The sequence below is a fragment of the Panulirus ornatus genome, chromosome 42 (assembly GCF_036320965.1).
Source record: "Panulirus ornatus isolate Po-2019 chromosome 42, ASM3632096v1, whole genome shotgun sequence".
Taxonomy (NCBI): Eukaryota; Metazoa; Arthropoda; class Malacostraca; order Decapoda; family Palinuridae; genus Panulirus; species Panulirus ornatus.
In genome coordinates, this window is record NC_092265.1 from 14316299 (window position 1) to 14460477 (window position 144179).

Below are 144179 nucleotides of genomic sequence, written 5' to 3' on the forward strand. Positions count from 1 at the left end.
AAAGAGGGCAAATGAGAGTTGGGGTGAGAGAGTATCATCAAATTTTAGGGAGAATAAAAAGATGTTTTGGAAGGAGGTAAATAAAGTGCATAAGACAAGGGAACAAATGGGGACATCAATGAAGAGGACAAATGGGGAGGTGATAACAAGTAGTGGTGATGTGAGAAGGAGATGGAGTGAGTATTTTGAAGGTTTGTTGAACGTGTTTGATGATAGAGTGGCAGATATAGGGTGTTTTGGTCGAGGTGGTGTGAAAAGTGAGAGGGTCTGGGAGAATGATATGGTAAACAGAGAAGAGGTAGTAAAAGCTTTGCGGAAGATGAAAGCTGGCAAGGCAGTGGGTTTGGATGGTATTGCAGTGGAATTTATTAGAAAAGGGGGTGACTGTATTGTTGACTGGTTGGTATGGTTATTTAATGTATGTATGACTCATGGTGAGGTGCCTGAGGATTGTTGGAATGCTTGCATAGTGCCATTGTACAAAGGCAAAGGGGATAAAAGTGAGTGCTTAGATTACAGAGGTATAAGTTTGTTGAGTATTCCTGGGAAGTTATATGGAAGGGTATTGATTGAGAGAGTGAAGGCATGTACAGAGCATCAGATTGGGGGAGAGCATTGTGGTTTCAGAAATGGTAGAGGATGTGTGGACCAGGTGTTTGCTTTGAAAAATGTTTGTCAGAAATACTTGGAAAAGCAAATGGAATTGTATGTAGTATTTATGGATCTGGAGAAGGCATATGATACAGTTGATAGAGATGCTCCGTGGATGGTATTAAGAATATATGGTGTGGGAGGCAAGTTGTTAGAAGCATTGAAAAGTTTTTATCTAGGATGTAAGGCATGTGTACGTGTAGGAAGAGAGGAAAGTGATTGGTTCTCAGTGAATGTTGGTTTGCGGCAGGGGTGCGTGATGTCTCCATGGTTGTTTAATTTGTTTATGGATGGGGTTGTTAGGGAGGTGAATGCAAGAGTTTTGGAAAGAGGGGCAAGTATGCATTCTGTTGTGAATGAGAGAGCTTGGGAAGTGAGTGAATTGTTCGCTGATGATACAGTGCTGGTGGCTGATTTGGGTGAGAAACTGCAGCAGCTGGTGACTGAGTTTGGTAAAGTTTTTGAAAGAAGAAAGTTGAGAGTAAATGTGAATAAGAGCAAGGTTATTAGGTACAATAGGATTAAGGGACAAGTCAATTGGGAGGTAAGTTTGAATGGAGAAAAACTGGAGGAAGTGAAGTGTTTTAGATATCTGGGAGTGGAATTGGCAGCAGATGGAACCATGGAAGTGGAAGTGAATCATAAGGTGGGGGAGGGGCGAAAGTTCTGGGAGCGTTGAAGAATGTGTTGAAGTCGAGAACATTATGTCGGAAAGCAAAAATGGGTATGTTTGAAGGAATAGTGGTTCCAACAATGGTTGCGAGGCGTGGGCTATAGATAGGGTTGTGCGGAGGAGGGTGGATGTGCTGGAAATGAGATGTTTGAGGACAGTATGTGGTGTGAGGTGGTTTGAGCGAGTAAGTATTGATAGGGTAAGAGAGATGTGTGGTAATAAAAAGAGTGTGGTTGAGAGAGCAGAAAAGGGTGTTTTGAAATGGTTTGGTCACAAGGAGAGAATGAGTGAGGAAAGATTGACCAAGAGGATATATGTGTCAGAGGTGGAGGGAACGAGGAGAAGTGGGAGACCAAATTGGAGTTGGAAAGATGGGGTGAAAAAGATTTTGAGTGATTGGGGCCTGAACATGCTTGAGATGAAAGGCGTGCACTCTGGAACAATGTGGTATACTGGGGTCATCGTGCTGTCAATGGATTGAACCAGTCATGTGAAGCATCTGGGGTAAACCATGGAAAGTTCTGTGGGGCTTGGATGTGGAAAGGGAGCTCTGGTTTCGGTGCATTATTACATGACAGCTAGAGACTGAGTGTGAACGAATGTGGCCTTTGTTGTGTTTTCCTAGTGCTACCTCGCGCACATGCGGGGGGAGTGGGTTGTTATTTCATGTGTGGCGGGGTGGCGATGTGAATGAATAAAGGTAGATGGTATGAATTATGTACATGTGTATATATGTATATGTCTGTGTGTGTATATATATGTATACGTTGAGATGTATAGGTATGTATATTTGCGTGTTTGGACGTGTATATATATACATGTGTATGGGGGTGGGTTGGGCCATTTCTTTCGTCTGTTTCCTTGCGCTACCTCGCTAACGCGGGAGACAGTGACAAAGCAAAATAAATGAATATAAATACATCTCTCTTACCATGAGGATAGGGAGAAAGAATACTTCACACGTATTTCCTGCGTGTTGTAGAAGGCGACTAAAAGGGGAGGGAGTGGGTGGCTGGAAATCCTCCCCTCTCATTTTTTCTTGATTTTCCAAAAGAAGGAACAGAAAAGGGGGCCAGGTGAGGATATTCCCTCAAAGTCCCAGTCCTCTGTTCTTACCACTACCTTGCTAACATGGGAAATGGCAAATAGTATGAAAGAAAGAAAGAAAGATATGCATTGTCATACATATGCACCATTTCCCACATTTGTGAAGTAGTGTTAAAAACAGAGGACTGAGCCTTAGAGGGAATATCCTCACTTGGCCCTGCTCTCTGTCCCTTTTTTTTGGAAAAGTAAAAAATGGGAGGGGAGGGAAGGATTTCGAGCCCCCCACCCCCTCTCCTGTTAGTCACCTTCTGCTACATGCAGGGAATACATGGGAAGTATTCTTTCTGTCCTATCCACGGAGGAAAAGAGAGTGGTGAGAGTAAGTGAGCTTGGAAAGGAGACTTGTATGAGGAAAAGCCAGGAGAGATTGAGTGCTGAATGGCAAAAGGTGAAAGCAAATGACGTAAGGGGAGTGGGGGAGGAATGGGATGTATTTAGGGAAGCAGTGATGGTTTGTGCAAAAGATGAATGTGGTATGAGAAAGGTGGGAGGCAGGTAGATTAGAAAGGGTAGTGAATGGTGGGATGGAGAAGTAAGATTGTTAGTGAAAGAGAAGAGAGAGATGTTTGGATGATTTTTACTGGGAGGTAGTGCAAATGACTGGGAGATGTATAAAAGAATGTGGCAGGAGGTCAAGAGAAAGTTGCAAGAGGTGAAAAACAAGGCAAATGAGAGTTGGGGTGAGAGATTATCATTAGATTTTAGGGAGAATAAAAAGATGTTTTGGAAGAAGGTAGATAAAGTGTGTAAGACTAGAGAACAAATGGAAACATCGGAGAAGGGGGCAAATGCGGAGGTGATAATGAATAGTGGTGAAGTGAGAAGGAGATGGAGTGAATATTTTGAAGGTTTGTTGAATGTGTTTTATGATAGAGTGGCAGATATAGGGTGTTTTGGTTGGGTTGGTGTGAGAAGTGAGAGGGGTCAGGGAGAATGGTTTGGTAAACAAAGAGATAGTGAAAGCTTTGAGGAAGATGAAAGCCAGCAAGGTGATGGGTTTGGATGGTATTGCAGTGGAATTTGAAAAGAAAGGGGGTGACTGTGTTATTTATTGGTTGGTAAGGATATTCAGTGTATGCATGGATCATGGTGAAGTGCCTGGGGATTGGCGAAATGCATGCGTAGTGCCATTGTACAAAGGCAAAGGAGATAAAGGTGAGTGTTCAAATTACAGAGGCATATGTTTGTTGAATATTCCTGGGAAATTATATGGGAGGGTACTGATTGAGAGGATGAAGATTGGGGAAGAGCAGTGTGGTGTCAGAAGTGGTAGAGAATGTGTAGATCAGGAGTTTGCTTTGAAAAATGTATGAGAGATACTTAGAAAAACAGATATCTGGGAGTGGATTTGGTAGTGGATCGAACCATGGGGATAGGGGAGAAAGATTACTTCCCATGTATTCTCTGCATGTCATAGAAGGCGACTAAAAGGGGATGGAGCGGGGGCTGGAAATCCTCCCCTCTCATTTTTAATTTTGCAAAAAAAGGATCAGAGAAGGGGGTCTAGTGAGGATATTCCCTCAAAGGTTCAGGCCTCTGTTCTAAATGCAACCTCGCTAATGCAGGAAATGGCGAATAGTATGAAAAAAAAAATGTGTGTGTGTGTGTGTGTGTGTGTGTGTGTGTGTGTGTGTGTGTGTGTGTGTGTGTATGTGTGTTCTGTGTGTGTGTGTGTGTGTGTGTGTGTGTGTGTGTGTGTGATTATTATCCTAATACTAATATTAAAACATTAGATTGGTACTGTCAGTTGTAAACACAAACCGCATTCTGGAATGGCACATTTCTAATATCTCATTTGAATAAGTGAAGAGAAGATATGATAATTAATATGCTTAACTCATTCAAAATGTTTTATGATGCTAAACCTACATGTGGTAATTTCAGGTGTTGCCAGAGCAATAAGCACCATTGAAAGAGGAGCTTCTCATGATGGTCAACGGGGTCATGATCATAGGCTTCAGACAAGCAAGAGTGAAACAAGTTTGGTGGATAGTGATGCTTTTGTACTCATATCTGACTCTGAGGTAAGAGAGGCCCAGAGTCATCAGGCTGTATTGGTGGAGACAAAGAAAAAACTACCTAGGAATCCTCTCATGCCAGGTAAGCTTTTAATTTTTAACTACCAGAAATCCTCTCATGCCAGGAAGCTTTGATTTTTAAAAGTCTGACAAGGATAATGTATAGGTAACATTTGTCTGAATATGTCCACTATACTGTTTCATGTAGTACTAGCATCTACACTAAACAAACGTTTCTTCAGAACCACGCTTTTGCACATCTCCATACAGTTATCCACACTAGTACAGAGTGCACATATTTTCTGAGTGTCCTTCTACCATATGTTTGATCCCCTCCTACACATACTATTATTAATCTTGCTCAGTACTCTTAAATTTATTTGTGGTGCATCCGTTTTCTACTTGTATTGAAAATAAATGCAAATGCTTTGGAGATGATACCAGACGACTTATTCAAATATTGGGATCAGAATGCAAAAAGAGATATGAAATTATTTGATTTTTTATAAAAATGGTGTACTAAAATTATTTGAACTTATGGAGAGAATGAGTAAGGAGACAAAGGGGCTATTTGTGTCAGAAGTGGAGGGGACAAGGAGAAGGGGAGACCAAATTAGAGATGGAAGGATAGAGTGAAAAAGATTTTCAATGCTTGGGGCCTGATCATGCTGGAGGATGAAAATGCCAATTTACATTTTGACAGGTAACAGTTAAAGAATACATCTGAGGAGTGATATTTTACAGTTTGGAAGAAACAGAATAATCAGATCTACAAGAAATCTATTGTATATATCAAAAAGACATTAGAAAAAAATAGCTAAGAAATAGGTTAGAGAGATCGTTAGACATTTCAATGTTTTGCCCAGTGAAATCAGATTGGTATATCATGAGTTACAAAGAATGAGCTGTGCGAATTAAATGTTCTCAAGTGTTATGTGTGACAAGGAGAAATTGTATGTTTGTGGACAGATTGCCAGCAGTCTGTGTGTGGACTTAAAAGTCATCTTATTGAAATTTTTATTTAATTAAACTGCATTTGAAGAGAAAATTCATGATTATTGTTAATGTCACCTACAGGTATGAAGTGGGCATGCCAGCTGGTGTTCCGCAGTAAGTTGACAATGCACACAGCTTATGACCGAAGAGACAACACAGAACCAGCATCTGTCACTGCCTTGGCTATTTCTAAGTGAGTTCTTTTTTGACTTCCTCGTATTTGATTTTTTTTCCTATGTACTACTATTTCAGGTACAATAAAATCTTAAGACATTGATATCTCCCACTTTACTCACTTAACTACTGTTCATATTTTTTCCCAAAGATATCTTGGTTTTTCATCTTTTTGGAGTACCTTCATCTGTTTCCTAGCACCACATATTGTCCTCAAACATCTCATTTCCAGCATATCAACCCTCCTCAGCACAACTCTATCTATAGCCCATGCCTCGCAACATATAACATTGTTGGAACCACTATTCCTTCAAACATACCCATTTTTGCTTTCCGAGGTAATGTTCTCGACTTCCACACATTGTTCAACGCTCCCAGAACTTTCGCCCCTCCCCCACTCTATGATTCACTTCCGCTTCCATGGTTCCATCCGCTGCCAAATCCACTCCCAGAAATCTAAAACACTTCACTTCCTCCAGTTTTTCTCCATTCAAACTTACCTCCCAATTGATTTGTCCCTCAACCTTACTGTACCTAATAACCTTGCTCTTATTCACATTTACTCTCAGCTTTCTTCTTTCACACACTTTACCAAACTCAGTCACCAGCCTCTGCAGTTTCTCATCCGAATCAGCCACCAGCGCTGTATCATTAGTGAACAACAACTGACTCACTTCCCAAGCTCTCTCATCCACAACAGACTGCATACTTGCCCCTCTTTCCAAAACTCTTGCATTCACCTCTCTAACAGCCCCATCCATAAACAAATTAAACAACCATGGAGACATCATGCACCCCTGCCGCAAACCAACATTCACTGAGAACCAATCACTTTCCTCTCTTCCTACACGTACACATGCCTTACATCCTTGATAAAAGCTTTTCACTGCTTCTAACAACTTGCCTCCTACACCATATATTCTTAATACCTTCCACAAACCTCCAACAGCCAGGATCGAACCTGGGACCCCTGTGCAGCAGGCAGGAGCACTACCGCTAGGCTATGATCGCCCCTAATAATGAAATGACTTTGAATACTATGTACTTGAATACCCTTTGTCTCACGTTGGTGAGCATCGGGGTCTACACCGGTCCTTTCTCATCAGTCTCACACAGCCAGCAGATATAGCATTTTACCGAAACTAACTGTACAACGTGGAGGTATATGAATACGAACAAAGTGCATATGAACGCACACCTTCATAGAACATACAAGCCTCCAACAACCAGGATTGAACCTGGGACCCCTGTGCAACAGGCGGGAGCGCTACCGCTAGGCTATGGGGCGATCATAGCCTAACATCCCTGTGTTTCTCTTGTTTTTCCTCACACTGTTAGCTTCATTCTAAAACATCTTATTCTCCCTTTTTTTTCTCAACCCCTACACCATCACCTGTATTGGGGTGTTGCTGGGCTACACCTGCTTGTGGCTACACCACAAATAAAAGATTCATCTTCAGTAGGGTTGTATAATTGTCAACTGATGGAAGGGACTGCACTCTTTTCAAGGAGCTTCTTACTCCAAAGAAGTCAATGTATTCCCCTACTTCTAATTGTAATGTGTCCTTAAAGCTGTGGGAGGGCCATAAAAGTGGTCCTGGGATTACATATAATAGAAATGTAATGTATACACACTAATATAATCAGACACCACCTGTATGTAATTTCTTCATAAGTGAAGTTGCCTAGAGCAACGCTGTATCATCAATAGTGGACAGAAATATTTACAGCCTCATCAAGGAATTTCTCACTTCTGGTGAATCCATTCTTCCTTTCCTTTTGTCTGGAATGCAACTTTGTTACTGCAAGAAAGCCACAAAAGGCATTTTGTGGCTGTATGATTGATTATTCATTTATTGTAAATATACTTTTATAACCTTGATTATAATTGCAAAAAAGGTTTATGTAAATGCATTGCCATATTGTGTTCATATCTTCTGATAAAGTATTATAAGATTTCTTTGATTTATGATATTTAGAGAAATAAATGATAGTTGCAATATATTTCATGTTTTAACAGAGCCAACTTGTTTACAGAGATCATCGAACAGTATTAGTTGGAGATGCTCGGGGAAGGGTGTTTTCTTGGAGTGTACCTGATCAGCCAGGGCGTGCTGTTGCAGACCACTGGGTTCGTGATGATGGAAGTGATGGGTGTGCTAACTGTCAGGTTAAGTTTAGCATTTATGAGAGACGACATCACTGTCGCAACTGTGGCCACCTTTTCTGCTCAAGGTAAGTTGGGTTAATGTCTTTTCAATTCAGGGATTTATATAAAGGCATTTTCACAGTTGATTGTATCGATCTCCAAAGAATAAATATACCCTCATTGTAGACATATTTAGCAGAATGATCATCTCATTTTCTAATGATCAGTAGTATGCTGAAATGATTTGTATCATTCAGTCAGGTCACTCACTGCTTTTGCTGTTTTTCAGTTAGGTCACTCCTAGAGGCAATAGCTATCTTTTCAGTTGGATTTCACCATATTCCTAGAGCTCACTTGTAGGCTATGTACTAAAGCCAAATAATAGCTGTTAAATGTAAGGCCAACATGTATGAAAAAAAATATGGGAAGCACTTGTGTGCTTCCTGATTTAAGTAAAGTAAGAAAACAAATTGGATGAGGTTTCTCTGAGACCTCAGATACTGGTTTTTCCATTTTCCCTATAATTGTGAAGACTTAGGGAAAATTTCAAGATGCAGGAATGAGAAATTGCCCTCAGCTTTATTAGTAAATGGTATTTTTCTTTGAAAATAATCTCTACCTATTTTGTCTTACTAACATCCTCTATCACCCCTGGATTATATTAGAATAAAGTTTGGTGTAGTTGTTACAGAATTTCTCCCACACAAACAGAGGCCTAGCCGAGGCGGTGGTTATAGTCTCCCTTGCTGGTCTCCCTCCTCATGTAATTCGAATAAAATCATTTTCATAGTCACTTATTTCTTCACATTTCTCAATTTATTTTCACATATCTCAACAAATGATACATATTTTATATGTCCCTCCTCGATACATATTTTATATGTCCCTCCTCCTCTTTTAGGTTATCCAACAGTCTGTGTATTTATATGGGGTCAAAATATATACATAACCTACACAGTAGCAGCTGCAAAACACCTACAGTGGTGGTTGTAGGAGTGCTGGGAGTGCAGGAATTTTTCATTTACCCACCTCATGATGGAAGAGAATTTTGTAGGAAAGCTCATTCAGTGTACTAACAAGAGCGATAAGAAAAATTTATGGGAAAAGCACAGAATCATTCAGGTTAAGATTGCTTAAAACAGCCTGCTTAATGGCAGAATTTCTTCATAGGTACTTGAAAGTAAGTGGATAGATTGCTTAAAACAGCCTGCCTGATGGCAGAATTTCTTCATAGGTACTTGAAAGTAAGTAGATACTGTCCCTCTCTCCTTTCACTCCTGGCACATTGGTCACTTTAGTCTCTTTCTCTGCATATTCTCTTTTTTGAGGGTCATTTCAGCACACTCTTATCAGTTTTTCAGTCACACTGCTCTTAACACTATATCTCTCCAACACGGTTATTCCTAACACAGTCAGACTAACTCCCACCATATGAAATAAACAATAACCTCTCATTTCAGTTGATCTGCAGCTTAGCTTATCTCCCACTGTGTGTCTCGCTTCAGTCTCCATAACTCCTTCAGCTGCCATGTCCATTCTCATATACCTAAAGCACTCCACTTTCTCCAGGTCCTCCATTCTCTTTTCACCCACTCTTCCAAGCCTAGCGTGTGGAGTCCCTCACTAGTGTCTGACACCAGAGCCATGTCATCTGCAAATAGCTGCTAAATCATCTCCCATGCTTCCCCACTCTTAGCATACTGAAGTGCAGACCTGTCCCTTGCTGTGAGACTTCTGCATCCACTTCTCACCACCTCATTCATGAACAGATTGAACAACCATGGTGACATCACACATCTTTGACATAGGCTCACTTTCACTGAGAACAATTCATCCCCCTCCCTTTCCGTCAAACAAAAATATTGTATATAAGAACCCAGTGAGAATGATTAAGAAAAACTGACATAAATGTTAAGCAGAATTCAAGACTGCATGAAATTAGCACATAAATCTTTAGAGAAGCTGAGTGAATGGCTAAGAACTCTTATGAAATGACAATTAGTAGACAGATATGCAATATGCTTGATGTCGGACTTCTGTATCATTAAAGAAGCAAGATATGTGGTGAGTGCTGCACGTTGGTCCTGCCAATTAGCAAAGTCTGGTCATAGGGAAGTAGGTAGGCTCTTTTGATCAGGAGGAATGAAAAAATCATTGGAAAGAGCACTTGAAAATAACATTGAAAGAGAATCATGTTACATGTGCTTAATATGATTTGTTGTATGTATTAATTGCTTATATTTAGAGATCATTGTTGATGGGCGATGATCTTGTTAGAACTTGCATTAGCTGTATCAGTTGTGTTATTATAGTACATACTGTTTGCATTTAGGTTTTTCTGAAGTTTTCTTCCCATCTCTCATTTACTCTTTGGCTTTGTTATCCTTTCTTGTGTTAGAATGTTCTTGCCTTTAACAACACAGTCTCATAACTGTAAATTTTCAGATGCAGTAGGTTTGAATCAGAAATCTCCCGCCTTCGTATTCTGAAGCCTGTGAGGGTCTGCCAGAAGTGCTACACAACGCTGAAACATGACAAATAAGTCTGTAAGACTTCTGATTCTTTTTATGAATATCATGTCAGACTGTATATGTAATTTACAGACCCATATTACATTTTTTTTACAAAGTTCAACTGGTCTTCTCCAGTTTTCTCACTGATGCTGCCATTTTTAGAAATATACAAAATATTCCTTTGACAACTGAAAGTTGGTTGTTGGAGGTCAGTTTCTTACCTCTGGGTTAGTTAAAATGAGTTGAATAAACCCTTTGTGACTAATGGTTAGCTAAAATTTTATTCTTGTGAATGTTGAGATAGTAAAGACAATGTTCACTAAAGGTCTGCCAGCAGAAGTCATTATTACCATTGCATTGCAGTCAAGTTTTTAGTTTCTTAAAAAGTAGGAGAAAGTGGATGAGGTGAGCATTATTTATTTATATTACTCAGGGGCTTCATCTTGGTAAATGAACACAGGTCTGGATTTGTGAATGAAGGGCATCACTAGATATGCTGAATCAGAAAACCATTCCTATGGTGAATATCTTTATTCAGGTTCTTCAGAGATTTTTCCCATTTATGCTGAAGTATGTATGAATTATTACATAGAAATGAAAATAGAAGAATGAAATATTAAGCCATCATGATTGTAACTTTCATGAAATATTTACTTCAGGATCATTTTAAGCATATTAGAAAGCTTTTTATCACTTCTGTAATGAGATAACAACTATATTTGTGTCATATGTTTTAAGGCTTTTTTAATGCAGATCTGGATAATGTTTAGGTAGATTTTGTTTCTTTAGATTTTAAGATTAATCTTAATATGTTTTCTCCTTCCAAAGCTACTGTCTAGTTATTGCCAAGCTTCTCAGTTGCTGAATTGCTTAAGGTAATATTTCTACATACAGAAGAAGGGTATTGTAAGATTAAAACCTCTTGCTCTCAGCTTCATTTAAGCAATTTGTTACATTTTCAAAAAGGCAGTGAAGGGAATTCCTGGAAGTAGAAGAGAAAGATGTTTACCATAGCATTGGTTTTCATGTTCTTAAATAGGCTTTGGGATCCCATGGGGAAATCAACTGCAAGATCAAGTAGTTTTATGAGGCACAAGATATAGGCAGCAGTAAGAATTTGTTACATCCTAGGACAGTATTGGCTAATATGACTTTGAATTTAGTTTATATATATATATATATATATATATATATATATATATATATAATGTATATGTTGCTTATGATTGCCGCCTGACCCCTTTTTGAAGAGGTCCAGGTGTTGTTCCACGACCCCTTTTCTCAAGACATGTTGCTCTAAGGCTGTGCTGCACTCAGATGCAAAAACTTGATTGATTTCTTGGAAGTGAGAAATTCTTTGATAAGACTTCTGTTTGTTCAACTGAAGGTGATATAGACTTGGCATAGGGTTAATTTTCTTTTGCATTGTAATCCCAAAAAGGTGGATGCTGGTAGCACATATAGATAGTGTACCTGTTTTTTTTTTATACTTGTATGCCATTCCCCATTTTAGAAAGGTAGAACTAGGAATAGATGAAGAATGGTTGCATTCACAGCATTCACACACCATTCTCTAGCTTTCATATGCAGTGCACACACACACACACACACACACACACACACACACACACACACACACACACTTGTTTATGGATGGGGTTGTTAGGGAGGTGTATGCAAGAATTTTTTCACACACTTGTTTATGGATGGGGTTGTTAGGGAGGTGTATGCAAGAATTTTGGAAAGAGGGGCAAGTATGCAGTCTGTTGTGGATGAGAGGGCTTGGGAAGTGAGTCGGTTGTTGTTCGCTGATGATACAGCACTGGTGGCTGATTCGGGTGACAAACTACAGAAGCTGGTGTATTGAGGGACAAGTCAATTGGGAGGTAAGTTTGAATGGAGGAAAAGTGGAGGAAGTGAAGTGTTTTAGATATATGGGAGTGGATTTGGCAGTGGATGGAACCATGGAAGCAGAAGTAAGTCACAGGGTGGGGTAGGGGGCGAAACTTCTGGGAGTGTTGAAAAATATGTGGAAGGCGAGAACATTATCTTGGAAAGTAAAAATGGGTATGTTTGAAGGAATAGTGGTTCCAACACTGTTATATGGTTGCGAGGTGTGAGCTATAGATAGGGTAGTGTGGAGGAGGGTGGATGTGTTGGAAATGAGATGTTTGAGGGCAATATGTGGTGTGAGGTGGTTTGACCGAGTAAGTAATGAAAGGGTAAAAGAGATGTGTGGTAATAAAAAGAATGTGGTTGAGAGAGAAGAAGAGGGTGTATTGAAATGGTTTGGTCACATGGAGAGAATGAGTGAGGAAAGATTGACAAAGAGGATATATGTGTCAGAGATGGAGGGAACGAGAAGTGGAAGACCAAATTGGAAGTGGAAGGATGGAGTGTAAAAGATTTTGAGCGATAGGGACCTGAACATGCAGGAGGATGAAAGGCATGCAAGGAATAGAGTGAATTGGAACGATGTGGTATACCAGGGTCGACATGCTGTCAATGGATTAAACCAGGGCATATGAAGTGTTAGGGGTAATCCATGGAAAGTTTTGTGGGGCCTGGATGTGGAAAGGGAGCTGTGGTTTGGGTGCATTATACATAACAGCTAGAGACTGAGTGTGAACGAATGTGGCCTTTGAACAGCTAGAGACTGAGTGTGAACGAATGTGGCCTTTGTTGTCTTTTCCTAGTGCTATCTTGTGCACGTACAGGGGGAGGGGGGTGTCATTTCATGTGTGGCGGGGTGGCGATGGGAATGAATAAAGGCAGCAAGTATGAATTTTGTACATGTGTATATATGTATATGTCTGTGTATGTATATATATGTATATGTTGAAATGTATAGGTATGTATATGTGCTTTTGTGGACATGCATATGTATACATGTGTATGTGGGTGGGTTGGGCCATTCTTTCGTCTGTTTCCTTGCGCTACCTTGCTAACGTGGGAGACAGCGACAAAGTATAATAAATATAGATAAATACATATATATATGGTAAGGGTGAGGCACTGAAGACCAGTTAACAGTTATGGAGACTTTATTGCCTTAGCCACCCCCTTGAGGGAGTTCCAGGTGGGAACAGGCATCAGAGATTTAGTTAGATAGAATAGATAGGTCACTGTTTCCCCGCATTAGTGAGATAGCGCCAGGGTCAGATGAAGAAAGGCCACTTGCACTTCCATCCATTCTCTAGCTGTCATGTGTAATGTGCTGAAACCACAGCTACCTATTTACATCCAGGCCCCGCAAACCACTCTGTGGTTTACCCTGGAGACTTTATGTGTCCTGGGTCAGTCCACTGATTGCATGTTGACTCCAGTGTACCTCTTCATTCCAGTTTGCTCTGTCCTGTGCCTGCCTTTCACCCTTGTGCATGTACAGTTCTTGATCACTCATCATCTTTTTCACTCCATCCTTTCAATTTCGTTTCCTCATTCTCCTTGTTCCCTCTATTTCTGACACATATATTCTTTGTCATTCTTTTGTCACTCGTTCTGTCCATACATCCAAACTTTTCAGCACACCCTCTCCTGCTCTCTTAGCCACACTCTTTATATTGCTACACCTCTCTCTTACCCATTCTTTACTTAATCAAACCACCTTACATGACATATTTTCTTCATACATTTCATTTCCAACACATCCTCCCTCCTCCATGCAGCCTTATCTATAGCTCATGCTTCACATCCATGTAATATTATTGGGACTTCTATGCTATATTCCTTTTATTTCATACTTGATTACTGTTTCCTGCATTAGTGCCAGGAACAGATGAAGAAAAGCTGCACCTGTTCACATCCATTCTTTAGCTTTCATGTGTAATGCACTGATGCCGCAGTTCCCTATCCACAACCAGGAAATGAAAACTCATCTGGAGTGAGAACTTTTTTGATGAGGTTGTACTCTCAGTAATACAGCCTCACCAAAGGTAACTTTTCCTTCACTCACCCTGAAAAATGTGTCTGCATCTCTGTGGTAGTCTTCATTTACTCTTTTAACTCCAGACAGACATGAATTCAACTCACACCCTCTGGTCACTTTGAATGATCATGCTATCCCATGAGCAAAACACCAACCATTCTAGGCATCACATACAACACATAATATTTACTCCCCACACTAATAATATCAACACAGAAGCAACCCAAACTTAATGCCTTCAGAACACTAGGTGGCACCAGATTTAGACATGCCAAAGAATATGTCGGCATTCTGTATGAATAAGTCATCTGCTTCAATTTAAACTTTGACCCACCTGCCTGGGCTTCCACACTCTTTACAGTAGATATAAGAAAGCTGCAAACCACACAGAATAGTACATTCACAACAGTCAGTGGCTGTTCATGCAACCATATACACTCACCGCTTTCACAGTATAACAAAGATCCTTCCAATACAGTCCCACCTCAACATACTGTGCATTCACTTGTATGCAGCAGCACTAGGCCCTTCAAACCCAAAGCACTCTTTAACTAACCACCAACACCCAGTTGGAAATAAAGCTTCCTTTACCTCATTCTTCAGTAACCTAAACTCTCAGATCTTCCTCTCTTTCAACAAATATAGCATTAACAACAAATATAATGCTGAAATAATCTGACAAGTACTAAAGAATTACCTTCCAATTCACTCATATAAACTTGAACCCACCAGATTTTGAGTGATCGGGGCCTGAACATGCAGGATGGTGAAAGTCATGCACAGGATGAAATGAATTAAAGATGTGGTATACTGATTATACAATGAAATATATATCATATTATAATAAGATATTTAATGTTTTAAATGTATAGGTTGACGTGCTGTCAGTTGACTGAACCAGAGCATGTGAAGCATCCAGGGTAAACCATTGAAAGTTCTCTGGGGCCCAGTTGTGGATAAGGAGCTTTAGTTTCAGTGCATTACACATGACAGCTAGATAATTGATGTGAGTAAGAGTGGCCTTTCTTCATCTGTTCCAGGTGCTACCTCACTAACATGGGAGATGGTGATCAGGTGTGAAAAATTATTATTCATAATTGATCGCTGTTTCCCAAGTTAGCACAAGGAACAGATGAAGAAAGGCCACATCTGCTCGCATCCATTCTCTAGCTGTGATGTGTAATGCACCGAAACCACAGGCCCCACAGACCTTTCCATGGTTTTCCTCAGATGCCTCACATACCCTGGTTCAGTCAGTTGATAGCATGTTGACCTGTACATTTAGTACATTATGTATATTATTATAATATGATACATATTTGATTGTATTATCAGTATGCCACATCATTAATTAATTCTATCCTTTGCACACCTTTCACCCTCCTGCATGTTCAACCCCTGATCACTCAAAATGTTTTTCACTCTATCCTTCCATCTCCAATTTGTTCTCCCCATTTTTCTTGTTCTCTCCACTCCCGATGCATATATCCTTTATGTCAACCTTTTTTTTCAGTCATTCTCTCCACATTTCCAAACCATTTTAGTTCACCTTTTTTCAGCTCTCTCAACCACAGTCTTTTTATTACCACATTGCTCAGTTACCCATTCACTACTCACTCTTTCGAACCACCTCACACCACACATTATCCTCAGACGTTTCATTTCAAACACATCCACCCTCCTCCACACAGTGTTATCTATAGCTCATGCCTTGCATCTGTACAATATTGTTGGGACTACTATACCTTCATCCCCATTTTTGCTGTCCCAGATAACATTCTCTCTTTCCACACATTCTTCAGTGCCCCCAAAATTTCACCCCTCACCCATCCTATGACTTGCTTGTGTTTCCATAGCTCCATTCACTGCCACATCCACTCCCAGTTATCTAAAACACTTCAATTCTTCCAAGTTTTCTCCATTCAAACTCACACCCCAACTAACCTGTCCCACAACCATGCTAAACCTAATAATCTTGCTTTAATTTACATTCACTTTCAAGTTCCTCCTTTCACACACTCTTCCAAACTCATTCACCAACTTATGCAGTTTCTCACTCGAATCTCCCACCAGTGCTGTATAATCAGCAAACAACAACCGACTCACTTCCCAGGCCCTCTCATCCCCAACAGACTGCATACTCACGTACAGAACAGAAGAGGGAGCCAAGCAATGAGTGCTCATCTTCCTCAAAGTCCGGGTTGTCTAAATGTGTGTGGATGTAACTAAGATGAGAAGAAAGGAGAGATAAGAAATTATGTTTTGGAGAAGAACCTAGATGTTATGGCTGTGGGTTAATCTAAAGTCAAAAGTAAAGGTGATGGATGTTTTGGGATAAAGGCAGAGGTTAGTGCGAGGGCAAGGCTTAAGGAAAGGGTAATGCTATTGATCAAGCAGGAGTTGTAGGAATATGTGAAAGACTGTAGGGAAGTGAGCTTCAAACTGATGTGGGCACAAATTAAAGTGGGTTGTGAAAGAGGGGTGACTAATAGTGTTTATGCACCTGGCCATGAGAAGGAGGGTGATGAAAGGCAAGTGTTTTGATAGCAGCTTAGTGAGTGTGTCAGCAGTTTTGGTGCAAAAGACTTTGTGTTAGTGATGGGTAACATAAATGTGAAAGTGAGTAATGTGGCAATCAAAGGTATGATTAGGTGACATAGGGTAATGAGTGTGCTGAATAGGAATGGTGAAAGTGGGGGTGTGTGTTGAAAGAGAATGGTGATTAGGAATACCTTGTTTATAAAGTTGGACATACATTAGTGTTTGTGGGCGACTAGGAAAGATAGTAACTGGGTGGTGTTGGATTACAAACTAATTGATAGGTGTGCAAAAAGAGAGAGTTGGATGTGAGTGTGCTGAGAGAGGCAGCTGGTGAAATGTCTGATCATTATTTTGTAAAGGCAAGGGTGAATATTTGTAGGAATTTTTGGAAAAGACAAAACAATATTAATGAGAATGGGATAATGAAAGTAAGTGAGCCTTGAAAAGAGACATGTTTGAAGAAATACCAGAAGAGATTGTGTATAATGGCAAAAGGTGAGAGTAAATGAAGCTAGAGGAGTGGGTTAGGAATGGGGGATATTTAGAGAAGCAGTGCTGGCACATGGAAGAGAAGTGTGTAGCATGCAGAAGGTGGTAGATTGGCAGGTGAGAAAAGGTACTGAGTGGTGGGATGACAAAGTAAGTTGCTAGGGAAAGAGAAAAGAGAAGTGAATGGGGTGGTACTTACAGGGAAGGAGTGCAAATGATAGAGAGATATTCGGAAGATAAAGATATTGAAAAAGGGCAAAACAGAGTTGGTATGAATGAACATTAATAACAGGTAGAATAAGATGTTTTGGAAAGAGGTTTATAATGTAAGAAGAACAAGAGAAGAAATAGAAACATCATTGAAAGAGGCAAATGGGGAAGTATTAATAAGTAGTGAGGAGAACATAGGTATTTTGAAGATTGTTGAATATGTGTGATATCAAAGTGGTAGATGTAGTTTGTAGGTTGAAGATATATGTGAAGTGAGTGAGTTGTGGAAAGTGGTTTGAAGAAGAGAGAAGAGATGGTGAAAGTCTTGCATAAAATGAAATGTAAAAGGCAGCAAGAGTGGATGGTATTACGGTCGAATTTTTTTAGGAAGAGGGTGACTGTGTCGTAAATTGGATAGTTAGGATTGTCAGTGTATGTATGGATCATGGTAAGGTGCCTGAGGATTGGCAGAATACAGTTATAGTACCATTATATAAAGGCAAGCGGAACACAGATGAGTGTTTGAACTACAGAGGCATAAGCTTGATGAGTGTACCTGGTAAATTCTATGGTAAAGTGGTGATTGAGAGGGTAGTGGCATGCCCAGAGCTTCAGATTGGAGAGAAGCAGTGTGGCTTCAGGAGTTGTAGAGGATGTGTGGATCAGGTGTTTGCCTTAAAGAGCATGTGTGAGAAATAGTGCAGAAATAGAAGGACTTATATGTGGCATTTATGATAGAGATGCCTTATGGAAGGTCTTACAAATATATGATGTGGGATGAAAGCTAATATTAGAAGCAGTGAATAGTTTTATCAAGAGAGTAAGGAAGGTGTGTGAGTAGGTAGAGAGGTGGGTGTGTGGCAAGGTTGTGTGGTGTGTGATTTCATGGTAGCTATTTAATTTTTGTATGGATGGGTTGGTAAGGAAGGTAAGTCCAAGGGACTTGGAGAGAGGGGCAGGGATGCACTCTCTAGGGGGTAAAGGGACTGGGGAAGGGTCAGTTGTTTGCTGATGACAAGGCACTGGTGGTAGATTCAAGCAAGAAACTGCAGAAGCTGAAGTCTGAGTTTGGAGAGTGTGTGAGAAGGAAGTTGAGAGTTATTAGCTTTAGCAGTGCAGAGAACTGGTTAGTTAAGGTATGAGTTTGAATAGAGACTTGGGGAAGTTTGGTTTTTTAGATACCTGAGAGTGCACGTGGCAGTAAATGGAAGCAGAAGTGGTGAGTCACAGGGTAGATGATGGAGCAAAAGTTCTAGGAGCATTGAGGAATGTGTGAAAAGAGAGTTCGCTGTCTGGCAGGGCAAAAATGGGTATGCTTGAAGGCGTAGTGGTCCCAAGGATGTATGTATGTGAGGCATGGGCTATGAATAAGAATGTACAAAAATGGGTGTACATGTTGGTAATGAAATGTTTAAGGACAGTTTGTCCATGAGGAGGGTTGATGGAGTACATAATGACAGTAAGAGAGAGGTGTGGTTATAAGAAAAGTATGGTTATGAAAGTTGAAGAGGATGTGCTGAAATGGTTTGAACATATGAAGAGAATGAGTGAGGAGGGGTTGACTAAGAGGATATATATGTCAAAACTGGAGTGGACAAGAAGGGAATGATCAAATTGGAGATAGAATGATGGAGTGAAAAAAGTTTTTAAATATTTGGTATCTGAACATGCAGGAGGCTGAAAGGTGTACACAAGATAAATTGAACTGGGGTGACTTGCTGTCAATGGACTGAGCCAGGGTATATGAAGCAGCCAGGGAAAACCATGGAAGGGTCTGTAGAGTTTGGTTGTAGGTAGGTGGCTGTGGTTATGGTTAATTGCATGTGATAGCTAGAGAATGGATGTGAGTGAATGAGACTTTTCTTTTTCTGTTTTTGGTGGCGCCTTGCAAACAGATGGATTTGTATGTAGCATTTTTGTGTCTGGAGAGGGCAGATGATAGGATTGATAGAGATGCTTTATGGAAGGTTTTAAGAGTATATGGTGTGGAAGGTGAGTTGTTAGAAGCAGTGAAAAGTTTTACCAAGGATGTAAGGCATGTGCATGAGTAGGAAGAGAGGAGAGAGATTGGTTTCCATGGAATGTCAGTTAGCTGCAGGGGTGTGTTATGTCCCCATGGTTGCTTAATTTGTTTAAGGATGGGGTATTTAGGGAGGTAAATGCAGGATTTTTGGACAGAGGGGCAAGTATGTAGTCTGCTGTGGATGAGAGGGCCTGGGAAGTGAATCAGTTGTTGTTCACTGATGATACAGCACTTGTGGCTGATTCAAGTGAAAACTGCAGAGGTTGGTTACTGAGTTTGGAAAAGTGTGTGAAAGGAGAAAGTTGAGAGTAAATGTGAATAAGAGCAAGGTTATTAGGTTCAGTAGGGTTGAGGGACAAGTTAATTGGGTATAAATTTGAATGGTGAAAAATTGGAGGAAGTGAAGTGTTTTAGATATCTGGGAGTGGACTTAGCTGTGGATGGAACCATGGAAGCGGAAGTGAGTCACAGGGTGGGGGAAGGGATGAGGGTTTTAGGAGTGATGAAGAATGTGTGGAAGAAGAGATTGTTATCTCAGAGAGTGAAAATGGGCATGTTTGAAAGAATGTGGTTGTTATATGGTTGCAAGGCATGAGCTGTAGATAGGGTTGTATAGAGGAGGGTGGATGTGTTGGAAATGAAATGTTTGAGGGCAATATGTGGTGTGAGGGGGTTTGATCGAGTAAGTAATGAAAGGGTAGGAGAGATGTGTGGTAATGAAGAGTGTGGCTGAGAGAGCAGAAGAGGGTGTGTTGCAATGGTTTGGACATATGGAGAGAATGAGTGAGGAAAGATTGACCAAGAGGATATATGTGTCAGAAGTAGAGGGAAAAAGGACAAGCTGTAGACCAAATTGGAGGTGGAAGATGGAGTGCAAAATATTTTGAGCAATTGGGGCCTGAACATACAGGAGGGTGAAAGGTGTGCAAGGAATAGAGTGAATTGGAACGATGTAGTATACTGGGGTTGACATGCTGTCAGTGGACTGAACCAGGGCACATGAAGCATTGAGGGTAAACCATGGAAAGGTCTGTGGAGCCTGGATGTGGATAGGGAGCTGTGGTTTTGGTGCATTACACATGACAGCTAGAGACTGAGTGTGAACGATTGTAGCCTTTTCTGTCTTTCCTTGGTGCTACCTTGCTGAAAGTGTGTGTGTGTGTGTGTGTGGGGGGGGGGGGGGTTGCTTTTTTCCTGTTTGGCGGGGTAGCACCAGGAATGGACGAAGGCAGGCAAGTATGAATATGTATATATGTATATGTCTGCATATGTATTTGTATATACATATTGATATGTATATATATATACATATATATATATATATATATATATATATATATATATATATATATATATATATATATATATATATATATATATATATAATAATAATAATAATAATAAAAATAAAAAAAAAATATATATGTATGTGAAATAATGGCCCAGCCCCCCACATACACATTTATATACATAAATGCCCACACATGCACATAAACATACCTATGCATTTCAATGTATACATACATGTACATACACAGACATATACATGTATACACTTGTACATATTCATACATGCTGCCTTCATCCATTCCTGCTGCCACCCCGCCACACGTGTGTGTGTATATGAGTGGATGAACCTTTCTTCGTCTGTTTCCTGGCGCTATCTCGCTGAAGTGGGAAACCGGCAGGAAAACAGACAAAAAAGGCCACATTTGTCCACACTCATTCTCTGACTGTCATGTGTAATGCACCAAAACCACAGCTCAATATCCATATCCAGGCCCCACACACCTTTCCATGACTTACCCCAGAGGTTTCACATGTCCTGGTTCAGTCCATGACAGCACGTCCACCCCGATATACCACATTGTTCCAATTCACTCTAGTAATTGTATGCCTCTCACCCTTCTGCATGTTCAGGCCCCACTCACTCAAAATCTTTTTCACTCCATCCTTCCACCTCTAATCTAGTCTTCCGCTTCTCCTTGTTCCCTCTACCTCTGACACATATATCGTCTTTGTCAACTTTTCCTCACTCATTCTCTCCATATGTCCAAACTTTTTAACACACCCTTTTCTGCTCTCTCAAGCACACTTTATTTCCACACATCTCCCTTACCCTTTCTTTACTTACTCGATCAAACTTCCTTACACCACTTATTGTCCTCAAACATTTCATTCCAACACGTCCACCCTCCTCCTTACAACCCTGTCTATAGCCCACCATGCCTCACAACCATATAATATTGTTGGAACTACTACTATTCTTTCAAGCATACCCATTTTTGCTCTTTGAGATAATGTTCTCTCTTTCCACTCATTCTTCATGGCTCCCAGAACCTTTGCCCCCTCCCCCAGCCTGTGACTCTTTTCTGCTTCCATTGTTACATTCACTACTAAGTTCAATCCCAGATATTAAAACACTTCATTTCCTCCAGTTTTGCTCCATTCAAACTTACATCCCAATCGTTTTGTTCCTCAACCTGCTGAACCTAATAGCCTTGATCTTATTCACATTTACTCTCAACTTTCTCCTTTCACACACTTTTCCAAACTGTCTCCAACTTCTGCTGTTTCTCACTTGAATCAGCTACCAGTCCTGTATGATCAGCAAACAGCAACTGACTTACTTCCCAGGTCCTCTCATCCACAAAAGACTGCAAACTTGCCTCTCCAAAACTCTCGCATTTACCTCCCTAACCACCCCATCCATAAACAAATTAGATAACCATGGAGATATCTTCACTAGGAACCAGTCACTCCCCTCTCTTCCTACTTGTACACTTGCCTAACATCCTTGATAAACACATTATACTCCTTCTAGCAAATTACCTTCCACTCCATATACTCTTAGGACCTTCCACAAAGTATCTCTATCAACCCTATCATATGCCTTCTTCAGATCCATAAATGCCACATACAAATCCTTCTGTTTTTCTAAATATTTCTCACACACATTCTTCAAAGCAAGCACCTGATCCCCACATCTGCTACCACCTCTGAAACCACACTGCTCCTCTCCAATCTGATCCTCTGAACATGCCTTCACCCTCTCGATCATTACCCTCTTATACAATTTACCAGGAATACTCAGTAAACTTATGCCTCTGTAGTTTGAACACTCACCTTTATCCCCTTTGCATTTGTTCAATGGCACTATACAGGCATTCTGCCAATCCTGAGGCTCTTCAACATGATCCATACATACGCTGAATATCCTTACCAACCAATCAACCGCACAGTCACCCCCTTTCCTGATAAATTCCTGTGCAATACCATCCAAACCTGCCACCTGCCGGATTTCATCTTCTGCAAGGCTTTGATTACCTCATCTCTCTTATCAAAACTCTCTCCCTTACCCTCTCACTTCTCACACCATCCCTACCAAAACACCCTACATCTGCCACTCAATCATCGAACACATTCAACAAACTTTCTCTAAATCTTCTCACCTCATCTCTACCTGTTATCACTTCTCCCCTTCATCAATGTTTCCATTTGTTCTCTTGTCTTTTGCACGTTACTTACCTCCTTCCAAAACATCTTATTTTCCCTAAAGTTTAATGATATTCTCTCACTCCAACTCTCATATGCCCTCTTTTTCAACCCTTGCACCCTCCTGTTGACCTCTTTGCTGCTATCTTCTATACATCTCCCAGTCATTTGCACTTCTTCCTTGTAAGTATCATCCAGATGCCTCTCTTTTCTCTTTCACTAACAACTTTACTTCTTCATCTCACCACTCACAACCCTTTCTAATGTGCCCACCTCCCACCTTTCTCATGCAACTTGCATCTTTTGCACATGCCATCACTGCTTCCTTAAATACATCCCATTCCTCATCCACCCCCCTCTGTCATTTGCTCTCACCTTTTGCCATTCTTCAATCAATCTCTCCTGGTACTTCTTCACATGTCTCTTTTGCAAGCTCACTTACTCTCACCACACTCTTCTCTGCAACATTCATCTTTCTTAAAAACCTCTACAAATCTTCACCCTCGCCTCCACAAGTTATTGATCAGACATCCCTCCATGTATGTTTATTTTATTTATTTTACTTTGTCGCTGTCTCCCGTGTTAGTGAGGTAGTGCAAGGAAACAGACGAAAGGATGGCCCAACCCACCCACGTACACATGTATATACATACATGTCCACACACGCAAATATACATACCTATACATCTCAACGTATACATATATATATACACACACAGACATATAAATATATACACATGTGCATAATTCATACTGTCTGCTTTTATTCATTCCCATTGCCACCCCACCACACATGAAATAACAACCCCCTCCCCCCCGCACGTGCGCAAGGTAGCGCTAGGAAAAGACAACAAAGGCCACATTCGTTCACACTCAGTCTCTATCTGTCATGTAATAATGCACAGAAACCACAGCTCCCTTTCCATATCCAGGCCCCACAGAACTTTCCATGTTTTACCCCAGACGCTTCACATGCCCTGGTTCAATTCATTGACAGCACGTTGACCCCGGTATACCACATCGTTCCAATTCACTCTATTCCTTGCATGCCTTTCACCTCCTGCATGTTCAGGCCCCGATCACTCAAAATCTTTTTCACCCCATCTGTCCACATCCAATTTGGTCTCCCACTTCTCCTCGTTCCCTCCACCTCTGACACATATATCCTCTTGGTCAATCTTTCCTCATTCATTCTCTCCATGTGACCAAACCATTTCAAAACACCCTCTCCTGCTCTCTCAACCACACACTTTTTATTACCATACATCTCTCTTACCCTATTATTACTTACTCGATCAAACCACCTCACACCACATATTGCCCTCAAACATCTCATTTCCAGCACATCCACCCTCCACTGCACAACTCTATAGCCCACGTCTTGCAACCATACAACATCGTTGGAACCACTATTCCTTCAAACACCCATTTTTCTTTCTGAGATAATGTCCTCGACTTCCACACATTCTTCAATGCTCCTAGAACTTTCACCCCTCCCCCACCCTATAATTCACTTCTGCTTCCATGGTTCCATCTGCTGCCAAATCCACTCCCAGATATCTAAAACAATTCACTTCCTCCAGTTTTTCTTTATTCAAACTTACCTCCCAATTGACTTGCCCTTTGACCCTACTGTACCTAATAACATTATCTCAGAAAGCAAAAATGGGTATGTTTGAAGGAATAGTGGTTCCAACAATGTTGTATGGTTGCGAGGCTTGGGCTATGGATAGAGTTGTGCACAGGAGGGTGGATGTGCTGGAAATGAGATGTTTGAGGACAATATGTGGTGTGAGGTGGTTTGATCGAGTAAGTAATAATAGGGGAAGAGGGATGTGTGGTAATAAAAAGAGTGTGGTTGAGAGAGCAGAAGAGGGTGTTTTGAAATGGTTTGGTCACATGGAGAGAATGAGTGAGGAAAGATTGACTAAGAGGATATATATGTCAGAGGTGGAGGGAACGAGGAGAAGTGGGAGACCAAATTGGAGGTGGAAAGATGGAGTGAAAAAGATTTTGAGTGATCGGGGCCTGAACATGCAGGAGGGTGAAAGGCGTGCAAGGAATAGAGTGAATTGGAACGATATGGTATACCGGGGTTGACGTGCTGTCAATGGATTTAACCAGGGCATGTGAATCGTCTGGGGTGAACCATGGAAAGTTTTGTGGGACCTGGATGTGGAAAGGGAGCTGTGGTTTTGGTGCATTATTACATGACAGCTAGAGACTGAGTGTAAAAGAATGGGGCCTTTGTTGTCTTTTCCTAGCGCTACCTCGCACATATGAGGGGGAGGGGGTTGTTATTCCATGTGTGGCGAGGTGGCGATGGGAATAAATAAAGGCAGACAGTATGAATCATATACATGTGTATATATGTATATGTCTGTGTGTGTATATATATGTGTACATTGAGATGTATAGGTATGTATATTTGCGTGTGTGGACATGTATGTATATACATGTGTATGTGGGTGGGTTGGGCCATTCTTTTGTCTGTTTCCTTGCGCTACCTCGCTAACGCGGGAGACAGCGACAAAGCAAAATGAATAAATAATTTTTTTTTTATTTTGCTTTGTCGCTGTCTCCCGCATTTGCGAGGTAGCGCAAGGAAACAGATGAAAGAAATGTGAATAAGAGCAAGGTTATTAGGTGCATTAGGTTTGAGGATCAAGTCAATTGGGAGGTAAGTTTGAATGGAGAAAAACTGGAGGAAGTAAAGTGTTTTAGATATCTGGGAGTGGATCTGGCAGCGGATGGAACCATGGAAGCGGAAGTGAATCATAGGGTGGGGGAGGGGGCGAAAATCCTGGGAGCCTTGAAGAATATGTGGAAGTCGAGAACATTATATCCGAAAGCAAAAATGGGTATGTTTGAAGGAATAGCGGTTCCAACAATGTTGTATGTGTGTGTGTGTATATATATATATATATATATATATATATATATATATATATATATATATATATATGATGGGAATGAATAAAGGCAGACAGTGTGAATTATGTACATGTGTATATATGTATATGTCTGTGTGTGTATATCTATGTGTACATTGAAATGTATAGGTATGTATATTTGCGTGTGTGGACGCGTATGTATATACATGTGTATGGGGGTGGGTTGGGCCATTTCTTTCGTCTGTTTCCTTGCGCTACCTCGCAAATGCGGGAGACAGCGACAAAGCAAAATAAATATATAAATATTTTTTATTATTTATTTTGCTTTGTCGCTGTCTCCCGCATTTGCAAGGTAGCGAAAGGAAGCAGACGAAAGAAATGGCCCAACCCACCCCCATACACATGTATATACATACACATCCACACACGCAAATATACATACCCATACACCTCAATGTACACATATATATACACACACAGACACATACATATATACCCATGCACACAACTCACACAGCCTTTATTCATTCCCATCGCCACCTCACCACACATGGAATAACATCCCCCTCCCCCCTCATGTGTGCGAGGTAGCACTAGGAAAAGACAACAAAGGACCCATTCGTTCACACTCAGTCTCTAGCTGTCATGTAATAATGCCCGAAACCACAGCTCCCTTTCCACATCCACGCCCCACAGAACTCTCCATGGTTTACCCCAGACGCTTCACATGCCCTGATTCAATCCACTGACAGCACGTCAACCCCGGTATACCACATCGATCCAATTCACTCTATTCCTTGCCCGCCTTTCACCCTCCTGCATGTTCAGGCCCCGATCACTCAAAATCTTTTTCACTACATCTTTCCACCTCCAACTTGGTCTCCCACTTCTTCTCGTTCCCTCCACCTCCGACACATATATCCTCTTGGTCAATCTTTCCTCACTCATTCTCTCCATGTGCCCAAACCATTTCAAAACACCCTCTTCTGCTCTCTCAACCACGCTCTTTTTTATTTCCACACATCTCTCTTACCCTTACATTATTTACTTGATCAAACCACCTCACACCACATATTGTCCTAAAACATCTCATTTCCAGCACATCCACCCTCCTGCGCACAACTCTATCCATAGCCCACGCCTCGCACCCATACAATACTGTTGGAACCACTATTCCTTCAAACATAGCCATTTTTCCCCCCTCCCCCACCCTATGAGAGAGCAGAAGAGGGTGTTTTGAAATGGTTTGGGCACATGGAGAGAATGAGTGAGGAAAGATTGACCAAGAGGATATATGTGTCGGAGGTGGAGGGAACGAGGAGAAGAGGGAGACCAAATTGGAGGTGGAAAGATGGAGTGAAAAAGATTTTGTGTGATCGGGGCCTGAACATGCAGGAGGGTGAAAGGAGGGCAAGGAATAGAGTGAATTGGAGCGATGTGGTATACAGGGGTTGACGTGCTGTCAGTGGAGTGAATCAAGGCATGTGAAGCGTCTGGGGTAAACCATGGAAAGCTGTGTAGGTATGTATATTTGCGTGTGTGGACGTGTGTATGTACATGTGTATGGGGGGGGGTTGGGCCATTTCTTTCGTCTGTTTCCTTGCGCTACCTCGCAAACGCGGGAGACAGCGACAAAGTATAAAAAAAAAAAAAAAATATATATATATATATATATATATATATATATATATATATATATATATATATATATATATATATATATATATTTTTTTTTTTTTTCATACTATTCGCTATTTCCCGCGATTGCGAGGTAGCGTTAAGAACAGAGAACTGGGCCTTTGAGGGAATATCCTCACCTGGACCTCTCCTCTGTTCCTTCTTTTGGAAAAAAAAAAACGAGAGGGGAGGATATATTTTTTTTTCATACATATTCGCCATATCCCGCATTAGCTAGTTAGCATTAAGAACAGAAGACTGAGCCTTAGAGAGAAAAATCCTCGGTTGACCCCCTTCTCTTTTCCCTCTTTTGGAAAAGTATAAACTGGAGGGGAAGATTTCAAGCCCCCCGCTCATATATATATATTTTTTCATACATATTCACTGTTTCCTGCATTAGCAAGGTAGTTTTAAGAACAGAGGAGTCCATTATTTCCCTACTGTTAATAGTAGCACAGCCTTGGTGCTGCAGGAGCCTTGTAAAAGTGGTCCTGGGGTTATGTAATTAATAATTACTGTTTATAGGTATGCAACTGGTGTTACCAGACTCTGCCAACATGTGGCTACACTTTGAGTGAAAAGTCACCTTTAGCGAGGTTATATCATTATCACTGGATGAAAAGGAGTACTGTCTTGTCGAAGAACTTCGAACTTCTCATTCCAGATGAGTCTATCATGTCCCTGGTCCTGATTGGAGGACTGCCTTGAAGCTGCAGTAGCCCCTTAAAAAGAGTCATGGGGTTGTATAATTAATTATGTGTCACCAAGTTGAACAGTGTAAGATGCTCTTTTATTTCACCACTATAGAGATTCTCTCCTTATCTGAGTTGGTTAATAACCATTTATTTTTAATGATTCTTAACATGCTGTTTTTATTTAATACTAATTAGAGCTTAGCTCATATACTGTTTAAACCTCATTATTAATATTAGCTGGTAATGTGGAAATACTGTTTTGTATTTACCCATTTATGTAACATTTGAACCCAAAAGCATTGTAACTTGGCTCTTCTGTGGATGTACAAATTATATTTCATCATTTGCCAATTACTTTGTTCACAACATAACATTGGCCACAATAATTCAGGGCTTTGGGATTATCCTCGATTTATGTTATATCTGTATATTTTTTGTACACCTAGAAAATTAGATTACATTTTTTTTGTATCTCAATAGAATAACTGAGTTATATAAACTGAGTATTTTATTAAGATCTGTCTCTCTGCAGTAATGAGATGATATACCTGTTTATGAGATCTGCCTCTCTTGTTGAGAAAATTCTTTAATGAAAAAGTGATTGTTGATTGAGTGTTGTTAAAGTGATGTGTTGTTATTTGGGGTCATACAAAGGAATGCTTGGACTTATATGGTATGGACATGAGAGTTACTGTTATAGAACACTTACTGTAGTAATAGATATATATATATATATATATATATATATATATATATATATATATATATATATATATATATATATATATATATATACACACACACACACACACACACGAATATATATATTCTAAAGAAATATTAGTCACACATTCATGTGTTCAGCAGTTCCTGGGCTTACATACAGAAAATGTGTTTAGCCACATTCAGTCATAGTGTAAGTTATCGTGGCTCAACATAATTTCTAGGAAATAAGCTCGCTGTCCACACACTTCATGTTAGTTTTGGAGAAGAAAGCATGTAGTTGACGTCATGTGTACATAGCAATCAGTTGTTGTTCATAGTGTGTCACCCATCATGCCCTAATGCTCCATGATGCCTCTGGTTTCTCTCTCTCTTGCACTTAGAGCAGGTTGGAGAATAAAGGTTGTGTTTTGGAAGATTCATTAACTATATATGGTGGTTGGAGGCCACTAGGATTGCAGATCATTTTCATTTAAAGTGTTAGGAATGCCTTGATGGACATTCTTAGAAGCTCAGTTTTAGCCCTGCGATTAGCAGTATGATACCAAATACCCTAAGATTTGTGGACCAACACACAATGTTTTTAGTTCAAAATACCTGTGTTTGATGTGTTGGAGCTCTGATGGTCTAATCGGTATTTTACTTTAGAACTTACTTACCTTACAATAACAAACATAATATTCATATGATTATGAAAAATGACATTTTAAACTTGATATTTCTGTTTTTTTTAAGGATATTATCTTTTATTTTGAGGTGATGGAGCATTATGATTTTTTAGTATTATTTTCATGTAATAACTTATTTATACCTCATGTCATCTTGATTTGGATTTAGGGCAAGGTGGCACATGCAGAATCAAACTCAGACATTGTGGCAATTGATTCTTTTATCACCCTGTAGTAGGGATTGTTCCAAAGAAAATTTCTAGCTCCAGCAGATACCCGGTATTGTAAGCCATGGCAAGCCAACATGCCTAGATATATATTTTTGGACCTAGCTACACCTCTATGGTCTGTCATGGACATGCCACTTTCCCCTCTGGCAAAATCCTTATGCCACCTTGCAACCATTCCAATATCTAGAGGCAATGCTGAACACTAAGATGAATGTTCTGTACATCTTTGTGAGGCTAAAGTTGGCTAAGATTATTCTTTTTGAAATACATACGGCATAAAAGACTGTTGAATGTGTCTTATTCCCAGTCTGTTATCATTTAACCCATTCTCATCAATAAAGGGTGAATCTAGTGCCTGCAGGTATGCACCTTTTGTTGAACATCATTTTGCAGAACTGGGTTTACCACCACCAACCCCACAAGGGCTGGGACACCCAGTTCCTAGGATAGAGACTTGCTACCCACTGTATATGAGACTGAAGCATAGTTAGTAAGTGACTGGCTTTGGCCATAAGAAAACAATTATGTTTTCTCTTTCCCAGTTACCCTTTTATGCTGTATATGGTAATTAGCCCCTGAAACCAATCCCAGCCTCAGTTTTCAGTTTCTGGATCCAGCTTAGAATAAGCCTTGCTGCTTTTACTGTCAAATATCCAACAGTGGCTCTAGAAATCTTCCAAAGAACTGCATTATGGTTTGGCTGTTAAAACATTCTTAAAAAGTTAATGTAATTTCTTTTGCCTATTCTGTATTTTAAGAGTTGCATTCAAACTTTATATTATGAAAAAGAATTAATTCTGGCCAAACAGTAAATAATGGATATCCTGTTTCTTTATTTCATATGAATTTAAGATATTCTACTGAACTGTTCACGTTCTTAAAATTTTCTTCTGGAACTGTAGCACACCTGTAATGTCATATCTTATTCTGGAGTGATAAAGATTATTTATCCTCGAATCCATGGGAAAGCAGCAGTAATTTCCATAAAAATAGTATTCAAATGTGCATTTAACTATCAGAAAAAAAATGCAAGTTATGATTACAATACAAAATCTTTGCTGGTACCTGAATAGTAGGTACCATCCTTAAAGTTCTTTGTGATGCCTCCCACCAACTTGTGCCTAGGGTTCTGTGTAGACAAGATAATCTCCATGTAATCCTTTAGTGAGTCTCATGTTGTCCTTTGGTTTTCCATCACTGGCTCATTATCTATCTCCAGAGTCTCCGATATTAAAACTGATATTAAAACTTTATTATTCCTTGTATGAATCAGAGGAGTTAAATGTTATCCTATTAGGAGTTGCGAGAAATGGCTTATTTTTTAAGGTTAGATGAAATGAGTTATTTAGTTCAAAGAGATCATCAGGAATGGATTAATTGAGATTATTGTTTATTCATCACATTTTCAATTTTTTTTTTCCATTTAATATGATGTTACTTTAGTACCTTAACATTTGCTTAAGTAAGTTTGTGACACCACCATTGAGGAGCCCTTACCAAGAGAGAGTATTTTACATGTCATCTCTAGTCAGAAGAAATCAGTTCTGTAATTATTTATGCGAAATAGCCATAATTCTTAATGATATTCCTCAACGAAATACCATATCTCTGAGTCTTTGCTCTCATACTGATTTTGTTGTATATTAATTCCAGTTGTTTGATATATGTTCTGTAACATCATATTATTTGTGATTTCATATGGTTTTCAATATAAAGTCTGGTTTAAAGGCAGCATTATAGGCATTACCTGACTCAAAAGGGCAAGTTATTGTGTGAATAGTTTAGAGATTTTAAAGATGTGATCAACCACCTACTGGGCTTGTATTTTTGCTAGAAAGCATCCTCTCTTAACAGTGATTTATGTACAGCTACACATTTTGGATCTGACATGTTTGTTATAGTAGAACTTGTGATATTAGGATTCATCTCATTTTTAGCCTCTAAGTAATGCCATCATTTTTTGTGTTATGTTTGTTATTTTCACAAAACACTATATGTAATAACTGAAAATCAATTGTCATCATCACACAAATGAATTGAATTTTGTTATCTGTGTTGTGTCATTACAATGTTTCTGTAAAAGTCACAGTTTTTGGGTCTTTGTGTTTTTGTTTTTGTGATATATACTTTCCAAGTCTTGCAGATTATATTGTTTTGGATATATTTTTGTAAAAGTATTTTTTTTTTCCACAAACTAAGAGGCACATCCTCTTCTCCATAAAAACTCGGCCAGCCATTAGTCATTTACACATCATATTTATACTAGCCGATAGTGTCTGATGTGTGTATTCCTACTTAGACAAACAGACTGTCATTGCTATGGCAAGTCAAGTGCCATACATTTTTCTTAACATACCTTTGGGTTTTATATATTGTAAATCAAAAGAGGAGAATATTCTCTTCATAGAATTCCATTATTTATTTATCATAAGAATTTTGAAGAATCATTCAGAATTATGTTAACATTCTATTGCTTTAATATTTTTGTATAATAAAAACCAAAAAAGAAATTAAGACCAGTTACTTTGCTGAAAATTTTCATTACTTTTCTTTTCATTGTCCAAAAACAGTTTTATTGGTAACTGAAAATTTTACTGGCACTCACTGTAGAATGCTCTAAGAATAGGGTTTCAAGTTCATTGTAGTAACTTGTCGCATTGTAAGTAATAATATGAGGATGAACACGTTAGCCAAACTATATTTATTCACTTAATATATATCCATTGGATTTTTTACTGAATATAAAGCCTAAAGATTCAGCCTGAGATTGTGTGTCCAGATAAACCATTAGTTTTAGTTATCTTTCTCCCTTCTGTTACTTCTGGTTTCAAACATTCCATGATTTCTACTTGCTTTTATAATTCTCATAATCTTAGTAACATGGTCACACATTTGTTTGATATATATCAGATTAAATTATTTTTGTCACTTCCCCAAGACACCACAACAGCATCAGGATTTTACTTGTTACAACTCATTGCCCAGCACCTCAACTATATCTTCACATAATTACTTTAATGACAGTTGTTAATTAATCCTATCCCATGCAATATATTTTAATTCATCACAGTGGATATTAGTAGTGCTTGTTTGTCTGCACTTATAGGCCAGTTAATCTCCTCATTAAGAGCCATTTTCTGTCTTTTATGCTACTCAGTTTGGGAATGTGGGCCTCAACCTTGGATTAGATTGCTGAGAAGGATTTTTCTTTTTCTTTACACTTATGAAGAGTTTGTATATTTTGCTGGAAAAGGTGTTAAGGGGAAATTAGAATACTAGTGGCAGAGGTTAACTGAGGCACTGTAGTTTCAGAATAGTTTGTATCATATGTAAAATAAAAAGATCAAATGGAGTATTCATGTCTTTTTCTAGAAAATCAAAAGAATGTAGCCTATTTTTTGTGTACTATGTATAAATTCCCTTGTTAACAACAATAATGTGGGACTTGCAGAAAATCACCAAAGACCATAGTCATTGCAATTACCTACACAAAAAGAAGAAAGACATATACTCATTTTCATCCCCTTATTTTACATATAACACAAACTATTATTTATACTGGACAGAAATTTGTACATCATTAGAATTGCTGTAGCTGGAAAAGGTGTCACAGGAAAAGTTAAATATTGGTGACAGGTTACATGAGGCACTAGTTTCGGAATAGCTTGTGTTGTATGTAAAATAAAGTTATCCAAATAAGTACTATTGTATTTTTTTCAGCAAAACCAAAAAACTTTAGTTTTTACATCATAATTCTCCATGACAAGTAGAGTGACATGTACAGAAGTTTGATCAAACACCGTGCATACACAGTTCTTTGCATTTTCAAGTGTCAAATTCCTAAATGTAGATGTTAAAAACATTTATTGAAGAATTTAAGATTTTCATTGTTACATAAATGAAGTGAAATAAGTTGCAAAAGTAGTGAGCACAGTCTGCCTAAACTGGATGAGAAATGCAGAAACAGATACTGATCTGCTCCCAGCTAAGGTATCACAATAATGTGGGAGTCAGTAGATGAAATTTGTAATCTTAACCTTTGCCCTTTTGACTTTATAGTAAAGAAATGAGCTGCCTCATACATGAAAGAGCACACAAACAAAATAATGAATCTTTGAGTGCAGACGTTATAGATTAGTGTAATCAGTTGCATTTCAATAAATTTTTAAAGAAGGAGCCCCACAAGTGTAGAACTCCCTCATATATATAGATAATTTCATATACGCTGAATTAAAACTAGGACTTAGCCATCTGAAGTTTGTGGAATGGGTAGTAGAAAGACTTGGTTTGGGGAAGATTTTTAGATGATGAAGATATCCCATTTAAAGAGGAAAATGTAATGATGGAAGAAATTAAGGGAATTAGAGGCAATTGACTGAAGCAATCTGAAAGTGTAAAGAAATGAAGAAAAAGAAAAGACAGGTAGGATACTAAGACCAGTAAAGACCACTAAAAAAGTTTAGTTGCTAGGTGGTACCAGGCAGGCAAAGCAAACTGCCCACCATGAATAAATCAATGGTGTTATCACCATAGGGAGAGTGAAAAAGTATAGAAAACATCCTGGAGGCAAAATGCAGAACAAAAAACACTTGAGAACAGACCACCACAAACAGAGAGGACACATACTAAATAGTGATAGACTAGGGCTGATAGGTATGTTTATGCTTTAGGAAAAGAGAAAATGATTTGGATGAGAAGAGAGTTGTGAAAGGGAATGGGCTAGGAAAATATACATATGAGAAAGTACCAGGAAAGAGTAAGTAAGAAATGGCAAAGGGTGAGGGCAAATGAAAGAAAGGGAGTAGGCAAGGAATGGAACATATTTAGGAAAGCAATGCTTATGTATGTAGGAGTGTGTGTCTTGTGGAAGGTGGGATGTGAATGTGTGAAAGAGTAACAAGTGGAAAAATGAGAGTCAAGTTGATCATGAAAGAAAGAAGTGTATGGGAATTACACACAGGGAAGGAGAGTGACTGTCTGGAGGAAAGTACACAAGGAAGCAGCAGGAAGTCAAAGGTGCATGGGCTGAAAAAGAAGGCAAGTGAGGGATGAAGGTGAGAGTTTTGGCAAACTGCAGGGAGAATGAGTAAATGTTTTTTTAGGTGAAAATTGGGAGAAAACAACAAATGGGAGCATCAATGAGGGAAGCAGATGAGGAAGTGGAAAATGCTAAGAAAAGGTGAATATGAGATGGACTCAGTATTTTGAAAGTCTGTTTGAATGTTTTAGAAAATAGGGAGGCAGATGTGGGAGACAAAGCCTTGCATAAGATGAAGAGCAGATGGCTAATGCTGTTGAATTTCTCATGAAAGGGGATGATAATACCATTTATTGGTTGGTTAGGAATCGGGATGGCAGAAGTAACACTGAACTTAGAAGTATATTTGTATTCCAATTTTTGAAAAGAAAGAAGTTTTATGGAAAATTGTTCTTTCATTTACTAGACGATGATGACAGACTCTTCGTTGCCACACTAACATCTTGAAGTACCAAAAGTTAAAAAGATGGCGCATGCATGTTTTCTAGGTTTATTATACGTGTTCTACTCATGGAATTGTTAATGATACTGTGAAGAACGATATGAGAGTGTGGCATTTTACTTTTTTATCCTTAAAACCTTTCACAGTAAGGAATGATAAGAGAGTGTGGTATTTCCCTTTTCTATCCTTAAAACCTATCACTATTAAATCTTTAGTGGCAGAGTTATAAGGGAGAAAGAAAATAAATATATAAGATAAAGATAATAAATAAATACTCAAAAATATCTATTAATGTAAATCCATAAAGAGAACCAGTTTATCTTAATGCAACATATGTTTCGTTGGTTTTATTTGTGGTTGGTATTAGTTGCTTGCCAGCCGCCGAAGAGGAAGGAGGTTCCAGGTAAGTTCCTGATAGGCCTCACCTGGGTCTATATAGGAAGGTCGTCACGTTGCACTCGTTTGACCTATGTAACTCTTTTTTTTTTGTCCCATCCACGTGTGGATTGCTAGCCTGCTGTCCGCAAAACCTACATTTTTACTCCTCACACATAACACTTTACAACACTTAACATACAATAAAAACTCTGTGGTGAGCGTTATGTGATACCCCTGTCTTTTGGCAGGACTAACGCCTAGGCAGGAACATTAGAAGCAAGAGGTAGGAACCTTAAGAGAGGAGCATAGGTAGTAACATTAGGTAGAATTGTAGGTTTGGAACATTAGGTAGACACATTATGTACTAGTTCGTAGGGACATTAGGTAGGAACCGCTGAAAACAATACCCTAAGGTTACCTTTTTGCCAGTGACCTGTCAAGGTGAGGCATGAAAGGCTAAGAAGCAGAACTGGAATTCACCAGTTATGGATAGTATTTTGCCATGGCCATTCACTTGAGTGAGTTCCTGGAGGGAACAGACGTTCAGGGACATAGATAAACAGAATAGATATTAGTTGTGAGATTTCATCAATATCAGAACATGTACTTCACTAAGCTGCGCCGATTCATTTCGATGATAAGGTGAACTGTGAGTTCAGATGCTTATTCATTGACCTCAATCATCATATTTGCAAAATTCGTCGTCAGTTGGATTCAAACTTTCTGATTCAATAATTAATAATGGAAATTAAGCATATTTTTATGTAATACAGGCAAATTTTGTAGTGCACCTTCATGCATTTTGTAATACAGGCAAATTTTCGTGTATAACAGCTTCGCTCATTGTGTAATACAGGCAAATTTTCATGTATAACTGCTTCGCTCATTGTGTAATAAAGACAAATTTTCATGTATTTCAGCTTCATTCATGGCGTATATCGACTCACAAAGCTGAACACAGGATCTCTAGATTGAACAAGCGCCTTCCTGACAAACGTCTTACGTCAGCCAACCCGCTGGACCCTTCTCTTTTCTAATAATATTAGAAAAGTGACGTATTGACACCATTCCTGTTCGTTATACTGCTTCTTAAACTTGGACGTAAGTGATACGAATGCACGAACTGCATTCTCAACCAATCATTTCGAGTGTTCTTTCTTATCACGATTTCCATCTACTTCAAAGCCCTGTCCATTGTCCCTGCTCCTCCTTCAGTGTTACACTCTATTATCAGTTTTAGACATTGTAAGGAATTCATTGGTTCCAAATTTCATCAGTCATCTGCAGATCACAATTCCAACACCGCCCGTAAATAGGTTTTAAGGCACAAAGTAGATATTACAATCTTTGACCACAGGTACATAGGATATCACATAAATGGGACGACTCTAAATTTACATAGGATATCTTATAAGTGGGACGACTCTAAATGTTGACCACAGATACATAGGATCTCACATAAATGGGACGACTCTTAATTTACATAGGATATCACATAAGTGGGACGACTCTAAATCTATTCTGAGAGAGCCACTGCAGAAATGGTGCAGCAGGACATAAGCCAATACATGATATGAGGAAAGGAGTATTCAATCTCCAAGCGATGTATAATCATCCAGGTTGTTGTACAACATGATCATGATGCACTGGAAATATAATGTGCATATTTACCAGAGAAAAGAATTCTTTTCTGGGGCGAGATAAGAGGAGTGGGGGAGGTATGAAAGTTTGCTTACGTTGGGAGGTGGAGGGAGGTCCGTCGAGAAACCTAGGCCTTTTTATCACTTTGGTTCTACTTAAAATATAGAGCGAAACCACTTGGCCTCGCTTGATCATCGTTACATGTTACATTACATCTAATTTGCTCTAAGCTCGTTGTTGTCCTAACTTGCAATCTTTTTAGCGTCTTAAAAATGTAGAAAAAAAAAAAGGCATCTTAGGAACATCGCTCCAACCCACTTCATCATTAGAAAGGGAAGGTTGGGGCTGAGAAGTTGCTAGCCCCAGTGCCCACGTTGGCTGTCGTTGCACTAGCAACATTTTTTTTTTTAAGTATAGGGGATGCTTCTAGAAGAGCATCAAAGCCAAGAAAAAACGGGGATGAGGAGACAAATTTTTCAGGTGATCCAGTAATTTATTGCATTTTTTCTGTATTCTTAAAGAGTTCTTCCAACATTGTTGTAATATCGGTTTTCTTGATATATTTATTTTTGTCAGTATGCATGTCACGTATTGACCACACCCAGTATGTGACCAGTAAGAATTTATTTTGATTTTGCTGTTTAGTTTGCATTCCAAACACCAAATAGACAGACGCTCTCTGATTGCCTTCTTTTTCTGAAAATAGAATATCTTTGGTCTAGACAGAATGAAAATGCACCCAACACCATCTCGAAAGGTGCTATTGAGATAATATATATAGTATAGAAGTTGGTCGTATAAGCCACCATTTAACTAGGCATAAATGAAGATCAATGTAGGGCTGGATGTTGCACGTGTGGAACGTCTGTAGTCAAACTGACAGACATACAGGAAGTTTTACAGAATCAATACTGTGGATTATACTTGGTGGTACCTAGTTGAACATTAAATGATAAATAGTTAATATTGATTGAATTACAGAAATACTGTACTTCACATACGACATATAGTTTACCGAATGGAAAACTTCCTTTGCTTGGGTATGTACTTGTTCAAGAACTTTATGACGTTCATGATAGTAACTCCAGAACTGCTCTTAATACACGTGTGTGTACAAGATCTAATTGACACAAGGACACAAGTCTCCTGTAGTCCATTGTTGAAGGTTGTTGATGATGTGCTGAAGGGCATGTCTGAATGCACATATAAACTTTTCGGGATGAACCCATCCTCAGCTCCTTGTACTGAGCCCATAATCAGCAAGTCAGAATACAGTGAGCATCAACTCGAAATGCTTCCACCGTCAGCATGTACAAATATACCCATCATTAACTTTGATGAGTGCGCCTATCATCACTGTGTCGGATATGTACCCATGATCAGCTTCTCGCAATGCGCCTATCCATTAGTATATCGGAATACTTTCATCATGAACTTCTTTAAATGCGCCTATCCTCATCATGTAGCATTGCACCCATCACCAGCTGTGTGGAGTGCGCCTATCCATCACTGTCAGCCAGAAATGGCCCCATCACCACCAGCTTCTCGGGATGCACCGGTTCATCAGTTGGCCGACACAGACCCATCAGCCTCAGTCTGGGGAAATGCAGTTATCCTCAGCATGTAGGGAATGTCGCTTATTATCAGCATAGAGAGGGAATGCACTCCATCATTAGCTTCTAGTCACGTGGCGCCCATCACCAGGCGGTCGTAATGCGCCCACCACCATCACCAGCAGCAGGAGGTGGTGGGAGGCAGGCTCGGAATGCACCCATCATCACATGATGGCGTCTCGTCAATGTCTACAGGATGTACCATGAGATTAAGCTGGGGAGTCACTTGTACAGGCTGTTGAAAGAAGAACGGACACTAACATTATAAAGTATAGTACAACAATCAGAAGATAAAAGAGTCAGAAAACTGCACCATTAGAAGTAAGGGTACAGGGCTGTTAAAGGGTTTTGAATAAATCTCAGGAATGTAATTGCAGCTTGCAGTTAACTTTATGATTATGATTTGCTTTACTCCCGCCATCTTACTGAATATGAAATATAATTACTTATGGAATGGTAGGATTTATTGTGTGGTGACTTTAGGTGTGCTACGTCCATGACATGATTTAACAAGTTTGTATCCATGGATTGATTTGGATTGAAAAAAAAATACTTATACAGTGTGTGCATATCGATATTTCACCGAAAACCACATAAAATATATGAAAACGATTATTTCCAGTGTGGCCCTCATAAGATATATGACTAATGGCACAAGGTAAAAGTTGAAGAGCAAGAAAACTGAAATGCATTTGAAATAGATGTATAAGTAAAATGCTTTCATAGTCGGTAAAACAGCACGGGTAAGTTGCACTTCGGTCCATATCCACTAACGGGTAATATATATATATATATATATAGATATATATATATATATATATTATATATATATATATTATATATATATATATATTATATATATATATATTGAATCAAGGCATGTGAAGCGTCTGGGGTAAACCATGGAAAGCTGTGTAGGTATGTATATTTGCGTGTGTGGACGTATGTATATACATGTGTATGGGGGGGGTTGGGCCATTTCTTTCGTCTGTTTCCTTGCGCTACCTCGCAAACGCGGGAGACAGCGACAAAGTATGAAAAAAAATATATATATATATATATATATATATATATATATATATATATATATATATATATATATATATATATATATATATATTTTTGCTTTGTCACACAAAGTATGAAAAAAAAAAAATATATATATATATATATATATATATATATATATATATATATATATATATATATATATTTTGCTTTGTCGCTGTCTCCCGCGTTTGCGAGGTAGCGCAAGGAAACAGACGAAAGAAATGGCCCAACCCACCCCCATACACATGTATATACATACACGTCCACACACGCAAATATACATACCTACACAGCTTTCCATGGTTTACCCCAGACGCTTCACATGCCCTGTTTTAATCCACTGACAGCACGTCAACCCTGGTATACCACATCGATCCAATTCACTCTATTCCTTGCCCTCCTTTCACCCTCCTGCATGTTCAGGCCCCGATCACACAAAATCTTTTTCACTCCATCTTTCCACCTCCAATTTGGTCTCCCACTTCTCCTCGTTCCCTCCACCTCCGACACATATATCCTCTTGGTCAATCTTTCCTCACTCATTCTCTCCATGTGCCCAAACCATTTCAAAAAACCCTCTTCTGCTCTCTCAACCACGCTCTTTTTATTTCCACACATCTCTCTTACCCTTACGTTACTTACTCGATCAAACCACCTCACACCACACATTGTCCTCAAACATCTCATTTCCAGCACATCCATCCTCCTGCACACAACTCTATCCATAGCCCATGCCTCGCAACCATACAACATTGTTGGAACCACTATTCCTTCAAACATACCCATTTTTGCTTTCCGAGATAATGTTCTCGACTTCCACACATTCTTCAAGGCTTCCAGGATTTTCGCCCCTCCCCCACCCTATGATTTACTTCTGCTTCCATGGTTCCATCCGCTGCCAGATCCACTCCCAGATATCTAAAACACTTTACTTCCTCCAGTTTTTCTCCATTCAAACTTACCTCCCAATTGACTTGATCCTCAACCCTACTGTACTTAATAACCTTGCTCTTATTCACATTTACTCTTAACTTTCTTCTTTCACACACTTTACCAAACTCAGTCACCAGCTTCTGCAGTTTCTCTCATGAATCAGCCACCAGCGCTGTATCATCAGCGAACAACAACTGATTCACTTCCCAAGCTCTCTCATCCACAACAGACTTCATACTTGCCCCTCTTTCCAAAACTCTTGCATTCACCTCCCTAACAACCCCATCTATGAACAAATTAAACAACCATGGAGACATCACACACCCCTGCCGCAAACCTACATTCACTGAGAACCAATCACTTTCCCTCTTCCTACACGTATATCATGTGTGGCGGGTAGGTGACAGGAATGAATAAAGGCAGTAAGTATGAATTATGCATATGTCTATGCATGTATACATATGTATACGTTAAAATGTATAGGTATGTATATACATGCGTATAAGGGTGGGTTGGGCCATTCTTTCATCTGTTTCCTTGCGCTACCTCACTCACGCGGGAGACAGCGACAAAGTATAATAAATATAAATAAATATATATATATATATATATATATATATACATGTGAGAAATACTTAGAAAAGCAAATGGATTTGTATGTAGCATTTATGGATCTGGAGGAGGCATATGATAGAGTGGATAGAGATGCTCTGTGGAAGGTATTAAGAATATATGGTGTGGGAGGCAAGTTGTTAGAAGCAGCGAAAAGTTTTTATCGAGGATGTAAGGCATGTGTACGTGTAGGAAGAGAGGAAAGTGATTGGTTCTCAGTGAATGTAGGTTTGCGGCAGGGGTGTGTGATGTCTCCATGGTTGTTTAATTTGTTTATGGATGGTGTTTTTCGGGAGGTGAATGCAAGAGGGCCAAGTATGCAGTCTGTTGTGGATGAGAGAGCTTGGGAAGTGAGTCAATTGTTGTTCGCTGATGATACAGTGCTGGTGGCTGATTCGTGTGAGAAACTGCAGAAGCTGGTGACTGAGTTTGGTAAAGTGTGTGAAAGAAGAAAGCTGAGAGTAAATGTGAATAAGAGCAAGGTTATTAGGTACAGTAGGGTTGAGGGACAAGTCAGTTGGGAGGTAGGTTTGAATGGAGAAAAACTGGAGGAAGTAAAGTGTTTTAGATACCTGGGAGTGGATTTGGCAGCGGATGGAACCATGGAAGCAGAAGTGAATCATAGAGTGGGGGAGGTTCATTATTCCTTCCCGTCGCCTACCCGCCACACATGAAATATGTGTAGGAAGAGAGGAAAGTGATTGGTTCTCCGTGAATGTAGGTTTGTGGTAGGGCTGCATGATGTCCCCATGGTTGTTTAATTTGTTTATAGATGGGGTTGTTAGAGAGGTGAATGCAAGAGTTTTGGAGAGAGGGGCAAGTATGCAGTCTGTTGTGGATGAGAGAGCTTGGGAAGTGAGTCAGTTGTTGTTCGCTGATGATACAGCGCTGGTGGCTGATTTGGGTGAGAAACTGCAGAAGCTGATGACATAATTTGGTAAAGTGTGTGAAAAAAGAAAGCTGAGAGTAAATGTGAATAAGAGCAAGGTTATTAGGTACAGTATGGTTGAGGAACAAGTCAATTGGGAGGTAAGTTTAAATGGAGAAAAACTGGAGGAAGTGAAGTGTTTTAGATATCTGGGAGTAGATGGAACCATGGAAGTGGAAGTGAGTCATAGGGTGGGGGAGGGGGCAATAGTTCTGGGAGCATTGAAAAATGTGTGGAAGGTGAGAACATTATCTTGGAAAGCAAAAATGGGTATGTTTGAAGGAATAGTGGTACAAACAATGTTATATGGTTGCGAGGCTTGGGCTATAGTTAGAGTTGTGCGGAGGAGGGTGGATGAGCTGGAAAGGAGATGTTTGAGGACAATATGTGGTGTGAGGTGGTTTGATCGAGTAAGTAATGAAAGGGTAAGAGAGATGTGTGGTAAGAAAAAGAGTGTGGTTGAGAGAGCAGAAGAGGGTGTTTTGAAATGGTTTGGTCACATGGAGAGAATGAGTTAGGAAAGATTGACAAAGGATATATGTGTCAGAGGTGGAGGGAATGAGAAGTGGGAGACCAAATTGGAGGTGGAAAGATGGACTGAAAAAGATTTTGAGTGATTGGGGCCTGAACAGACAAGAGGGTGAAAGGCATGCAAGGAGTAGAGTGAATTGGAACAATGTTGTATACCGGGGTCAACGTGCTGTCAATGGATTGAATCAGGGCATGTGAAGCGTCTGGGGTAAACCATGGAAAGTTCTGTGGGGCCTGGATGTGGAAAGGGAGCTGTGGTTTCGGTGCATTATACATGACAGCTAGAGACTGATTGTGAATGAATGGGGCCTTTATTGTCTTTTCCTAGCGCTACCTCGTGCACATGCTGGGGGAGGGGGTTGTCATTTCATGTATGGCAGGGTGATGATGGGAATGAATAAAGGGCAGACAGTATGAATTATGTACATGTGTATATATGTATATGTCTGTGTGTGTATATATATATGTATATGTTGAGATGTATGGGTATGTATATTTGTGTGTGTGGACGTGTATGTGGGTGGGTTGGGCCATTCTTTCGTCTGTTTCCTTGTGTTACCTCACTAACGCGGGAGACAGCGACAAAGTATAATAAAAATAAATAGATAAAATAAATAAAACATAATTCATACTTGCTGCCTTTATTCATTCCCGTTGCCACCCCGCCATACATAAGAATGAGAACCCCCTCCCCCCCCCGCATGTGTGCGAAGTAGCGCAAGGAAAAGACAACAAAGGCCACATTCGTTCACAGCTTCCTTCCCACATCCAGGCCCCACAAAACCTTCCATGGTTTACCCCAGACGCTTCACATGCCCTGGATCAATCTTTATTATACTTAATTGCTGTCTCCTGCGTCAGCGAGGTAGCACAAGGAAACAGACGAAGAATGGCCCATCCACTCATGTACTCATATATATCTACGTAAATGCCCATACAAGCATGCATACATATACATTTCAACGTATACATAATATGTACATACACAGATATATACATATATATATATATATTCATACTTCCTTGCCTTCATCCCTTCCTGGCGCTACCCTACCCCACAGGATACAGCATTGCTAACCCCTGCCTCAGCATGGTAGCACCAGGAAAACAGACAAAAAAGGCCAAATTCATTCACACTCAGTCTCTAGCTGTCATGTGTAATGCACTGATATTATAGCTCCCGATCCACATCCAGGCCCCACAGACCTTTCCAGGCATTTCTTGCCATGATTCAGTCCATTGACAGCACGTCGACCACGGTATACCGCATCATCCCAATTCACTGTATTTCTTGCACACCTCTCACCTTCCTGTATATTCAGGCTCCGAGCATGCCTCTCACCCTCTTGTATGTTTAGGCCTGATCACTCAAAATCTTTTTCACCCCATCCTTTTACCTCCAATTTGGTCTGCTTCTTGTTCCTTCCACCTCTGACACATATATCCTCTTTGTCAATCTTTCCTCACTCATTCTCTCCTTATGTCCATACCATTTTAACACACCCTCTTCTGCTCTCTCAATCACACTCTTCACTTCTACACTTTTCTCTTTCCCTTTCATCACTTACTCGATCAAACCACCTCACACCACATTTCATTTCCAGCACATCCACCCTCCTCCGTACTACCCTATCTATAGCCCATGCCTTGCAACCATATAACATTGTTGGAACTACTATTCTTTCATACATACCAATTTTTGCTCTCTGAGATAACATTCTTGCCTTCCACACATTCTTCATCACTCCCAGAACCTTCATTCCCTATCCCACCCTGTGACCCACTTCCATGGTTCCATTTGCTGCTAAGTCCTCTCCCAGATATCTAAAACACTTCCCTTCCTCACAATTTTTCTCCATTCAAACCTACATCTCAATTGACTTGTCTCTCAACCCTACTGAACCTGATAACCTTGCTCTTAATCATATTTACTCTAAACTGTCTCCTTTCACACACTTTTCCAAACTGAGTTACCAACTTCTGCTGTTTCTCAAATGAATCATCTAAGTATTTCTCAGGCATATTCTTCAAAGCAAAACACCTGACCCACACATCCTCTAGCACTTCTGAAGCCACACTGGTCTTCCCCATTCTGATGATCTGTACATACCTTCACCCTCTCAATCAATACCCTCCCATACAATTTCCCAGGAATACTCAGCAAACTTATTCCTCTGTTGTTTGAACACACACCTTTATCCCCTTTGCCTTTGCACAATGGCACTATTCTTGCATTCCGCCAATCCTCAGGCACTTTACCATGCTCCATACATACATTGAATATCCTTTCCAACCAATCAACAACACAGTCACTTCCATTCTTAATAAATTCTACTGCAGTGCCATCCAAACCTGTCACCTTGCCAAATTTCATCTTCTGCAAAGCTTACACTACCTCTTCTCTCTTAACCAAACCATTCTCCCTGACCCTCTCAATTCACACACCACCCCGATCAAAACACCCTATATCTGCCACTCTGTCATCAAACTCATTCAACAAACCTTCAAAATAACTCACTCCATCTCCTTCTCACTTCATCACTACCTGTTATTACCTCCCCACTTGCCTCATTCACTGATTTTTCCATTTGTTCTCTTGTCTTATTATTTACCTCCTTCCAAAACATCTTTTTATTCTCCCTAAAATTTAATGATACTCTCTCACCCCAACTCTCATGATAATAATGATGATGATAATATTATTATTTTATTATTATTATTATTATTATTATTATTATTATTATTATTATTATTATTATTATTATCATTATTATTATTATTATTAAGTTAATGTTTATACTTTTACTTTTATAAGGTTACCAATGCTGCCCAGAGAGTGTGATATTTGTCTGCAGTGCTATAATGAAGGAAAACGTCTACCAAGAAATCTTAGTTGTGGCCATACATTATGTACTTCATGCATTGCCCAAATTGTCAAGAGAGGACCTCTCAAGTGCCCATTCTGCCGCTCACGTCATACTGAAAGAATCCTCTGCCCTGCTGATGTTCCTCTCAATGATGCACTGGTTGGTCATTCTGTTGATTGTATACACAATGTAATATTGCATTATGTAAGAAATGCTGAGACACTTTGTATTGACCTAGTCTGTGTTTACTATAAGCAGAGTATTTTCTTTGAAAGACTTAATTTCAAAGACAAGGTTTAGGTAATAAGTTAATAGCAACTGAATTTTTTAAGGTGGCGATGATAACAGAGATTGCTGCAACAAGTGCAAATAACAGTGATGCTGCATTAGAGGTAAAGCACAGTATAAAGAATTTAATTGATGATAGACATAGCTGATAATTCATACATAAAATATTGTTATTAATGGACTAGTTAACAAACTGAAGTAAAAGCATTGTACAGTATGTCTAGAGGAGGTGTATTGAACACTCATTGGAGTTGTACTTCAGTTAAGTGTGCTGAAGCTGAGAGATGATGTGAAGAAGGCTTGTGCTGAGGGAAACAACCTCTGGGCTGTTCTCACCGGAGAAGATGGTCATTCTCGGCGTGCTCGTATTAGTCTACTAAACAACCGTCTACACTTGCATGCTCTCCAGGATGGCGAACCACCCAGTGGGTCACAAACAGTACCGGTAAGACTGCTAGCACTTTGTATGTTCAGGTACATTTCATTATCCTCAAAATGGATCTTGTGATAGTACAGTATTTATCATTATATGAATAAGATAATATATATATATATATATATATATATATATATATATATATATATATATATATATATATATATATATATCTTTTCTTTCTTTCAAACTATTCGCCATTTCCCGCGTTAGCGAGGTAGCGTTAAGAACATAACTGGGCCTTTGAGGGAATATCCTCACCTGGCCCCCTTCTCTGTTCCTTCTTTTGGAAAATTAAAAAAAAAATAATGAGAGGGGAGGATTTCCAGCCCCCCGCTCCCTCCCCTTTTAGTCGCCTTCTACGACACGCAGGGAATACGTGGGAAGTATTCTTTCTCCCCTATCCCCAATATATATGTATATATATATATATATATATATATATATATATATATATATATATATATATATATATATATATATATTCTTTCTTTTTTCTTTTAAACTATTCGCCATTTCCCGTGTTAGCGAGGTACTGTTAAGAACAGAGGACTGGGCCTTTGTGGGATATCCTCACCTGGCCCCCCCTCTGTTCCTCCTTTTTTTTTTTCATACTATTCGCCATTTCCCGCATTAGCGAGGTAGCGTTAAGAACAGAGGACTGGGCCTTTGAGGGAATATATATATATATATATATATATATATATATATATATATATATATATATATATTAGGTAATTTAAAAAAAAAAGTAATTTTTCTTATGTATTAGGACATAACCTTTCCTAATTTCAGAAAAAACATGTTATTTAAATTCTAGATTAGCCAATCTTAAAGAAAGAGTTGATGACTATTTTATTCATATGATTAGGTGCATAAAAAATTCAAAATTATTGTTTTTGACATAGATAAGGAGGTAAGCATTTGTAGTTTAGGAAAAAACTTATTATTTACTGAAGTAGGTCAGTCCTCCTAAGTACTATCAGAATGAGCATAGTGTTGGGCACCACAGGTGTGGCAAATCCCAAGAAAAGGTGCTTAGCCACCCACCATGTTCACTAGCAAGTTGCTGTCTGTGGCCAACCACCAGAGCTTGAATTGCATGTTGAATTCCTCTTGTGGCAGGAAATTATATGTGTAAATTGATGCCAGAACAATCTATTATGTAAGTGTATAGTGATACCAATAGGTCCAAAGAGATTAAAGAAGGATGATATACAGAAAAGTGTATTTATTAATAGAGAGACAAAGTTAAAGAATGCATAAGAAGAGAAAGTTTAAAACTATTGTGGTTGAATTCTTCATGTAGGTGATAACATTAACTGAAACTTATGTACTGCAAGAAGTAGCACTTTTCTCTTAGTTTTGAAAAACTCTTATCTGTCTCTTCTCTGTATTCACCATGCCCTCTTCTTTATACCAGCAGGATGATCTGTGCCTAGTTCTGTACATATTCCTGTTCATGTGCATTTCCAAGTATCAAAACATACTAACACCTAGTTGATACCGGACTTCGACTGCCTGTTGATACACTCTGACTGAAAAGTCACTTTCAGCGAGACCATATCATCATGTTTTGACAAAATGAAGTACATATAGTTTTGTTGAATAACTTCACTCCAGAGGAGTCCTAAATTTCCCTGCTACTGGAAGTAGCCCAGCCTTGAAGCTGCTGGAGCTCTTAGAAAAGAGATCATGGAGTAAAACCAGGACCCATTCAAGAAAGGGTGATTTGTATGTGAATAGATAGATAACCAAATATTAACACTTTTCCACACATTTCTTCACTTTTTATATTACCTCACTCTTCTTTACTTCATATATACAGGGTCTCTTTAGTAATCCTTTTGTCCTTATCACAGCGCACGCTATCATTCTTTCCAGTTCTCCATCTTTATATTTACATTCTCACTTCGCACAGTTGCCTTTTAGTTACAGCTGTATATACTCCAGATACATATAGGGATAGGAGAGAAGGAATACTTTTAAAGGTTGTAGAATTAGTACTTGGATACAAGGTTTGAGATATAAGTATGAAAAGAGCAATGCATAGTTGATGGAGGAGACTAGAATTGCTGTGGAAAAGAAGAAATATGCAATGGTAGATTGCTCAATAGGAATGTACCAGTTGAAGTTCAGGAGAGGAGGAGGGAAGAATATGTAATATTTAAGCAAAATCTCAAGAGGCTGATAGGGGAAAGCATAGAAAGGGTATATGAAGATTTTGGAAGACAGTTAAGTGAAAAGTTTTGGGAGAAGAAACTAAACTAGAAGGAGGTGAAAAAGGAAAGAAGTGGATGTAAGAGTGGAAATGTATATGAGAGAAGTAAGGAAGAGGAGTTGTTTAATCAAAAGGAGGAAGTTAAAGGAAGATGGAAAGAGTATTTTGAAGAAATGATAAATGTGGAATAAGGGGTATGGAGGATGGAAGGAAGAGGATACAAGTGTAAGGGCTATAGCAAAAAGGAAGGTAAGAAGAGCAATAATGAGGCTGAAAGGTAGGAGAGGCACTTGGAGTGGATGGGATTACAGCTGAAATGCATAAGTATAGAGGAGAAAGTGTGATAAAGTGGATGCATCCAATATGTAATTTAGTATGGAAACAAGGTTGTGCCTGAAGATTGGGTGAAAACTATTATTATTCCTTTATTAAAGTGAAAAAGTGCTAAGGATGTAGGTAACAGTTATAGGGTAATAGTCTGTTAAGTATAGCAGGAAAAGTGTATGTATGAATGTTAATTGATAGAGTGATGGAAGTGACTGAATGCACGATTAGTGAAAAGCAAGGATTTTTTAGGAAAGGTAGGAGATGTATGGATCATTTTTTTGTGGTAAAGATGACAGTGGAAAAGTATTTAGCAAAGAGAAAGACTTTATATGCATCTTTTATGGATCTGGAAAAAGCATACGATAGACTTAAGTGAAATGCTTTATAGGATGTGTTAAGGACATATGGGAGTAGAGGGACAACAGTTAGATGGTGCGAAAGCCTTCTATAGAGGAGCAGGCGCATGCATAAGAATGGATGGAAAGTTGAGGGAAAGTTTTGTCACACATATATTTGTGAGGCAGAGCTGTTTGATTTCACCTTGGCTGAAAACTCTCCCATCCTGTTTTAATTTTTCCAAAAGAAGGAACAGAAAAGGGGGCCAAGTGAGGATACTTCCTCTAAGGCTCAGTCCTTTGCTCTTAACGCTACCTCGTTAACATGGGAAATGACGAATATGTTTGAAAAAATGTATATAAATATATATGGATGGAGTGATAAGAGAGATGAAAGCAAAACTCGGGAAAAGGGGTGTAGAGATGGAGTGTGGTGGTTAGATACGGTGGCTAGTGGTAAGCCCACTTGTGGATGATACTGTGAAAGTGAAGAGGAGTTACAGAATGTTGTGAGTGTGTTTTGTGATGTGTGTAAGCATGGGGAATTGAAGGTAAATGCAGCTAAAAGTAAAGTAATGGTGTTTGAAAGGAAATGGAGTGAAAGTATAGAATTTGCAAAACCATACGGAGTGAAAGAAAATGGTATCTTAAATTGTGCTTTGTATATGGGAGGAGAAAGACTGAAAGAGGTGAGAGACTTTTAAGTATTTAGGAGCTGTCTTGGGTGTGTTTGGTGATATGGAAGGAGAGATAGAGGAGAAAGCAGTACAGGGTAGAAGAGTCCCTTAATAGAATAATGAAGGGTAGAGTTATAAGTATGGAAGCAAAGAGAGGATTATGGGACAACATAGTCCTTCCAACCCTGATTTATGCAGCCGAAACATGGACATGGAATAAGTCAGAGGTCAAGAATTCAGGCTGTGGAAATTAGCTATTTGTGAAGGGTATGTTGTGTGACTAGATGGAGTGGAGAAAGAAATGAAGGGATGTATGAGAGGTATGATATGGCAGGGAATATAAAGGGAAAGAATTGTGGAGTGGTAGAAGGGGTGAAATGTAATACTTTGAGGCGATTTGGGGATGTGAAAAGAATGCAAGACTGGGAGTATGATATTACAATTAAAGGGGTTGGTGTGAGAGGAAGACCATCTTTGACATGAGCAAGTAGGGTTGAAGAATACTGGAGGGAGAAAAATGGTAGAAGAATGCTTGGAGTGATGTATGTGAGGGAGGCATGTAAGGACAGGGACAAGTGGAGACTCTTTTGCCGTGGCCTCCCCTTGATGGGAGTTCCCGGAGAGAATGGGTGTCAAAGGTATAGATAGATAGAAAGAATGCTACCCATGTGTGTACCTGCTGCATATAGCATAAGGCAACTTATATTATTCCTGATGTTGAAGAATGATACAATAATGATTTCTTGCTCTCTTAAACCTGGCGACATGGGTTAGTCAATGTTGGTGTGTTACTGTAGCATGTCCAGGGAGAGATTGGTGGTTGAGAAGATAGCATAACTTACCACTATGGTATGATGATCAGTTAAATAGATAATTCAGTACAGGAGAGTGACAAGTCATTAAGCCAAATTTTGAAGATGTGTTGCCCTGAGCAATATGTTCTGGGAGTTTATTGCAGGTGTGAATAAGGTCATTGTCAAAGAAATAAGTCATAAAGTCTAGATTAATTTGGTTACCTCTAAGTTTTAGTCCATTTCCTTTCATTGATAGTGCTGACACTACCGTAACAAAATTTTCAATGTCGATGTGGTTGAATCCTTAAGTATTTTAAAACATTCTGTTAATTTGCTTTAGAGACACCTCTTGCTTAGAGAGAACAAGTTTAATTCTTGCAATCTGTCCTCATATGGTTTGTTACACAAGGAAGGAATCATTTTAGTTGCTTGGTGCTGCTTTGCCTCCAATTTAAAAATATTCTTGCACAAGTAGGAGGCCCAGAACTATACTGCATATTCGAGCTGAGGTCTAACTAGACTTAGATGAAGTGGCAATATCACATCCTTGCTTTTGTATGAAAAGTTTCTGTTAATCAATCTAGCATCCTGTTTGGTTTTTGGTGGCGTCATTACAATGCTGGAAGAATTTGAAAGTTGTTGGAGACAATGACCCTTAGACCCAACAGTTCATGATAAAATTGTTTGTTGAGGTTTCCTTCATGTAAAAGCTGATATATGTTGCTGTTAAATGGCATTTATCATTTTCTAGACCATTCAGTGATTTTATCTAGATCCTCTTGTAAGTCTAGCCTATCTGCATTGCTGATCTTTGATTCATGTTCAAATTTGGACACTTACATTGTTAATATGCATTGCTGATCTTTGATTCATGTTCAGATTTGGACACTTATGTTGTTCAGTATTGTTAATATAAATGATGTAAGGTATGGGTGCAAGAACAGATCCCTGGAGGAACCCACTAGTAACGGCTGACCATGGTGATGATTCGTTATTCATTATGACTCTCTGCCTCCTATCATATAATCAGGCTTTTATCCAGTTTCCACTGCAACCAGTAATTCCCAAGGCCTGGACTTTATGCATCAATTTAACATGGTGGACTTTGTTGAATGCTTTTTGGAAGTCCAGAAATGTAATATCTTGCTTTTGCCCTGTCATGGTTATTGAACAATTTATGATAAGATTCAAGGAATTTTGTAAGGGATGATCTATGCAGTCTAAAACCATGTTGTGTATTACTGATTAGACTATGTTGTTCCAGTTTAGTTACGATTTTCTCTCTAATAATCAACTCTAGAGTATACACAATTGATGTGAAGTTAATAGGACGGTAATAGCCTGGCATTTCATGACTTCTCATATTGCATATAGGGGTGCTGTATGCCTGTCTCCAGTCCTGCAGGACTATTCCATCATGGAGAAATTTATTGAAAATATAGGTTAATGGTTTGACAATTTCGTGTTTTATATTTTTAATTACATGTGGATAGAAACCATCAGATCCTGAACTTTTATTAGTCTTCAGCTAATGTCTGTGTTAGTACTTCTCTAATTGTGACGGTAAGTTCTGGTATCACGCAAGTGCTGTTTATCAGTCTAAAGATTCATGCCTACGTTTTCTAGTATGAAAACAGAACTAAAAATCTTGTTCAGGATTGTTGCTGTGCTTTTATCATCCACAATGGGTTCCCCATTCTCATTTACCAAGGGTCCTATTCCACTTCTTATATCTTTCTTGTTCTTGGTATAGAATCTTTCGGGAATCTTTAATATTATCTCTAGCAATACTCAGTTCTTCCTCTCTTTTGGCTAGCTTGATGTCTTTTCACGTTGCTCCTAATAGTGATATATTATGTTGCAATATTAAGGCCATTGTCTGATTTCTTAAGCTTGTAGAGTTTATTTCTGTGCTGTATAGCTCTCGTAATATCTGAGGAGTACCATTCAGGCCTGTTGTTGTTTTATTGTTTCTGTCATGCATGGGAAAGAATGTGTCACGTTTTTACATAAACTGATATCTAAAACTGGCCAATAACTTTTCTGGGCATGAACCTACGAGGGTGAAATTCTTTAATGCATTGTGCAACCTATTGAAATTTGCCCTTTTGAAGTAAGGGGTAATGATACTGGTGTTAGGGGAATCGATTTTGATTTTACATCAGACCTAACCATGTTATGGTCACAAATGCCTTGATGTTCATCAGCACGGGTATTAGTTAGTAAGAACTCATGGGACACAAGGACCAAATCAAGTTTATTAGCTTACCTTGTTTGCTTGATGACAGTTTGGTAGAGTAAATTGTTGTTGGCAAAGTTGATAATACTAGCAGATTCACTTTCTCCACCTGAGACAGTTTTCCAGTTGATTTCTTTGAAATTAAAATCCTCCAGAATGATCAAGTCTTTATTCTGTATTGCTCATTGTAACCTCTTGTACATGACAATGTCAGTATCAATTGGCTGACTAGGGTGTCTGTATATAATGTTTATGTAAAGTTTGGAAAATTCTTAGCTAATCTGAACACACAAATGTTCAACAACAGCAGATATTGTAATCTGAATATTGATTGAGTTTATGAAAGATTTTACATACCGTGCATTTCTGTCCCCTTGACCATCTCTGTCCCTCAGAAATAATTTGTAGTCTGGCAAATTGTTCTCGCTAATAAGATTGTTTTTCAAGTCCAGAAATGTTTCTGTTAAACTAGTGATGTCAACAAAATCAGTGTTTACTAAACAGTGCAATTCATCTGTTTTGTTTCTTATGGATCTTATATTCCTGTAAAGTCTGTATGATTTCTTCATGGGATTTCTGCAAGAGACTTGTGGTATGACTTGGTAACTGGCTATTTCTTGACTGAGGTGTGATGAGCCCCAGTGACCTGACACCCCGTAGTATCTGTCTGGTGGGGTGGGGAAGAGACTCGATCTGACCTCCCCTGCAGTTTTAAGGGAATTTGATCCCTGATTTGCAAAGCTAAGAGATCTGTTCCTTTATTCTTGAATTAACATCAGTGGCAGAAGTAATGTGGCATGCTTCCTGCACACCTAATAATAATTACTAAAATGCCCTTAATTCTCAAGTTTAAGGGAAAATGTACTAAATGCACCTTAAAGTTCACCTCAAAATGAGCTATACACAGTAATTCCTGCTGCTCAGCATAGTATGGACAAGCAGCTCTACTCAGGCTCTTGTGCTAAAAGTTCACTTAAAGGAGCATCAACTAGATACATGTCTTTAGACACATTCTTAGCGGTATAGAAGACTGGCTGCACAGAGTCTGGGCACAAGGGAGTCCTTCCAGTCATTATGATCTGTATGTGCACAGCAGTGCACTCTTAGTGGCGGCCCACATTCTCCAGGTCAAGTTGTGTTGTACACGCACCACTCAAGTGTGGCCTGGCACGCCCTACGTACATGTGTCCTTGATACAGCTCACTGTTTCCATCCACACACTGCTAAGATTCTCTTTAGGACCATGCTGGTGTGCAGCCCCTACTTTTCTTCTACCTTCACTCTTGTTCAACCCTTACTGGTATCGTCTTGGAATTGAAGGTATCAGTGTCTCTTGTAGACATGTTATTGGTTCGTTACCCTTGCAGGTGGACAAGCTTTGCACACTTTATAAAGACACCCTGTGTAACAAGAGTGAGGTATGGTTTACCAAGATTCCTGGTAGATGTTAGCATTATACCTCCCGGGCTGGGCAAAGTGTCTCCAAGGTGATTGGATACTCATGACCTCATCTCTGTTCTGCGTAATGTAGGATGCCATTTGTTGTAATACCAAGGCAATTATTTCAGTTCCCTTGTTTATTTACTCCACAAATTTTCTTTTTCATTTTTCCACACTCGATACATTTTCATTGTCACTTTCATTATTCTTTCAATTTAAAGTTTTCCTTACAAATAACTAAACAATTTTATAAGAATATCCTTAATCGGTAATCTCTTGATGCATGATTAAAAACTATCTAAGAATTACAGGAAAGTGGCATGAAATGTGCATAAGCACTAATTGCTATAATAATGCGTGCATTCGACAGATGGCAAAATTGCACTTGTCACCTGTCTGTTTACACAAACTTTACTGTGAGATTTAAGAAACATTGAGGTGAGTGGAAAAGGACACCGGTGTGCAGTTTGCAAACAATAAAAGAAAGATAACCCAGAATTTGTGTTTGATGTTTTTCCAAAAGATACAGAATTAAGTATATATGACTTTCATTTTTATATGTAAACAAATAACATATATAGGTAACTTTAAACTCAGTATGTAGAAAAAACAAGCTGCAGTCACGACTGTTTTCTTTTAGATTTAAGTATTGTCTTCATACCAACACATAGACTCTATGTACTTGATTTTATGTGGATTTGCTTACCTGCTTTGCAAACATTTTTTTTTTCATGTTTGTATGCTCTGCTTATATGATCATTCAATATGACACCTTTTATGCAAATAGCTTTTGTGTGAGCTCTTAATTATATTTTCTGTATGTTACTCATGTTTGTTTTTGCTTGGACAAATTTTATATATTTCATGTTTATGTATGAGCACTTCAACATTTTTAAGTTCTTGTTATTCTTTTTTTAGTTTTGTTTTACATTATCTTACATTGTGTTTCATGTTCTTCTCTGTATTTTCTTAATTTTGTGTGTTATTTTTGGTTATGGTAATGCATGGGCAACATGTATTACATGTATAGATTACCCATGACGTGCTATGGTTCGACATGATTTTTGATCTTTACGATGGTGTGATAGCGATATGCATTTAGTAGAAGCTGTGCTTCAAATTTTGAATTTTGATTTTTTCCTGGGCTAGCGATATGCAGTACGATACTTTCTCATGATGCTGTTTTGTGTTTTTGCATTCCATCATGTTTACAAAATGCCCATCTATGCCTTTGGTGAGAAGAAGAGGAAGGCAATTACTCTTGAGATGAAATTAAAGATAATTGCCCAGCATGAAGTTATACCTGAGGCACCAAGAAAATTCACAGCAAAGAAACTGTCAGAGGTGTTTGCTAATATCAACAGAGGTTTATGGATGTTAGAAGAAATGACGTCAATTATAAGAGATTTGCAAGAACTGACAGGCAGATACAGGATGATCTTGCTTGTTATAAGAGAAATGTATAATGAAAAGAAGAAGCAAACTGTACAGTCAACACTTGATATTTTCTTGAATAAATCTAAAACAACAACAAGTGTTGATGCCCCAGTTTTTTCTACCAACTATTGTTGAGCCTCATCAGAAGAGAGAGATTGACAACCCTGTTGATGGTGCATCCTCATCATATACTAGTTAGTTTTATATAATTCAAACATTCTTCAAGCCATGTGCTTTCAGGTGTGTACATTAATGGTGAGTACCTATACAATCTGTTTTTTCAGTACAATATTCAATAAATTGCATGAGATATTCAAGACTTTATTAAATATGCTTTATGTTAGATAATTTTTTCCAACTGTAGGCTGATGTAAGTGTTATGAGAATGTTTATGGTAGGCTATGCTAAGTTATGATATTCGATGGGTGTGATGTACAGCATTGAATGTATTAAATGTATTTTCGACTTAAGTTGGGATGTAAGTTTGAATGAGGAAGAGCTGGAGGAAGTGAAGTGTTTTAGATATCTGGGAGTGGACTTGGCATTGAATGGAACCATGGAAGTGGAAGTGAGTCATAGGGTGGGGGAGGGGGCGAAGGTTCTGGGAGTGATGAAGAATGTATGGAAAGAGAAAATGATATCTTGGAGAGCAAAAATGGGTATGTTTGAAGGAATAGTAGTTCCAGCAATATTATGTGGTTGCAAGGGATGGGCTACCGATAGGGGTGTATGGAGGAGGGCAGATGTGTTGGAAATGAAGTGTTTGAGGACAGTTATGTGGTGTTAGGTGTTTTGATAGAGTAAGTAATGGAAGGGCAAGAGAGATGTGTGGAAATAAAAAGTGTGGTTGAGAGAGCAGAAGAGGATGTGTTAAAATGGTTTTAACATATGGAATGAATGAGTGAGGAAAAGTTGATATAGAGATATATGTGTCAGAAATGGAGGGTACAAGGAGAAGCAGGAGACCAAATTGGAGGTGGAAGGATGGAGTGAAAAAGATTTTAAATGATTGGGGCATGACCATGCAGGAGAGAGAGGCATACAAGGAATAGAGTGAATGGGAACAATTTGGTATACTGGGGTCGACGTGCTGCCATTTGGTTAAACCAGAGTATGTGAAATGTCTGGGGTAAACCAGGTGGTGATGAAGTGAGAAGGAGATGGAGTGAGTATTTTGAAGGTTTGTTGAATGTGTTTGAGGATAGAGTGGCAGATATAGGGTGTTTTGATCGGGGTGGGGTGTGAAGTGAGAGGGGTCAGGGAGAATGGTTTGGTTAAGAGAGAAGAGGGAATGAAAGCTTTGCGGAAGGTGAAATCCAGCAAGGTGGCAGGTTTGGATGGTATTGCAGTAAAGTTATTAAGAAAGGGGGAGGGGGTGTCTGTGTTGATTGGTTGGTAAGGATATTAATTGTATGTATTGTTCATGGTGAAGTGCCTGAGGATTGATGGAATGCATGCATAATGCCTTTGTACAAAGGCAAAGGGAATAAAGGTGAGTATTCAAACTACAGAGGCATAAGTTACTTGAGTATTCCTGGAAAATTGTATGGGAGGGCATTGATTGAGGGTGTAGACATGTACAGAGCATCAGACTGGGGAAGGGCAGTGTGGTTTCAGAAGTGGTAGAGGATGTGTGGATCAGGTGTTTGCTTTGAAGAATGAGTGAGAAATACTTAAAAAAACAGGAGGATTTATATGTTGCATTTATAGATATGGGGAAGGCATATGATAGGGTTGATAGAGATGCTTTGTGGAAGGTTTTAAGAGCATATGGTGTGGGACGTAAGTTGCTACCAGTGGATATATATATATATATATATATATATATATATATATATATATATATATATATATATATATATATATATATATGTGTGTACGTGTAGGAAGAGAGGAAAGTGATTGGTTCTCAGTGAATGTAGGTTTGCGGCAGGGGTGTGTGATGTCTCCATGGTTGTTTAATTTGTTTATGGATGGGGTTGTTAGGGAGGTAAATGCAAGAGTTTTGGAAAGAGGGGCAAGTATGAAGTCTGTTGGGGATGAGAGAGCTTGGGAAGTGAGTCAGTTGTTGTTCGCTGATGATACAGCGCTGGTGGCTGATTCATGTGAGAAACTGCAGAAGCTGGTGACTGAGTTTGGTAAAGTGTGTGAAAGAAGAAAGTTAAGAGTAAATGTTAATAAGAGCAAGGTAATTAGGTACAGTAGGGTTGAGGGTCAAGTCAATTGGGAGGTAAGTTTGAATGGAGAAAAACTGGAGGAAGTAAAGTGTTTTAGATATCTGGGAGTGGATCTGGCAGCGGATGGAACCATGGAAGTGGAAGAAGATCATAGGGTGGGGGAGGGGGCAAAAATCCTGGGAGCCTTGAAGAATGTGTGGAAGTCGAGAACATTATCTCGGAAAGCAAAAATGGGTATGTTTGAAGGAATAGTGGTTCCAACAATGTTGTATGGTTGCGAGGCGTGGGCTATGGATAGAGTTGTGCGCAGGAGGATGGATGTGCTGGAAATGAGATGTTTGAGGACAATATATGTAGTAAAAGCTTTGTGGAAGATGAAAGCTGGTAAGGTGGCGGGTTTGGATGGTATTGCAGTGGAATTTATTAAAAATGGGGGTGACTGTGTTGTTGACTGGTTGGTAAGGTTATTTAATGTATGTATGACTCATGGTTAGGTGCCTGAGGATTGGCAGAATGCTTTCATAGTGCCATTGTACAAAGGCAAAGGGGATAAAGGTGAGTGCTCAAATTACAGAGGTATATGTTTGTTGAGTATTCCTGGGAAATTATATGGGAGGGTATTGATTGAGAGGGTGAAGCCATGTACAGAGCACTCACTCACTCATATATATATATATATATATATATATATATATATATATATATATATATATATATATATATATATGTATATATATATATATATATATATATATATATATATATCCCTGGGGATAGGGGATTAAGAATACTTCCCACGTATTCCCTGCGTGTCGTAAAAGGCGACTAAAAGGGGAGGGAGCGGGGGGCTGGAAATCCTCCCCTCTCGTTTTTTTTTTTTTTTTTTAATTTTCCAAAAGAAGGAACAGAGGGGGCCAGGTGAGGATATTCCAAAAAAGGCCCAGTCCTCTGTTCCTAACGCTACCTCGCTAACGCGGGAAATGGCGAATAGTTAAAAAGAAAAATATATATATATATATATATATATATATATATATATATATATATATATATATATATATATATATATATATATATATATATATCCCTGGGGATAGGGGAGAAAGAATACTTCCCACGTATTCCCTGTGTGTCGTAGAAGGCGACTAAAAGGGGAGGGAGCAGGTGGCTGGAAATCCTCCCCTCTCGCTTTTTTTTTTTTTTTTTTTTTTTCAAAAAGAGGGAACAGAGAAGGGGGCCAGGTGAGGATATTCCCTCAAAGGCCCAGTCCTCTGTTCTCAACGCTACCTCGCTAATGCGGGAAATGGCGAATGGTGTGAAAGAAAGAAAAAGAAATATTTTTTTTTTTTTTTTTTTTTTTTATACTTTGTCGCTGTCTCCCGCGTTTGCGAGGTAGCGCAAGGAAACAGACGAAAGAAATGGCCCAACCCCCCCCCATACACATGTACATACACACGTCCACACACGCAATATACATACCTACACAGCTTTCCATGGTTTACCCCAGACGCTTCACATGCCTTGATTCAATCCACTGACAGCACGTCAACCCCTGTATACCACATCGCTCCAATTCACTCTATTCCTTGCCCTCCTTTCACCCTCCTGCATGTTCAGGCCCCGATCACACAAAATCCTTTTCACTCCATCTTTCCACCTCCAATTTGGTCTCCCTCTTCTCCTCGTTCCCTCCACCTCCGACACATATATCCTCTTGGTCAATCTTTCCTCACTCATTCTCTCCATGTGCCCAAACCACTTCAAAACACCCTCTTCTGCTCTCTCAACCACGCTCTTTTTATTTCCACACATCCCTCTTACCCTTACGTTACTTACTCGATCAAACCACCTCACACCACACATTGTCCTCAAACATCTCATTTCCAGCACATCCATCCTCCTGCGCACAACTCTATCCATAGCCCACGCCTCGCAACCATACAACATTGTTGGAACTACTATTCCTTCAAACATACCCATTTAAGAGTAAATGTCAATATATATATATATATATATATATATATATATATATATATATATATATATATATATATATATATTTTTTTTTTTTTTTCATACTTGATTGCTGTTTTCCGCATAGCTTATTTTCATATATGTGTGTATTATATATTGAAATGGAATAGGTTGTTGTGGATAGCTCCTTTGACTCAGGTAGTTAGTCTTTTCTTTCTGCTTCACCCACATGTAAACATCTGGGATTCTGTCCACAAGCAGACAATCTGTCCTTATCACATATAACACTTGACAACACAACTTGCACAGTTTGTTCTTCGTAACTGTAGATTTTCCTGTGGTGACCGTTATGTGTTAGCCCTGCCTTTTAGCAAAATGATGAGCAATAGATAAAAGTAGTAAGTTGGAACTGTAGGTAGGAGCATTAGGTAGAAACTTTATGTAAAAGTAGTAGGTAGTAACATTAGGCAGCAGCATTAGGTATAAGTAGTCCATAGGAACATTAGGAAGGAGCCTCTATAAACACTGAACTAGACTTGCCCTCTGCTAGTGGCTTGTTAAGGGTGAGGCACAAAAGGCTAAGAAGTGGTACTAGTTAATTATTTACGGAGACAATTGCTGTGGCCTCCCCCTTGAAGGAGTTCCAGAAAGGAACAGGTTTCAGAGATATGATAGGTAGGATAATGATATTAATCTCACTTTATGAATCAGAGTAGTGTGCAAAGTGAAAAGGTAGAAATGTGTTTAAAAATACGGAAGATAATGTTTGATTTTTATACACAGTGTTGTATGGAACTGGTCGAAGATTTAATGAAGATTCATAAAACATACACAAAATAGGTAGTATTATGGGGTGGAGTTACTTACAGTAGCTTTAGTTTACTGTCACTTCATGTAGAGTGAAATAATGGTTGCAAAATTTGCCGTATGTCAAAGTAATGAAAAAGTGGGCAATATTAAAATGCTCTGATGTAATTTTTGTCTTGTCAGCAAGATCCTGAGAGCCAGAGAGCATATAGTTAAGTATGATAAACAATTTATCAAAAGGTGTATTGTTTTAAGTACCAGTAGAACTTTGTAGTGATTGTGGTTTATGAGTGAGGTTGTTTAGAACTTACTTTGCTATGAAGAAATATAGATTATTGAAGGGTATGTATATTGTAATCCTGTATAATTTTATGTTTCTTTTCTTTCAGCACAGATATCTATAATACTATAAATGTTTTCAGTATGAATCAGTGTATGGGTTGGTAGATCAAAACTATGGCATAACATTCTTGGAGGTGATGTGGGCAGGACATATACAAGGGCGTGTATATATCATGCTGTTGGATGGAGCAGGAAGGACCCTTCAGTTCCTGTTCTTATGCTCTGGTGAGCGAGGACCCTCATATGCAAATACTCGCTTTCTCGAGGTTATTCGGAAAGGGGAGCCAGGAGAACAGTTATGGGGTGGTGATTATGAACATAATGATGGAAGTGGTGGTGCAGCACTTCCTGGGATGACCCGTGGTGAAAGAAATTATCAGCCCATAACTGCTGGTTTGGTGGCAGGCTATTATTTCACTGGATATGGGTGTGATCACAGTCCTGCACAGTTTGGAATTTATATCAGTAGTTTACCGTATTATTCTGAAATGTCATCATTAGGAGTAGTAGTAGAGGGTATGGATATCATCTCAGATGTGACCAGACTAGATAATGTCCGTGATGTATATGTGTCTGACTGTGGTCTGTTGTTGTCTCATTGAAAAGAATAATTGCAATATAATAATGAATTATCCACACCCTCACACAACTGTTTATACTTATATACTCTGAAATTTACTCTCAATATGTGGACATACAACAGACATAACTATGTATTGTATGTGGAATGTTGCTGTTTCTGCAATTGCTTCTCTGTATATTACGACTAATCATAAGAAACTTTTGTTGATGTTATTAGGAGATATGATGGTTTGATGCTTTGTCTCCAACTGCTATGTTGCCAAATGTACAATATATGTAATTAAATAATCAGTTTATATAATATGAGAAAGTGTTTGAGAGAAGTATTTGGAACTTGAGTAATTTTCATAAATACAAGGATCAGAAATTTATTGTTAGGTAATCTGACAAGGAGTAAAGGGAGAGTGGAGGAGATTGGAAAAATGGTGAGAATTGTACAAGAATTGGATTATATGTAAGAAATGAAAAACATGTGTCCTGTTTTGACTGGAGTAGTGCTATATTTTGGTTTTGCAGTTTACATGAAAAACATAGTGAAGCTGTTAGTAATTTCAAAAAAGAAAGCTTTAAATTAAAATTGTATTAGTACTGAAATAGTTGGTACTGCTGGAAATTGGAGTGTATTAAAACCTGTTTTAACATTTTAGGTGACATTAGTTGGCTTGAGTTTCAGGTTGGAAGCAGCACTTTGGAGGAAGTTTTCAGGCCTTTGTTGATGGTTTGTTTCCTTAGCCCGGGTAATATTGCAACTCTTTTTGGGTTTTGACATACATTCTTAGTAGCCTCACTGTTCCTTTGTGATTTTTTTTTATTCACCTTTCATTTATTTCTTACACACTTGTACAGTAACATTTATATAAGGCTTGTTAAGACAACAGTCATTTGTGGAAAACAAGGTGTTAAGGGAAAAAAACAGGTTCGAGCTGATATTTATTTATTTAATGTTTCACCCTCTCAAAAGTTTTTTTTCAGAAATTGCAAAATAAATGGAGATACCAGGCTATGTATACAGTCAGGCTTTGGTAACCCTACTGGATGCCTAAATGTATTTATCCCTTATTGGCTTGCTGGCTTTGTACCTTTAATCCACTCCATTTTTGCATCTGATTCTGAGCTCTTAATGAAACAGCCCTTATGTTACTGGCAATTTCTATGCTGTGGGCAGTCGTGAGAAACTGCCCACATTAGTATGAAAATATTAAAGAGCTGGTTTCATCAGATGGTTAGAATTGACAGGAAAGACAGCATTAAACTAGGGGATAAAAGGGGTGAATTCAGTGAAGTGGATGGGTCATTCCAGCCAGATGACCAATGTATGCATCTCCCTTTGTTTTGCATTTTCCGAAGGACTTTGGTGGAGTCAAAATGTGAAATGAAATCTCAATTTCACTCGGTTTCCGTGTCAACCTGCTCTCCACATTTGTCTTGATGGATAATAACAATAATTCTTTTCACATGACTATTGTGGGAAAGCAATAGCCTCCTCACCCGTCTTGCTTTTAAACTGTAGATTTCTTCCTGTATACTCTGAGCAGTGCTTTAAAATCTTGGATATGTGATGTAAAGAAGGTTGGTAAACAAAATATTTTGGGAAAATTCAGTATGAACTGCCTTTCTGCAATTGTATGAAATTTAATTTTGTATAGATAGAACACTTTTTTTTTCATACATGCTCGCCATTTCCCACTTGAGTGAGGTAGCTTCATAAACACTGTTGAGGGAAATGTAATGAAGAAATTTTAACATACAAAAAATCATGGAGTACCAGAAGAAATATATGAGTAATGAAAATTTGAAATAGTGATAGTTTTGTATGGAAGGAGGACAAAAATATGGGATTAGAGTTTTGCTATTGAAAATGTGTATATGTTGATATATATTGTATAGAACCTAATGCATCAATGAAGATTAAATTTCTTTTAATCCATTTTTGATATAGTTAGCATAGTATACGTAAGTTGCTTGTTGTTGGTTAAATAAACATGAAACAAAAATAGTAAGGTTGATTTTAATGATTATTGTAATTACTCGTATGTACTGTAAAGTGAGGGATTCTTACACTGATGGAGCCCCATCTCTTGATGATTTTCTACAGTTTCTAGTCCCACAAATTTATGTTATGCTGTATGCATTAGCTAAGTCTTCAGTCATTTTGTTCCACTCATTCAACACTTTTATCCCATAAAATTACTTCTTTACATATTAACATTTATTGCTTAATTTCATTATATTCCCTCTGATTGTCCTGTCCCTACATGTTTTAATTAATTTTTCACTATCTACATCATCAGTGTTTTAAAAAAAAGATATTGTGATTAGGTCACCCCTCACTCTTCTCTCTTCCAAGGTGGGTTATATTTTCAATCTTTAACTTTTCACTGTAACTTAGCTCTCATAATTCTGGCTCCATATTTTTTTTTGCACTCCTTTAGATAATTTCTGTTAATTGTTTGAGAACAAACTTGAGAAACATATTTTTTTTGGCTGTATATATGATGTAAACATCTTGCTGAATAATTTCTTATCCATGAACTTGAATCCTGTTCTAATATTTGCATGCAGACAGCTGATCATCTTAGCTATTCTCCAAGATGGGACTCTGGTAGCAGGTTGACAGTGTTGTTCCCCAAGTCTCTCTCACTCAAACATTCCTGCAGCTCATGAAAACAGCCTTCATATGGGACAGAAGTCTTGAAGGGGAATAACAAGGGTTTACCTAATAGTAAGTGAGAAACTAAGAAAAGAGGTAAGTACGAGATACTAAAGGATGTGAAGTCTATGAGAATGAATCATGTACATGGAAAAATGTGTATGTAGGAGTGTAATGTCTAGTGTATGTTTACCGTGGACTGTTGTTTTGTATACAGGTAACATGGAATATTAGATTGGCTCTAAAAAAAACCATTGTAGGTCATTCACAATTAACAAGCATGCAAGTAAGATGCAATTATTTGTTAGCCTAGATTTAAGGAGGATCGTTGCTTCCTCCCCAAAATACTAAGGGTTGAAAGATCTTAACCCAGATTTCCTTAGAGATATCATATAGAATGTTTCATGGTCACAGGACAGACTTTAAAGTATAGAAATTCTGACCATCATCTTCTGAGCTTTGTTGTAATTTGATTACATAGTTGACTGGAATGGCTTTGATCAGACATTTATTCCATCAAGAATTTGCAGAAAAGGCAGTTTTTTCATTTTTATGGTATATAAAAAAAGATAATGTACTAAATATTTTATTGATTAATGATAACAAAGAAGGTACAGCATTTCCAACAACTTAAACTAAAATTTTTTTCTTGTATCCACATATATAATGACTGAATGTGAATCTTGTTATACCAATATACTCTAGCAAAACCTGAAATCCAATTACAATACTCGGTGCATTACTATATCTTCGATGTCAAAACCGCAATCTGACTAGAACCAGGGTATTCTGGAAGGTTAAGCTGGTACTTATCACTCAGCTGTGGTGGTACAAAACGTCCACCCAAGATATGAAACCGACCTGAAAGAGCAAATTCACATTATCAAAGCTTTTTATGTAATTAACATTATAACAAATATGAGCATGAAACTGTTTAATGACAACAAAAGCAAAGAATTCTCTAGTGTTGGATTTACAGCCAAATCTTTTTTTCTTATTTGATTTATGTTTCCTGAGTTAGTGAGGTAGCACGAGGAAAGGCCACATCCCCTCACCCATTCTTGAGCTCTCTTAAGTAATACACTGAAACCACAGCTTCCTATCCACATCCAGGCCCCACAGACCTTTCCATGGTTTACTCAGAATGTTTCACATGCTTTGGTTCAGTCCACTGATAGCATACTGACCCAAAGTATACCACTTGTTCCAAATCACTCTATATCGTGCATGCCTTACGCAATCTTGCATGTTCGAACCCTGATAACTCATAATTTTTTTTCACTCCATCCTTCTATCTCCAAGTTGGGCTCCTAGTTCTCCTTATTCCCTCCACTTCTGACACATGTGCTTCTCTCAACCTTTCCTCTCATTCTCTCCATATGTCCAAACCATTTCAACACACCCTCTTCTGCTCTCTCAACACACTCTCTGTAATACCACACATCTCTCTTACCCTTTCATTACTTATTCGATCAAACCACATCACACCACATAATGTCCTCAAACATTTCATTTGCAATCCACCATCCTTTGCACAACCTTGTATACAGCCCATGTCTTGCATCCATATAATATAATACTGGTAGGACTACTATTCCTTCAAACACCCATTTTTGGCAGCCCTCCCAGATACGGTTCTCTCTTTCCACATATTCTTCACCTTTCCCTGAACCTTTGCCAACTGCCACACCCAACAACTCACTTCTGTTTTCAAGGCTCCATTTGCTGCCATTTCCACTCCCAGATTTCTAAACACTTCACTTCCTCCAATTTTTCTCCATTCAAATTTATACCCCAGCTAACTTTTCCCTCAAACCTGCTGAACCTAAATAAATAACCTTGCTCTTATTTTTATTCATTCCCAACTATCTCCTTTCACACACTACTCCAAACTCAGTCACCAACTTCTGCATTCTCATCTGAATCTTATAGCAGCGCTGTATCATCAGCAAACAACAACTGACTCAGTTCCCTGGCCCTTTCATCCCCCACAGACTATGTACTTGCCCCTCTATCCAAGACACATTTACCTTCCTGACCAACCCAGTCATCAACAAATGAAACCTATACATCCTGCTACAAACCAGCCTTCACTTAGAACCATTCACTCTCCTCTCTTCTAATCGTATACAAGCCTTACACAAACAAGTCACTTGTTTACCAAATGGTGTCCTAGCTACATCTCTTCAATGTGCACTTGGGAACTTATCGTGTTTCTTTTCTCCGTAGATTCATAAGAATATACTTGATCATGTGGGAATGGACGAAGGTAACAAGTATGAATATGTACACATGTGTACATTTATATATATATATATATATATATATATATATATATATATATATATATGTGTGTGTGTACCTCGCTGACGTGGAAGAGAGCAATTAGGTATAATAAAATTATATATTTTATTATACTTTGTTGCCATCTCCCGTGTTAGCGCAAGGAAATAGACGAAAGAATGGCCCAACCCACCCACATACACATGTATATACATACACATCCACACACGCACATATACATACCTATACATCTCAACGTATACATATACATACACAAACAGACATATACATATATACACATGTACATAATTCATACTGTCTGCCCTTATTCATTTCCCGTTACCAGCCCACCACACATGAAATGACAACCCCCTCCCCCCGCATGTGCACGAGGTAGCGCTAGGAAAAGATAACAAAGGCCACATTCGTTCATAGTCTCTAGCTTTCATGTATAATGCACCAAAACCACTGCTCCCTTTCCACATCCAGGCCCCACAGAACTTTCCATGGTTTACCTGATGCTTCACATGCCCTGGTTCAATCCATTGACAACATGTCGACCCCAGTATACCCCATCATTCCAATTCACTCTATTCCTTGCACGCCTTTCACCCTAATGCATGTTCAGGCCCCGATCACTCAAAATCTTTTTCGCTTCATCTTTCCACCTCCAATTTGGTCTCCCACTTCTCGTTCCCTCCACCTCTGACACATATATCCTCTTTGTCAATCTTTCCTCACTCATTCTCTCCGTGTGACCAAACCATTTCAAAACACCCTCTTCTGCTTTCTCAACCACACTCTTTTTATTACCACACATATCTCTTACCCTTTCATTACTTGATCAAACCACCTCACACCACATATTGTCCTCAAACATCTCATATCCAACACATCCACCCTCTTCTGCACAACTCTATCAATAGCCCACGCCTCGCAACAATATAACATTGTTGGAACCACTATTCCTTCAAACATAACCATTTTTGCTTTCCAAGATAATGTTCTTGACTTCCACACATTTTTCAACGCTCCCAGAACTTCACCCCCTCCCCCACCCAATGATTCACTTTTGCTTCCATGGTTCCACCTGATTCCAAATCCACTCCCAGATATCTAAAACACTTCATTTCCTCCAGTTATTCTCCATTCAAACTTACCTCCCAGTTGACTTGTCCCTCAACCCTACTGTACCTAATAACCTTGCTCTTATTCACATTTACTCTCAGCTTTCTTTTTTCACACTTTTTACCAAACTCAGTCACTAGCTTCTGCAGTTTCTCACTCGAATCAGCCACCAGTGCTGTATCATCAGCGAACAACAACTGACTCACTTTCCAAGCTCTCACATCCACAACAGACTGCATACTTGCCCCTCTTTCCAAAACTCTTGCATTCACCTCCCTAACAACCCCATCCATAAACAAATAAAACAACCATGGAGACATCACGCACCCCTACCGCAAACCAACATTCACTGAGAACCAATCACTTTCCTCTCTTCCTACACATACACATGCCTTACATCCTTGATGAAAACTTTTCACTGCTTCTAACAACTTGCCTCCTACACAAATATATTCTTAATACCTTCCACAGAGCATCTCTATCAACTCTATCATATGCCTTCTCCAGATCCATAAATGCTACATACAAATCCATTTGCTTTTCTAAGTATTTCTCACATACATTCTTCAAGGCAAACACCAGATCCACACATCCTCTACCACTTCTGAAACCACACTGCTCTTCCACAACCTGATGCTCTGTACATGCCTTCACCCTCTCAATCAATACCCTCCCATATGATTTCCCAGGAATACTCAACAAACTTATACCTCTGTAATTTGAGCACTCACTTTCATCCCCTTTGCCTTTGTACAATGGCACTATGCAAGCATTCCATCAATCCTCAGGCGCCTCACCATGAGTCATACATACATTAAATAACCTTACCAACCAGTCAGCAATAGAGTCACCCCCTTTTTGATAAATTCCACTGCAGTATCATCCATACCTGCTACCTTGCTGGCTTTCATCTTCCACAAAGCTTTTACTACCTCTTCTCTGTTTACCAAATCATTCTCCCTAACCCTTTCACTTAGCACATCACCTTGACCAAAACACCCTATATCTGCCACTCTATCATCAAACACATTCGACAAACCTTCAAAATACTCACTCCATCTCCTTTTCACATCACCACTACTTGTTATCACCTCCCCATTTGCCCCCTTCACTGATGCTCCCATGTGTTCCCTTGTTTATGCACTTTATTTACCTCCTTCCAAAACATCTTTTTATTCTTCCTAAAATTTAATGATTGAGAGTATCATTGAGGGTGTCATTGAATTTTAGGGAGAATAAAAAGATGTTTTGGAATGAGGTAAATAAAGTGCATAAGACATGGGAACAAATGGGAACATCAGTGAAGGGGGCTAATGGGGAGGTGATAATAAGAAGTGGTGATGTGAGAAGGAGATGGAGTGAGTATTTTGAAGGTTTGTTGAACGTGTTTGATGATAGAGTGGCAGATATAGGGTGTTTTGGTCAAGGTGATGTGCAAAGTGAGAGGGTTAGGAAGAATGATACGGTAAAGAGAAGAGGTAGTAAAAGCTTTGTGGAAGATGAAAGCCAGCAAGGTAGCAGGTTTGGATGATACTGCAGTGGAATTTATCAAAAAGGGGGGAGACTCTATTGTTGCTGGTTGGTAAGGTTATATAATATATTATGTATGACTCATGGTGAGGTCCCTGAGGACTGGCGGAATGCTTGCATAGTGCCATTGTACAAAGGCAAAGGGGATGAAAGTGAGTGCTGAAATTACAGAGGTATAAGTTTGTTAAGTATTCCTGGGAAATTATATGGGAGGGTATTGATTGAGAGGGTGAAGGCATGTACAGAGCATCAGATTGGAGAAGAGCAGTGTGGTTTCAGAATTGGGAGAGGATGTGTGGATCAGGTGTTTGCTTTGAAGAATGTATGTGAGAAATACTTAGAAAAGCAAGTGGATTTGTATGTAGCATTTATGGATCTGGAGAAGGCATTCGATAGACATGCTCTGTGGAAGGTATTAAGAATACATGGTGCGGGAGGCAACTTGTTAGAAGCATTGAAAAGTTTTTAAAGAGGATGTAACGCATGTGTACGTGTAGGAAGAGAGGAAAGTGATTGGTTCTCAGTGAATGTTGGTTTGCAGCGGGGGTGTGATATCTCCATGCTTGTTTAATTTGTTTATGGATGGGGTTGTTAGAGAGGTGAATGCAAGAGTTTTGGAAAGAGGGCCAAGTATGCAGTCTGTTGTGGATGAGAGAGCTTGGGAAGTGAGTCAGTTGTTGTTCGCTGATGATACAGCACTGGTGGGTGATTTGGGTGAGAAACTGCAGAAGCTGGTGACTGAGTTTGGTAAAGTGTGTGAAAGAAGAAAGCTGAGAGTAAATGTGAATAAGAGCAAGGTTATTAGGTACATTAGGGTGGAGGGAAAAGTTAATTGGGAGGTAAGTTTGAATGGAGAAAAACTGGAGGAAGTGAATTGTTTTAGATATCTGGAAGTGGATTTGGCAGCGGATGGAACCATGGAAGTGGAAGTGAATCATAGGGTGGGGGAGGGGGCAAAAGTTCTGGGAATGTTGAAAAATGTGTGAAAGTCGAGAACGTTATCTTGTAAAGCAAAAGTGGGTATGTTTGAAGGAATAGTGGTCCAACAATGTTGAATGGTTGCGAAGTGTGGGCTATATAGATAGAGTTGTGTGGAGGAGGGTGGATGTGCTGGAAATGAGATGTTTAAGGACAATAAGTGGTGTGAGGTGGTTTGATCGAGTAAGTAATGAAAGGGTAAGAGAGATGTGTGGTAATAAAAAGAGTGTGGTTGAGAGAGCAAAAGAGGGTGTTTTGAAATGGTTTGGTCACATGGAGAGAATGGGTGAGGAAAGATTGACAAAGAGGATATATGTGTCAGAGGTGGAGGGAATGAGAAATGGAAGACCAAATTGGAGGTGGAAAGATGGAGTGAAAAAGATTTTGAGTGAACGGGCCTGAACATGCAGGAGGGTGAAAGGCGTGCAAGGAATAGAGTGAATTAGAACAATGTGGTATACCGGGGTCAACGTGCTGTCAATGGATTGAACCAGGGCATGTGAAGCATCTGGGGTAAACCATGGAAAGTTTTGTGGGGCCTGGATGTGGAAAGGGAGCTGTGGTTTCGGTGCATTATACATGACAGCTAGAGACTGAGTGTGAACAAATGTGTTCTTTGTTGTCTTTTCCTAGCGCTACCTTGCACGCATGCGGGAGGAGGGGGCTGTCATTTCATGTGTGGAGGGGTGGCAACGGGAATGAATAAGGGCAGACAGTGTTATCCCTGGGGATAGGGGAGAAAGAATACTTCCCACGTATTCCCTGCGTGTCGTAGAAGGCGACTAAAAGGGGAGGGAGCGGGGGGCTGGAAATCCTCCCCTCTCGTTTTTTTCAATTTTCCAAAAGAAGGAACAGAGAAAGGGGCCAGGTGAGGATATTCTCTCAAAGGCCCAGTCCTCTGTTCTTAACGCTACCTCGCTAACGCGGGAAATGGCAAATAGTATGAAAGAAAAGAAAAAGAAATTATGAATTGTGTACATGTGTATATATGTATATGTCTGTGTGAGTGTATATATATATATATATATATATATATATATATATATATATATATATATATATATATATATCTTTCTTTTCTTTCATACCATTCGCCATTTCCCGCGTTAGCGAGGTAGCGTTAAGAACCGAGGACTGGGCCTTTGAGGGAATATCCTCACCTGGCCCCTTCTCTGTTCCTTCTTTTGGAAAATTAAAAAAAAAACGAGAGGGGAGGATTTCCAGCCCCCCGCTCCCATATATATATATATGTTGAGATGTATAGGTATGTATATGTGCGTGTGTGGACGTGTATGTGTATACATGTGTGTGTGGGTGGGTTGGGCCATTCTTTCGTCTGTTTCCTTGCGCTACCTCGCTAACGCGGGAGACGGCAACAAAGTATAATAAATAAATAAATATAAGATATGAATATAGTGTACATGAATGTGCACACTTCCATATAACATACAAACCTCCAACAGCCAGTAATGAACCCGGGAGCACTACTGCGAGGCTATGTGTATACAAGTGGATGGGTTGTACTTCATCTGTTTCTTGTCGCTACATTGCTGATGTAGAAAATGGGGATCAAGTAAAAAAAAAAAAAAAAAAAAAAAAAATGTAGCAAAACTGGATACCTTAGTACACTAAAAGAGGGCAAATAGTAAAGAATGATGATGTAAGAAAGGTGTATAGATGAAAAAGTTAAAAAGCTTGTCATATAAAATATGTGGCTGATATAAGGGTGGTCAAGAAGATATACTATCCCAAGGGATAGGGGAGAAAGAATACTAACTACATATTCTTTGCATGTTGTAGAGGGCGACTAAAAAGGGTGGGAGTAGGGGGGCTGGAAATCCTCCCCTCCTGTTTCACTTTTCCAAAAGAAGGAACAGAGAAGGGGGCCAAGTGAAGATTTTTCCCTTTTAGGGCTGAGTCATCTGTTCTTAATGCTACCTCGCTAACGTGGGAAATGGCAAATATGCATGAAAAAAAAAAAGGAAAAAGATGTATATTAGTAATATCATGAGTGCATGGAGAAGATATAGACTACTAAAGGGCTAGGAAGATGTACTGAGATAACTGATTTAAGCTTGTTAGTTTTCAACAGAAGATACCAAATAAATCACGTGATATTACAACAGGGCAATTTTATGTGCAAAATTGGTATGAATGGAGTGTCTGGCTTCACCTAGTATGCAAAGGTATGTTTTATCAACACTGAATAAGGGCTGAGAATCGAGATGAAATGAGATGCTGTATCCACCTGATCCTCCCCATATAAATGAGAAGGGAGCTCAAGGTACAAGACTCACAGAAAATGAAAGATGTCAAAACTTGCACACAAATTTCTGTAGTAGATACCTTGAAAGTGTTTAGCACACTGCTTTGGGGCAGTAAGAGAGATAAGCATATCTGGCATCAGAGCAGGACAGTTCACTGGAGGTCCATCTTCAACGTGCCATCCTGAAGGTATATCAATACTCACAACAGGCACTGCATTCTGAAAAGAGGACACAGGCACATCTTTATAAACATCATTTGACTAATTTACACCAGAAAGGCTTATACGGATTTAAGAGTTACAGACCTTTCTTTATGCTGGAGGTTCCAATCATGGACAGAAGTCCACTTCAAGGATGGGTCTTAATTGAAATGAGAAATTTCATAGGAATTGCAAACCTGCCAATCAAAAAGGGCCTCGTCATAGTTGTTAGGAAAGACATGAAGGGATAGAAAGTTCCAAAGCCTAAAGGCTTAAGGAAAGAAACGGGTACATAACGCCCCTTCCTTGATTTACCAATGGTCACAGTAATTATGAGAAGCAGTAGCTTGCAGAATAGTACATGATCTACCTTATGGTAAAGGTAAGCAATCTTCCTCCTCCTCCTAGTGATAACTGGTTCAAGATAACAGAAATGTACATATATACGAGTGAATGCCAGTGCCACTTCCTAGCCTTTTGTATCACGACCTTAAGAGGCCATTGGCAGTGGGTAACTCTACTGATTACTACTGCCTAATGCTCCTGCCTGATGTTCCTACCTACTGCTTCTACCTAATGATCCTGTCTAAATGTTTCTATCTATTACATCTATCTAATGCTCCTACCATTATGCCAAAAGGCAGAACCAACACAGAGCTCAAAGCAGGAAAATCTAGGGTTACAAAGAATGAGTTGTGAGAGTTAAATGTTGTCAAGTGCTATGTGTGACACAGAGAGATTATATGTTTGTGGACGGAATGCCAGTAGTCCAAGTATGGGTAAGGCAGAAAGGAAAGAGTAAGAGGAGTGCAACTTAACAAACACTGAAGTGCTGGTTCACTATGCAGCTGTCACCAAGACTCCTGATACCCAGGCATGTAGTACTGGTAATATACCTCCCTGGTCGTTGGCTGCTTACCAACTACTGCCTACATTTACTTCATGTAATGAGGAATTTCCTGAATGCTACAACTGCTTATAATTTCTAGCTGGTTTTTGGAATGCTATACCTGATATGTTCTACTGTACTCTGACTTCATGAATGCAGGTCAGCTGATTCTCATATACTCTGTTACCTTTCTTACCCTTTACAACATATTAAAAATTTCTTACACCTGTGCAATATATTTCAACAAGAAACAGTGCATTTACAGCATAGTACTACTACAGATAAAACTGTATCAATAAATATCATGTGTATGATATTTATATGTAAGTTCAATGATTTAGGAAATCAGGAAACAATAAATCATAATTCTCCAAGACACCATCTTACCTGAGACAGAACCTCCAAGATGGGAGCAAACAGGGGTCGTACTGGTGGTTTAAAGCTAAATCCAAATAAGGCATCCACTGCTAACTGGTAGTCTCTGTTAACAGAAACAAAAAGTGGCACATATATTCCAAAGAACAAGGGAAAATTTAATCTAGTCATATTACTTCCTTCCTATGAGTAAGGTGAAAGGCCTTAATCCAAGTCATCAGTTCTGATAATACTGCTTATATGAAAATGCAAATGCCACCAAATCAATCTAATGTCAATGTAGGATGCTATTCCTTTAGCAATAACAAAACTGATGAAAAAAATACACATAAATAAAGTTTAACATCTTCAAGAAAATTGTTTCCTTTGTTACCAATTCTTTTATTACATTTTGCATCTGTAACACTAAAAAACTAACTTGTTCAAGCATTTTAATGAAAATACACCATACTTTAAATCCTAAAGCATGATTGCACACTATAATAAATCAAACTTTCTATGAATCATAAGTGAACTAACCACAGGAAACTTATGAAGCAGAATTATTTGTGAAAATCATCAAACAATAGTCTTTGGGAGTAGCTGTGAATGGTAAGCTCTTGTTTCAGTATATTATACATGACAGCTACAGCGTTGAGGTCTGCAAATGGCATTTTTTTTTTTGTTTTGTTCCTGATAATACCTCACTAAGGTAGGAGAAGCAAGTGCATATAAAAGTTTTGAAGGATGAAAAACTCTTTCCAAGGTAGTGACCTATGAATTAAGTTAGAAACTCTACAATGCCTTGGGGTTACAACCCTCCAAACCCTACCTTCAGGTGTGGCTTATGCCACCTTTCAGTAAATGCCTTCATTTCAGTCTAGAATCCCTATGCCAATCAGTAACAAATGCCACTTGGTATTGGCATCATTTTTCCACCAGTACCATCACAATGGTCGCCTCATAATTCCTGTAATGTGAACATCACTCAAATAGCTGTCACCATCAGTCGATGTAGGTATGTGAAGAGAGAGAATCTTGATAAATAGACAAGTGAAAAGAAGGGTGATGGTGGAAGCCTTGCATAAGATGAAGTTTGGCAAGGTAGCTGGAGTGAGATGGCAGTTGAAATTCTTGAGGAGGGGTTGACTGAAGGGGGTGACTGTATTGTTGATTAGTTAAGACTTTTGATATATATGCATGACTCATGGTGTGGTGTCTGAGGATTGGCAGAATGCCTGTACAGTGCCACCGAATAATGGCAAGGGGAACATATGTAACTGTTCAAATTACATAAGTATAAACTTGCTGAATACCTGGCAACTTGTATGAGACAGTGGTGAATGAGAGGGAGGTGGCATGCAGAGAACTTCATACTGGGGAGGAACAGTATAGTTTCAGTAGTAGTAGATGTTTGGATGAGGAATCTGATTCGAAGAATGTGTGGGAGAAAAACTGAAAGCAGAAAAATTTATCTGTCATTTATGGATCTAGAGACAGCAAGTGATGGAGCTGATAAAGAAGCAATGTGGAAAGTGTTACAAATATCTGGTGTGGGAGGAAAGCTGCTAGAAGCAGTGAAGTGTTTTTATCAAATAAGTGAGGCATGTTTGCGAGTAGGAACAGAGGAGGGAGAAAGGATCTGAGTACAGGAGGGTCTCTGGCAAGAGCGTGTGATGCCACCATGGCTGTTTAATCTATTTATGGATAGGCTGGTGTGCGAGGTGAATACCAGAGTCTTGGAGGGAGGAGTGGGTTTGCAGTCTGTAATGGGGAGGGGGGGTCTTAGAAAGGCGACCCAATTATAGTTTGCTGATGACACAGTGCTGGTGGCAGATTTGACTGAGAAACTGCAGATGTTTTGTTTCTGGGTGTGGGGTAGTAAGAGAAAAGAGAAATTTAAATTTCACTAAAAGCAAGGTTATTAGGTAGCAGAAGAGAGAGACAGGCTAGTTGAGGGTGTGAATGTGAATGGAAAACTTGAAGAAAGTTAGTGTTTTTGATACACAGGTAGTAGTTCGTAGGCAGCCAATGACAAGGGAGGTGTATTATCAGTACTAACCATCTGGGTAGTACTGGAGGGTTATTGATATCTGCTTAGTAAGTGCTGGTCTTTCTGCCTCACTAACATATGGACAACTGGCAATCTGTCCACGAACATACAATATCTCCTTGTCATATAAAACACTTGACTCTTGCAGCTCATTCTTCAAAACTCTAGATTTTCCTGTGGTGAGCTCTATGCACTAGCCCAGCCTTTTGGCAGATTGGTAGGAGCAGTTGGCAGAAGTAGTAGGTTGGAACATTTATGCATGATTATTAGTAGAAACATTAGAAGTAATAGGCACAAGCATTAGATAGTAATAGTCATTAGGAACTTTTAGTAGGAACCTCTGCAAATACTGTGCTAGACTTGCACTCTGCGAGTGGCCTGTTAAAGGCGAGGCACTAAAATCTAAAAAGTGGTACTGGAGTTCTTTATTTATGGAGACTGTTCCCACAGCCACCCCTTTAAGGGAGTCCCAACTGCTGGTACGATATATGTCATAGCTGTAGCATATTTCTGGGAGAAAAGACTTGCATTCCTCTTATTATCACACTCTCTGGTGTCAAGGGCTCTGAAATGAAGCACTGTTTTGCATACTGCTGGGTGCTTAAATCTACATTCTTGGCTAAATCAGCACTGGCGTCAAAGGCTCTGATATGAAGCACTTTTTTTTTTTTTTTTTACATACTGTTGGGTGCTGAAATCTACATTCTTGGTTAAATCAGCTTGTGCCTCAGGTATTGTCAACATGTTTTTGTATCCTCTTTAATCAATTTATGTTATCTCAAGATTCCTTTCATTTTCCTCTTCTAGTTATTTGTTGTCAATTACCTTTTGTTCTTTGGTCTTACAGCTCTGTCCTTGTTTCCTTCAGCACTTTTATTGGTGTCTATTTTGGGCTCATCAGTTGGATGCTCAACTTTCCTTGTCTTTCTTTTAGGTGCCTCATTTTCTATGCCATCACTTCTACCATCTTGCAATTCTTCTATTTCATCATTATCCTTCACTTCTTTAATTTCCTCTCTACTCTTTGCGTCCTTTTTTTTAGTTGGCTTGCAATTCTGTTTTGGCTGCACATAATACATGTCCAAGTCCAATGTCCACTTTTCTTGCCATATACTTCAACTATTTGACATACATTCCTAATCAACAGCCTTTACATTTCTAGAATTGTTTCTCTACATAATACCAATTTTTGTATAGTTTACATATGTCTGATAACTAGGTTTCTATCTCTCTATGAGTAACTCATACAGTTTGTCTTTAATTTTGAGATTTTAGCAGCAATATCTGTATTCTGATCAGTATGTTTGATAGCTTTTTTTTAAACATTTCAGTTTCTTTAATTTGTTATTACTCAACATCTGTCTCTTATATCACTCTTCAGTTTGCTGCCATATTTATAGCATCTTATAATTTTGCTATTTCCTCATATACGCTAAATTTTGCAAGCATATTAGTTTTCAAATTACTTATTCTGGCCAGTTTCATTTTTGTGATTGTGTCCAAGCAGTGCATTTTTTGTTTGTTGGTTTGTTTTGCTACCTGTATTTGATGACCAAATATTTTCATACTTCATTATTTCTCCATTATGATATTCATTTCTACTGTTTATCACTTATTAATTCACTTATATCACTGGTTAGTAGGCAGCCAATGACCAGGGAGGTATATTACCAGTACTACCCACCTGGATATCAAGAGGGTTAATGGATGTCAAGTAGCACTCCTCTGACCCAGGTAGCAGTCTTTTCTTTCTGCATCACTAACATGTGGACTACTGGCGTTCTGTCTACAAACATACAATCGCTCCTTGTCATATGTAACCCTTGACAACACTTAACTCAAAGAGCTCATTCTTCATAATTCTAGATTTTCCAGTGCTAGTCCTGTCTTTCTGTAAAATAGTAGAAGCAGTAGACAGAAGAAGTAGGTAGGGACATTTAGGCAGGAGCTTTAGGTAGGAACATTAGACAGCATCAGACAGAACAAGCTACTGGGAACATTCGTTATGAGCCTCTGCAAACACCATTAGAGTTGCCCTATGCCAGTGGCCTGTTAAGGATAAGGCACTGAAGGCTAAAAAACAGGACTGAAGTTCTTTAGTTATGGAGACTGTTGCTGTTGCCATCCCTCTGAGGGATTGGAATGAGCATCAGAGATGCAAAGAGAGATTATATCACTAAAGTCCTTTATATAATTTTCTATTTACTATATTCTCTAAGAAACAGAGAGTTCAAGAAAGTTATGGAAAATACTAACTCTACTCACTGCACTCAATAAGAAACTAATATCCTTATGCAAAATATGCTAATGTGTAGAAATTACACTATACCACACTTTTCAGGAATCTAGACTTTCTTGAAAATGGATATATATTATCCATCTATATCTCTGATACCTGTTCCCTCTGGGAACTCCCATCAAGGGGGTGGCCACAGAAAAAGTCTCCACTTATCCCAGTTCTTACATGCCAACCTCACACACAACATTTCAAGCATTCTTCCCCCATTTTCCTCCCTCCAGTACTCTTCCACTTTATTTCCCCATGTCAAAGGTAGTCTTTCTTTCACACCAACCCCTTTAATCGCACTACTATATACTCTCCTTGTAAACTCCCTGTCTTCCATTCTTTACACATGCCCAACCATCTTAAAGTATTACATTTCACCCACTCTACCTTGTAAACTCCCTGTCTTCCATTCTTTACACATGCCCAACCATCTTAAAGTATTACGTTTCACCCACTACCACTTGACAATTCATTCCCTTTCCATTTTCTGGCATAATAAATCTCTCGTACACACCCTCATTACTTTCTTTATTCCATCTAGTCATACCACATGCTCCTCTTGAATTACTATTTTCCAAAGCCTGGATTCTTGACCTCTGTGATTCATCCATGTCCATGTTTCAGCTGCAAAGGTCAAGGTCAGGAGGACTATGCTGTCCCTCAATCCATTTTTCACTTCTATACTTACACCTCTACCCTTCATTATTCTATTGAGGGACCCAGTGATTCTCCTATCCTGTGCTGCTCCCTGTCTCCCTCATCTCTCCTTCCATATTACCTAACTTACCCAAGATATCTACCAAATACTTAAAATTCTGTTACCTCTTTCAGTCTTTCTCCCTCCATATCTACAACACAGCTTATTACACTTTCTTCTTTCGCTCTATAGGGCTTTGCAAATCTCTACTTTCACTGTGTTTCCGTTCAAACACCATTACTTTACTTTTATTTACATTTACCTTCAATTGCCTAAGCTTAAACCCATCACAAAACAAGCATATAACCTTCTGCAACTCCTCTTCACTCTTGGCCAACAACACTATCATCCAAAAACAGGCTTGTCACTAGCAAGCAAACCTCATCTCAACACTCCATTTTGACACCCCTTTTCCCTAATTTTGTTTTTATTTCTCTTATCACTCCATCCATCACACAGTACTGCCTCATACCCATATGAATACCAAACCTGTTGCTCAACCTGCATTTGCTTCTCTCATTGAAGACTTTACACCATCCAACAGTTATCCCTCCATCCCATATATCCTTAACACATATCATAAAGCCTTCCACTCAACTCTGTCATATGCTTTCTCCAGATCCATAAAAGCTTCATATAACTTCTTACCTTTCATTAAATACTTTCACAGTAATTCTGAGAGCATAAATCTGGTGTACAAATCCCCTAACTTGCCTAAAACCCCAATGCTCCCCACTTTTTTTTGCATTTAATTACATCCATCACTTTATCAATCAACACTTCAGCATACACTTTTCCTAGTTTCCTTACACCTTTTCCTAGTTTACTGAACAAACTTATAGCACCATACATAATGAGAAAATATGGAAATATATGCAATTTCTTACCAGAAGGATTACCTAACTCACCGAGAAAAAACATTTACTGCAAATTACCATGTTAAACTGATAGAAACAATGGTAGCTATATGACACTTACGATTTAAGAAACAAAAAATATTACCTCAGAAGAAATACCTTAATCTTCCTTATTTTAAGATATAACATACTACTATAAGAAGTTATAAAATTTTCTTCTCAGATCAAGAGAAACTTAGGCTGCATTGATGACTCGTACCTTTTTAGAGATTGAGGGTCTGGCATTGCATCAATGAATGATAAACCATACATCTGACACTGTTTCACCAGATTGTTGAAAAGTGGCTTATCAGTTGGCTTTGGGTAAAGAATTACAGGAGAAAATCCAAGCAATCTTAGGTGCCTGGAGCATACCAAACCATCACCACCATTGTTCCCAGGACCACAACACACCAGCACTGACTTGCCCTGGCAGGGACTATACGACTGAAAGTGTAAAAAAGTTTCAACATTACAGATTTACTTTGAGTGGATGCAAAACTTACTTTCACAGAGAGATAACAACATGAGAAAGATAAAGAGAGAGAGAGTGTACTTACCTACTAGTACCTACTACGAGATTTTACCAGAATGGCAGGTTAATGCGAAGCACTCACTATGTATTGTGCTTGATGTATAAGTCTAATCTTGTTAGCTGCCACCTTTATTATATATTTACAGAATCTTGGTTCCTGTGGGACTGATTTCAAAGATATGTAAATTTTTTAAAATGTTTCTGTAGTTGTTCTATGCATGTTTCTTATTTCTCCCGGTTTCCTGACTGGGCTCTCATATATTTTTATATTTATAATACTTTGTCGCTGTCTCCCCTGTTAGTGAGGTAGCACAAGGAAACAAACGAAAGAATGGCCCAACCCACCCACATACACATGTATATACATACACGTCCACACATGCACATATACATACCTATACATTTCAACGTATACATATATATACATAAAGAGACATATACATATATACACATGTACATAATTCATACCTGCTGCCTTTATTCATTCCCGTTGCCACCCTGCCACACATGAAATGACAACCCCCTCCCCCCTGCACGTGTGCGAGGTAGTGCTAGGGAAAGACAACAAAGGCCACATTTGTTCACACTCAGTCTCTAGCTGTCCTGTATAATGCACTGAAACCACAGCTCCCTTTCCACATCCAGGCCCCACAAAACTTTCCATGGTTTACCCCAGATACTTCACATGTCCTGGTTCAATCCATTGACAGCACGTCAACACCGGTATACCACATCGTTCCAATTCACTCTATTCCTTGCATGCCTTTCACCCTCCTGCATATTCAGGCCCCAATCGCTCAAAATCTTTTTCACTCCATCCTTCCACCTCCAATTTGGTCTCCCACTTCTCGTTCCCTCCACCTCTGACGCATATATCCTCTTTGTCAATCTTTCCTCACTCATTCTCTCCTTGTGACCAAACCATTTCAAAACACCCTCCTCTGCTCTCTCAACCACACTCTTTATATTACCACACATCTCTCTTACCCTTTCATTACTTACTCGATCAAACCACCTCACACCACTTATTGTCCTTAAACATCTCATTTCCAACACATCCATCCTCCTGCGCACAACTCTATCTATAGCCCATGCCTCGCAACCATATAACATTGTTGGAACCACTATTCCTTCAAACATACCCATTAATGTTTTCCGAGATAATGTTCTAGCCTTTCACACATTTTTCAACTCTCCTAAAACTTTCACCCCCTCCCCCACCCTGTGACTCACGTCTGCTTCCATGGTTCCATTGGCTGTCAAATCCACTCCTAGATATCTAAAACACTTCACTTCCTCCAGTTATTCTCCATTCAACCTTACCTCCCAACTGACTTGTCCCTCAACCCTACTGTACCTAATAACCTTGCTCTTATTCACATTTACTCTCAGCTTTCTTCTTTCACATACTTTACCATACACAGTCACCAGCTTCTGCAGCTTCTCACCTGAATCAGCCACCAGTGCTGTATCATCAGCAAACAACAACTGACTCACTTGCCAAGCCCTCTCATCCACAACAGACTGCATACTTGCCCATCTTTCCAAAACTTGCATTCACCTCCCTAACAACCCCATCTATAAACAAATTAAACAACCATGGAGACATCACGCAACCCTGCCTCAAACCAACATTCACTGAGAACCAATCACGTACACATGCCTTACATCCTCGATAAAACTTTTCGCTGCTTCTAACAACTTACCTCCCACACCATATATTCTTAATACCTTCCACAGAGCATCTCTATCAACTCTTATCATATACCTTCTCCAGATCCATAAATGCTACATACAAATCCATTTGCTTTTCTAAGTATTTCTCACATACATTTTTCAAAGCAAACACCTGATCCACACATCCTCTACCACTTCTGAAACCACACTGCTCTTCCCCAATCTGATGCTCTATACATGCCATCACCCTCCCATATAATTTCCCAGGAATACTCAACAAACTTATACCTCTGTAATTTGAGCACTCACTTTTATCCCCTTTGCCTTTGTACACTGGCACTATGAAAGCATTCTACAAGTCCTCAAGCACCTCACCATGAATCATACATACATTAAATAACCTTACCAACCAGTCATCAATACAGTCCCACCCTTTTTTAATAAATTCCACTGAAATACCATCCAAACCCGCTGCCTTGCTGCCTTTCATCTTCTGCAAAGCTTTTACTACCTCTTCTCTGTTTACCAAATCATTCTCCCTAAACCCTCACTTTGCACACCACCTCGACCAAAACACCCTATATCTGCCACTCTATCATCAAACACATTCAACAAACCTTCAAAATACTCACTCCATCTCCTTTTCACATCACCACTACTTGTTATCACCTCCCCATTAGCCCCCTACACTTATGTTCCCATTTGTTCCCATGTCTTATGCAATTTATTTACCTCCTTCCAAAACATCTTTTTATTCCCTCGAAAATTTAATGATACTCTCTCACCCCAACTCTCATTTGCCCTCTTTTTTTGCCTCTTGCACCTTTCTCTTGACCTCCTGCCTCTTTCTTTTATACATCTTCCAGTCATTTGCATTATTTCCCTGCAAAAATCATTCAAATGCCTCTCTCTTCTCTTTCACTAATCTTACTTCTTCATCCCACCACTCACTACCCTTTCTAATCTGCCCACCTCCCACGCCTCTCATGCCACAAGAATCTTTTGCACAAGCCACCACAGCTTCCCTTAATACATCCCGTTCCTCCCCAACTCCCCTTACATCCTTTGTTCTCACCTTTTTCCATTCTATACTCAGTCTCTCCTGGTACTTCCTCACACAAGTCTCCTTCCCAAGCTCACTTACTCTCACCACTCTCTTCACCCCAACATTCTCTCTTCTTTTCTGAAAACCTCTACAAATCTACACCTTTGCCTCCAAAAGATAATGATCGGTCATCCCTCCAGTTGCACCTCTCAGCACATTAACATTCAAAAGTCTCTCTTTCGCGTGCCTATCAATTGACACGTAATCCAATAACGCTCTCTGGTCATCTCTCCTACTTACAAACGTATCCTTATGTATATCTCTCTTTTTAAAGCAGGTATTCCTAATCACCAGTCCTTTTTCAGCACATAAATCTACAAGCTCTTCACCATTTCCATTTACAACACTGAACACCCCATGTACACCAATTATTCCCTCAACTGCCACATTACTCACCATTGCATTCAAATCACCAATCACTATAACCCGGTCTCGTGCATCAAAACTACTAACACACTCACTCAGCTGCAACCAAAACACTTACCTCTCATGATCTTTCTTCTCATGCCCAAGTGCATATGCACCAATAATCACCCATCTCTCTCCATCAACTTTCAGTTTTACCCTTATCAATCTAGATTTTACTTTCTTACACTATCACATACTCCTACCACTCCTGTTTCAGGAGTAGTGCTACTCCTTCCCTTGCTCTTGTCCTTTCACTAACCCTTGACTTTACTCCCAAAACATTCCCCAAACCACTCTTCCCCTTTACCCTTGAGCTTCGTTTCACTCAGAGCCAAAACATCCAGGTTCCTTTCCTCAAACATACTACCTATCTCTCCTTTTTTCTCATCTTGGTTACATCCACAGACATTTAGACACCCCAATCTGAGCCTTCGAGGAGGATGAGCACTTCCCGTGTGACTCCTTCTTCTGTTTCCCCGTTTTGAAAGTTAAAATACAAGGAAGGGAGGGTTTCTAGCCCCCCGCTCCCATCCTCTTTAGTCGTCTTCTATGACACATGAGGAATGCGTGGGAAGCATTCTTTCTCTCCTATCCCCAGGGATATATATATATATATATATATATATATATATATATATATATATATATATATATATATATATATATATATATATATATCCCTGGGGATAGGGGAGAAAGAATACTTCCAACGTATTCCCTGCGTGTCGTAGAAGGCGACTAAAAGGGAAGGGAGCGGGGGGCTGGAAATCCTCCCCTCTCGTTTTTTTTTAATTTTCCAAAAGAAGGAACAGAGAAGGGGGCCAGGTGAGGATATTCCCTCAAAGGCCCAGTCCTCTGTTCTTAACGCTACCTCGCTATCGCGGAAAATGGCGAATAGTATGAGAAAAAAAAAAAAAAAAAAAAAAAAAAATATATATATATATATATATATATATATATATATATATATATATATATATATATATATATATATATATTGACTGGTTGGTAAGGTTATTTAATGTATGTATGACTCATGGTGAGGTGCCTGAGGATTGGCGGAATGCGTGCATAGTGCCATTGTACAAAGGCAAAGGGGATAAGAGTGAGTGCTCAAATTACAGAGGTATAAGTTTGTTGAGTATTCCTGGTAAATTATATGGGAGGGTATTGATTGAGAGGGTGAAGGCATGTACAGAGCATCAGATTGGGGAAGAGCAGTGCGGTTTCAGAAGTGGTAGAGGATGTGTGGATCAGGTGTTTGCTTTGAAGAATGTATGTGAGAAATACTTAGAAAAGCAAATGGATTTGTATGTAGCATTTATGGATCTGGAGAAGGCATATGATAGAGTTGATAGAGATGCTCTGTGGAAGGTATTAAGAATATATGGTGTGGGAGGCAAGTTGTTAGAAGCAGTGAAAAGTTTTTATCGAGGATGTAAGGCATGTGTACGTGTAGGAAGAGAGGAAAGTGATTGGTTCTCAGTGAATGTAGGTTTGCGGCAGGGGTGTGTGATGTCTCCATGGTTGTTTAATTTGTTTATGGATGGGGTTGTTAGGGAGGTAAATGCAAGAGTCCTGGAAAGAGGGGCAAGTATGAAGTCTGTTGGGGATGAGAGAGCCTGGGAAGTGAGTCAGTTGTTGTTCGCTGATGATACAGCGCTGGTGGCTGATTCATGTGAGAAACTGCAGAAGCTGGTGACTGAGTTTGGTAAAGTGTGTGGAAGAAGAAAGTTAAGAGTAAATGTGAATAAGAGCAAGGTTATTAGGTACAGTAGGGTTGAGGGTCAAGTCAATTGGGAGGTAAGTTTGAATGGAGAAAAACTGGAGGAAGTGAAGTGTTTTAGATATCTGGGAGTGGATCTGTCAGCGGATGGAACCATGGAAGCGGAAGTGGATCATAGGGTGGGGGAGGGGGCGAAAATTTTGGGAGCCTTGAAAAATGTGTGGAAGTCGAGAACATTATCTCGGAAAGCAAAAATGGGTATGTTTGAAGGAATAGTGGTTCCAACAATGTTGTATGGTTGCGAGGCGTGGGCTATGGATAGAGTTGTGCGCAGGAGGATGGATGTGCTGGAAATGAGATGTTTGAGGACAATGTGTGGTGTGAGGTGGTTTGATCGAGTAAGTAACGTAAGGGTAAGAGAGATGTGTGGAAATAAAAAGAGCGTGGTTGAGAGAGCAGAAGAGGGTGTTTTGAAATGGTTTGGGCACATGGAGAGAATGAGTGAGGAAAGATTGACCAAGAGGATATATGTGTCGGAGGTGGAGGGAACGAGGAGAAGAGGGAGACCAAATTGGAGGTGGAAAGATGGAGTGAAAAAGATTTTGTGTGATCGGGGCCTGAACATGCAGGAGGGTGTAAGGAGGGCAAGGAATAGAGTGAATTGGAGCGATGTGGTATACAGGGGTTGACGTGCTGTCAGTGGAGTGAATCAAGGCATGTGAGGCGTCTGGGGTGGACCATGGAAAGCTGTGTAGGTATGTATACACGTGTGTGGACATGTGTATGTACATGTGTATGGGGGGGGGGGGGCCATTTCTTTCGTCTGTTTCCTTGCGCTACCTCGCAGACGCGGGAGACAGCGACAAAGTATAAAAAAAAAAAAAAAAAAAAAAAAAAAAAAAAAAAATATATATATACCTCTGTAATTTGAGCACTCACTCTTATCCCCTTTGCCTTTGTACAATGGCACTATGCACGCATTCCGCCAATCCTCAGGCACTTCACCATGAGTCATACATACATTAAATAACCTTACCAACCAGTCAATAATACAGTCACCCCCTTTTTTAATAAATTCCACTGCAATACCATCCAAACCTGCTGCCTTGCCGGCTTTCATCTTCCGCAAAGCTTTTACTACCTCTTCTCTGTTGATTGAGAGGGTGAAGGCATGTACAGAGCACCAGATTGGGGAAGAGCAGTGTGGTTTCAGAAGTGGTTGAGGATGTGTGGATCAGGTGTTTGCCTTGAAGAATGTATGTGAGAAATACTTAGAAAAGCAAATGGATTTGTATGTAGCATTTATGGATCTGGAGAAGGCATATGATAGAGTTGACAGAGATGCTCTGTGGAAGGTATTAAGAATATATGGTGTGGGAGGCAAGTTGTTAGAAGCAGTGAAAAGTTTTTATCGAGGATGTAAGGCATGTGTACGTGTAGGAAGAGAGGAAAGTGATTGGTTCTCAGTGAACGTAGGTTTGTGGCAGGGGTGTGTGATGTCTCCATGGTTGTTTAATTTGTTTATAGATGGGGTTGTTAGGGAGGTGAATGCAAGAGTTTTGGAAAGAGGGGCAAGTATGAAGTCTGTTGGGGATGAGAGAGCTTGGGAAGTGAGTCAGTTGTTGTTCGCTGATGATACAGCGCTGGTGGCTGATTCATGTGAGAAACTGCAGAAGCTGGTGACTGAGTTTGGTAAAGTGTGTGAAAGAAGAAAGTTAAGAGTAAATGTGAATAAGAGCAAGGTTATTAGGTACAGTAGGGTTGAGGGTCAAGTCAATTGGGAGGTAAGTTTGAACGGAGAAAAACTGGAGGAAGTAAAGTGTTTTAGATATCTGGGAGTGGATCTGGCAGCGGATGGAACCATGGAAGTGGAAGTGGATCATAGGGTGGGGGAGGGGGCGAAAATTCTGGGAGCCTTGAAGAATGTGTGGAAGTCGAGAACATTATCTCGGAAAGCAAAAATGGGTATGTTTGAAGGAATAGTGGTTCCAACAATGTTGTATGGTTGCGAGGCGTGGGCTATGGATAGAGTTGTGCGCAGGAGGATGGATGTGCTGGAAATGAGATGTTTGAGGACAATGTGTGGTGTGAGGTGGTTTGATCGAGTAAGTAACGTAAGGGTAAGAGAGATGTGTGGAAATAAAAAGAGCGTGGTTGAGAGAGCAGAAGAGGGTGTTTTGAAATGGTTTGGGCACATGGAGAGAATGAGTGAGGAAAGATTGTCCAAGAGGATATACGTGTCGGAGGTGGAGGGAACGAGGAGAAGTGGGAGACCAAATTGGAGGTGGAAAGATGGAGTGAAAAAGATTTTGTGTGATCGGGGCCTGAACATGCAGGAGGGTGAAAGGAGGGCAAGGAATAGAGTGAGTTGGATCGATGTGGTATACCGGGGTTGACGTGCTGTCAGTGGATTGAATCAGGGCATGTGAAGCGTCTGGGGTAAACCATGGAAAGCTGTGTAGGTATGTATATTTGCGTGTGTGGACGTATGTATATACATGTGTATGGGGGTGGGTTGGGCCATTTCTTTCGTCTGTTTCCTTGCGCTACCTCGCAAACGCGGGAGACAGCGGCAAAAAAAAAAAAAAAAAAAAAAAAAAAAAAAATATATATATATATATATATATATATATATATATATATATATATATATCTAACATTCCATTCAATACATTTTCCACCTCTTGCAGTAAAAGTTCTCAGAATCATACCACTTACCAGTTGACTAGATAGTTTCATCTCAGTACGTTCTCTGAAATCTAATTTTGCATTTATAATGACACTTACTACATTTATTCTCACTTTCTATCACTTTCTCTGCTAGGCCTTCATATCATACCACCAATGTATTCTTCCTTGTTCCAAAACTTATTTGCTCAAAAACTAAAAAAGTTTTAGATAATAAGAGTTTATTAACACAGTGTTCAACTTTCTGACATGGATGTTAACATAAAATATATCATACATCCAAACATGTAGAAACTTGTTACTGTGACCTACCTGAGCAATAGCATGAGCACAACTGAGACCTGCCAACTCCATCAGCTGATCAACACTGAACTGATAATCATTAAATAACTCCTGGTCCACATTGATAGCTTCTTGTTGATTCAAATGACGAACTGTTGCCATATTTCTAGATGATAATTCAGGGGTGTAATTATGGGTTCCTGTAAAGGTAAATAATATGACGGAATCTCATCTACAGAAACTATAGAAAAAGAACAAATCACTGAAATATCACCTTGAAGGGCAGGTTAAATCAATCTAATACACATAAATCCTGCACATCAGCTTCAGTTGTGAAGTGGCTAGTGATGATGACTATAAATCACATGCCAATCCAGATATTCATCTCCCACTCAGGGCTGAGTGTTAAATGGGTAACTGGTTTGGATTGGGAGATATAAAGAGCACGTGAAATGACCATGACTGGTGCATATAACAGAGTAAAAAAAAAAATATTTATTTATTCATTTATTATACTTTGTCACTGTCTCCCGTGTCAGCGAGGTAGCGCAAGGAAACATACAAAAGAATGGCCCAACCCACCCACATACACATGTATATACATACACGTCCACACATGCACATATACATAACTATACATTTCAACGTATACATATATATACATACATGGACATATACATATATACACATGTACATAATTCATACTTGCTGCCTTTATTCATTCCCGTCGCCACCCTGCCACACATGAAATGACAACCCCCTTCCCCCGCATGCGCACGAGGTAGCGCTAGGAAAAGACAACAAAGGACACATTCGTTCACAACCAGTCTCTAGCTGTCATGTATAATGCACCAAAACCACAGCTCCCTTTCCACATTCAGGCCCCACAAAACTTTCCATGGTTTACCCCAGACACTTCACATGCCCTGGTTCAATCCACTGACAGCACGTCGACCCCGGTATACCACATCGTCCCAATTCACTCTATTCCTTGCACGCCTTTCACCATCCTGCATATTCAGGCCCCGATCGCTCAATATCTATTTCCCTCCGTCTTTCTACCTCCAATTTGGTCTCCCACTTCTTGTTCCCTCCACCTCTGACACATATATCCTCTTGGTCAATCTTTCCTCACTCATTCTCTCCATGTGACCAAACCATTTCAAAACACCCTCTTCTGCTCTCTCAACCACACTCTTTTTATTACCACACATCTCTCTTACCCTTTCATTACTTACTCGATCAAACCACCTCACACCACATATTATCCTCAAACACCTCATTTCCAACACATCCACCCTCCTCCGCACAACTCTATTTATAGCCCACGCCTCGCAACCACATAACATTGTTGGAACCACTATTCCTTCAAACATAACCATTTTTGCTTTCCGAGATAATGTTCTCGCCTTCCACACATTTTTCAACGCTCCCAGAACTTTTGCCCCCTCCCCTACCCTGTGACTCACTTCCACTTCCATTGTTCCATCCGCTGCCAAATCCACTCCGAGATATCTAAAACACTTCACTTCCTCCAGTTTTTCTCCATTCAAACTTACCTCCCAATTGACTTGTCCCTAAACCCTACTGTACCTAATAACCTTGCTCTTATTCACATTTACTCTCAACTTTCTTCTTTCACACACTTTATCAAACTCAGTCACTAGCTTCTGCAGTTTCTCACCCGAATCAGCCATCAGTGCTGTATCATCAACGAACAACAACTGACTCACTTCCCAAGCTCACTCTCATCCACAACAGACTGCATACTAGCCCCTCTTTCCAAAACTCTTGCAATCACCTCCCTAATCTCAACCATAAACAAATCAAACAACCATGGAGACATCACGCACCCCTGCTGCAAACCGACATTTACTGAGAACCAATCACTTTCCTCTCTTCCCACTCGCACACATGCCTTACATCCTCGATAAAAACTTTTCACTGCTTCTAACAACTTGCCTTCCACACCATATATTCTTAACACCTTCAACAGAGCATCTCTATCAACTCTATCATATGCCTTCTCCAGATCCATAAATGCCACATACAAATCCATTTGCTTTACTAAGTATTTCTCACATACAGTCTTCATTTGAAACAACTGATCCACACATCCTCTACCACTTCTAAAACTGCACTGCTCTTCCTCAATCTGATACTCTGTACATGCCTTCACCCCCTCAATCAATACCCTCCCATATAATTTCTCAGGAATACTCAACAAACTTATACCTCTGTAATTTGAGCACTCACCTTTATCCCCTTTGCCTTTGTACAATGGCACTATGCATGAATTCTGACAATCCTCAGGCACCTCACCATGAGTCATACATACATTAAATATACTTATCAACCAGTCAACAACCCAGTCACCCCCTTTTTCAATAAACTCCACTGCAATACCGTCCAAACCTGCTGCCTTGCCGGCTTTCATCTTCCGCAAAGCTTTAACTACCTCTTCCCTCTTTACAAAATCATTATCCCTAACCCTCTCACTTCGCACACCACCTCGACCAAAACACCCTATATCTGCCACTCTATCATCTAACACATTTAACAAACCTTCAAAATACTCACTCCATCTCCTTCTCACATCCCACTACTTGTTATCACCTCCCCATTAGCCCCCTTCACCAATGTTCCCATTTGTTCTCTTGTCTAATGCACTTTATTTACCTCCTTCCAAAACATCTTATTCTCCCAAAAATTTAATGATACTCTCTTACCCCAACTCTCATTTGCCCTCTTTTACACCTCTTGCACCTTTCTCTTGACCTCCTGCCTCTTTCTTTTATACATCTCCCAGTCATTTGCACTATTTCCCTGCAAAACTTGTCCAAAAGCGTCTCTTGTCTCTTTCACTAATAATCTTACTTCTTCATCCCACCACTCACTACCCTTTCTAATCTGCCCACCTCACATGCTTCTCATGCCACAAGCATCTTTTATCTTTTGTGCAAGCCATCACTGCTTCCCTAAATACGTCCCATACTGGGTCCACAAGACATAGGTTTATCAAAAAATATTTTATCAATTAATAGCAAATATAATGAAAAGTTAAGAAAATATAAGGCAGACTTACCTTATTTGAGGTTAAGGAGACACTGAAACCACAGCTCCCTAACCAAAACTAGGCCCCACAGATTTTTCCATGATTTACCCTGAACACTTCACATGTCCTGGGTCAGACCACTGACTAGCATATCAACCCATTATACAACATCATTCCAATATAATCTACCCCATGCATGCCTTTCACACTCCTGCATGTTCTGGCCCCAATTGCTCAAAATGTTTCTCACTCCATCCTTCTATCTCCAATTTGGCCTCCCTGTTCTCTCTACTTCTGATACATGTGTCCTCTTTGTTAGCCTTTACTTACTCATTCACCCCATATGTGTAAACCATTTCAGCATACCCTTTTCAGCTCTAAACTACACTCTCTTTATTACCTCACTTCTATCTTGCCCTTTTAGTACTTACTTGATCAAACCATCTTACACCACATAGTCCTCAAACATTTTCATTTCCAATACATCCACCCTCCTCCATACAACCCCATCCAGAGCCCATGCCTCACATCTACATAACATTGTGAGGAAAATTGCACCTTCAAACACGCCCATCTTTGCCCTCCTAAACAACTATTTCTCCCTCCAAACATTCTTCAGTGCTCCCATAAACCTCACCCCCTTATCCACTCCAAGACTCACTTATGCTTACATATATATTTATATCTGTATATTTTCCCCTCTAGTTTTTACCTTTCCAAAAGAAAGGACAGAGAAGTGGGCCAAGTGAGGAATTTCCCTCTTAGGCTCGGTCCTCTGTTCTTAATGCTACCTTGCTAACGTGGGAAAGGGTGAATATATATGAGAAAAAAAAATATATACATATACATATTCATATATCTCTGGGGATAGGGGAGAAAGAATACTTCCTATGTATTCCCGGCCTTTCACAGAAGGCAACTAAAAGAGGTGGGAGCAGGGGCCCGGAAATCCTCCCCTTGTTTTTAGTTTCCAAAAGAAGGAACAGAGAAGGGGGCAAGTGAGGATTTTCCTTTAAAGGCTTAGTCCTCTGTTCTTTATGCTACCTTGCTAATGTGGTGGGGGGAAAAAAAAATATCTTTCACATTTTTCAAGACTCTATAACATGATATGCAGTGAATAATATTTGATCACTATGTAAAACAATTCCTTACACACCAAATTATTTTCACATGCAACTTTTTATGTAATTTTCAGATATATCACTTATTCATTGCATTTTATTTCATAATTTTTAGATAGGTACAGTATTCACCATTTCATATACATTATTGTATTCAATGCACAATTACTCAAGACATCTACACATATGCCTGTCCTCACTTGTTCCAGAATATTTCACTCTAGTTCCTCTGTATCATAATTAAAACCACTTTCCTATTGAGATCAAAATCACACTTAACATGAATTTGAATTGAAATCATTACCATTAGTGCCCCAGAGATAACTACATATTTACTGGGCTATATCTGCTGCACAGCTGTTGTGGAAAGTAGAGGGCACATATGCCCAAGAGGGTCATAATAATACCTTACCCGTGTTATATGGGTGACTGACAAAAAGAATTTTTTTCCTGACGTTAATTACAACTGTTTATGACAATAGGAATCTCAGCATATGGAAAAAAATGTGCCTTCAAATTCAAATGATGTTCAAAGAGGCAACCCGTAAAAGTACAGTTGCAGCTGCCATGCTCAGCCCACACAAGCCTGTTGCAATAGTTATGCTAAGACTAAACAAGTACAGTAGCAGTTGCGGTTCAGTTACCAACATCATAAAAATTCTAAGTCAAAAAATGCAAGTCAATGTGCAATTAAAATTCTGTAGAAAAAAAATGTCTGTTTTCTTTTTTTAGTTTCTATACAATAATCACAGAATATAACTTTGGCTGTGAGGCCTGTCAGGTCAGTCAAAGGACAATAAAGGTTCGAGGGGAACATGATTGCCTGTTATCTGCACAGATTTAAAAAACAATTAGATCTCAGCAGTTCAGAAAGCAAGTTACCAATATACTCACCAACTGAGGTCCTCTCCTGCTGCTCACATCTTATTTATTTCCTTTATCAATGCTCTCCTACCTTTTCTCATTGGCCCTTCTTATCACATCATGAACCTTTGCTGTGACCTCTGGCCACTTTCTCGTGTATTTCTTCCCATCAGATTCTAACCATAGACCTCCCTTTTCTGCTTCACAAACAACTTGACTTATTAATTCAACCACTCACCACCCTTTCCCATATGTCCACATCTCATCTTCTGTATGCTACACTCTTTAATTGCATATTCAGGCACTTCTTCAATACACATCTTCCACTTCTCTTCCATTCCCCTAGTTTCATTTCTCTCACCATTCTTTACTAAATCTATCCTATACCAAGGAAAAGACAAAAGTTAGGGTGGACTTGATTACAACCTTCAAGTTAATAAATCATTATACCAACGATGACATAGTTCTTCATGAAATATGAAAGAGCAACCAGAGCCTGTGGCATGTAACTAAGAAATATTCTTGTTGGAAAAATGTAAAAAGTATATTTTACTGTACTGGAGTAGTATTTATATGGAATTTGATAAGGGATTAAATAATCATTGCTGGCAGTATACAAAAAACTACATAGGCTATGTGATGACATTATCATTACCGGCAATGTCCAAAAAATTATAAAGATACATTACATCCAAGACAGTTCAAGAGATGAGGCCCTACAACTGTAAAACTTCCTCCCTGAACTCTGAAAACTGAGGAAGAAAGCTATAGGGTACAATGAGACAGTAAATGAATACAAGTAATAATACTAAGATGCATAATTACCAAGAAAATGGTAGAGTGGAGACTGTAAATAAGACCTCTTAGTTGGACTATGTATGGTTGTGATTCTTGATGCTTGTCTTAGATTAGTTAGCCATGGAATCACTCCCACAAGCTCAACATACCCAGCACGATATGCCAACATATATACTGAGGGAAAAATGTAAAGTCAAACATACATAATCTCATGTAATCAAGGAATGGTAACATATCATACATTAATATATCAAATACTTATATAAAAAACTATTTCAGTTGAAATAAAATAATCCATTCAATGATAAAGGTTTTAAGGAATGCCATAACACTCATTAAAATTATGTAACCCTATGACAGGGTCCTCGATAAGACTGTTCACAATTACTTCATATCACAAATGCCTATATTAATACTATATTATATACATGCTAATTCTGGTTGTATTTCAATGTTTGTACATCAATCCCAACCATATCAAATGAAAAATGATTACACACCACCTACACTCTACAGTAAGTATTTATCATGTTATAAAATCTTACAGCTCACACATCGTATGATGCAAAATGGATTTTTCATGAACTCTTGAAGCAGTTGACAAATATAGCATCAACAGGATGCTAGTGTGTTTAACTTTTTGGATGATGCAAAATCTATCATCTTTTGGATGATGATTCATGGGTAATCAGAATACTTAGGTGGTAACATAAGGTGAAACACATCTAGAAACCAATATAAACCTAAGAAAATTCCCCTATGTCCCCTTAGTACATGAGACTTACTTTGATAATGTTTCACCATTTGAGAGGTGAAGCCACTGTGAGTGACTATGACCTTTAAGCTGGCTATGAAAATAAAATGGCCACCCAATTTTTGTCACTGTTGTGGTGGGTTGTGTCAACTTTGAATAGAGAGAAACTGGAGGAAGTAAAGTGTTTTAGATATCTGAGAGTGGATCTGGCAGCGGATGGAACCATGGAAGCGGAAGTGATTCATAGGGTGGGGGAGGGGGCGAAAATCCTGGGAGCCTTGAAGAATGTTTGGAAGTCGAGAACATTATCTCGGAAAGCAAAAATGGCTATGTTTGAAGGAATAGTGGTTCCAACAATGTTGTATGGTTGCGAGGTGTGGGCTATGGATAGAGTTGTGCGCAGGAGGATGGATGTGCTGGAAATGAGATGTTTGAGGACAATGTGGTGTGAGGTGGTTTGATCGAGTAAGTAATGTAAGGGTAAGAGAGATGTGTGGAAATAAAAAGAGTATGGTTGAGAGAGCAGAAGAGGGTGTTTTGAAATGGTTTGGGCACATGGAGAGAATGAGTGAGGAAAGATTAACCAAGAGGATATATGTGTCGGAGGTGGAGGGAACGAGGAGAAGTGGGAGACCAAATTGGAGGTGGAAAGATGGAGTGAAAAAGATTTTGAGTGATCGGGGCCTGAACATGCAGGAGGGTGAAAGGCGGGCAAGGAATAGAGTGAATTGGATTGATGTGGTATACCGGGGTCGACGTGCTGTCAATGGATTGAATCAGGGCATGTAAAGCGTCTGGGGTAAACCATGGAAAGTTGTGTGGGGCCTGGATGCGGAAAGGGAGCTGTGGTTTCGGGCATTATTACATGACAGCTAGAAACTGAGTGTGAACGAATGGGGCCTTTGTTGTCTTTTCCTAGCGCTACCTCGCACACATGAGGGGGGAGGGGGATGTTATTCCATGTATGGCGAGGTGGCGATGGGAATAAATAAAGGCAGACAGTATGAATTATGTGCATGTGTATATATATGTGTACATTGAGATGTAGAGGTATGTATATTTGAGTGTGAGGACGTGTATGTATATACATGTATATGGGTTGGGCCATTTCTTTCGTCTGTTTCCTTGCGCTACCTAGCAAACGCGGGAGACAGCGACAAAGCAAAATAAAATATATATATATATATATATATATATATACATATTTATACTTATTTATTTTGCTTTGTCGCTGTCTCTTGCGTTTGCAAGGTAGCACAAGGAAACAGACGAAAGAAATGGCCCAACCCACCCCCATACACATGTATATACATACACGTCCACACACGCAAATATACATACCCATACATCTCAATGTACACATATATATACACACACAGACACATACATATATACACATGCACACAATTCACACTGTCTGCCTTTATTCATTTCCATCGCCACCTCGCCACACATGGAATAACATCCCCCTCCCCCCTCATGTGTGCAAGGTAGCGCTAGGAAAAGACAACAAAGGCCCCATTCGTTCACACTCAGTCTCTAGCTGTCATGCAATAATGCCCGAAACCACAGCTCCCTTTCCACATCCAGGCCCCACACAACTTTCCATGGTTTACCGCAGACGCTTCACACGCCCTGATTCAATCCACTGACAGCACATCGACCACAGTATACCACATCGATCCAATTCACTCTATTCCTTGCCCGCCTTTCACCCTCCTGCATGTTCAGGCCCCGATCACTCAAAATCTTTTTCACTCCATCTTTTCACCTCCAATTTGGTCTCCCACTTCTCCTCGTTCCCTCCACCTCCGACACATATATCCTCTTGGTCAATCTTTCCTCACTCATTCTCTCCATGTGCCCAAACCATCTCAAAACACCCTCTTCTGCTCTCTCAACCACGCTCTTTTTATTTCCACACATCTCTCTTACCCTTACATTACTTACTTGATCAAACCACCTCACACCACATATTGTCCTCAAACATCTCATTTCCAGCACATATACATACAAAGACATATACATATATACTCATGTACATATTCATACTTGCTTGCCTTCATCCATTCCTGGAGCTACCCTGCCCCACAGGAAACAGCATTGCTATCCCTGCTTCAGCGAGGTAGCACCAGGAAAACAGACAAAAAAGGCCACTTTCGTACACACTCAGTCTCTAGCTGTCATATGTAATGCACAGAAACTACAGCTGAGTGTGAACAAATGTGGCCTTTTTGTCTGTTTTTCTGGCACTTCCTCGGCAATGCAGGTAGCAATGCTGTTTCCTGTGGGACAGGGTAGCACTGGGAATGGACGAAGGCAAGCAAGTAAGAATATGTATATGTGTATATATCCATATGTTTGTGTATAAGTATGTGTATGTATATGTTTGTATATGTAGATATGAATAGGTATGTATAGGTATGTGTATGTACATATGCGTGTATATGAGTGGATGGATCTTTCTATATCTGTTTCCTGGTGCTAACTTGCTGATGTGGGAAATGGCGATCGAATATTATAATAATAATAATAATGATAATAATAATACTTCCCACATAATCCCTGCGTGTCATAGAAGGCGACTAAAGGGGGAGGGAGCAGGAGGCTGGAAATCCTCCTCTCATATTTTCAATTTTTCAAAAGAAGGAACAGAGAAGGAGCCAAGTGAGGATATTCCCTCTAAGGCTCAGTCCTCTGTTCTTAACGCTACCTCATTACCGCGGGAAGTGGCGAATATATATGAAAAATAATAATAAACATATATATATATGAAAGCCGGCAAGGCCGGCAAGGCAGCAGGTTTGGATGGTATTGCAGTGGAATTTATTAAAAAAGGGGGTGACTGTATTGTTGACTGGTTGGTAAGGTTATTTAATGTATGTATGACTCATGGTGAGGTGCCTGAGGATTGGCGGAATGCGTGCATAGTGCCATTGTACAAAGGCAAAGGGGATAAGAGTGAGTGCTCAAATTACAGAGGTATAAGTTTGTTGAGTATTCCTGGTAAATTATATGGGAGGGTATTGATTGAGAGGGTGAAGGCATGTACAGAGCATCAGATTGGGGAAGAGCAGTGTGGTTTCAGAAGTGGTAGAGGATGTGTGGATCAGGTGTTTGCTTTGAAGAATGTATGTGAGAAATACTTAGAAAAGCAAATGGATTTGTATGTAGCATTTATGGATCTGGAGAAGGCATATGATAGAGTTGATAGAGATGCTCTGTGGAAGGTATTAAGAATATATGGTGTGGGAGGAAAGTTGTTAGAAGCAGTGAAAAGTTTTTATCGAGGATGTAAGGCATGTGTACGTGTAGGAAGAGAGGAAAGTGATTGGTTCTCAGTGAATGTAGGTTTGCGGCAGGGGTGTGTGATGTCTCCATGGTTGTTTAATTTGTTTATGGATAGGGTTGTTAGGGAGGTAAATGCAAGAGTTTTGGAAAGAGGGGCAAGTATGAAGTCTGTTGGGGATGAGAGAGCTTGGGAAGTGAGTCAGTTGTTGTTCGCTGATGATACAGCGCTGGTGGCTGATTCATGTGAGAAACTGCAGAAGCTGGTGACTGAGTTTGGAAAAGTGTGTGGAAGAAGAAAGTTGAGTAAACGTGAATAAGAGCAAGGTTATTAGGTACAGTAGGGTTGAGGGTCAAGTCAATTGGGAGGTGAGTTTGAATGGAGAAAAACTGGAGGAAGTGAAGTGTTTTAGATATCTGGGAGTGGATCTGGCAGCGGATGGAACCATGGAAGCGGAAGTGGATCATAGGGTGGGGGAGGGGGGCGAAAATCCTGGGGGCCTTGAAGAATGTGTGGAAGTCGAGAACATTATCTCGGAAAGCAAAAATGGGTATGTTTGAAGGAATAGTGGTTCCAACAATGTTGTATGGTTGTGAGGCGTGGGCTATGGATAGAGTTGTGCGCAGGAGGATGGATGTGCTGGAAATGAGATGTTTGAGGACAATGTGTGGTGTGAGGTGGTTTGATCGAGTAAGTAACGTAATGGTAAGAGAGATGTGTGGAAATAAAAAGAGCGTGGTTGAGAGAGCAGAAGAGGGTGTTTTGAAGTGGTTTGGGCACATGGAGAGGATGAGTGAGGAAAGATTGACCAAGAGGATATATGTGTCGGAGGTGGAGGGAACAAGGAGAAGAGGGAGACCAAATTGGAGGTGGAAAGATGGAGTGAAAAAGATTTTGTGTGATCGGGGCCTGAACATGCAGGAAGGTGAAAGGAGGGCAAGGAATAGAGTGAATTGGAGCGATGTGGTATACCGGGGTTGACGTGCTGTCAGTGGATTGAATCAAGGCATGTGAAGCGTCTGGGGTAAACCATGGAAAGCTGTGTAGGTATGTATATTTGCGTGTGTGGACGTATGTATATACATGTGTATGGGGGGGGGGGGGGGGAGGTTGGGCCATTTCTTTTGTCTGTTTCCTTTCTTTTCTTTTTTTTTTTTTTCTTTTTTTTTTTTCCAAAAGAAGGAACAGAGGGGGCCAGGTGAGGATATTCCAAAAAAAGGCCCAGTCCTCTGTTCTTAACGCTACCTCGCCAACGCGGGAAATGGCGAATAGTGTAAAAGAAAGAAAAAGAAAGAATATATATATATATATATATATATATATATATATATATATATATATATATATATATATATATATACATACACACACACACACATTATCCCGGGGATATGGGAAAAAGAATACCTCCCATGTATTCCCTGCGTGTCGTAGAAGGCGACTAAAAGGGAAGGGAGCGGGGGGCTGGAAATCCTCCCCTCTCGTTTTTTTTTTTTTTTTTCCAAAAGAAGGAACAGAGAAGGGGGCCAGGTGAGGATATTCCCTCAAAGGCCCAGTCCTCTGTTCTTAGCGCTACCTCACTAACGAGGGAAATGGCGAATTGTATGAAATAAAAAAGAAAGAAAAGATAAATACACACTATTCTATGCTCTTGCCTCAAGAACAGGTCATAGTGTTTTGATGTGTGTGCATCTATGAGCAAGATAGTGTAAAGAAATTCAGTAGTAGATGGTCAGTAGGCATGAAGGGTCTTGGGATACGTTGAAATGGTGTTTGTGGTGTATCAATCAATGATGTCCCGAGCATATGCATCAGAGTATGACTTGTGTTTCTCTGAGAAGTGTAGTTGTCTGAGAAGTGTAGATTCTGATCAGTGAAGATCTGAAGGGTTGAAGTTTAAAACTGAGTTGGGAGGCTGGTTGTAAGATAATGTGGACATTCAGTATTTTATAATTCTTCTTTTACAAGACTTACCTATTTTCATATTTGCCCACACTTTTCTTGAACTTCATAACCTTCTTTAGAACTTTCTTAACATATTAGAATAATGAGGCAAATTACACTCTCCCATTCATTCCTATTGTATAAACAGTACATGGTAAAAGTTCCACACAGAAACTAGCTTTGTGCAATGGTTCCCAGTGAAATAGAGCAAGTTAGGATTACAAAAATACCTGTGGTCACTGATGTAGACTTTGTGTGACATGACAATTACTTTCGGTATATATATATATATATATATATATATATATATATATATATATATATATATATATATGTGTGTGTGGGGGGGGCTACGATCTTCTAATAAGTTATCAATTTATTAGTTAGGATATGTCAACAGAGACCAATAGATAAAACTATAAATTTTCTGAAAACTGGATAATTTTTCTACTGGTGATATCATGAACTAAAAAGTTTTAATTTTATCTAAATTACACGAATTGTAAGGGGGTGGGTGGATGGTTATATAAGCCATGCCATCCAACCTTGTCTGCTGAGCAGGATCTGCAGCATTTTATTCTGCTGAATATAGTATGGTGATCAGTTATATTCATATATCTAGGAAAATGAGGGTTAATTAATGTATAAGTATGTAATACACTTGTAAAATATTAACACACCTTACAAAAACCACACCTGGTAGCCGAAATGATAGAAATATACCGAAAGGATAGTTTCATTAGGGTTTCGCGCTGTGTTGTCTGTTTAATGTTGCGTTTACATGAGACGTGATGTTGGCGTTGCCTTTTCCATTTGTCAGTTATATTTCGACAGATATGAAAATTAAGGTTAATCTTGACTGATAAGAGGTTAAATGAGGTCTTCACTGGTTACCTTTAAATATATATTGCTTACTCTTCCTTTCATTAACCATATACAGTATCGGATATGTTTTTCGCTTAACACATATCATTTAATGAAATAAGTCCCTCCATATCTTGCTCCACAAGTACTTTTGTTATCCTGATAATCAATGTAAAGCACTTAAATACAAATCAGCCAATTTCCCTGAGCTAGTTTCGAAATAAGAGCAAAAATTTTACTTACACCGATTGACATCCTTGACTGTAATTCTTCCAAACATTGTGATACATGTATATCTGACCACCAAATACGCTTAACTGCAAACTCATACTTATTTCTCAACAGATATACTAAAGTACAACTTTGGTACAGAGTTCGAATAAGGGCAGACGTACCTTTAAAAGCTTCCTGAATACTGACATTAATCCTCTCAATCTTCTAGTAACCTAAATATGGATAAATTGTTACATATCACATAGTTTTTCGTGAGTTTGTATACCCACAACAATTAGGGTCATACCGTTTACAGCAATACCTTCTGCGATGTTTACGTGAGTGCTACTTCCCTTTACCGCTGCACTGTTACCAAGACACATCTGCAATATATCATCGGCCAATTTCCTTGACTGACAGCAATCTAACTACAAACCTCAGTCCTGTGATTTACAGGTCTACTGTCATCTTGGCCTTTTGATGATTTATATGTTCTCAATTGATATCAGGTATTTACAGGGAATGCGCTGTATAATTCATTTTGCAGTAATTGTGAACTTCATGTGTACTCCCTTACCTTAGTGTATTAATCCCCGTTTTCTTTCAAGTATTGGAGGCCTCACTTAAATGTTCTGTACCTCAAATAATCTAAACCTTAGTAAACAGCCACCATTTAGTTTCTCTGTTTATTCTACCCTAGTGGTCCCCAGTTTAGTTTGAGGTCCCTTTGGAAGATATTGGCAATTCCAGTAGTCGTTAAATATGCTCGTCACTGCAGTCCATCATCCAACATTCACAAAAAAAACAAAAAACTTCTTGCACACACTGTGAAAGATGACTTCAAATAAATTGGTATCAATGTACATCCATGATCTTTATAGTTACAGCAATTGGAGAGGTTTAGGGCAGTATTCAAAAAATCATTGCACTTGCAAGAAAATTTATATGCCAAAGACCGAAGCCTGTGAGACCCAACTGTTAACACGGATCCCGTGCAAGTTCCTTTGACGTGCGTTCTTTGTCTTCTGCCATACGTCAACCGCATTAGTGTCTTAATATAGGGTGTAATCCAAGGCACGTCATCTGGATGGTCTTACAGATTTCTTATTGAAGAAAGAATAATAGGATCTTGTGATGATGCTGATGTAAGTATCACAATCAATGTTGTGTACTCAATTCTCCCGGGCGTCAGTGTTTGACATTTGGCCCGGAGTTGCTAAACTTATCAAAATGTCAGCAAAAAATGCTCTTCAAATCATTTTTGCTCTTTGACGTGCCAAATTATTGATAACAGGTACGACTAATTGCTTTAACACTAAAACACTCATCATTATTCCAGATCTACTAATTCCCAATCCGTAATCTCTTCGTACTAGGTGTCTAGGGTTTGTGGTGGGCTGTGTGCTTTCAATTACCCAATATTTTTCAGTACTTCCTTTGGCAAGTTATGATTATAACAGCAGCTTCCATTTCTTCATATTCCATCCTGGATATTTAGTATTGCATTTAAGCTTTTGACGGTCTGTTTCGAAGCTTTGACTTCTCGATGTTCATATGACTGAAGATAACGCTCTACGGCGTTGGAGTGAGGCAGTGTCAGTACAAATCCAACTCAAAGAGGTCACTGAAGGGATTTTCTCCTGCTGCATCCCTTGACGAGGTTATTTCAGCCCAGAATGTTAGGGTGCTAATGTTGTTTTCACAATACACGATGAAGCTTCCTCCACTGGAACTCAGTTCGTGTGAGAATTTCTTCGTTATCGGTAAACATCTTTACTAATTCCAGTATTCCAGGCTTTATGGATTGCAGTCATTCACTTACACTCACTGATGACATTGACTGTAACACTTGGCAGTCTGGCAAACGTTGACGAAGCTGTTTCACCAGCTAGCTACACTTCAAACTGGATGCATCTTCTTCGAATATCATTTTCAAGAAACATTGTGCCATCTTTCCAAACTCGACCACCCCCTCATGTACGGATGTGGGTCTAAGTAGTTCTCTACTGATTCTCCTTCCTCTAATTTTCTACTTGGGAGGAGGACCTTAGAACTTATGGAATCAATAAGTTGAACAAAGTCACTTAGCAGTTTGGTTGGACCCCGTACCTCCGCTTCACATTTCTCATTTACATGCTAAACTCCAAGAATATGCTTCAGGAATACCAGGAAGGCATAGTTTTTCTTGTCAGATGTCATAGGAGATCTGAGCTGTGCAACACCACCATTCCTTGCGATTTCAAAACGAGTCTTAAGTTCAACCCACTGCTACAGCATTCTGCCAATTGCTGATTCAGTTGACAGCCATTGGGTCTAGCTTAGCTGTATTAATTTCATTGGAGCTTGACCACCATTGATCAAAGAAAAGATCTTGTACCTTGCTTGGCTAATGACAGAGTGGGAGAACCAATTATAGGTCTGTCTGATCGTAAAATCCAGGTTCCTAGGGATGCACTATGCTGCTACATAAGACAGCTAGCTGTGGAGAATGACTCACACACACTTGATCAGGATCAGATGAGGAACTTCTGACTTGAGTTTAGCATACACTCCACTGTTAGCACCTGCCTTCACAGAAGCATTGTCGGAGCCAATTGCAGCAAGGTATTGTAATTCCAACCCATTATTCTTCAATGACTTCTTGATGGCATCACATATCCCATTAGCATTACAGTCAGTCAGCTCAACAAGGTACAAGAAAGTCTCTGCAATCTTCTTACTTTCAGGATAGAACCAGATAACGAAAGCCAATAGTTTCGTTACCGTAATGTCATTACTCTCATCAATTAAGAGGTTAACCTTCTGATTGTCTTTATCACTTTTCAAGTCCCAGTTAAAATGAGGGGCAATCACATTGCACACAACTGCAATACACTTAGACCTTTTTAACTTGAAATTCTTGCATCCTTTACTGTCTGCAAATCTTGCTTTACACAGCTCACTGAGATGATCGACAATACGTAATGAACAACGTTCTGCAATGAATATTGATAAATTTCCTTTAGTCTTCCATGCGTCATCACTCACATTTTCAAACGGAATTGTGGTTTGTCTTTGAGCTCTTCAGCTTTCTTGTGTTTTGCTGTTTTGCTGTATCTTTCAATGCCACTAAGTTTGGCAGACAATGGACAAAGCCAGTACTTACAAAGACACTGTGACATCCCCCTCTATATTTCTCAACTTTTCATATATGGGGTCTTTCAACCACTCTGCTCTACAGTGGTGAGAGTATTTCTTACTTATTGTTGTAATGACACACACACACACACACACACACACACACACACAATGTTTCTGTCCTTCATGGCTTACGAATTGTTCTATCACTAACGAGAGACCGACTCAACCTGAAGTGAACTGAGTCCTTGAAGAGGGAGAGCCCGCGGAATACACCCGAACTGAACCTGTTCAAAATTGTTTCGAACATGTTCATTTCGATGAAAATGAATTACGTGCAATATTTATATTTTTTCTTGTTGTTCTAATAGGTTTCGATTAAACTTCCTAAATCACATTAACATATTTTAATCACTGTTTGAATTCCCTCTTATATTGAAATAACACTAAGTTTGGAGCTAAATGAATCAAAAGACCCCGCTAGATTGATAGAATGTCATATAATAATAACGCATATTTTAGAATTTCCTTACGTTATCTGTTACAACTACTGGGGAGTGTAATGTGTCTTCGATGGTATGAAACAGCTTAGACCGATTTACCCACGTATTGGCTTATTTACCCAGAGTTTAGAATGGCCTAGCCAGTTTATACCTGGGTATGAACTGGGATGGATATAGTCTAGCCTGTTGCACCGGCCAGTATAAAGAAGCTGGGCAGCGTTGATTACTTAGCTTTCTTAAAGCGTCAGAAGTACATCTTCGAAGGGAAATAATGGGGTGGTCAAGCCCAATTAGAAGTGACAGAGATAAGATTGTGGTTGGAGGATGGAGGAGGAGTGGTCGTGAAGGTCGCAAGCTAGGGTTGGGTGTTTACTTATTTCTTCCAGTTCATGAAGAGGAGGAAAAAGAAAGGGACTTGACTCCACCAGGATCATAAGTAATTCTTGTGGTGTACACTGACATCCCCTGCATAGAGGATGTGAGCATGTGGAAGTGAGGACAGTTGTATATATGTGGAGGAACTGAGGGGTAAATATAAGAAGCATGAAAGCAGATACATAGATGGTAGAGAGATCTTAAGCCAGATAGATTTAAAAATGGGATACTCAAGATCCAGGACGCGAGCAACTGGTGTTTTTGTGTTACAGTAAACACAAACACCTCCTCTGGAGCAATGGCGATGATAAGAGATTGTAGCTGGAGAGTTTGTTTATAATGCAGAGGAACAGTAGTCTTGGACAGCTGGGCTTCAGTAAAAAAAAAAGGCACGAGAAGAAGTGGACAGACACTCTTCCGCAGAGAAGTTAGACACGAGGTGGTCTCAACCGTCGCAGAAATGAATAGAAAATGCCAGGTCTAGGATCATTTGCCAGAAGAAATGAAGCGGGTCCTGGGAACCATACAACCTCCTTGACCGGGAGCGCTGTTCTGATTCAGTGCCGGAGCATCAGAGGATTAATGTACTGTTATGGTTTGTAGCGTAAAGACAGGAAAATGTGGAGCAGAGAAATGTGTGAGTTATATGTTGTTTGTTATGTATAAGAGGGAAGTGTGAGTTTGGGAACTGAATACGATGAATCCTAGCGTAATTGAGGCAGAGAGAGAGAGAGAGAGAGAGAGAGAGAGAGAGAGAGAGAGAGAGAGAGAGAGAGAGAGAGAGAGAGAGAGAGAGAACAGCGACCTAGGCCAAGGAGAGAAAAGTAACAAATGCTGCAGTGCTGGCCCATCACTAACGCTACAGATACCATGGTAGCAGCACCTCCCTGGGCGGTGAACCACCTGCCACACACTGATCACTTGGTGTACAGGAAGGCTGGCTCACGGGTTGGCCTTCATGACAAGTTCTGGTTCTGCCGCCGTTGTCTGTTGGCCTATGAGGTAGCCTACAGGGCCATGATGTTCTGGTGCAGGAGGCACGATGCGAGGAGATGCTGGCTTAAGGGGTGCTGGCTCAGAGGGTACCAGCTCGAAGGGTGCTAGCTCAGGGGGTGCTGATCCAGGTGCTGGCCCAGGACTTCTGGTCCAGGAGTCCTGGCAGGACTACTGGCTCATGAGTTCTGGTCCAGGAGTCTAGTCCAGGAGATATTGGCCCAGGATGTGCTGGCCCAGGAGGTTTAGAGCTACCTCCTCACACTCGTCTACTCTTCCCCTGCTCCTCTCCGCTTCCTCACGCCTACCCGTAACCTCCTCTTTTAAACACACTCTACCTTACCCCTTTCCTGTCACCAAGCCTTTCTCCTCGTCAACCCAACCCTCCTTCTCCGATGTCCTCTTCCCTTTCTCTACTCCCTTATACTCCTCAACACCTCTCCCCATACACTCCTTCCCATTGTCTTACACCCTTTCCTTTCACCTCCCTTCTCCCTTTTATTCATCCTTAGTCCCCATCTCCCCCACGTAATCCTCTCCCCGGGTTATACCTCCTCCCCTCATCTCCCTCATCACTTCTTAAGTCCCTCTCCTCTCTCACCGCGCTCCCCTACACTCTATATACCATTCACGCTCGCCGGAGTGTCAGGTGTGTCAACCCTTCCCCGTTACCTCTCCCCAGCTCTCACCCACGAGTCGAGTCCTCGTGTCCCCCACCTCTCCCAGCCCCGGCCTTAGCCACCCGCCCCTCCCCACACTACCCACACCCATCTCACGCCCACACCTCACTGGATCCCCGCCGCAGGAAAAAAGAGCTAGGAGAGGGGGTTAGCGCTCACATGTAAAAGTTAATTGAATGGAGTTGTGTAGTCTGCTGGTGTGTGATGCAAGTGATGACCTCTCGTCTCGAGTGGAGGCGTGTGGTGACCTTTCGTGCTGTCGAGCTTAGAGGTGGGTGTGCGTGGAGTGCATGAGAAGGGCGGATAAAACAAACGACCTGATACTCTTTGACAAGATCATCTGCTGCTGGAGGGTAGTCACAGTAACGAACAGTTTAGATCTATATAACTGGTAGCTGGATGGTGAAGCAGAAGGCTCCTCGCCCACCACACCTTCTGGCACATCAGCCAGCAGGATGTTCACTGGGAAGAAAGACTATGTGGTATGGAGAGAATCTACCAGCAGGGAAGTCTTACGAGAAAGACCGAATGGAAAATACGTTAGGATCTGATAACATCTGGATACATCTGGGGGAAAAGGATGTTAGCAGCTAACCCTGAGTGGGACCACTCACGTCTATCTGGTAACACTGGAGTGTTTGTGTTGTGTTTGGAATTGACGGCTATAATCATCGTCCTTATGATGAGTGTTATTCCAATGGTCTATAACTCTGCTGATGAATAAACATCTTCCTTTTTGCATGACGTCTCCTTTCCCCTCTAACGTCATGGTGATATTTCAGGGCATCGTGTCGCTCCGTGAAGTCGGTATCATGAATTATACTGAAGCCTTTGTTAAGTATTCTGAAACCTACATGATCTTAAAGTCTGCGTTTTCCTTTAAGAAAATGATTGGTTGATCCCCCGAATATCTTTCTCCGTAAGGTTTGTATCTGAGTGTGTCAGGTCTGATGATCTTGGCGGCGCTGTATTGTTCCTGAGGAAACTTGGTGCTCAAAAGTGTACAACGATCTTGGCGGCGCTGTGTACAACGATCTTGGCGGCGCTCAAAAGTGTACAACGATCTTGGCGGCGCTCAAAAATGTACAACGATCTTGGCGGTGCTCAAAAGTGTACAACGAATTCTAAGTGTAATATGACGGGGGCGTTGTAATGATCATGTCCTTCGTTATAGGATAATTATCTTTAGATATGAAACCTATCATTATTTATCATAAATTACTACTCAGTTGTTTATTATGTTTCTACATGTGTTTTAGGTAATGGTTCACCACATGTAGTAAGCTACTACTCAGTTGTTTATTATGTTTCTTCATGTGTTTTAGGTAATGGTTCACCACATGTAGTAAGCTACTACTCAGTTGTTTATTATGTTTCTTCATGTGTTTTAGGTAATGGTTCACCACATGTAGTAAGCTACTACTCAGTTGTTTATTATGTTTCTTCATGTGTTTTAGGTAATGGTTCACCACATGTAGTAAGCTACTACTCAGTTGTTTATTATGTTTCTTCATGTGTTTTAGGTAATGGTTCACCACATGTAGTAAGCTACTACTCAGTTGTTTATTATGTTTCTTCATGTGTTCTAGGTAATGGTTCACCACATGTAGTAAGCTACTACTCAGTTGTTTATTATGTTTCTTCATGTGTTTTAGATAATGGTTCACCACATGTAGTAAGCTACTACTCAGTTGTTTATTATGTTTCTTCATGTGTTTTAGGTAATGGTTCACCACATGTAGTAAGCTACTACTCAGTTGTTTATTATGTTTCTTCATGTGTTTTAGGTAATGGTTCACCACACATATAGTAAGGTAAGGCACCAACCCCTGGCACGTTCTCTGGCCTGACAGCGAAGACCAAGTGCAAACCTGGATATAGACAACCCTGGGGAGATTCCAACCGGGTTGCAAACTAGGTGCTGGCTAGGGTGGCACAGGAACAGGAGGAAGGATGACCAGTTGGGTAAATTGTGCGTCACCTGCCCGCACCGGCGATCGAACCTGCCCGAATAGATTAGTCGAGAGAAACTTTATCCACAACGCTACCAAGAAGCCCACCAAAGATATTTTGTAATTTATATTTTCTTTCTTTGATATGCATCACATTGCATTTGCCTGGAGTGAAATCCATTAGGCGCGCTGCAAACCCCTGTATAAGTTCCTTCTGAACCTTCTCATATGATTGAATATTCTACCTTTGTCTCGACTTGATTTCTGAATTTCGTGTTCTTTGGTTAATTTTGAAATTTTACCTTAATGGTAAAATGGCTCAGCCATGTATGTGTATGTATCTGTGTAGCTGTGATGGAAGTCATTATATATTCGGACACAGCATTACGGACTTGCTTCAAACTTGGTAGAAAATGTTGAGATTGACTAAAGAGGACAGTCTTAACACTCCTCAGCTGCGGTGCTGCCCAGATAACAAGACTTTTTAAGTCTACATAAAAATGGACCGTGTCCGGCTCAGCCCGTGCTGGCCGGGCCCACTGGACAGGCTACCAGCGAGAGCCGTGCAGGAGGTGGAGGTGTGGGGAGGAGGGTAGAGCCGTGCAGGGAATGGAGGTGTGGGGAGGATAGGGCCGTGCAGGAGGTGGAGGTGTGGGGAGGGTAGGAGAGGGGTCGGGTCGGGGAGAGCCGTGCAGGGGGGAGGTGGTGGTGTGGTCAGATCATGAAGGAAGCATCTGGGTGGACAATGGTCAGGCCATTAAAGCGGCCACAGGGATTGACAATTCGAAGCCCGTAATGATCGAAGGCTCGAAGCCCAGAATGATCGATGCTTCGAATCCCAAACTGATCGAAGCTTCGAGGCTTGGGTTCAAAGCTGGCCGAAATGAGGCTGCTAGTTTTCGTAACGGTGACGTGCTGTGTAGAGGTGTGTGGTGACCTGTGGGGTGGAGGAGTGCGGTGATGTGACCCGTCGTGATGTTATGGAGGTATCTGGTAACTAGGGTTGTTTGGTGTGTTGCTTAGTGTGTTGTTATGATGGTGCCACGGCCAATGAGAAGTGAGGGGTTGCAGGGGGGTACATTGTACCCTTATCTCATCTTGCTTATACCTTTTTTTCGTCCGGAAAGCTCATGGCACAGAACCGTAGAGGGATTAAAAACAGGATGACTCATGGAAAGGGGAAGGGGATCCCGAAAAGAAACTTTGTACCTCCTGATAAGTTTCATCTCAGAGCTCCTGATGGAGGAAGTAGGACGGTAAAATTACCGTGTCGTACATCCACTTGCTTTGGAAGTTGAAATGATGTTGTTGCGATGGTTTTAGATCTGATTTGCCCGGTTTTGATCTTCGTGTCTTTCGCAAATCATTGTTCTTTGAGACATCCCCCGTTGTCCAACGGTGATGGGTGACTCCTTTATAGGAACCGGGGTTTCGGTGTGGGAAGACATCACAAGAAAAGGAGTGATTTGCGAGAGAAATGATGATCAGAATCGTTCAAAAGACATCCAACACTACTGGATTATTTTGTTTTTACAACCACAACCGAATCTAACCTAATCAAACCTAACAAACCTAACTGACTTAACCTAAGCTAACCAGGGCCTGCATGTCCGATCCTGTAATAACACCAGCTTGTCATGACTCGTGTATTGTGGTGTATAAGGTGTGTGGTGACCCATCATTTGCGTGGGGGTATGTGGTGACTTCATGTCGTGTTATGTGGTGTACTATGTGTGGATATATGGTGACCTCGTATGACATGGTGTATATAGTGACCCCGTGTTGTGTGGAGGTGGGTAATGACCTCTTGCGTGGAGGTGTGTGATGACCTCTTGTTGTTTGGAGGTGTGTGTTGACCTCTTGTGTTGTTTGGAGGTGTGTGTTGACCTCTTGTGTTGTTTGGAGGTGTGTGATGACCTCTTGTGTTGTGTGGACGTGTGTGATGACTTCTTGTGTTGTAAAGTGTATGTATTGGGTGTTGGAGGTGTGAAGTGACCTGTCGTGCTGTGTTATGTGGTGACCTTGTTGAGTGGAGGTCTGTGGTGATTTCTCGTGTTTTGCGTGGTATGTGGTGACCTCGTGTTCTTTGGAGTTGAGTGGTGACCTGTGGTATATGTGGTGGCGTCTCGTGTTGAAAAAGAATGTTCTATGACCTCTCATACTGGGTGGAGGTGTGTGATGACCTTTGTTACTGTGTGGTATATGTGATGACCTCTCGTATTGTGTGGTGTATGTGGTAACCTCTCGTATTGTATGGTGTATGTGGTGACCTCTCGTATTGTGTGGTGTATGTGGTGACTCCTTCGTATTGTGTGGTGTATGTGATGACCTCTCATGCTGAATGGCGATGAGTGGTTGTCTCCCGAAAGGAGCACAACTTACCCTACATCCACATGGAGTGTAGCTTCGAAGCTGCAAGAACCCCATAAAAGGGATTGTGGGGTTGGAGATGATAAGAATAATGATAATGATGTCAGTAATGATTTTTCCGCGTAGCGAGACAGCACCAGGAACAGACGAACAGCATCATTCGCTCACATCCATTCTCGAGCTGTCACGTACAATACACCGAAACCAGAGCTCCCTATCCACAGCCAAGCTCCTCGAACCATTCCGTGGTTCCCCCTGACCACTTCACATGGCGTGGTTCATCTATTGACAGCACGTTACCACCTGTATACCACATCGCCCTAATTCGCTCTATCCCATGCACGCCTCACACCCTCTTTAATGTTTAGACCTCGATCACTAAAAGCCTCTTTTACTCCAGCCATTCACCTCATCCTCCTCGGTTCTCACGTCTCGTTCCTTCCACTCCTGGCATGTATACACGCATAGCCATCCGTTCATCACATATCCTACCACTATGTCCAAACCATTGCAGCACTCCTCTCGTACATACTCATTTCCACACCTCTCCTTCAAGAGTTTAATACCTAACACATTCACCCTTTGCCGCACCTTTGCCTCCCCTGCCTAACATCCACACAACACGGTCGAGACTGCTATATACCAAACATACCCATCTTTGTCCTCGCAGGAATGACCCCCCTTTTGCCACACACTCCTCAACGTGCTCAGGATCTGTGCCACCTCATCCATCCTGCAGTTTACTTCAGCTCCCATGTTTCCAGTCGCTGTCATATCCACTCCCAGGTTTTCTAAAACACTTCATTTACTTCAGGTTCACTCCATTCAAATTCACACTCCAACTGACCTGTCTCTTTCCCTTGCTAAACTTAATAACTTGTTCACATCAACTCTTAACTTTCTCCCTTCACAAAGTCTCCCAGACTAATAAACCAACTTCTGCAGTTTCTCACTCGACCCTGCCACCAGAGCCGTGTCATTAGCAAACAGAAAGTGACATACCTCCAAGCCCCTTCCCTCCCCCCACAACAGACTGTAGACTTGCCCCCCCCCCTCAAAGAGCCTCATAAACCACCTACCCTATCCATAAACAGACTGAACAGCCATACAGACATCATACACCTCCGCAGCAGACCTACCTTCCCTAAAACCACTCACCCTCCTTTCTTCTCACTAGCACACAAACCTCACTCTCTTGTCTTTTAAGCTTCAATACCTGTTTACACGAATGATATGGGGAGAGAGAGAGAGAGATTACTACTAATCCTTGTGTGTGTACGTATGTGTATATGTATCAAGGAATGTGGGAATGAATTCGTGTTTGTGCCTGGCAGTATTGTGAGGGGTGTCTGTGTAATTACCTACTTGTACTGTACGGAGAGGGAGATTTACACTCTTGGGGTCTCGTCTCCAACATTCTTTATCGTACGTACGTGTGTGTGTGTGTGTGTGTGTGTGTGTGTGTGTGTGTGTGTCCTCCCTCCCTCCAGCAGCACCCTCGTATAACCCTACAACTTAATCCTCTTAACCCAAGCGTCTTTCAGCTTACTCGGTCTACCTGTGATAAAACTGAATATACAAGGATTTGCTGTAGGAGGGCCAGGCTGGCGGCTCCCAGGGGTCACATATTTAGTTGGGGATGTACTAGGTGATGGGTCATGTATGAATGATGAAGTTTTGGATGGGTTGGGTCATGGGTTATGTATGAATGATGAAGTTTTGGATGGGTTGGGTCATGGGTCATGTATGAATGATGAAGTTTTGGATGGGTTGGGTCATGGGTTATGTATGAATGATGAAGTTTTGGATGGGTTGGGTCATGGGTCATGTATGAATGATGAAGTTTTGGATGGGTTGGGTAATGGGTTATGTATGAATGATGAAGCTTTGGATGGGTTGGGTCATGGGTCATGTATGAATGATGAAGTTTTGGATGGGTTGGGTCGTGGGTCATGTATGAATGATGAAGTTTTGGATGTGTTGGTTATTGTATGGGAGTGTGATTGTAGATGTGTCGGGTCGTGGGTATTGTATAATGATTGTGCCTTGAGCGAATGATAAATGAGGCAGATAACATACTGAGGTTTCTCTCTATAATGATGACTTGAATTATGAACATAATGTATAGAAAATAATCCTCCAATGTGGTTATGTATGATTTAGGGTTTTCTTATACTCTGTGACAACATACAGTGCCCCTGCATAGTATAGGTTTCATACGATATATATATCCATCATGTGCATTTCTTACAGCCGAATGTCAAGTATGTTTTTGCATGTCGAAAAGTCTATATCATTAGCCCCTGAGATAATTATTACACGTTTCTGTGAACTTGGGTATGAGTCTACAGACCAGCCTGAGCAGCCAGGTCACCCGGGGGTGGCGGACGTGAGTGAGGAAGGCTGTGGAGGGCTCTGGCCCTCAGCCAGACTGTAATAATTTTCCCCCATCCCCACTCTTCATCTTGTCTCAGAGACCAGGGGAAATGAAACTGAGGCCAACGTCATGGAGGACCATCCATTAACGTCTCATATATATATATTTTTTTTCTACTTTTGTTCCCTTCTGTATTGCTCTGGTGTTCTTCTGTTCACTTGTGATGGCCTTCCAAACCATCCGCGAGAGGTGAGTTCCGTGGACCGTGCGTGCATCCACACAGAACCATCTCAGTCGGAGGCCAGCAACAGACCAGCCAGGCCAGTCCAGGCGGTTCAGAATTCTGTATTTCGAGACAGTTGAAGCTACATCACTAGTCGGAATAATTCAGAAAGGTTCAATCCCGCTGTGAATTAGCGTAAGAGGTTCCGTTAGTTTCAGTCGTACGTATTTTGATTTTCCAGGGTGGATCCAGGCAAGACCCCGAGCAGTGAGGAGGAGGGAGGGAGCAGGTTGGCGCCAGCTCCGAACTAGTGCAAGTGGAGGACAACGGCCGTCATCATTTGGGTTAGTGCTTCACTTACCCTTTTTTTTTTTCCGTTTTCTTCTCGTGCCAACCATATCTACTCGTATTTTGGATGATTCATCAGCTCATCACTGACGTATGAGACGGTTGTGTGTCGTGGAGGATAAGGAATATTGATGGGATCTTCTGCTATAAACAACCTAGAGCTGTGGTTTGTTTTGGTCTGCCAGGTGACCCGTGTGAGGGACGAGTGGAGCCAGGATGTGTGTGTGTGTCGTGCTCTCAGACTCTTTAAACTTATTTTAGGTGGAAAGTTAAGGACAGCGTCGGTGCTGGTGCGACTTTCTGAAATATTCTCGTGTGGGGGTATAGCTCCGTCAGTGTGCCAGTGTACGATAAGAATTGCAAGTTTATGGTCATTTTGCTCGGTGTTAAGTGGTGGTTCCTCGCTGCACTGACTCTTTTTGCTATCCTGGCGGCTCAAATGTTTGCTTCATTATACACAAGAAGGTTGAGGCGAGTTTTAGTAATAATCTTTTTTTTACAATCATTATTTTGTAAAACGTCATATATGTAAATATTTCATATGCCGTTTACAGAATATTTCTATGTATGATTGGTTATCATACATCACCTCCACTAAACTACTGCTTACGTCACCAAGGATCGTTCAGTCATGTTGTTCTTCCCTCATTCTTGTCGTCCTTGAGGCACGTCATCTTTCTCGATTCAAAATCCTCTCTAGTTCCACGATTTTCGTTTTTTTCTTCTTCTGAACGAGCGATAATCATTTGTATCTAGCGTCAGGCCTAGGGTGGCCCCGGTCCTGTCAGCCCGTCCCTGATGACGTAACTAACGAACGAATCGTCAGTACGTCTGGCATCGCTGCTGCTGCTGCTGCTCAGGCCACGACTCTTGTCTGGGTAAACACCATACAACTACAACATACGTCTTGTTCCCATGACTTAACTGTGTACACCTGCTGGTTGAAATATATAGTACCTGTTATAATTAGTTACATATCATGTGTACTCTAGTGTAATGTTGCCTGAGATGCTGTAGAGAGTACATTTTAGTATTACAGACTACAAATCTAAATTCTTTTAGATTGTGATTCATCGTCTGTGTTTGTATGACACAGAGGATAGATACTGACTCCATCATGTGGCCCAGACTTCACCTATTCGACAAAATACCATTGTTGGTTTTTCAAAGACATCTGTGGCGTCATGCCAGATCGGAAACCTATGCAGTATATGACCAATGCAGCCCATGACGGAGGTCAGGGAATCTCCCCCTCTACTATGCTACAAGATGAGGGCCTACCCCATCCCTGGCCAATAAAAAACGACTTTATTATCAACATAACATTGTACCGACCAATCACCGGGGGGAGAGTTTTCAGACGATTAAGTAAGGGTCAACCAATCATGAGCAAGTATGTGTCCCTCATAGAAATTGGTGTGGTTTTCTGACGTACACACACACACGACGTTCCTGACCTCGCTCTGGCCTGTGCTCTGGACTTCGCATGACCGATGTTGCTGACTCGCATGACTCTGCATGGCTGACTCATATTGACCTACATTACTAACCTCTCATAAGATGCGTTGCTGACCTTCTTTGCATGATCTATATTGCTGACTCATATGACCTACATCGCCACCCTCGCCTGATCTTCATCACTGACCTCGTATGACCTGCGCTGCTGTTGACTCGCATGACCCATGTTCCTGACGCTGCATGACGATCGTACGAGAAGAACGACTCGAACCTGAGCCACAAGTCCATCAGCCCAGCTAACACGTATTTTGACCCCAGGTTACCAACGTGCTGACCCCTGACTCCATACCTGATAACGCTAGACTATACACCTGCTGATCCTTGACTGCACACCTGATGACCCCAGATTGTACACCTGTTGACCCCAGATCACACACCTGCTTATCCCAGAAGACACATTTGCTGACCCCAGATCACACACCTACTTACCCCAGATGACACATTTGCTAATCCTAGATAACACATCTGCTGACTTCAGACTATACACTTGTGACCCCAGATCTCACATCTGACCCCACACCACACACCTGCTGACCCCAGTCTATACGTTTGGTGACCCAAGATCACACATAAGCTGACCCCAGATCATATATATACTGATCCCATACCACACACCTGCTGAGCCCGTATCACATATCTGCTGATCCCATACTATACACCTGCTGACCCTAGATCACACATCTGCTGATCTCAGACCGCACCCACTACTGATGGCAGACTATACACCTGCTAACTCCAGACCACATACCTGCTAACCTGAGACTGTACACGTGCTTAACCCAGACTACACACCTGCTGATCTTAGACTATACACCTGCTGATCCTAGACTGCACACCTGCTGAATCCAGACCACACACCTGGTGACTCCAATCCCCACATCTGCTGGTCCAGACCATCATACCAGACCACAGGTCACTCCCTAGCTGACCCAACAACTCACGTCTGAACCCCAAACCATATCAGTTGACCCTCGATCTCCCGCCTGACTCCAGGGGAAAGAAAATGAATAGAATTAAGCTCGTGTGATGACTGGAGGCAGTTGGCTGCTGGGAGAGTGCGCCTCGTAAGCATGAACAGACATCAACACATCTGGGATGATGCTGGCATAGATGTCTGGTACTAGGGGTTAATAGTATGCGATGCCAGAGTGTTGAGGGTTGGCTCTCTTGGTGCTTGTGAATCCCATTCCCTGTACTTAGGATTGACCGAAATGATAAAGGATCATAAACACATCACATCCAGTCTCACGTATCAGGGTCACCTTCACAGAGGTATGAGTGAAGCTACTGGGAAGAGCGCGACCGAAGGGTCGGGGAACACCTGCTGGGGGGAACCAGGGTGAGGTAGGACATGTCCTGCGTGGCTCTCCTGCCACGCCTGCCACTAACTCACTACCTTACGAAGAAGCCCCACTGAAAAAAAAATATTAGTCTTCCTCTGGCCATCTTTAAACTTTGTGATGAATGTCCTGTACTTTCCCATGGATCTCTTCTGGTCCCTCCTGAGCAAGGCTGTTGGTCCTTGCCTGCACCACATCTACGATGTCTTCATCAGCGTCCTTGACTATCGCATGTGTCTTATGTGTTCAGTCGTCCAGCCCAGCCCTCGGGGAACACTGGTTTTCACCCCTATCTCTTCCTGCCACAGAACGTATCCAAGTGTCTCGTTAAAGTACTCCCGACACGAGTTAGGGTTTGGTATGTCGTCCATCTCGTCAGCCAGCATCACAAACCTGATGACTGTTTCTGATGCAGTCATCTTTTTTTTTTTCCACTTGTGTTTTGCCTCGTTCCAGTCCACATGAGTATTACCATTTCCATCTGTTGGTCTCTCCACTGTCAAGAGTTTAGAATCTGAATTACCTGTTCTGTTGGTAACGTCCTCAGTCTTCTGTTGGTAGTGTAGTACTCGTGCAATTGCTTAGCCCGAGGTACTCTCACACACATTTCGTTTTTTATTGTTTTTAGCTGAGAGGTTAAGGCCAACTGAATGCCTTTATCAAGGCCATCTTTTTAACTCTCTCTCTCTCTCTCTCTCTCTCTCTCTCTCTCTCTCTCTCTCTCTCTCTCTCTCTCTCTCTCTCTCTACCCCTTCCTAAGCCAGGTACCTATCTTATCGACCAACCACTAGAGAGGGATGAACGGCTGGGTTGACTGCTGCAGTAGGATTCGAACCTGTGCACTCGACTCCTGGCAGCCCACGAATGCGACACGGTCAGCGATGTTTAACCACCACACCACGGAGGCCCGTAATTGCCTACACTTACGACACATCACGGAAAAAGCGAAGAATATATTGACCTACGTCTGTCATTAGTTGGTTTTTTAGTGAAGCTACGTCTACATTGGCGACACGTTGAACGCAAGACATCCCGGGAAAGTTTTTCTTTGCTGAGATAACTTTTGAGCGATGAGCAGACATGTGTGGAGCATCAGACGAGAAGTGAGGAGGGGATATGTGATCGGTGTACTATGGAGGTAGTGAGGCTAGCATGGTAGTAGTATTTTGATGAGGACGAGATGAAGACCAGCACTCATGACACGGCGGGTGAAAGATGGTTCTGGGCATCACTTAACCACCCCCAACTGTGGTGGGAGTGTGACATTAGGACGGAGTGAACTACATCATCGCCCAACGAAAAGTCAAGCCACGTCGCGCGTTCAGAAATGTTGCGCAATACGGTGTACAAATATTAGCTGGGCGGGTGAACCATATCTGATTGTAAATTGTTTACTGAGTCTATGTAAAACAGGTGGAAACGTCCTGATTTATGATGACAACTGCGTAAGTGCATTGAATGTAAACGAATCTCAACGTCTCTGTATATACTAAGAACAATCAACAACAAACTGTGCTGTACCGTCATTTGTACACCTCTAAAATTATCACGATCAGATCAAACGTAAACACCAGGGAAGTTATAACTGCAGTTGACATTAACCATCTTTGTATGGACTGCAACACACCATCAGGTGATCAGGTAGGGAGAGGCTTCGTGAAGAGACTTCGTGAAGAGATTTCGTCAGGAAACTTCTTCGTTAAACCAGCAGGTTAGTACGGACGGGAATAGCATTTTCAAAGAAGCCAAGATGAATCGGGCAACTGAATGCCCTAATCATGGTGATCCCATTTATGATATATATCCCTAGGGATACGGAAGAAAGATTACTGCCCACGAGTCTCCTGGTGTCGTAGATGGCGAGTGAGAGACGCGTGAGCTAGGGGCTGGAAATCTTCGCTCCACTGTCTTGCTTTCTATTGCTTTCCACGAAGAAGAGCTGAGGAAAGAGCCACATGAAGATTCCCGCCCCCCCCCCAAGGTTCAGTCGTCTGTTGTGGACACTACCACACTCACGAGGGGAATAGCAAACAAGTATGAAAGAAAATATATATACTTGTATCGAATGGTCGTTTTCCTATTAGGGGCTATCATAGCCGAGCGGATAACGTTCCCATCTACCACAGAAAGGTCCTGGGTTCGAGTCTTTTGCTGTTGGAGGGCATTGTGTGTTCTTTGCGCGTTCATATGTACTATATTCGTGTTCGTATACCTACGCGTTTGTACTATAAGGTTCTGTAAAATGCCAACTGCTGGTGATGTGAGCCTGATGGAATTTGACAGGCGTAGACCCCGTTTGCTCATGGATGTGAGACGTAGGGTATTCGATTACTTGTAATCGAATAGTCATTTCCCTATTAGGGGCGATCATAGCCGAGTGGTTAGCGTACCCAACTACCACGCATAGGTTCCGGGTTCGAGTCTTGGCTGTTGGTCAGGTACCCATTCATCGACCAGTCCATACGAAAGGATGAGCAACTGGGTTGCCTGTGGATTGACTGCCCCCTTTTCAGCATTCGAACCCGGGTGGGCTCATGCCTGGTGGGCTCATGGCTGATTCACAGCCAGCGATGCTCACCACCGACAGTGAGTGACCTGCGAGGTCGGTAAGGTCCAGGCGTCATCAGGTTAGAAATAGACACAAGACTTGAAATTAAGACTAGCACACTCTTGATCCCAGATTACAGAAAACTGAGCTGAGACACTGAGACAGGGATAAGCATCTGTTGTTGTTGTTGAATAAATCCTGATATTTATAGACCAGAAGAGATGTGGAGTAATTCAACGAAAGAATTAATTCTTACTGAAGATCAAAACATTCAAAAAAAAAAAGGTTGGAATGCGTCTGTATGGATTCAAAAGCAAACCATCCTGGATGACTGACGGAAGTGGGAGTCATTCGTCGTAAGAAATATCGAATTATGTAACGACAACCAGTAGCAGAGTGAGAAGAAGTCATAACAAAATTGTAAATGCGAACTCGGGAAAAAAAAGAATTCAGTTTTGCTAAATGTTGGAAATAATTTCAAAGATTTCTTCAAGACAAGATAATGAATATTCATTGAAAAAAATACACTGGGACAACAAACACACGAACACGCTCTCTTCTTCCCCACACCCGATCGCTTCCCCCTGTCAGCGAGGCAGCGGCAGGAAACAGACGAAGAATGGCCACATCCGCTCCCATCCATACACGAGCTGTCATGTGTAATGCACCGAAACCAAAGCTCCCCATCCCCATCCAGGCCCCACAGACCTTTCCATGGTTTATACCCTTCGTGTTATTTACATCCTTCAGATGTTATTTATTTAATTTCTTTAAAAGGCATTCGATAAAGCACCACACAAGAGACTACTATGTTCATCATTATCACATGACTTAGGAGCTGAACTTTGTGCATAAATTAATTACTGTCTCCCCGACGGAATGTAACATGTAGTTTTAACTGGCGAAGCCCCGGGTAGGTAGCAGGGGGTCGGTCGGGAGGTAAAGGGGAAGGGAGGAAGAGGAGGGAAGATGGGAGGTGACGAGGACAATGAGGAGGTAAGGGATGTGTGGAGACGATGGATGACTGTGATAGAAGGAGGAGTCAAGATAAGTGAAGAGGAAGAGGAAATTTGATGATGGTGGGAGGTGTGGCACAGGGAGGGATGGACGGAGGGAAGGAGGGAGAGACAAGTGCTCCAGATGAGAGCAACAAATTAGGCACCTGTTGCCCTCCTGGACTGGCTGGGCCAGACTCCCAGGTGGTCTGGCTGAGTTGGGGGTGGGGCTAGGAGGAGGGAGGAGGAGGAAGAAGAGCAAGTGTGAGGAGAGAGAGTGCACGTGGGTAGCAGTCGGTGAGAGGCTGGGAGAGAGGAAGAGAGGAGGGGAGCGTGGAGAATGGCTTGTGTGGAGGAGGAGGAGGAGGGACACATGCTGGAGAGAGGAAGCCGCGGAGAGGAAGGGAGGGAGGGAGTTTGAAGTGAGGAGGTTCTGGAAAGAGAGGGCTGTGGAGGGAATAAGAAAAGAGGGATTCGTGGAGGAAGGGATGCAAGTGGGAGGGAACCATGGAGAACAGAGACTTGGAAGGAGGAAGTTGTGGAGGGACAGATACGTGGATGGAGGGAGCTCTGGAAGGATAAGACTATGAAAGGAGGGGACACATGGAGCAAGGGATCATGTGGAGGGAACCGGGGAAGTGGAAGACATGATAGAGGGGAATAATGGAGGGAAAGAGAGGCAGAGAGAGAGGAAGACGAGGAGGAAGGGAACTGAGGGAGACAATGAAGGAGGGAGACGAGAGGGAAGGACACCTTGAAGGAAGATTGCTACAGGAGGAGGGAGCAGTGAAGAGAGGAGTGGTTTTTACGATTACCCGGTTCAGAAAAGTATATTCATACGAGTCATTTGATCTATATCCCTCTTGGTCTGCCAGTGTACTTCACTGTTTACAGTGATTGTCGGAAGTGTGGGGTAACTGGTGGTCGGAACCCCACACATTATTGGGTCTCGATATATTATATTATTCGAATTATGATCATTAAGATTAATCATCTAAGTGACCCCTCCACCCCCCAGTTGACTCTCTTGCCCAGGCCAGGGCCCCAGCAACCTTGTGCACAACACCAGGACTCTTACAGTCGTCCATAATCATGGCTTTCCAGTTTTTAACAATTTGTTTTCTTTTTACATTGGATAGAGTCAGATCATGTTCATCCTCGCGTTTTGAAGGTTTCTATACGACATCAAAAGATATCTTTTTTATGTCTTTGTGTCATATCAATATACAGCATTTAACTTGCCTACTTTAACTACACCTCGGCTGTTATGTAGCTGCGTGCAAACAGGTTACAATGACTAGTTTTTATCCAGGTGCTGTTCATGGTCCGAGGAAGTGTTTTTCCCTCCTTATCTATCCATGTGTCTGAAACTGCCATAATATTTGGATTTTTTCGTACTTATATTTTTTTGTGAGAACGTACGACGTCACTTCGTTCTGTTTGAACATGATGCTTCTGGCGTGAGAAACCATGAAACTAACTAATTTTACTTTACAGTATTTATGGGTTTGGGAAATAGTTTGTCTGAGCTCACGTTATACATAAGTTTAAACTTCTACTGGCACTGGCGTCTGCCTCCGTGAACTGGACCCTCCTCTCTGTCTTATCATCTGAGCTGGCACAGTGGGCTGGGTAATCCTGTCTACCTAGACAGGTCGTCTGACCTGGGTCACCTCGTCTCATTCTCTACCTAACGGCGTCTTCCCCCACACCCCCCCACATACCTGGGCCCTCAGCATCTCCCTTTTTTTCTTACTAAGCTGACCTGTTGTTAGCGTCAGCTTAGTGTTCTCATATTGAACTCTTAACAAGACAAGCTTTTCTGACACTGTTCGGATGAAGGGTGTTCGTACCACAGAAGCGTCCAGACCTCTCTCTCTCTCTCTCTCTCTCTCTCTCTCTCTCTCTCTCTCTCTCTCTCTCTCTCTCTCTCTCTCTCTCTCTCTCTCTCTCTCTCTGTATGTATATGATACTCCTCCTCCTCCTCCCAGCATACAGACTCAGTCTACCGTTTAACCCCCAGAGTAACTGAGGGTTAAGAAATGACCACGTACCTCAGGCAGTGATGTAACTATCATGCTATAAGTCTCGGTGCACTTGATAATAAGAGCCTTATACCTTGCTTGTCAGTGACTCGGTCCTGCCTCTGAGTACATTGACTTGATAATGAGAGCCTTATACCTTGCTTGTCAGTGACTCGGTCCTGCCTCTGAGTACATTGACTTGATAATGAGAGTCTTATACCTTGCTTGTCAGTGACTCGGTCCTGCCTCTGAGTACATTGTTCGTCCCCCATCTGTACACCGGACGTCGACTCCTCGGATCTTCTCATGACGTTGTCATTAAACTTGATGGCATGTCCTTGATAATGGTTTGAGGATAACTCAGGCCTTTACCAACTAATGCTCTTGACATAGGACTTCTACTTCGCGTTTCAGTCAAGGAATCTCTGAGGGATATGATACTGTTACATGCGCTTCATCTTACAGAACACTGAATCTTTGTATACTTTGAGATGTATAGGTATGTATATGTGCGTGTGTGGACGTGTATGCATATACATGTGTATGTGGGTGGGTTCGGTCATTCTTTCGTCTGTTTCCTTGCGCTACCTCGCTAACGCGGGAGAAAGCGACAGAGTACAATAGATATATATTTTACCCATTATGTCCCTCTCGAACTTGAACTCATACTTCAAGTTAACAGGTCCTGGCCGCTGGCTGAGTCTACCCCCATCCTCAATCATAGTCTCCAAAGTCACCCTTGTAGTATTTACTGTGATCACTCCAGCCTCCCTCTCCCATATCTTCATCCCTTTCTCTATACGTTGTAATGTTTCACTTATTTCCCCAAGTTCTACAGCCAACCTCTGAAACTATTCCTATTAATTTCCCCAAGTTCTACAGACAACCTGAGAAATTATTCACAGAATATGCATGTTGTTTAATGGTTTTCCTCCTTCACTAGAACTAGAATAATTTGTAAACTCCTGATCACAAGTGGAGCAGCTACTAGGCAGCACATCTGGTTGTGGGTTGACTTGAGACAACAGTAACTCGTCTACTTACCACTGGTCAGAGGGACGGAGCTAAGGAGACATTGGCAGGTCGTGTCTCATTCCAGCCTTAACTACCTGTCTGTTAGGATGAACCACATACTGTGTCTGTGACCACTCCATCAGCTTGTCTGAATCCCTTTTGAGACGCCAGGAAGTCCTTTTTTTTTGGCTGTATTTCTTGGTTTCGTGTCGTCGGCAAATTTCGAAAATCTACTGGTGAGTCGTGTCTTTTGAGTTGCTGATGTAGCTGATGAGGGATACGGGTCGTGGGATTAGATATGGTGGGTAACCCTCTCGTCACCTGAGGTCAGTTGGATGCCTCTCTATTTAATAAAACTCATTGTATCCTATCCGAGAGCCAGTCCGCTGTCCACACATATGCATTATGCTTTGATATTATTTCGCAGTGTCTTTTAGCTTCTTGCTGAAGGCTTTACGAAAGTCTGAGTTACACAACATCAGAGGATTATTCTTATTATGACATGATTTCGAGTGATGATTTCAGTATCGTTCGTTCATCATGGCCTTCTACTGCGACATCCATGATGGGAAGGCGCAGTGCCAGGAGAGAGCTGAATGGATAGAAACGTAGAAGGAGGGAGGTATGAGTGATAGAAGCGTGGAGGGAGGGAGGTATGGGTGATGGAACCGTAGAGGGAGGGAGGTATGAATGATGGAACCATGGAGTGAGGGAGGTATGAGTGATGGAAGCGTTGGAGGGAGGGAGGTATGAGTGATAGAAGCGTGGAGGGAGGGAGGTATGAGTGATGGAACCGTGGAGGGAGGGAGGTATAAGTGACGGAAGCGTGGAGGGAGGGAGGGAGGGAGTTGATGAGAAAGTGACCTCTGGAGTTCATTGAAACTTGACGAGGGGAATGTGTGTCGTAAGGAAGCTACAGAGTGAGGGAGCTCTGGACGAATAATTTTATGAAGGATGGAGATTTAGAGGGAGGGAACCATGGGAGAATGGAGCCTAAGAGGGATATGGCCTTTGATGGATGGAAGGATGGAGCCATAGAAGGAGGGAGCCATGGGGAGAGGGAGCCGTGAGGAGAGGGAGCTGTTTGGTTAGGAATCATGGAGGAAGGGAGCTATGAAGGGTCGCAGCAGTGGAGGGATGGAAGCTTGGAAGGCGGGAACCGCAGAGGGAGGGAACCGTAGTGGGAGAGAGTCGTAAAGGGAGGGAGTTATGGAAGGATGTATCCATGGAGGGAGTAAACTATGAGGAGAGAGAGAGAGAGAGAGCTGCATAGGGATGATGAAGCAGCGGAAGAAGGGAGTATTGGAGGGAAGGAGCATTAGAAGGAGGGAGATTTGGAAGCACAAGAGAGGGCCCGATAACAGGAGACCTGGTGGTGCATGGCGCGGTTATCCGTTGAAGGACAGTAATAGTATTCTGAATTCCTGATCCTGTATCTGGGTTAGAGAGACGAGAGTAAAGGAGAAGGCTCCTCCCCGCGCGTCACTCCCTCCGCTATGTCAGCCATGTCGCACAGAGAAAATATAGTGACAAGCGAGTTTTATCGGGAAGTGTGAGTGGGGAATAATGGCCCTTTCAGTTTCTGAAGCTGGATGCTACGAGGAGGAGGAGGAGGAGGAAGAAGAAGAAGAGGACCTGATCAGAAACGACGGAAAAGGAGGGTTTGCCTCAGAACGACATTGTCTGGAGGTGATATACAGGTAATGAGAGTCCTCAGCCTCGGACGTCTGGTGGTACTGTACTCGGATGTTCCACCTGTACAACTTTACTGCTGAAATATTGAGGGGGGGAAGCCGTGGAGGGCGGGAACCGTGTGCGGAGGAAGATGTGGTGATTGGAATCCATGAGGGAGTAAGTCCTGGAGGGATGGAGCTGAGGACAGAGGAGTTAGGGAGGGAACAGAGATGTATGGTAGGAGGAAACGGTGGAAGGAGGGAACCATGAACAGAGTTATGTATGGGGGAAACAGTAGAAGGAGGGAGGGAGTCGTGGAGGGTGTAAGACGTGGAGGGTGGGAATAATTACAGGATAAAATGGGACCCGTAAAGGGTAATGAAGGGAAGAGAAAGTCTAGATCCACAGTCAATAATGACGAGGGGAGGAGGACTGATGAGTGCGTAGATATACAGTAGCTGGGGGGGTAACATTTTGAGCGGGAGAATAATGAATGAACTTATCTTTTTCTCTCCAAAGTAGAACTAGATGTACGAGGCGGGAAGCATCACCTGGTGTAGAGGGGGCGGCTGGGAGGGCATGAACAATGACAGGGGAATGAGGACAGACGGGGATGCATGTTAGTTCATGGTAGTCTTAACAGTAAAGGGAAGCGATGATCAACATAGTCACTGAGGACCATAGACGTATAATGTCATCATTCCCTCGACCAGTTCCTATATGATATGAGTCACGGGGGAGGTGGATGACCGGGCTGGCGGTGTGACACAACCCATCATCCTGGGAAGCTACAGCAACTATACCTGACCACGACCAAGGGGCGATCCACACCATTATTACTCTCCCCTCTCCTCTCCTCTCAGGTTCGTCTTGTTATCTTCATCCTCCGTATCCCTCCACCTGTTATCTGTCATTTCTTTTTCTTCTTCCTCCCATGTCATCCTATTTTCTCTCTTTTTTTGTCTTCTCTTTTCTCTCTCTTATTCTCCAGTTCTTCTTGCCCATGGCAGACTTAACAAGCCGACATTAGTCACGCTCCATCCCCGTTTGTGTCTGGCACCCTAAAGTTATGTATTGATCGCTTGAACTCAGCTGACGAGCGAGACAGTGGACGCTCGGCTCACGCCCAGAGGTGGTCGGAGCGGGGTGGGCTGCTGGAGTGACGCCGCTCAGATGTGATGAGCAGCGCGCATCATACCCAGCTACTCTTTCCTAACGTATTACCCGACGGTGGAGCGGGTGGGGTACATAATCGAGAAGGTTAACCTAATTCTGCCCTGAAAAGGCAACGTAGACACCGGAAAACGTAGATCAGGCATAGTGTGTCTGGCTATTGATCACAACTGGTATCGTAGCTTTTCCTGAGTTTATCCATGATTTATTATTATATATTCATTCCCAACATCAAGATGTATCTTTGAAAACCGAACGACAACTGGGTTTTCATTGAACGTGCGAGTGAATTATACAGACCCAGTGGACGGCTGGTATGTCCATTCGGTATATATATATATATATATATATATATATATATATATATATATATATATATATATATATATATATATATAATACTTTTGCTGAGACAGAGGATAACAAAGAGGCGAAGTTGTAGCCGTCCCCCAGACCATGTTTTGTGAATGAGAAAGTTCGGTACCAGAGACTCGTTCCTTATTTGTCATCCTCCCTGGAGGAGAGTTACGCATCTGTTGCTATGCTTTGGCTTGAGACTTAAGATTCCCATGTCAAGCAGTCATGTGTGTGCGGGCGGTAGGTGTGAGGCAGCCTAGTGGTTTAATGGACTATATATACACTTGTCGAAGAGAACGGTGTTGATTTCCTTCGAAGTCTTCGGGACAAAGTTTGAACCTAGGACCTCCGTTAACCAATGATGAATGGATCAACTAATTATTCTTAGATGATGAAATATGACCAATAAAGTTACCCCAGGAAGATCATTGTATTGAATGGGTTTCTCGATCTCATAGATTTGCTAGGCTTAATGGGTTCACAGCTCCGAATCCTCAAGAAACTTTGGTGAACCCAAATTCCCTAGGAAACTTTTTAATCTCGGGTGAAACACCACCAGCCTCTGAAGCTACAATGAACTTTTGAAAGTTTAGAAAGTTCTTAAATCCGAGGAAGCTTTGAGACCGTAGGGGACATGGGAACTTTAGGAAACTTTGAAGTACCGTAGAGTTTTATAACACCAAAAGATACTAAAAACAATTGGGAGTTGTTAATCCTTGAGAAATTATGAAAAGTCAGTGATAAACAAAGTTCCAGGAACCTCTCAAACTTTAGAAAGATATGAAATGAACATTTAAAAACCACAAGAAACTCTGCGAGATCGAAGGTCTGAAACGCAAATAATATTGAGAACAAATAGAAAATTTTAGAATTCCATGAAGGACTGTAACCCCAAGATGTTGTGAACACTGTAACCCAGGATGTTTTCAATACTGTAACCCCAGGATGTTTTCAACACTGTAACCCCAGGATGTTTTCAACACTGTAAACCCAGGATGTTTTCAACACTGTAACCTAGGATGTTGTGAACACTGTAACCCAGGATGTTGTGAACGCACAGGAAGCTCTTATACACCACAAGCCTAAACATACTACAGGAAGGTACAAAAAACACTCTAGAAATTATGTAATTTCCAAGACTCGTGACACCCCTAAAAATAGAGAGAGGAAAAAATTGTAATCCAGGGAAGATGCCGTTACACAACACCTCATGTACTTAGATTAGGCCGCCACACACACGTCCGACCTGTGAACACACGCCCGACCTGTGAACACACGCCCGACCTGTGAACACACGCCCGACCTGAGAACACACGCCAGACCTGAGAAAACACGCCCGACCTGTGAACACACACCTGACCTGAGAGCACACCTGACCTATGAACACACGTCCGACCTGTGAACACACGCCCAACCGTAGAACACACGCCCGACCTGTGCTGATGATGACACACCGAGAGCACACACCCGACCTGTGCCAGTAACGGCACAACCAAGAAAGGGTCTGCTGTTAAGGACTCGAACCCATGTCAACTCTGACATGGCCAGTCTTCATGCGTCGCAACCCCACAACACACACACACACACACACACACACACACACACACACACACACACACACACACACACACACACACACACACACTCACACTCCAAAGAAGCTTACAAGTGGCAAGACGTTCTAAGCTCCCGGGAAGGTCAAAGACCCCAGACCACTAGTGAGTGACTCTCACTGGCCAGGTGTCGTCGTCTGGCAACATGATCAGCTGGAAGTGTTGGCAGCAGCTCGGGGGGAGGGGGGATAGGTTCACGTCACACGACCTTGGCCAACATTACAAGCACGAGGTGTTCTCTCTCTGTCGCTGGGGATAACGACCCCTGGCCTCCAGCAGGCTTGGGGGGGGGGGGGGGGGACACGCGCCTCCCGTCCTCACAGACCCCAGTGACCCTCCTGGCGAGGTCGAACGACACAGAGTTGCTTGACTTGGACGTCGTCTTTCTCAGCGCGACGACACATGATGAAGTCTTCCTCCACGCGACGCGACACTTGGAAAGTCGTCATCCGTCACACGACGCCACTTGGAAAGTCGTCATCCGCCACTTGGAAAGTCGTCATCCGCCACAAAATGACACTTGGCAAGTCGTCCTCCGCCACACGACGCCACTTGTGATGTCTTGCTCCACACAACGACACTTCGCGAGGAATATAGTGTTTACTGACGTCACTGATGTTGCTGATGTCACTGATGTCACTGACGTCACTGATGTTACTGATGTCACTATAATGACGAATTACAGAGTCTGTGTTGTAAACACATCGCAGTAGTTACTTCATGATGACAGATCATCCATCCGCGAGGAGGAGAATATGTCACACCACACGAACACAAGACCGAGAATAATTATGTTGTGAAAACACAAAAGTTAATCTTCGTAACAAACATTTTGTTCTCGTTAATCACGGTAATGTCACCCTTAGAGCGCCACCTCTCACATGTCGTAAGCCATTACAGTGGAGCGAGAAATATACCAGGAAATGTTCGCTAATCAAGCCATCATTTTTTTACAGTATTTTTGCCGACCTCTGGGATGTTCGTCCGTCCCGAGCTCCCTGGCGTCGGGATATCCCAGGCGAGGGCGGAGTGTGTGTGTGTGTCCCATCTCCCCTCTGCCAGTCTCGTCACAAAAAAAATTAGCGTTGGAGAGGAGTTAGGTCGTCTTATTACACCAGGCGGCCGAGAGAGAGTTGTGGCATAAATTACGTGGTAATGAAGCAGACAACGACTCCCTCCATCTTGGTTTCAGGTGACTCACCCTCGCTGGGATTCGATCCTTGACCGTCCGTTGTAGCCTTGCGTGGCAAGACCCACGTCCTGGGTAAACATCTAAGGATAAAACATCTGTCCTTATACCTAGTGACACGCAGTAGCAAAGCTGTTGTTTTAAGGAGGTTAATATCGTCGGTAGCTGGTGTGTTTACTCGTTTCAACGGCGAGTTTTTGAGTCATTGTGACTCATTACAGCAGTGTGAGTCACTACAATATGGCCAGGATCTGTAGCTTGCTCTAAGGACATTTTAATGACATGATCCAGTGTGGACACGTTGTCAGTTACTCGAGAGACGTTGGAACTAAGGAGGAGGAAGAGATGTGACAGCATGTACGGACTGTTGCTTCACAGAACAACAAAGTTGTCATGGGTGGTAGATAAGGCATGTGATTCTAACTGTAAAGGATATCTGAAGGGGTTTGCTGGTGGGCGGCACGAGTAATCGTACAGTTGCGACAGGAGAGGCTGGTGTGTGTGTGTATGTGTGTGTGTGTGTGTGTGTGTGTGTGGTGGGTGGGGGATCATCAGGGATAAATCTTCGAGGTGGGATAGCCGGTCCTGCCTCACGTCAGGGAACCTGGGGCATATGTGCACGGCTGTCAGCCACACCTCTTCAGGACACAGCTGTTCAATGACAGACAGTCTGCTCAGGAATGCGCATCTCTTATGTATCTTTACTGGATATGTTCAGCACCAGGAAGGAGGTGAGGGCTTCAGTGCCTGGCATGATGGACTGGAGATGGGCTTCGAGGCACCAATTTTCAGTTCTGGTCTGTTTCAAGGCCCGTGTAATGTTCTTTATCGTCTCGCCTTGTGCGGCCAGAGGCGCCTTCAGTTTGGATTCTGAGCGCGTTATTCGTGCCATGGTGGAGTCAATAACAGACCTCACCGTGTGAGTGTTGTTAAGTCGTGCCAGCGCGATGGTTGGTCCACTCATGTTACCCGACACGACCGTCATCAGGTTCATGTGTTTATATAATTCTGTTATCATCCGCACGTCTGAATATTTGTGGTGAGACACGCAATCAAAATTCCTATTGTGCACCCGAGCATACGTTACTGGAGGATCAGAACCATCATAGGAGAAATCTTTAAGTTCAAGGCAACTCTTCTCAGTGCAGGGCAGTTTCTGCACTGACCAGGGCATGAACCCACACTTGACGAGCACCAAGTCATCTGCATTACTGACGAGATTGCAACTCTCAGGGTTCGATTCTGTCTCGTGATGTATATACGTTTGTCATTTCATAATCTATGGATTCTATACTTGTCACACTGTTAGTGCCGCGATAGATGAAGCTCCAGTGTAGTCCAAGGTAGATAAGGCTAGGCCAGAGCACAACAACACGAGGTAATTAGTGGCTGTGCCAACCTCCGTGTGGCTGAGGTGGCCGGACGCTCCTCCTAGGGTTCGAATCCAACCCGTGGTGTGTACATGCATTCGTCTTTCTGAAGATGTTTACTGTGACGTACAAATTTTCATTTCTCCTTTTTACGCAGATGTATCTAACTTACTCCGTCAAGTTGGCTACTGATCTCTTTGAGTTTATTATGTCTTAATTGCTTACACAACAGATATTTCTAATATTTCACTGTTCCGACATTTTGTCATGATTCTGAAAAATGCATGGCTCATAAGTTCCTTCTTCTGCTTTGAATGTCTTACTGAAGCTTTTCAAGGCCACGTCCATACCGTTTTCTTTGACGATGTCATCCTAGCTCATCCTGGCATCGGTGAGTCATGCGGTGCGTCAGTCGTTAGGTCAATGAGTTAGTCGCTAAGTCATTAAGGCAAATGATGAGTCTGTTACCGGGTCAGTGAGGCAGTCGATGAGTCAGTTGATGGATCAGTGAGTCCACGGTAGACAGGGGAGTGACGTCATACTGTTGTGTGGAACACCTGCCTGCCGACACCCCGGGGCTGGCCCAGGGTGTGACTCTCCCCCGGCCACAAACATGGATCCCTGCCGTGCATGTTAATGAGGTAATTAATATTCATGACCTGCAGCCGGGCTAATTTGTGAAGGGAAATTTTAGTTTTATTGTTCTGGTTAATGTTCGGGGCACTGCTGACGACGAGCACCACAGTGGGTCTGGCAGTCTGCGAGAAACATACTGCAAATGTTGACTACTGGAAGGGTAGGAAGGTGGCGAGAGGTAGAGGGAAGGAAGGTGGCGAGAGGTAGAGGGAAGGGAGCTGGGAGCGGTAGAGGAAAGGGAGGTGGGGAGAGGTAGAGTGAAGTGGGGTGGCGAGAGGTAGAGGGAAGGGAGCTGGGAGAGGTAGAGTGAAGGGAGGTGGCGAGAGGTAGAGTGAAAGGAGGTGGCAAGAGGTAGAGGGAAGGGAGGTGGGGAGAGGTAGAGGGGAGGGAGGTGGGGAGAGGTAGAGGGAAGGGAGGTGGGGAGAAGTAGAGGGAAGGGAGGTGGGGAGAGATAGAGGGAAGGGAGGTGAGGAGAGGTAGAGGGAAGGGAGGTGGGAAGAGGTAGACGGATGGGAGGTGGGGAGAGGTAGAAGGAAGGGAGGTGGCGAGAGGTAGAGGGTAGGGAGGTGGGGAGAGTTAGAGGGAAGGGAGGTGAGGAGAGGTAGAGTGAAAGGAGGTGGAAAGAGGTAGAGGGAAGGGAGGTGAGGAGAGGTAGAGGGAAGGGAGGTGAGGAGAGGTAGAGGGAAGGGAGGTGGGAAGAGGTAGAAGGAAGGGAGGTGGCGAGAGGTAGAAGGAAGGGAGGTGGCGAGAGGTAGAGGGTAGGGAGGTGGGGAGAGGTAGTGGGAAGGGAGCCACATGTGGCCTAGCGCTCCACTAACAATCATGCAGTCATGCAGGGATTGTCTCAACAGCGGCAGCAGCATCGGTTCAGTCATCGATCACATCAACGTTATACGGAAAATAGCTGGAATTCCATGTGGTCCGCTGCTGAATGTTGGACGAGTTCCTCCACTGCTGTTTTCATGTCTTCATTCCACTTCAGCGATCCCGCTCTCGTGATACTGTCTAGATTTATCTCTCTCGATGTTTTTTTGCTGTTGTAGAAGGCGAATAACAGGGGTGGAGGGAAGGGGTCCGAATGCTTTCTGTGCTGTGTTATTCCTTTCTCAGTGGAGGGACGGTGAAGGGGAATGGAAAAGGATTGCTGTTATTCCTTTCCCAGTGGAGGGACGGTGGAGGGAACTGAAAAAGGATTTCCCCTCGAAGGCTTTATGTTGATCTCTTAATCTGTAAACATTTTGCGGATTTTCTTTCAAGTGATTTAAACACATTTCTCCGACTTTCTGTGTTCCAAGCTCATTTTCTTCTTTTCATTGTTTTTCTTTCATGTATGAGAGTGATATTTTTGAATAATCTTTTCTTAAAGAATAAGAAAGCTTTGGGTAAAGATAAGGTGGAGAAGAAGATAGCAAAAAGTGGAGGTGAAACTGGTGTGGAGTGAGTGGATTTGGATGGATGGGACAGTGGCCAGGTGGCTGTGGACTGGACGAAGGCAGGCATTCTTCCTCTGTGTGAAGGGGAAGGGGAGCTACACTGGCTGTAAGAAAAAAAATAGGAAAGACTTACAGAAGAACACATCTCCAGAACGAACATAGTTGGCACAGTGTATGGCAGGACAGTACGTAACTGGTGAGGGACAAGGTGGGTTTAGGAAAGATTCTGTTGACCAGGTTCTTGCACTTAGACCAGCAGTAGAGAAAGTTCCGTAGACCAGAGTGTAAACAGTATTTAGCAGTCCAGAAAAGGCATATGGTGAAGTAACGAGGACAGCTTTTTGAGAAACGATGAGTCTCCATGGTGTTCATGGACACTTCTTAATGTTGTTAAGTGATCGTGGCATTGTACAAATGTGGTGAGTAAATGGTGGTATTAGTGAGTAGTTTGGGACATATGTGTGAGTATGCGTCAAGGGTGCGTGATATCATCACGGTAATGTAATGGTGTATACGGAGTGGAGGGAGGGAGGGTTTCCGTAAGATGTGAGTGAGGAGGGATGAGTATGGTGTAGGGAGAGGGGCGAGTATGGCGTAATCCTGGAACATGGAGGAGCTGAATAGACGTTGCCACAGTAGTTGTATACAGATGATGGTGAACCAGAGGAAGAGTTGGGTAGGATGGAAGGTCGTCTCGATGGTGTGTGTTGGCAGGGGCGTATCTAAGGGAAATAGCGCCTATGGCAAGCACTGAAATTGCGCCCCTGGCTTGATTAAAAATGTACATACAGTGGATGTATATAAGAATATATACAATGTAATTATAAACTGGAAGAGTTAGGCCAAACTTATATAAACTCAAAGACTTAAAGACTTCTTTGATCAAAATTGTAACGTAGAAGCGGTAATGCAACTGATAGTAGTTGAAAAGAAGGTAAGTTTCTTTTTTAAGTTTCTTTGTTATCTCATAAAACCAAACCGTTAGAAATGTCAATGTTGAGTGGCGCCCCCCCTTCAAGTGGCGCCCAGGGCACCTGCCTTACCTGCCATAACCTAGATACGCCACTGTGTGTTGGAGGAGGAAGAGGAGGAGGAGGGGAGGTTGAAAACGAATGGAAATTGACAAAATTTCCTTTTTTAAAGTAGATGAGAGAATACAGTTACATCAGTTTGCACGGTGAGGAAGTGGAGGTTGTATACAAGTTCAGATAACTGGACGTAAAGGGCAGTGAGGACGGGAGTGGAAAAGCTGAAGTTGAGAGTAAACTCATCACGCAAGAGTGGAAAACTGGAGGTGCGCTGAGATCTCTGGTGAACAGCGGGAAAGACTACGAACAGTGCGCTATAACCCGGCATACTGGAGTGCTTGCCTCACCGCTGATGTATGGGTGTGAAGCACCAGTTGGTTTAGGTCTGGACTGGTAGAAATAAAAGAACAGTAGAGATAGATGGGCACCTTCGCGTAACTGGATTTCAGAAGATAAATAGAATGACGAATGTAGAAGTGAGAAATTTATGTGCGATGAGAAGAAATCACGAGAAAGGTGCAGGGGTGAAAGTATGTAAGGACGGTGTGGTCATACAGAACCAGTGGCATACGCGAGGCTGGTCATGACTGTATAGTGTAGAGCAGTGGACGGTACAAGGAGGAGTAGACCGCGGAAGCGACGAACAGGGATGATCAGATACAGTGGAGGTGTGAAGGTTTTTGTTTACCTTAGCATACTGGGTATGGGTTGAGGATGTGTCATTATCTCGGCGGCCGTGTACGTGTGTGTGCGTGCAGTCCCTGATCCACCCACTGGAGCTGGGAAGGAGTTCATTGTGTTTTCATGCTTACTCTTTTCTTCTATATTCTTTTTATCTTCACTTCGATTCTATCGTTTTTTTGCTGACGTCTCTGTTTTTTATTTTAGGTCTTCTATCCCCAACTTGTTTAATGCAATTTTTTCCCTCTCTTTTCCTTACTTCTCTTCCGTTTCATCAACTGTTTTCTAACGCTTGGTGTGACCTATATTTTCCCACGTTTTCTTTTATTTCATATCGAACCCTCAGCTCTTTCTCTCGTGCCTGTGTGAAGTGCAGATATATGTTTATGGTCACATGGATTTTATTTGAGAAATGATTTCTACTTTGTTCCTGCTGCTACTTCATTAATATCTTTCCAGTGTCATTCGTCAGCATGGAAATATACGTCAGATACAGTGGCTTACTAACGCCATCTGCATTGCGCCAGAGTTTCCTTCCTCCCCTTCCAGGCCCAGAGAACAAGCAGTTAGTGATGACTAGTGTCATGTTACAGTCTGATGTCCTTTTTTCATTTACATGAGCGTCAGTGAGGACCGCACCATATCATTTGTGAGGAAGGAGGATATATTGTTGTCTCTTGACATGTGAATTATTTGTTTCTGGTCTAGTAGGGTTTTCTTTGTTCTCTCCCAGTGTCCTCTTCCATCTGCAGATCATGGTTTCGTCCTCAGAGCCACAACCACATCTGCTTCCCGTTCTCTCTCTCTCTCTCTTCACTGAATAGAAAATGGAAGTACAGAGTCCATATCATTACTGTAATAACAGGTTCTTCAGTCTTTGTACTTTCGATATTACAGATTTCTCTACCTCAGTTTTGGATGGTCTGTGCTATAGTCACAGTCCCTTTTGTTAGGGCTGGGATATGGCTCTTACTGGTGGGATATTGTTGTAAGTGTTAGGATAATGTTGCTCAGGCTGGGATATTGTGGTTAGTGGTGGGATGATGGCGTTAGCCCTGGGATACTGTTGTTAGTGTGGGGGTAATGTTGCTGATGCTGGAATGCTTTTGTAAGTTTTGGGATAATGTTGTTAGTGCTGAGATCATGTTGTTAATGTTGGGATATTGTTGTTAGCGTTGGGATATTGTTGTTAGGGTTACGGTAGTTTTGTTCGTGATAGGATAATGTTGTCTGTGGGATATTGTTGTTAGTGTTGGGATAATGGTCCTAGTGCTGGGATGTTCTTGTCAGTGTTGGAATGTTCTTATTGGTGTTGGGATACTGTTGCTAGTGATGGAATATTTTCATTAGTGTTGGGATATTTCTGTTGGTGCTGGGATATTGTTGCTAGTTAAGGGATATTCACCAGGTCAAATTTACATTTATAACAAATCTCCATCATTAGTTTTGTATGTTAGCTGAGACAGCATTGGCAACTGAAGCCCGGGCAACTGAAGCCCCCATCAGGGCCACGTCATTAACGTTATATATATATATATATATATATATATATATTATCCCTGGGGATAGGGGATTAAGAATACTTCCCACGTATTCCCTGCGTGTCGTAGAAGGCGACTAAAAGGGGAGGGAGCGGGGGGCTGGAAATCCTCCCCTCTCTTTTTTTTTTTTTTTTAATTTTCCAAAAGAAGGAACAGAGGGGGCCAGGTGAGGATATTCCAAAAAGGCCCAGTCCTCTGTTCCTAACGCTACTTCGCTAACGCGGGAAATGGCGAATAGTTTAAAAGAAAGATATATATATATATATATATATATATATATATATATATATATATATATATATATATATATATATATATATATATATATATATATATATATATATATATCCTAGCCTGAGCTAGGTACCCAATTTATCGAGCCAAATCCAAGGGGTGGATGAACAGCTGGGTTGGCTGTGGACTGACTGCCACAACCAGGATTCCAATCTATGCGCTCGACCGTGGGCGGCCCGTGAATGCGTCACGGTCAGGAACGCTGGCAGCTTACACCGCCGAGTTCCATAAAAACAAAGCTTGTGGTCTCGCGAGAGGAAGAGATTGGCTACAGTCATGTAGCCATAAAGCAAATAACAGAACACAGCCAATATCTGGTCCAGAAGGGTAAACCTCGGATAGATGCGTAGACAGATAGATAGATAGATGCATAGACAGATAGTTAGATAGATGCATAGACAGACTGATAGATAGATGCATAGACAGATAGATAGATGCATAGACAGATTGATAGATAGATGCATAGACAGATAGACAGGTTGCCTCCTCATTTGCTATGTATGTACGTCTACAGCCATTCCCACTTGTCTTATATCAGTGAGGAAGGTTGTATAATGTGCCTCTGTAATTGCATCGTCTTATATTCCCTCATTAATATAAATGTGTCTGTCACATCCATGCAGATTACGTCACTATCCTTTGACGTGAATGACCTCGCGTTTTGCGTCATCGGTCATCACGTTAGGTCACCTGCAGATATTGGCTCGCCTATCTTTGTTTCGATCTATTCTTGTCTTTGTTGATTTATTGTTACGTACATTCCTGGCATGGTATGTCCTCTTACTGCTATTTGTGGCTCTACCACATCAATGTCTTGCCGCGGTTCCCGGAATATGTTCTCATAAAATGTGCTTTTTGATTTGGCGCGACGTCTGTGGTTACCATAACTTGGCCAGATAAAGTTCTGACTTAGAGAACACTTTGCTACATTGCTCAACCTCCTCCGCCTGTATCTTCATGTCCTTTTCTCTTCCTTTGGTTCCCTCTCGTAGTTACAGAATCGTCTCCAGTTCTGTCTAACAACATCTTGTCTGCATATCATTTCATTTGCTTCCATGTATCATCATTTACGTTATTTATTGACTTTTGGTTACTCTCATATTCGTGTATCTTTCTGTTGCTGCTCCTGGTGTGTGTAAGAACCTACAGTGATCGACCCACAGACATTCATGGTATCTGTGGTGGTGACAACATTCCTCCGCCGCCTTGCTGTGTACCGCCTTACCTGGGTTACGGCTTCTGGTGTGGGGTTTTACCCCTAACACGGTGGAGCGTGGTCGCGGGTCACTCCTCTACCAGGTCACATTTCCCTCATAAAAAGTGTCGACATCCTGCCATTGCCTGCATGTCCTTTGATGTCTCGTCATCCTTATCTTTCCCTTTCCACTTCCACTTCTTTCTCTTTCATTTCTCTTCCCTCGTCAGAGTGAATATGAGGGAAATGGGGAGAAGCGGAGGGGAAGGAGGTGGGGAGAAGTGAAGGGGAGGGAGAGAAGGAGGAGGTAGAGGAGAGGGATGGTATAAATACTGAAACACCGCGAATCAAGATTGACAAATCAATTTGTCAATTGGACACCCGGGGTCCCTGACGGTGGTTCCACCAGGGCACAGGTCATCGCCCTACCCTACAGATGGTGTCCTTCCCCGTCTGTAGCCAGGCACCTGAGGCACAGACCTTAGCATAAGCCTGAAATATGTTGGCATAAGTTGGAACAGGTTTGGCTCGGCCAGGGTCGGCCATTTGGATACCTTGATCATCCTGGGCAGTGGACAATGAGGCAAAGAAACAAGTCCTGTTCTTTTCAGAGTGTAACGAGCAAACGATTTATGACCACCATCAAATAAAACTTCCTATGATCTGAACCAAGTGGAGAGCTGAAGAGTGAGCAGAAATGGCCCTTGATAAACCGACGTGTCTCAAAGGTTCGGAATATTTCACGTCTCAGGATATGCGAGAGAGGTAGGGAGCCCTCTCGTTCCCATCCCCTTAAATGTCGACTGAGAATATGAACTCGGGTCATTAACTCACAACGGAGCGCGCTCGATGTTAGTCAGACTTTGTTTGGCTGATGAAGTCGCGACATTAAGCAACAAAGTGGTACTGTAAGAGAAACGTCTCACATCTCACAACAGAGACAAGGAGGACGTGGGGGTCGTTCCCACTCCCCTCCTCCTCCCATTTCCAGGGGGAACCAACGTCCTGGTTGTAAACAAACTTTGTAGCCTCGCTGGAGAAGGAGACTGGCTACAATCGTGTAGTCATAAAGCAAATAACAGAACACAGCCAATATTTGGGCCCAACTGTAAGACTCAGACAGATGCATCGACAGATGGATGGATAGATAGATGCATAGATAGATAGATAGACAGACAGGTGAATAGATAGTGATATGTATGCATAAACAGGTAGATAGATAAACATGAATAGACAGACAGATATATAGATAGATAGATAGATAGATAGATAGATAGATAGATAGATAGAGAGAGAGAGAGAGAGAGAGAGAGAGAGAGAGAGAGAGAGAGAGAGAGAGAGAGAGAGAGAGAGAGAGAGAGAGTTGGACTTTTGATTTAGGAAGTATGTTTCTGCAGTTGTAAGCTTGAGGTAGGTTAAGGCACCGTGCAGACCTCGCCTCTGAAAAGCCTCGTGTAGGATCTTGCGGAGCGGACACACACACACACACACACCAGCCAGCAGGTCCCTCCCTCCCTCCCTCGCTGCCCACCTGGGTGTCGAACGAGACAATTCTGGCAAACTTTTTAATTAGATTTTGAATTTAGTGAGGCCGTTGTCGGAGGCGGGACCGGCTGGCGTCTCAAGTTGGTGCAGAGGCTGACGTCAGGATACATGTCAGCGAAGGAGGGGCGGGCGGTGATCCGCTCTGAGTTGTTGCTCTTCAAGAAAAACATTTTGCCCTTTTTTTTTCGTTACTCTGAGACACACACACACACACACACACACACACACTCTCTCTCTCTCTCTCTCTCTCTCTCTCTCTCTCTCTCTCTCTCTCTCTCTCTCTCTCTCTCTCTCTCCCCCTCTCTCTCCCCGCCTCGACTGGCCCTGATAACTCTCTCTACGACCCTTTGAAGGAGGCCAAGCGGCAGAGGATATCGCCTCCCGCCACAGTGTTTAACAAGTGACTCCAGTGGAAGGTAACGTACCCAGAGACTGGTGAATTGGCAGATGACACATCTGTATATAAGACAGGAGAAGGGAAGCGTGCCTTAGATCATACCTCCCACTTACCTTCACGTCAGTAAGGGAAAACGATGGAAGATATTAACACAAAAAACGTAAGAAAAATTCCAAGGTAACGAAATATATATACAACAACCAACATGGCCTCCGCAGCAATAGTTCTTGTCTTAGAAATTTACAAGAGTTTTTCGGTAGTATAGATGATAACTGAGGCTCAAGATTACCCTTACTGGAATTCAGGTTTTCCAAATATTGAACAGCTGTTACAACGTGAACCACGAAGATCGTTTTGAAACACGCGTTGATATTCAGTTACCAGGACAAATAGTATAAAATCTAACGTTAGATATTTATTAGTACAGAGATTATGAATACTTTTAAAACCTGGTCAGACAATTTTGTCATCAGTTTGGACATCTGCTTAATGTATACAAGCAAGACAATATAAACACACTATTTTCTTTGTACCACTGCACGAGGGAGTACGTTGGAAGGCTAGATAACAGAACTTATAATGGTTCATGACAAAGTCATTTGCTGTCTATTCTAAACTATTGTGTGTGTGTGTGTATATATTTTTTTCGTTATAATCGCTGTTTCCCGCGTCAGCGAGGTACCTCCAGGAACAGAGGAAAAAATAGCCTCATTCGCTCATACGTGTCATGTATATTGCGCCAAGACCACACCCACGTATCCATAACCAGGTCCCACAGACCTTTCCATGGTTACTCCCTGACCGTTTCATTGCACTGGTTCAGCTCCTGGACAGCACGTCATCCCCTTTATACCACATTGCTCCTGTTTACTATATCCTTTGCACACCTCACACCCTCTTGAATGCTCAGGCTCCGAAACTTTAAAAACATTTTTCATTCCATCCTCCCAACTCATCTTGGTTTTTCCCCTTCTTGTTCCCTCCACATCTGACATGTATACCCTCTAAGTTATCCTCTCCTCACTCATCCTCTCCATACGTCCAAACAATTTCGGTACATCCTCTTCAGCCTCTCATTCATACTCCTCATACTACCACACCTCTCCCTCTCACATCATTTCTTATTCGATGAACCTTCCTCACACTACATATTGCCATCTGATATTTCATATCCAACACCACCATCCTCTTCTCAACACTGTAGTCTGAGACCCAAGCCTTACATCCATGTAACACCCACGGGCCTGGTATACCACCAAACACCAAACTTTGCACTTCAAGACAGTGACATTCCTTCCACACATTCCTCAATACACTCAAGACTTTTTGCCTCCTCACCCAACCTATGGCTCACTTCGGCTCCCATGATTCCATTCGATGCCACGTCCATTGCCAAGTATCTAAGACACTCCACTTCCACCAAAACCTCTCCACTCAAACTCACCCTCAAGTAACTTATCTCTCTTCACCGCTAGACCTAATGACGTTGCTTTATTCACAGTTACTCACAACTTTCTCCTTTCCCATAGTCCTCTAAACTCAAACACCTCCTGCAGTTGTTCTGCTTCTGCAGTTTTCACTTGAATCTGCCATGTCGTCAGCAAAGAAAAACTGACTCAGCTCTCAGACCCTCTCACCCCAACAGGCTCCATACTTGCTCCTCTCTCCAAGATCCTGACACTCACCTCCCTCACCAGCCCATCCATAAACAAATTCAATAGCCATGATGGCATGGCTCCCTTGCCGCAGACCCACCGTCAATTGGAACCACTCACCTTTCTCTCTTCCTACTCACCTTACTCTCTTTATATCTTTCTTTCAAACTATTCGCCATTTCCCGTGTTAGCGAGGTAGCGTTAAGAACAGAGGACTGGGCCTTTGAGGGAATATCCTCACCTGGCCCCCTTCTCTGTTCCTTCTTTTAGAAAATTAAAAAAAAAAACGAGAGGGGAGGATTTCCAGCCCTCCGCTCCTTTATATATATATATATATATATATATATATATATATATATATATATATATATATATATATATATATATATATATATATATATATATATATATATATACAATTCTTTCACAGATTCCAATATGCCATGTCATGTAAATCATATCCTTGATGAATGGTACACTTCAGAGGTTGCGGGGGAAGTATTGTGTCTACTTGTGGCTGACACTCGACCCGTCTCCCTACTCGACCCGTTATGGCGCCTCGCATGTGGGGGCCGCTTGTTGTAGCAACCTTCGTGTCACGCGAGGGTAAGACATTACTCTAGTGGAATTCAATATGGAGTGATTGTGTGAGACCTGCTACCAGTTGGGGATGGAGTACCTGTGAGTGAGGGTGGCCAAGGAGGATCTAGGGGCCTTATGCTTGGGTACTGCCATTGTCAGTATACAAGGGCAGGGACCAGTGAACGTTGTGGGGTGTCGGATGGTGCCATCAGTGCCTCGCTGTCTTAAATCGGGTGGAAAGTGATGAATGTGCAGCATCACTGGAGTCCTTTCTGTCTCTGCTGCCAACGAGAGGGAGGACTCAAGCCTCAGAGGTGCTAGCCCTTCCAAAGACCCTTGCTTTGCTGATCGCTCTGACCATTTTCCGTTCACTTCACCAGCATTCGCGAGTATTCTGTTAACTTTTCTTCAGCTGAACATCATCTAGCCTCTATCTCTCCTAATATCATGCTTCTCTCAGAGACCCAACTGGCTAATAATATATTCAGTAACTTCTCAATAAACTTCTCTCACGATTCGGTTTCGGAGGGAGAAACATATGCTTATTACAACACCAATTCCCCTCCCTCACCCTTTGTCAACCTTGTTTCTCCAGACTTTGATGTCACTGTTTTCCTTGCTGCTGAACTCACTTCACGTGAGCGTCTTGCTACATTCTTCTACTTCCTGAATTACTACCAAGAGCCAGTGACATCCCGTGATCTTCAAGATGACGTCTTGTATTAAGGTGACTTCACCGTACATCACAGGGAATGTGAGGGAGTGGTTGGTATAATCCCATACATGTAGTGGATGAGTTAGTGGTTAGGCCGCTGAGACTCCTCACGATTTCCATTCATAAAAGTCAGGAGGTAATTAAGGATCACGCTTCTCATATTGCACACACACACACACACACACACACACACACACACACATATATATATATATATATATATATATATATATATATATATATATATATATATATATATATATTATTTTTTTTTTTTTTGCCGCTGTCTCCCGCGTTTGCGAGGTATATATATATATATATATATATATATATATATATATATATATATATATATATATATATATATATATATATATATATTATGTTGGTGGCAGTTCTTGTAAAGATATGCTGTAGAAATGACGAGATTTTTTTTGTAAGTTTCATTCTGATTTTTTCAAGATGTGTAACATCTCTTTATACATGGCGAGGGGATTGTGTAAGACGCCTACAAGGATTGCCTCAACATTTGGACTTGACTACATCAAATCATCATCAAGAGCGTGTGGTGGACAGGTCATTGGAGGAGTTTATTTCTCTTACCTTAGTATCGAGAGTCATTAACTCTATGTTACAACGAGCGTACGTGGCCACATCTGACTGGCACACATCTTCCACTCAGAAACTGTCAAACCGCTCCTCATCAAACAACAGTCACAAGAACTCTGACTTCGACAACTAAAATGATTCATGCAAAACAAACTCACAGCGTGTCAGAAACCCCAAGCAACACAACAACTTATAGAATGTATTACTGCAAGCCAGATGTCAACACTTACGAACATATGAACGTATGCTACAAGACATTGCCTCTAGAAACATCAACCTCACAACACAGGTCAACAAACTCAAGCTGGTTATCTCCTATAAAAACAAGTAACGAAGTAACCTCATCATGAACAACCGGCTATATAAACAACAATATACATTACAAAGTCCAACTTAGTTTATGAATTTGACTGTGAATGAGACAATGAGCTTCGTACGAGCGTGAACTACATGTCATCAAGAAGCATAACACTGTCTTCACACGAGAGGTAATTGTTAATTCTACAAGGTTTCTCTTGTGTCGTGAACAACACGCCTACACATCGCTGAGGAACTCTTCATCAAGTAAAAGCAACCAAAAAATCAACAACCAGAATCCAACCAAGACACGATACTAC

General features: G+C 41.1%; 3 protein-coding genes across 9 annotated transcripts in view; 2 read left to right on the plus strand and 1 right to left on the minus strand.

The window, feature by feature from the left end:
- Positions 1 to 18432, plus strand: part of bchs (WD repeat and FYVE domain containing 3 bchs) — a 404120-nt gene extending 385688 nt beyond the window's left edge. The window contains exons 63-66 of the mRNA XM_071686608.1: positions 4316 to 4531; positions 5527 to 5638; positions 7657 to 7854; positions 10214 to 18432. Coding sequence (XP_071542709.1) covers positions 4316 to 4531; positions 5527 to 5638; positions 7657 to 7854; positions 10214 to 10310 — 623 coding nt within the window. The 3' untranslated portion in view covers positions 10311 to 18432. The remainder of the gene's footprint in view (positions 1 to 4315; positions 4532 to 5526; positions 5639 to 7656; positions 7855 to 10213) is intronic.
- Positions 18433 to 36640: 18208 nt separating this feature from the next.
- LOC139761931 (uncharacterized) lies at positions 36641 to 63959 on the plus strand. Of its 4 annotated transcripts, none has more exons than XM_071686615.1 (5): positions 36641 to 36813; positions 45836 to 46046; positions 46220 to 46279; positions 46438 to 46620; positions 61462 to 63959. In XM_071686615.1, exons 2-5 carry the CDS (start codon positions 45843 to 45845, stop codon positions 61981 to 61983), a joined length of 969 nt encoding a protein of 322 aa, XP_071542716.1. In that variant the 5' UTR covers positions 36641 to 36813; positions 45836 to 45842; the 3' UTR covers positions 61984 to 63959. The 4 variants fall into 4 exon arrangements, with proteins under 4 accessions (XP_071542716.1, XP_071542717.1, XP_071542714.1 ...); XM_071686613.1 differs by lacking the exon at positions 36641 to 36813 and adding an exon at positions 38943 to 39287; XM_071686614.1 differs by lacking the exon at positions 36641 to 36813 and adding an exon at positions 39321 to 39709.
- A 1224-nt stretch (positions 63960 to 65183) lies between these two features.
- Naxe (NAD(P)HX epimerase) lies at positions 65184 to 101946 on the minus strand. 4 transcript variants are annotated; one of them, XM_071686610.1, is made up of 7 exons: positions 101821 to 101946; positions 94462 to 94608; positions 88627 to 88796; positions 80396 to 80622; positions 74276 to 74369; positions 72879 to 73017; positions 65184 to 65474 (listed from the first exon to the last, which is right to left on the minus strand). In XM_071686610.1, exons 1-7 carry the CDS (start codon positions 101879 to 101881, stop codon positions 65356 to 65358), a joined length of 957 nt encoding a protein of 318 aa, XP_071542711.1. In that variant the 5' UTR covers positions 101882 to 101946; the 3' UTR covers positions 65184 to 65355. The 4 variants fall into 4 exon arrangements, with proteins under 4 accessions (XP_071542711.1, XP_071542710.1, XP_071542713.1 ...); XM_071686609.1 differs by having other exon boundaries at positions 101806 to 101936; XM_071686612.1 differs by lacking the exon at positions 101821 to 101946 and adding an exon at positions 101681 to 101820.
- Between the last annotated feature and the right edge of the window lie 42233 nt (positions 101947 to 144179).

Bases quoted from the DNA above. Each gene is read 5' to 3' on its own strand.
- Naxe (XM_071686609.1), bottom strand. From the start codon at position 101,881: ATGTGTCTTGGTAACAGTGCAGCGGTAAAGGGAAGTAGCACTCACGTA. The intron at 94,609-101,805 runs GTATGACCCTAA...TTTTTCCCTCAG, and splicing joins AGAAGGTATTGCTGTAAACG to TATATATGTTGGCATATCGT. The intron at 73,018-74,275 runs GTAAGATGGTGT...TCCTCTTTTCAG, and splicing joins TCTTGGAGGTTCTGTCTCAG to AATGCAGTGCCTGTTGTGAG.
- LOC139761931 (XM_071686615.1), top strand. From the start codon at position 45,843: ATGCTGCCCAGAGAGTGTGATATTTGTCTGCAGTGCTATAATGAAGGA. The intron at 46,280-46,437 runs GTAAAGCACAGT...GTTGTACTTCAG, and splicing joins ACAGTGATGCTGCATTAGAG to TTAAGTGTGCTGAAGCTGAG. The intron at 46,621-61,461 runs GTAAGACTGCTA...AAATGTTTTCAG, and splicing joins GTGGGTCACAAACAGTACCG to TATGAATCAGTGTATGGGTT.